Source organism: Bos indicus x Bos taurus, chromosome 2 (assembly GCF_003369695.1).
Source record: "Bos indicus x Bos taurus breed Angus x Brahman F1 hybrid chromosome 2, Bos_hybrid_MaternalHap_v2.0, whole genome shotgun sequence".
Taxonomy (NCBI): Eukaryota; Metazoa; Chordata; class Mammalia; order Artiodactyla; family Bovidae; genus Bos; species Bos indicus x Bos taurus.
Genome location: NC_040077.1, coordinates 135,685,001 through 135,824,698, shown reverse-complemented (window position 1 = coordinate 135,824,698; position 139,698 = coordinate 135,685,001). Strand labels below are relative to the sequence as shown.

Here is a 139,698-nt window from a genome sequence, read left to right as displayed (position 1 = left end):
GTAAAATAAGTGCTTGATTGCATTGAACTCCCCATTCACCAAAATCCTATATATTGACCTCCCCCCACTGCCTCTTTGGAGCAGTCTCTCAGAGTTATCTGAGGTGCCGTCTCCTGGGCTCAGTCCTCATTTTCCCCAAATAAAATGTAGCTTGGCAACTATCACATCGTGTGTATCTCCAGCTTTCTCAATGAGCTCTCTAGTCTTTCCCATTCCGTTGCTTTCCTCTATTTCTTTGCATTGTTCAGTTAAGAAGCTTTTCATATATCTCCTTTCTATTCTTTGGAACTCTGCATTCAGATGGGTAAATCTTTCCTTTTCTCTTTTGCTTTCACTTCTCTTCTTTTCTCAGCTCTTTGTACGGCCTCCTCTGACAACCATTTCTTTCTTTTGGGGATGATTTTGGTCACTGCCTCCTGTAAAATTTTATGAACTTCCATCCATAGTTCTTTAGACACTCTATCAGACCTAAATCCCTTGAATTTATTTGTCACCTCCACTGTATAACCATAGTGATTTGATTACATCATACTTGAATGTCCTAATGATTTTCCCTACTTTCTTCAATTTAAGTTTGCATTTTGCAATAATGAGCTCATTATCTGAGCCATAGTTAACTCCTGGTCTTGTTTTTGCTGACTGTATAGAGCTTTTCCATCTTTGGATGCAAAGAATATAACCAATCTGATTTTGGTATTGACCATCTGATGATGTCCATATGTAGTCATCTCTTGAGTTGTTGGAAGAGGGTGTTTGCTATGACCAGCATGTTCTCTTGGCAAAACTCTGTTAGCCTTTGCCCTGCTTCATTTTGTATTCCAAGACCAAACCTGCCTGTTACTCCAGGTATCTCTTGACTTCCTACTTTTGCATTCCAGTCACTACAAACAAAGCTAGTGGAGGTGATTGAACTCCAACTGAGCTATTGCAAATCCTAAAAGATGATGCTGTGAAAGTGCTGCACTTAATATGCTCCACAAATTTGGAAAACTCAACAGTGGCCACAGGACTAGAAAAAGTCAGTTTTCATTCCAATCCCAAAGAAGGGCAATGCCAAAGAATGTTCAAACTACTGCACAATGGCACTTATTTCACATGCTAGCAAAGTAATGCTCAAAATTCTCCAAGCCAGGCTCAACAGTATGTGAATCAAGAACTTCCAGATATTCAAGCTGGATTTAGAAAAGGCAGAGAAACCAGAGATCAAATTCCCAACATTCGTTGGATCATAGAAAAAGCAAGAGAGTTCCAGAAAGACATCTACTTCTGCTTTCTTGACTATGCTAAAGGTTTAGACTGTATGGATCACAACAAACTGTGGAAAATTCTTCAAGATATGGGAATACCAGATCACATTACCTGCCTCCTGAGAAACCTGTATGCAGGTCAAGAAGCAATAGTTAGAACATGAAATGGAACCAACTGACTGGTTCAAAATTGGGAAAGGAGTATGTCAAGGCTGTATATTGTCACTCTGCTTATTTAACTTATATGCAGAATACATCATGCAAAATGCTGGGCTGGACGAATCACAAGCTGGAATCAAGATTGCCGGGAGAAATATCAACAACCTCAGATGTGCAGATGACACCACCCTTATGGCAGAAAGCAAAGAGGAACAAAAGAGTCTCTTGATGAAGGTAAAAGAGGAGAGTGGAAAATCTGGCTTAAAGCTCAACATTAAAAAAAAAAAAATGAAGATCATGGCATCTTCACTTCATGGCAAATAGAATGGAAAACAAACACAGTAACAGACTTTATTTTCTTGGTTTCCAAAATCACTGTAGTTTGTTGACTGCAGCCATGAAATTACCAGATGCTTGCTCCTTAGAAGAAAAGCTAGGATGAACCTAGACAGCATATTAAAAAGCAGAGAAATTTTGCTTACAAAGGTCCATATAGTCAAAACTGTGGTTTTCCCAGTAGTCGTGTATGGATGTGAGAGTTGGACAATAAAAAAGACTGAGCACAAAAGAATTGATGCCTTCGAACTGTTGTGCTGGAGGAGACTCTTGAGAGTCTCCTGGACAGCAAGGACATAAAACCAGTCAATCTGACAGGAAATCAACCCGGAATATTTACTGGAAGGACTGATGCTAAAATTGAACCTCCAATGCTTTGGCCACCTGATGCAAAGAGCTGACTCATTAGAAAAGACCTTGATGCTAGGAAAGACTGAGGGCAGGAGGAGAAGGGGATGACGGAGGATGAGACAGTTGGATGGCATCACCAACTCAATGGACATAAGTTTGAGCAAACTTTGGGAGATGTCGAAGGACAGAGAGTCTGTACTTCAGTCCATAGGGTCACAAAAGAGTCAGACACGACTGAGCGACTGAACAACAACCCCTATGATGAAAAGAACGTTTTGTGTGTGTGTGTGTGTGTGTGTTAATTCTAGAAGGTCTTGTTCTCTGGCATTAGTGGTTGGAGCATAGACTTGAATTATTTTGATGCTGAATGGTTTGCCTTGGAAATGAACCGAGATCTTTCTGTCACTTTTGAGATTGCACCCAAGTACTGCATTTCAGACTCTTTTGTTGACTTTGAGGACTACTCCATTTCTTCTAAGGGATTCTTGCCCATGGTAATAAATATAATGGTCATCTGGATTAAATTCGTCCATTCCCATCCATTTTAGTTCACTGATTAAAATGTCGATGTTCACTCTTGCCATCTCCTGTTTGATCACTTCCAATGTACCTTGATTCATGGACCTAACATTACAGGTTCCTAAGCAATATCGTTCTTTACAGCATCCGACTTTACTTTCACCACGAGACACCTCCACAACTGGGCGCCGGTTCCACTTTGGCGCAGCCTCTTCATTCTTTCTGGAGCTATTTCTCCACTCTTCTCCAGTAGCACACTGGACTCCCACCTACCTGAGGGGGTTTTCAGTGTCATATTTTTTTCCTATGAATGCTAAGTCATGGAAAATCTCAGTGTTCGGCCTATCTGTAGATGGCACTTGTGATGCTCTGATCCAGCCATGCCTGCTCTCATGCCTAGGGTGTGCCCGACTCCTTGGAGCCATACTAGAAGAATAAGAGTGTCATCTGGCTTTTGGGTCTTCTGGGGCGGGGGATGGGGGGAGGGAATGCCTCTATTCTGTGCCACAGTGACCACATCCATTTCAATTCCTAAAAAGAGCCCCCAATATCCACCATCAGATTCTCCACTGGATGTTTAACCCATTAGACACAGAGGACAGCTGCTCTGCTTGGGATAAAATTTTCTAAACTACTATCCAGCCTTGATCACAATCACAAATAACTGAAACAGAAGATGGAAATGGAAAATCTATGGACTTCTCGCCATTTCAGAATAGGAGTCCAGAGTTAATGCCAAGGAATCAATAGCTATCTGAAGCAATGGGATACAGCCGGCATACCTTGGAGCTTATCAGGTAGGGAATCAAACTGTGCTTTTCCCTCATTTAGCAAATCTGTTGTAGCCATGCGTTCTGGGAAACAAACTCACTCAGAAGGACAATGCAGATACTCAGTTCAGTTCAGTCGCTCAGTCGTGTCTGACTCTTTGTGACCCCATGAACCACAGCACATCAGGCCTCCCTGTCCATAACCAACTCCCGAGTCTACCCAAACCCATGTCCATTGAGTCAGTGATGCCATCCAACCATCTCATCCTCTGTCGTTCCCTTTTCGTCCTGCCCTCAATCTTTCCCAGCATCAGGGTCTTTTCAAATGACTCACCTCTTCATCAGGTGGCCGAAGTACTGGAGTTTCAGCGTCAATATCAGTCCTTCCAATGAGCACCCAGGACTGATCTCCTTTAGGATGGACTGGTTGGATCTCCTTGCAGTCCAAGGGACTCTCAAGAGCCTTCTCCAACACCACAGTTCAAAAGCATCAATTCTTCAGCTCTCAGCTTTCTTTATAGTCCAACTCTCACCTCCATACATGAATACTGGAAAAACCATAGCCTTGACTAGATGGATCTTTGTTGATTAAGTAATGTTTCTGCTTTTTAATAATGCTGTCTAGGTTAGTCATAACTTTCCTTCCAAGGAGTAAGCATCTTTTAATTTCATGGCTGTAATCACCATCTGTAGTGATTTTGGAGCCCAAAAAATAAAGTCTGACACTGTTTTCACTATTTCCCCATCTATTTCCCATGAAGTGATGGGACAGGATGCCATGATCTTAGTTTTCTGAATGTTGAGCTTTAAGCCACCTTTTCTACTCTCCTCTTGCAGTTTCATCAAGAGGCTCTTTAGTTCTTCATCACTTTCTGCCATAAGGGTGGTGTCATCTGCATATCTGAGGTTATTGATATTTCTCCCGGCAATCTTGATTCCAGCTTGTGTTTCTTCCAGTCCAGCGTTTCTCATGATGTAGTCTGCATATAAGTTAAATAAGCAGGGTGAGTGACAATATACAGCCTTGACATACTCCTTTCCCAATTTGGAACCAGTCTGTTGCTCCATGTCCAGTTCTAACTGTTGATTCCTGACCTGCATACAAGTTTCTCAAGGGCAGGGCAGGTGGTCTGGAATTCCCATCTCCTTCAGAATTTTCCACAGTTTATTGTGATTCACACAGTCCAAGGCTTTGGCATGCAGATAGTGGAGTGCAATTTATTATACCGGCAGGCCCAAGGCAGAGTCTCCTCTTAGCCAAGGACCCCAACTGACTTTTGTGAAAACCTTATATACCTTAAGTGTACTCATCCCCAAATTCCTTAAACCTAGCCTGGAAAGTGTTAAAGGGAGATACAGTCAGGTTACAGCCATGATTCATAATCAGAAGAGTCAGCTGGTTAGACATTGTAGCCTACACCAATGGGTGCCATAAAGCTTACAAAGGTGACTGACTATATAGGGGATTATTACAAGCCTTTTGGCAATGGGAAATCTTGGTATGGAATCTCATGTTTGTCAGTCTGGGAGGCCAGTTCAGCCAAAGGCATCTTATCCCCATGGCTACCAGGCACATAGTCCTGAGAGAGAAGACTCTTGAGAGTCCCTTGGACTGCAAGGAGATCCAACCAGTCCATCCTAAAGGAAATCATTCCTGAATATCCATTGGAAGGACTGATGCTGAAGCTGAAACTCCAATACTTTGGCCACCTGATGAGAAGAGCTGAGTCATTTGCAAAGACCCTGATGCTGGGAAAGATTGAGGGCAGGAGAGGATGACAGAGGATGAGATGGTTGGATGGTATCTCTAATTTTCTTGAAGAGATCTTTAGTCTTTCCCATTCTGTTGTTTTCCTCTATTTCTTTGCATTGATCGCTGAAGAAGGCTTTCTTATCTCTTCTTGCTGTTCTTTGGAACTCTGCATTCAGATGCTTATATCTTTCCTTTTCTCCTTTGCTTTTCACTTCTCTTCTTTTCACAGCTATTTGTAAGGCCTCCCCAGACAGCCATTTTGCTTTTTTGCATTTCTTTTCCATGGGGATGGTCTTGATCCCTGTCTCCTGTACAATGTCATGAACCTCATTCCATATTTCATCAGGCACTCTATCTATCAGATCTAGGCCCTTAAATCTATTTCTCACTTCCACTGTATAATCATAAGGGATTTGATTTAGGTCATGCCTGAATGGTCTAGTGGTTTTCCCTACTTTCTTCAATTTAAGTCTGAACTTGGCAAAAAGGAGTTCATGATCTGAGCCACAGTCAGCTCCCGGTCTTGTTTTTGCTGACTGTATAGAGCTTCTCCATCTTTGGCTGCAAAGAATATAATCAATCTGATTTCGGTGTTGACCATCTGGTGATGTCCATGTGTAGAGTCTTCTCTTGTGTTGTTGGAAGAGGGTGTTTGTTATGACCAGTGCATTTTCTTGGCAAAACTCTATTAGTCTTTGCCCTGCTTCATTCCGTATTCCAAGGCCAAATTTGCCTGTTACTCCAGGTGTTTCTTGACTTCCTACTTTTGCATTCCAGTCCCCTATAATGAAAGGACATCTTTTTTGGGTGTTAGTTCTAAAAGGTCTTGTAGGTCTTCATAAAACCGTTCAACTTCAGCTTCTTCAGCATTACTGGTTGGGGCATAGACTTGGATTACTGTGATACTGAATGGTTTGTCTTGGAAATGAACAGAGATCATTCTGTCATTTTTGAGATTGCATCCAAGTACTGCATTTCGGACTCTTTTGTTGACCATGATGGCTACTCCATTTCTTCTGAGGGATTCCTGCCCTCAGTAGTAAATATAATGGTCATCTGAGTTAAATTCACCCATTCCAGTCCATTTCAGTTCGCTGATTCCTAGAATGTTGACATTCACTCTTGCCATCTCCTGTTTGACCACTTCCAATTTGCCTTGATTCATGGACCTGACATTCCAGGTTCCTATGCAATATTGCTCTTTACAGCATCGGACCTTGCTTCTATCACCAGTCACATCCACAGCTGGGTATTCTTTTTGCTTTGGCTCCATCCCTTCATTCTTTCTGGAGTTATTTCTCCACTCATCTCCAGTAGCATATTGGGCACCTACTGACCTGGGGAGTTCCTCTTTCAGTATCCTATCATTTTGCCTTTTCATACTGTTCATGGGGTTCTCAAGGCAAGAATACTGAAGTGGTTTGCCATTCCCTTCTCCAGTGGACCACATTCTGTCAGACCTCTCCACCATGAGCCGCCCATCTTGGGTTGCCCCACGGGCATGGCTTAGTTTCATTGAGTTAGACAAGGCTGTGGTCCTAGTGTGATTAGATTGACTAGTTTTCTGTGAGTATGGTTTCAGTGTGTCTGCCTTCTGATGCCCTCTTGCAACACCTACCGTCTTACTTGGGTTTCTCTTACCTTGGGCGTGGGGTATCTCTTCACCGCTGCTCCAGTCAAGCGCAGCCGCTGCTCCTTACCTTGGACGAGGGGTATCTTATCACCGCCGCCCTTCCTGACCTTCAACGTGGGATAGCTCCTCTAGGCCCTCCTGCGCCCGCGCAGCCACGGCTCCTTGGACGTGGGGTTGCTCCTCCCGGCCGCTGCCCCTGGCCTCGGACATGGGGTAATTCCTCTTGGCCGCCGCCCTTCGGGCATGGGATCCTCCCGGCTTCTGCCCCTGACCTCGGATGCGGGGTAGCTCCTCACGGCCGCGCTTAGTGCGCCGGTCGCAGCCGCCAAACATTTCCATAAGAAAAACGCATTGGTTAGCTCAAGGTTTGAGAAAAGTCAAGTTCAGAGGGAACCAGGTGTCCTCAACAGAGAAGGGAAAGGAGTCTGCCACTTGCAGTTCGTTTCTTCCTGCTGCTTTGGGACCTCTGGCCTTCCTACCGAGGCTGCTAACACGCTCAGTTGTTACCATTAGCGCCACCTGGCAAGCTCTCTTCATTAACAGCCCAATACAAATAAAATAAAAATGACTTTCCAATAGCAAGCGATTCTTCTTGTTGATTTTCCTCCAGTCAGAGATTCTGGGACTCAGCAACCTTTAATTTGTGGATTTTCCATCCTCAACATGTGCTTTCAAATGCAGGCGTGTTCCTTGGGCTTATTTCACTCCATTGTAAAGGGGAAATGTATGGCACATTACAGGGTGTCTTTTCATAGCCTGAGTGTATTCACGAAAAATATCCCTTCCACACTGCATTTACTTGCTGGGAACCGCTTCCATGTGAATTATCTGTCCTTAGGGCTCCAGACAATTCGGGCCTTTTAGAGGCTGCAGGTGGGGCATCAGAAAGAACTCCCCTTCGGAGCGGAGCCCTTGGTCCAGTGTCGGTGACTGTGCAGGGAGGCGGGGACAGGTGCGCCCACTGTCCCTTCCCTGCACATGCCCTCTGGCTGGTGCTGGGACAGGACAGGTGTCCTGGCCACTCCCGCTACAAGCTCGCCTGGCTCTGCCCACATCAGGAGCACAGGCCTCCTGAGACCACCCATGCGAACAACCCATCTATTGTTGCTGGAGTCAGAGAACACGTTTGCCTGTGCATGCACTTATGCCGCTTTTTATCCAAGCCCTCCTGGTATAATTTGAAACTAAAGCCTAGGAAGAGGCAGACTTGTCTGGAACACAGTATGTGAGCAGAAGCCAGTAGGGAAATGAGGACCCCAGCTCCCTAAGACAGTTCGCAGTCCTATCCATCATGCTTGGTTTGGAAGTGAGACCCTAAGTTCCTGGTGAACTCTACCAACCTGGCCCCACTCGGGCCATTATTCTCTCTGCATTTTCATGCTCACACAAGCAGGCACAAACAGAAATAGGGTCCACAGTGGGGACGATGTGAGATGGTAAAGGAGGAGAACACAGTGTCAGGGCTGGGAGAGCAGGAAGGGCTGGAGGCAGCTCCGCCATGGAGCAGGGGCCTCCACACCCCGCTCCTGGCAACGGGCACTGCGTTCAGAAGTCCAAAGCGTGAGGGGGATTCTCCACGTTCCCTGAGTCCTGCCTGGGTGTGGGCCCTCTCCTCAGTGTTCTCCAGTGAACACGGTCTCAGCCCCACAGTCCACTTTTCTGGGCTGTTAAAACCAGGCTGAGCACACACCCCATTCCCCAGTGTAGACGGTGCTACAGGACGGAAGGACTTGCTTTCCTTTCCTAAACATTGTGTGCTTGCTGTTGGGCCCCCCAAGCGTTCACTCAGTATGCTTGGGAAATCTGTCGACCTTGGTTCTCCACCATTGACCCCTGTGTCTGAGAGCTTGGAAAAATGCTTTCCACTCACAGAGGTCCCTCAGAGGAGAGAGGAGCTGAAGGAACAAGGGCTTGTGGTGAGCAGGAGAGGGCACAGTTGTGGACCCAGAGTCAGTGTTCCAGAAAGAAGACCAGCCCTAACCGGATTCCAGAGGTTCTAATTTGAAAGTAGGAGGAAATTATTGCCCTGTCTGAGCCGAGGATGCAACATGAACAAACTAAATCCCAAAGAGAGGAGAGGAAATTAAAAATGAGGAGATTCCTGGGTCTTTCCACAGCCCTGGAAGCCTGCCTGAAGTACACTTTCACCTCTGGAACTCTGGAGAGCCTCCGCCTTGAAGACCTGAAAGGTTCGGGTTAGTCCTGCAATGCTAGCGCGGGCCACCAGGAGGCACCGGGTCGGGGCTGCTGGCTGAGCTTTGCTGGAGCAACTGGAGAGAGGTTGAGGAGGTCATTCTGGCCATGCTCCCACCTCAGAAACAGTGTGAGCTTCCTAGTAAGAGTGATCATCTCAAGAGACTGACCTGGACAGAAGAGGAAGGGGAGCCCCAGGATCTTCCCGTTTATTTACTCAGCACCCAGGCTGTGAGTACTTGCTCTATGCCAGGTGACTCAGTGGTACCCAGGACAGTGCTAAAATGACCAGCGGCCCCTACCTTTCAAGGAGCTCTCGGTCTGGAGTGAAGAAAGAGAAAAGTATGGAAGCCAGACAAGGGAAGGAAAAGAACAAGTGCTCTACTGAAAATAAAAAAGGGCGTTGTGAGGGAGGGCTTGGAGTCAGTGGTCAGGAGGGTCTAAAAGGCCTTGCTGTGGTGACCAGGATGAAGGAAGGAGCCAGGCCTGCACAATTCTAGGAGAAGCACGTCTGAGAGCAGGCAGCCCTTACACAGAAACATGAAGGCAGAAGTGAGCTGCCCAGGTGAGACCAGGAATGTGAGCATTGCCTCTGGAGGGAGGCTGGTAGGAGACGGTGGTGGGTGGGGGGTCAGTTCCTGGTTCCTAGTAGACGGTGCTTTCTGTTCCTCTCTGGCAGCATTACCCCAAGACTGCACTAATAAACTTTGCCTATTAAACTCTTCACAGTCTGTGAGCTAGAAATGGCTTATCTGGGCGTTTCTGCCTCAAAGTCTCTCTGCTGCTGTGGCGGAGAACTCAGCTTATATTACTTCGGGGCTTCAAAATCATTGCAGATGGTGACTGTAGCCATGAAATTAAAAGATGCTTGCTCCTTGGAAAAAGAGGTATGGCTAATCAACTCAGCATATGAAAAAGCAAAGACAATACTTTGCCAACAAAGGTACTTTTACTTAAGGCTATGGTTTCCCAATAGGCATGTATGAAAGAGAGAAATGGACTATAAAGAAAGCTGAGCGCAGAAGATCTGATGCTTGTGAACTGTGGTGTTGGAGAAGACTATTGAGAGAACCTTGGCTGCAAAGAGATCAAACGAGTCCTTCATAAAGGAGATCAGTCCTGAATGTTCACTGGAAGCACTGATACTGAATGTGAAACTCCAATAAGTTGGACATCTGATGAAAACAACTGACTCATTTGAAAAGACCCTGATGTTGAGAAAAATTGAAGGCAGGAAAAGAAGGAGACAACACAGGATGAGATGGGAGGATGGTACCACCAACACAAAGGATATGAGACACACTAAATTTGGAGACTACGCAATGGATATGGAATCCTGGCAAGTTGCAGTACATGGGGTTGCAAAGAGAGGAATACGAGTTACTGACTGAACTGAAATGAAATGAATGAATTTCCCTCCTGGAGGAGGGTGACTGTTGCTTTCCTTCTCGGTGTGTGACGTGTGTTTGTTTGCTCGCCCGTCCTAGACGTTATGCTCGCCTTCCAGGACTATGGGGGTTTGACCGTCCACAGGTTTACCATAGCTGGAGTGTTGATTCCGTTGGTCCTTACTAGGAAAGAAGGGCCCTGACCCCGTTTTCTTCCTTAGCCTATTGCACCCCTCCCACCTCCCGCTCCCCTCATCCCATGCTAGGAGCCTACCGCTTGGTGCTTTATGATCCAAGTGCTCACACTCTTGCTGTCCTCTTGCCTCCTTCCCATGGCACAGAGAAGCGAGACCAGCCAGCAGTTTTCTCTCATTTGCACGGATTTCCCCCAGCATAAGGCCACCTTCCCATTCCCTCTGTCACGCCACCCCAATCGACATTCTTCTCCTCCTCCTCCTCATCCTCCTCCTCCTCCTCCTCCTCCTCCTCCTCCTTCAGAGGGTGTGGATGGGGCAAGCAGTAAGTCCATTTGAGACGATGGGGCGGAGGAAGATGCGTGGTGATGATGAGGGCGGACTGTGGGTGGCTCCGCTTCCCCCGGCAGGGCACGCTTGTTCGTGTTCTCGGGGGAAGATACTGCTCATCATTCTTTGTCCTCTCTACGTGCGGAGGGCATGGTGCGGCGTAGGCAGCCATGCGGGGGAAACAAGCCATCGGAACGTTCTCTGTTCCTTGCCACGCCGACTAGCGCAGTCAGGAGCCAGAGTTGGCCCTCGAGGTCGGACATGTTACATCGCAAATTCCCGGTCTGCCAAAGTTTGATGGAGGGTTTGGGGTTTGAAGCCATCAGCCAAGCCAAAGAAAGAAAAACGCAAGAGGTGGTCGATAAGGGGCCTCAGGTGCCCCTCCAGCGGGTCGCGGGCCCATGAGGCAGTCGCGAAAGCAGCTAGGGGAGGACAGCTTCCCCACCGCCCCAGGCACTTTGGAGGCCGGCCGCATCTCCTCGCGTCCAGAGGCGTTTGCCCGGGGCCCAGCTGGATGAGACTGCCAGACAGGACGGGCAGAGTCGGAAGTCCAGTTGTCTTGCTATCACAATCTAGGGTAGGCTCGGGTCTTTCCTCAGTGCGGGGAGGACCTTTGCTTTCAGAAATGAACGTGGCGCGACATATCTCCACTCAGGCACCGGTGCGATGCTGGTGGAGAAGTTTCTTTGGGACTGGTTGGGTTGCCTTTCTCCCCTTGGCCTTCGTGTGGGTGCTGGTGGTGCTGGTGGTGCTGGTGGTGCTGGTGGCGGTGCTCATGGCCTTGTGGATCGCTTCTCCTGTTTGGCACTTGGAGCTTCTCCAGCGTACTCCTTGCACCGGACATGGAGCCCCAGGGATCTTTGCGGACGAGCGTCGTGCCGGGGACGCGCGCATCCCCGCCTCATTCCTGCCGGACCCTCCGCCAAGTAGCACGAGGCCTCCCGAGGACAGACACGCATAAAGGCTGCTTGCCCGTCCTCTCCCCGGACGCCTCTCGACGTCTGGGGCATTTTCGAGAGCCTGACCGGCCGGAAGGAGACGGTTCATGGACCTGCACCCGCTCTTCCCTGCCTCCCGAAGGGCTCCCGAGATCTCCTTGCTCGGCTGGCCGTGAGCGCTCTGTGAGGCGTCTCCAGGCCGCGTCACTCACCCGAGGCCAGCGGTGCGGCCAGGGAACGGAGACGGGGAACGAAAGGCAAACCCACACCCAAAGTCCCATCCCGAGAGGACTCTCCCACCCTCGCAGAAGTGGGAGGCCCTCGGACCGTGCCCAGGCCCGCTCATGCACCCCATCACCCCCATCCTCTCCAGCGACTTCCCAGCAGAGCCAGCCCTCGAGAGCTCAGCCGCTCAGGCACGAGCCCGTCCCAAGTGAACACCGAGACCCCGGGCACACTCCCAGGAGTGTGCCCCGCTCTTTCCCAGGAGGCTGCATCACGCCCACGGCCGAGAGGAACTCGCTCCTCGTCGGAACTCTCGGTGCGTCACACAGGGCGTGCCGCACACAGCGTGTGCCTGGGCGTCTGCACGCATGTGCGTCAGAGCCGACCTACCGCCACAGCCCCAGAGACGGCCGCGGCTTCTTGTTCTTCCCCTTGGTGGCTCTGGCCCTCCCGCTGGCACAAGGGCCGTTGCCGACGTTCTTCGGCCCCGGAGGCGGGGTGTCCGTGCTGGGACGGTCGAGCCGCTCGTGCTCCTGTTGGGGCGGCGTGCGGTTTCTCCCTCCTCCGTGTTTGGACTGGTGAATCACGACTGCGCCGGCAGGCAGGGCAGACTGGACCTTCCGCAGCTCCAAGGCCGGCTTTGGTCGGCTGTGTTCTTGCAGGCGTCTCCACTGCTCTAAGTTGATCCCTTCGACTTCTGTGTCCCCCGGGGGCTCCTCCAATCCAGGAGCTCTGCAGCTGGCGTGTCCTGCAGGCTGTCTGGGGTCTGTGGGGTCAGCCCCGACGGGGACCGCTGCCCCTCCCCCAGCTCCCCCTCGAAGGCACCCTCAGCAGCGTAAAAGACTACTTAAAAAGTCTTTGGGAGCCCAGATTCTAGTTAAGGAAACTGTAAGGAAACATCCTGTCTCAGGACCCACTGTCCACTTGAGTCTCCAGGACTAGAACGTGAAGCTTGAACCCAAGCAAGCAAAATAGCCAGGATGTGCCTTTGCTCTGGAAGCCTTTTGACAGACAAGCAGGGAATGCAGAGCAGCCAATTTCTGAGCAGTTTGGTCAGGCCTTCTGAGGGCTCCTAACTCTCCAGGTGCCTATTGCTTGGACTGCTTCAATTGCAAGGCTGCTTGGAGGCTTGTGCCTTCCAGGTCTGTAGAAACCAGCTGCTCGTCCTTGTTTACCTCAGCCGGGGAGGTTGGGTTGAGGCACAGCTAGAGCCCGCCCAGCTCCGATCGCCAGAGGACAGCGGGGAGACTGATGGAATGTGCCCTGCAAAACCCTCATAAACCCTTAGCCTGACAGCTTCACATTCCAGACTGGAAATCCCCACGTCCCGGCAACATTGAGGAACCCGGGTCCTACCCGAAGGGAGCTCGTGTATAGTTAGTTTAGGGACTACAAGTCCCTTTAGCCACAGAAACACCGAATACCCTAATGCTGAGATCCCCAGATACCTAGAGGAACCCCAGTTCCCTTCATCCTGCTAACTGGTAAGTCACTTCCGTCGTGTCCGACTCTGTGCGACTCCATAGATGGCAGCCCACCAGGCTCCCCCGTCCCTGGGATTCTCCAGTCAAGAACACTGGAGTGGGTTGCCATTTCCTTCTCCAATGCATGAAAGTGAAAAGTGAAAGTTAAGTCGCTCAGTCGTGTCCAACCCTCAGCGATGCCATGGACTGCAGCCTACCAGCCTCCTCCATCCATGGGATTTTCTAGGCAAGAGTACTGGAGTGGGGTGCCGTTGCCTTCATCCTGAGGCACCCTAAAAATAACACCTGCAGAGACACCAAATTTCCTTATCTTCAGATGCCCTAAATACCTCAGCCTGTGAACTCTTAATCCCATGCTTCTCAAGATCCCAACTGTCCTGCATGTTGGAAACCTAAAGCCCCTTAATGAGACGCCCCCCACCTAATTTCCTTAGCCTCAAAGATCCCACGTTCTCTCAACCTGTACAGTCTACATCAGCCAAATGATCCCCCCAATCCACTCTTTCTGAGGAACCCCAGTTCCTTCAGCCCATGTGACCCAGATCTCCTCCAGCTGAGGGACTTGTCCCTTAGACATGGAACGCATGTTATTCGCTGATTTTCGCAGAGTACCCAGGCAGAGATCCCCAAAATGCTTTTTGGAGAAATCTTCCCTCTCCTGCACTGGAACAGAGCCCCGATTTCAGCCTGACCCCAGTCCAGCAGTTAGGGGCTTCCAGGTCTCCTCCAGACTCCCTCTATCACCCACAGACACGACTCTCCCATTGCCTTTCCTCAGAGGGGATGAATTGTAGGGGGATCAAAGAAGCCAAATCTAGTTCACATTAGGCTGGTCTGTGATAGCTGGTCATCCCGTTCATCCAACCAATACCCCCACCCTGACTTGCCCCACACCTTCCTGCCCTGGATACTACACCCAAGGAAGAGAGACCTGGCTCTGGACAGAGGTCTGGGTTATCTCAGCATCATCTTCTTCCACAGGCACCTTGGCCTTGAGGTGGTGCAATGGCCGTGAGCTCCAGAGGAGAGCACTGAGGGCTATACTAGGAGAACAATGTGGAAGCCCTTAGTGAGAGGCGGAGGCGGCAAAGCTGGTCTCTAAGCCAGCTCTATAGGAAGGAAATGGAGCCATCCCTGAAGGAGCACAGACTGCTTGCATGTGCCACTGAGTAATCTCTGTGTCATACACAGGATGAGAGTACCTGGTCCTGTCTGAGACAGTGTGGTGGAGTGGGGTGCAATGGGACACTAGCATCATCAACTGCTCTGTGTCCAGGGAGAGTTAGGAAAAAGCTCAATGTTTGCTCAAATTTCTCCGAGCCAGGCTTCAACAAAATGTGAACCGTAAACTTCCAGATGTTCAAGCTACTTTTTAGAAAAGGCAGAGGAACCAGAGATCAACTTGCCAACGTCTGCTGGATCATCAAAAAAGCAAGAGAGTTCCCCAAAAACATCTATTTCCGCTTTATTGACTGTGCCAAAGCCTTTGACTGTGTGGATCACAATACACTGTGGAAAATTCTGCAAGAGATGGGAATACCAGACCACCTGACCTGCCTCCAGAGAAATCTTTATGCAGGTCAGGAAGCAACAGTTAGAACTGGACATGGAACAACAGACTGGTTTCCAAATTGGGAAAGGAGTATGTCAAGGCTGTATATAGTCACCCTGCTTATTTAACTTATATGCAGAGTACATCATGTGAAATGCTTGACTGGATGAAGCACAAACTGGAATCAATATTGCCGGGAGAAATATCAATAACCTCAGATATGCAGATGACACCACCCTTATGGCAGAAAGTGAAGAAGAACAAAATAGCCTCTTGATGAAAGTGAAAGAGGAGAGTGAAAAAGTTGGCTTAGATCTCAACATTCAGAAAAGTAAGATCATGGCATCAGGTCCCATCACTTTATGGCAGATATATGGAGTAAGAGTGGAAACAGTGGCAGACTTTATTTTGGGGGGCTCCAAAATCACCCCAGATGGTGATTGCAGCCATGAAATTAAAAGACGCTTACTCCTTGGAAGAAAAGTTATGACCAACCTAGACAGTATATTCAAAAGCAGAGACATTACTTTGCCAACAAAGGTCCATTAGTCAAGGCTATGGTTTTTCCAGTATTCATGTATGGATGTGAGAGTTGGACTATGTGTGGACTAAACTAAAGAGCTCAGTGCCAAAGAATTGATGCTTTTGAACTGTGGTGTTGGAGAAGACTCTTGAGAGTCCCTTGGACTGCAAGGAGATCCAACCAGTCCATTCTAAAAGAGATTGGTCCTGGGTGTTCATTGGAAGGACTGATGCTGAAGCTGAAACTCCAATACTTTGGGCACATGATGTGAAGAGCTGACTCATTAGAAAAGACCCTGATGCTGGGAAAGATTGAGGGCAGGAGAAGAAGGGGACGACAGAGGATGAGATGCTTGGATGGCATCCCCGACTCAATGGACATGGGTTTGGGTGGACTCTGGGAGTTGGTTATGGACAGGGAGGCCTGGCGTGCTGCGGTTCATGGGGTCACAAAGAGTCGGACACGATTGAGCGACTGAACTGAGAGAGCAGATATTCTTCTCCTTCCTGAGTTCCCTGAGCGCTCACGGGCTCACACTGAAGGGCTGCAATTGCTGATGACTGAAAAAGCAAGAGAGTTCCAGAAAAACATCTATTTCTGCTTTATTGACTATGCCAAAGCCTTTGACTGTGTGGATCACAATAAACTGTGGAAAATTCTGAAAGAGATGGGAATACCAGACCACCTGACCTGCCTCTTGAGAAACCTGTATGCAGGTCAGGAAGCAACAGTTAGAACTGGACATGGAACAACAGACTGGTTCCAAATAGGAAAAGGAGTATGTCAAGGCTGTATATTGCCACTCTGCTTATTTAACTTATATGCAGAGTACATCATGAGAAACGCTGGGCTGGAAGGAACACAAGCTGGAATCAATATTGCCGGGAGAAATATCAATAACCTCAGATATGCAGATGACACCACTCTTATGGCAGAAAGTGAATAGGAACTAAAAAGCCTCTTGATGAAAGTGAAAGAGGAGAGTGAAAAAGTTGGCTTAAAGCTCAACATTCAGAAAACGAAGATCATGGCATCTGGTCCCACCACTTCATGGGAAATAAATGGGGAAACAGTGGAAACAGTGTCAGACTTTATTTTTTGGGGCTCCAAAATCACTGCAGATGGTGACTGCAGCCATGAAATTAAAAGACACTTACTCCTTGGAAGGAAAGTTATGACCAACCTAGACGCATATTCAAAAGCAGAGACATTACTTTGCCAACAAAGGTCCATCTAGTCAAGGCTATGGTTTTTCCTGTGGTCAAGTATGGATGTGAGAGTTGGACTGTGAAGAAAGCTGAGCGCCAAAGAATTGATGCTTTTGAACTGTGGTGTTGGAGAAGACTCTTGAGAGTCCCTTGGACTGCAAGGAGATCCAACCAGTCCATTCTGAAGGATATCAGCCCTAGGTGTTCTTTGGAAGGAATGATGCTACAGCTGAAACTCCAGTACTTTGGCCACCTCATGCGAAGAGTTGACTCATTGGAAAAGACTCTGATGCTGGGAGGGATTGGGGGCAGGAGGAGAAGGGGATGACAGAGGATGAGATGGCTGGATGGCATCACTGACTCAATGGACGTGAGTCTGAGTGAACTCCAGGAGTTGGTGATGGACAGGGAGGCCTGGCGTGCTGCAATTCATGGGGTCGCAAAGAGTCGGACACGACTGAGCGACTGAACTGAACTGAACTGAATGACATCCCTGTTGACTTATACAGCAGGAAATAGTCCATTTCTCACTCCCTAATACCATACACAAAAATAAACTCTAAATAATTTACAGACCTCAATGTGAGGATGGACACTCTAAAACCCTTGAGGAAAATATAGGCAGAAAATGCTTTGTTGTAAATCACAGCAAGTTCTTTTTGGATCCACATCTTAAGAGTAACTAAATAAAATAAAAGTAGGCCAAAGTGAGATAATTAATCTTAGCAGCGTTTTCACAGCAAAGGAAACCCTAAATTAAAGGAAAAGACAACACTCAGAATAGAAAATATATATATTTCAAAACAATTATCCCCACAAAGAATTCGTCTCCAAAACATACAGACAGCTCAAGCAGCTCAATATCAAAAAACAAAAATACCCAATAGGAAATGGGACAAAGATCTCAATGGACATTTCATGAAGAAGGCATACACATGGCCATTAAGCACTTGAAAAGGTGTTCAGCATCACTCATGGTTAGAGGAAGACCATTCAAAAGTCCAGTGAGCTATCACCTCACCCCAGTCAGAATGGCCATCTCAGAGAATCCCCAGCAATACATGTTGCAGAGGATGTGGAGAGAAGGGAACTCCCCTGCACTCTTGGTGGGAATGTAAATCGGTCTATCCATTAGGCAAAGAGTATGAAGTTTCTTTTAAAATACTAAACATAGTGTTGTAGCCCCACGTTCCGGGAAACAAACTCACGCAGAAGGACAATGCAGATAGTGGAGTGCAGTTTATTACACCGGCGGGCCCAAGGCAGAGTCTCCTGTTAGCCAAGGACGCCGACCGGTTTTTGTGAAAACACTGTATACCCTAAATGTATAAGGTTCCCTGAAACTAATCTCAACAAAGGAAAAAGAAAGATACAAAGTTAAGCCATGCTTCATATGCCTTAAGCCTAGGTAATTAACAGTGGACAATTATCAACAGGCCTGCGGTCATACCAAAACAAGCATTATAGAACATATGGTTCTCTTCAGTTACACAGATAATTAGGGGAATCTTTTAGGCATGGAGAGTCTAGATCCAAGCCCTGAGGCTCTTCCTTCTGGGAGCCTGGTTTTCCAGCTGGTGTGTTGTTTCCATAGATACTGGGCTCAAAGTCCATAGTCTGGCCCAAGATGGAGTCCTGCTTTCAAGATAGAGCCGTTTCTGTAACCTCCTTCAATACAAGTACCATAGGATCCAGCAGTCCCACACCTGGGTGTGCTGCTGCTAAGTCGCTTCAGTTGTGTCCGACTCGGTGCGACCCCATAGACGGCAGCCCACCAGGCTCCCCTGTCCCTGGGATTCTCCAGGCAAGACAACTGGAGTGGGTTTCCATTTCCTCCTCCAATGCATGAAAGTGAAAAGTCAAAGTAAAGTCGCTCAGTCGTGTCCGACTCTTAGGGACCCCATGGACTGCAGCCCACCAGGCTCCTTGGTCCATGGGATTCTCCAGGCAAGAGCACTGGAGTGGGGTGCCATTGCTAGGTACAGAGAAAACCAAAATTTGAAAAGACGCCTGCAGCCCTGTGGTCACAGCTGCACTAGGACCATCAACAGGACACGGCAGCAATCTAAGAGCAGGACACAGATGAATGGATACAGAAGAGGGTACCTAGACATAATCCAGTATTATCCAGCCATTAAAAGGATCAAGTAACAACATTTCCAGCCACAGGGAGGAAAGTAGAAGTGATCATTCTAAGTGAACTAGGGGAGACAGGGAAAGACAAGAATCGTATGGCATCACTTCTAGGTGGAATCTAAAAATGGAGACGTGTGAACTTCTTTACCAAAGAGAAATGGCCTCACAAACATATGGTTCCCTAGAAGAAACTTACGGTTCCCCAGGAGGAAAAGACGAGGGCAGGGAGAAATGAGCTGGTTCAGATTGACGTACACACACTACTCTTTATAAAATCATCCACAAGGACCCACTGCACAGCACATGGAACCCTCCTCAACACTCCGTAATAACTTATATGGGAAGAGAACCTGAAAAAGAACATATATATGTCTAGCTATACATGAATCAAGCACCTGGAAAGACATCCCCCCTCACTCATTTCTGTGCTCAGTTGCTCAGTTGTGTCCGGCTTTTCGCAACCCCACGGACTGCAGCCTGCTAGTCTCTGCTGTCCATGAAATTTTCCAGGAAAGAATTCTGGTTGGGTTCCCCTTTCCTTCTCTAGGGCATCTTCCCGGCTCAGGGATCAATTCTGAATCTCTTGCATCTCCTGCACTGCAGGCAGATTCTTTGCTGCTGAGCCGCACCAGGGAAGACCCACTCATTATTAAATCAATGGTGATCAAATCTACACTGACGAATCCCCTCCCACCAGTCAGAAGGGCCATCGTCAGAAAGCTCTCCAAAGAATAAATGCTGCAGAGGGCGTAGGGAAAATGGAACCCTCCCGCACTCTGAGTGGGGTGCAACAGGGTGCGGCCCCAATGGAAAACCGCATGGAGGGTCCTGAGGAGACAGAGGAGCCACGGGACCCAGCGACCCCACTTCCGGGCTCAGACCTGGAGAACATCACGATTTGAAATGATACGTGCACCCCTGTTTTCAGAGAAGCACTATTTACAACAGCCAAGACAGAGTCCACCAAAATGTCCAACGACAGCAACGTGAAGACTGAGTGTTCCGTCTATACACTGGACTCTATACACATCTATACAGTTCACCCCTGGGCTCTGGGGTGCAGTCAGGATGGGAGAATGTGGCCTCTGACCAGCAGCTGGTGGGAAGAAGGGAGATCAACCCTGAGGTTAGGTGTTCCCTGAAGTCTGTGGGCCCCAGTGCCCTGATGGCCTTCATCCCCAGTGGGGACGTGGGCAGGGCCTGAGCCACTTTGATGAAGCCACAGCAGCAATGGGCTCAGAAGTCTCCTGAGGGTGTCTCAAACTCTGACACCATGTTTTACAGAGGAACAGGAGAATGAAGCTGACCTCCTGACAGCGTCCTTCCAGCTCTGAGTTGTTTCCAAAAGACCACCATCACCTGCGTGGGGTCGGCCATGAGCCACCTGCCCCCTCCTGCCTTTCCTCTTCCTCCCGGTGACAATTCCAGTGACGTTTCCTGGCTGGTCCCCTCGCCCAGCCCAGATGCGTCTGTCCATCCACTGCCGCTCACCTCACCCTGGGGACTAACGGGCCCCTCGAGGACTGCACTCCTGCTGCTCCCCATGCCCAGGAGGCAGCCCCACCTTCCTTCTCCAGGTGCTGAGCTCAGACACCTGGTGTGACCAAGCAGGAGCCTGTGGGCCCTCCCAGGACAGACCCCATCCTGTATCCTCTGCTGCAGCTCTTCTCTGAAGTTTGGGGTAACAGCACCTGATGTGCACTCCGGGCATTGTTTTACAGGAACTAAAAGCCCCACTGAGTGGAAGAAGTTACCTACTAGATGAGCATGAACGTCACCCCAGAGCGTCCAGTTGTCAGGGAGTGTTTAGCAGGAAGATTCCTACACGCTGTTTCTCACAGGTCCTCTGTTTCTTTTCAAGCAGTGCGGCATGCTGTTCCCAGGAACCAGAGTCATCGTGTGAGACAGGCCTGAGTCTCCTTCAGTAAACATTCTCTTTATGACAAAACTGCTTAGTCTCAATTCCCTTTCCTGAGATATGGATGTTCTTCTGACCTTGTGGCAATTTTTAATCCCTTGTTCCCTTGGTTACGGTTGTTATACACTTGGTTTTCTGATCTTTATCATAGTCATAAGAAACTTCTTGTACCACAGCTTATATATACTCACAGAAAATTCATTAAAGCACCTCTGCTCCATCAGAGCTTGGGTCCCCATGTCTTTCTTTCTCTCTTTCTTTCTCTCATTCTCTTTCTCTCTCTCTCTTAGGCTGATTCCTTGGAGCGCAGAGACCCGTCTTGCTCACTCTGCTGCCCGGGCTTCTAAGACTCTCTCGAGAAGGCGCCAGGTGCCTTCATGAGACATGCAAGTCCTCTATCAAGGACTTTATTGGTTTTCTGCATAAACCAGAGAGTATCAGCTTCTTTCTCTCTTTCACTTTCTTATCATCGCCTCCGGACCACCAGGTCCCGGTCCATTAAAGGACCCCAACATCCAGTGCCTGAGGATTTGTGAGGTTAGCCGCCTGTTCCCTCACCAACCAGAGAACCGTGCACCAGCGGATCACAAACTCTGTGACCCCCTCCCTCAGGCGGCCTGTAAGCTGCTTTGCTGAAGCCCCTCAGGGAGTCCGGGGTTTGGAGCACGAGTTAGCTGTCCTCCATGTAGCGGTGCTTTTGTAAGCATCACTTCCCGTTCCTTCACCACAACCTGGCGTTGTAGATTGGCTTTATTGCACTCAGGCGTGTGGGCCCAGGTTTGGTTCAGTAACACAGGGCCTCCCAGGCTCCCGCTTCCTTGTGGCCCGGTGACTGTCAGCTCCTCCACCAGAGCCCACAGCCAGTCCCACTCTAGTTCCCCTCTGCACCTAAGCCCGTTGTCACTGGTCACATGATGGTAGTGATGATGACATCCAGCAGAGCCAGCCTGGCAAGGCAGACACTTCTGGACTTGACACCGGGCCCCTTTCCACAGACAGGATGGAGTGACTGCTTTCACGGGCCCCGTGGTGGAAGAGCTCACTTTCTGATGAAGCCAGACCTTGATCCTCTCCAGGTGATTCCATGCTCCTCATTCTCCCCAGCCCCCCACCCACATGGCTGCCATCTGTGCCTGTCTCTATGGGGCCTTGGTAATCTGCTAAAATGAGGGTGATTTTTCACACAGATAATGGGGTGAACGGTGGTCCCAGATGGTGTGTGCCCCCAGAACATGTGAACAAGACCGTATCTGGGAAAAGGGTCTTTGTAGATTCAGTTAAAGATGTCGAGGTGGGGTCACATTGGGTGTGGGTGGCCCTCAGCCTAACTAGAACGTTCCTTGTAGGGGACAAAAGAAGGGGGACAGACACAGAGGACAAGCCGCGTGAAGATGAAGGCAGAGACGGGCGGGAGGGGCCGCAAGCCCAGGAACCCCTGGAGCCCCTGAAGCTGGAAAAGGCAGGAAGGACCCTATCCTGGAGCCTCTGGAGGGACCTCAGCCTTGCGCCACCTTGATCTCAGGTGTCTGGTCTCCAGGACTGGGGGAGGATGAACTCCTGTTGTTTTAAACCACCCGGCTTGTGATCATTTGTTGGGCCACAGAGCAGCCACACAGACCCTGCTCTGTAGGATCCTAGAAGTGTGGGTCTCAGTAAAGGCAGATCAGGGTGCTTTACGGAACCCCTGGAGTCAGCACTGGGACCCCAGAATGTTGAGGGGTCGAGTCTGAAACCTGTCCCTAGGGCTGCACACGCCTCCCCAGGTTCTTACACCTGAACAGGTGGTGTAGCATCTCAGTCCTGACTGAGGACTCTGTTAATTTCACCAGTTACACAGGTGAAAACCCAGTTAGGATACTTGCCACACTGATGATCAATTCTGAAGATGGTCAGGGGTGGGGACTCACATGCAGCCAGCAGCCCTTCACCATCCCTTACCCCACCCCCTCCTCCACCCCACCCCCCAAGGAGCATCCTCAGTGGAAAGTTGGGGGACCCATCGGAGGCCTCTCTTAAGTAAAGCTTGGCTGAGCCCCAGGCTAGCTGCTCCTGAACCTCATCCACCATTCCCAGGTAAAACACCCGAATATGAGCAAAGACCTCACAGGCTGGAGGGAAGGGCTTGGGGCCGCCCCAGCAACAGCACACTTGCCATGGTCCTGGCTGGGGCTCTTCTGGAAGCTTTCCGTCCCCTCCCTGAGTCGCCTCTCCAGTCCTGCTCCACTGCCTTTTCTCTCGCTTCCTCACCCCCGCCCCTACCTGGGGAGACGTCCAACAGCAGGCACAGGTGACAGGCCGCTTCCTTACCTGGTCTAGAGAAGACCTGATCACAAACAGCAACCGCGAGGCCGTCTCGCCAGCCCAGCCCACACGCCCCGCAGAGTATGCGTCGAGTCTACCTGCAGGTGCTCTGACACCCGCTTACAGAGACCTCAGCCCAGGCTCACCTGGAAGGGCTGGCCGGGGGTCAGGTCAGCCAAACCTCCCCCATCGGGGCTCACAGTTGCAGAAAGGGGCCTGGTTGTGCCTGCCAGGTGCAAGGAACAGGGTTGGGTCCTGAGGGTCAGGACGGACATGGGGCTGGAGCTCTGGCTTGTTTTCTAATCATTTTATCTGGCCCATGAGTGGGAGGTAATTTCAAGAAGACCCTCTCCTAATGAGGGGAACCACAAGTCAGGGAGAGGAAGGGTGGGGTGTGGAGACAGGGCCCAGTGCCCGGGTGCAGTGGAAGTCTCTGGAAGACTCGGTGGAGGGAGGCTGTGTAGTGAAGCCCAGGGTCACTGCCCTGTCCAGGAGCAGCTGTTTGTTAGCTCAGGTCCTGCTCTGAGGGGCTCAGAGTCAGACTTGACCAACAGGTGGACTGGGAGTGCTCTGCAATGAGGGCCCTGTACTCGGTTCCTTGGTGCTGAGCCCTGCGGGTACCTGCCCAGGGGAGCCCCGTACCCATGGAGGAGCCTGCCCAGCAGAACCCTGTGCTCCAGGGAGGGCTGTGTGAACAAGCGTCCCCTCTGTGCAGCAGGCACAGAGTAGCTTGGCGACTCGCCCACAGGCAGCGCCAGGAGGAGATGAGAACCAGCACACAGTGGGGCCCTGAACCCGCCTGGGCCCATCCAGAGTGAGAAGCGGGGGAGGCGGGTGCTGGCCACTGTGCCGAGTGGGAGGCCCCACAGGAACCTGACACCACGGGGCCTCCCCAGGCCAGCAGACAGCCTGCCCCGGGCGGTGGGAGCTCCTGGAGGCCCTGCAGGGGCCCTGAGAGGGAACGGCCAGGCCAGAGCGGGGTGATTGCCCAGGCAGAGCCAGGGGGCGTGGGGCCCGAGGGGGCTTTTGTGGTCTGAGGGGGAGTGGGCGAGCAGGCAGTGAGTGTGACCCAGGAAAGCGGCCCTGCTGACGGGAGACTGAATCCGCCTCAGAGGGACAAGCCTTCTGGGTGATCCCAGACACAGGATGTGAGCAGGAGTCCTGGTAAAAGATGGTGAGTGAGTTCCCCTAAGAGGAGGCTCTGGAGCTGCCCCGGGAGGGGGTGAAGGGGCAGACGAGAACCTGCTGTGAGTGGGCACTAACCCTGGGAGGGGGGCACACACCCCACTCCATGGCTGCGCATCTGTCCTTCTGGACGGGTCACTTGGCTTCTCAGAGCCTCAGCCTCGCAGCCTGCTTGTGGGCTGACGGTAGCACAGACTGATCAGTCATTTGCTCAGAACAGCGCAGAAAGGGGCCTCGTGGAAATTCCACAGAACACCATCAGGACGGCACTCACAGCCCGTTTCTTGCAGGCCTGTCTGCAGGACCCGGAGAGCAGACTTGCAGCAGAGCCGGGGACGGGCTGGGTCTGGTGGTTGGTGGAGTGACCACTCCCGTCCCCAGGCCCTGCCAGCATTGGCCCTTCAGGCTCCGGGTCGGGGAGCCCATGGGGTGTGGGTCCAGCTGTGCCCACCAGGGAGGCCTGGAGCACTTGGTGAGGAAGCACAGGTGTGGCCATCACATGTGCACAAGCTTCTGAGCAGGGTCCAGTGGAAGCTCTTGCCCTGCACAGGGGTTTCAAGCCCATAGAGCATATGAGCTTCTACGGCTCTGCTTGTTTTCTGCACGCCAAGTCCTGACATCCAGGACACCCGCCGCCCGTGAGGAGGCACAGCTGACCTGGCTCCAGCTGCTGCTTCTGGGTCCCTCCTGACCACACGCCCGGCAGCCCACATCACCAAGGCCGACTGTCGGGTGGCGTCTGGGCATGGGGACGAGAGCATAGGCCAGGCCCCGGGGGGGCCGCGCCATCCCTGCCGGTACTGTGGCTGTAGGTCCGCCCTCCCCACCCCCCAGGCAGACCACCGTACCCCACAGACTGTCACCAAGTCGGTCCATGGACCCTGCTCGGGCCATAGCCTGGCCGGGGCTCTGCCTCAACAGGGAAGGTTTACTTCTTCCATTCGGGTTCAAGTGGGCGATTATGAAACCAAAGCTGAGGCCAACACAGCACAGGCTTTGTTCAGAGGCCAAAGAACGGAGAAGTGGGAACCAAGTTCACAGCTCAACTTCTCACCCACCTGGAGAGAGTGGTTTGATTTTAAAAGTAAAGACAAAGGGGGAAGGAGTGAGGCTAATGCTGGGGGACAGGTGCGTCTATGGGAAGGGCAGGGCTTTCCGACTTAGTGGGGTGCCACCTCCTTTTTACCTTGTTTTGGTTCTTCGTGTTCGGTCATGGCCAATGGTTGGTGTATCACTTAATATAATGATCAAGTTAGCAGCGAGCAGTGACCTGAAGTGAGATCTTAATTCCCTGCCCAGGAATGGAGCCTGGGAAGCCTGGATGCGAACCAGGAATCCTAGCCACCACACCAGCAAGGGCTAGAGGCCAGAAGTTATTTTTCCCCAGATCTTTGCCCCCAGTGAAAAATGTTTTTACCATGGAGGCAGAAACTGTAAATGCAGGTATAAAATTTATTATTAGGGACACAGCATAACAAGTGGGAGAGCACACAGAGAAATGGTTTGTTAAGCAAGGCAGGGGGAGGGTGTGGGTGTCCCCCAGTGAGGGGGACACCAGTCATTTAGGGCAGCAAAGAGGCAGTCATTTATACCAGTCATTTAGGGCATTCTTCCGGGTCTTTGTCTTCCCTCAGGCCAATTACCTGGTTTCTTATCCCATGCCTGACCGACCCTGGGACCCTCCCCTGGGTGCACACTCACCCCTCAGGCAGGATGGATCGCGAAGTGAAGGCTTCTGGGAGGAGCAAGACCCTATGGCTTGGCATTCTCTCTTGAGTTCTGACCCTAGAAGCTTTTCTGTGCATGTGCAGTGTCTCCCGTGTCCCAGAAGTCTGGGCGCAGAGATCCCTGAATCGTCACTCACGCCGGCTTCTGCCCTCTCTTCATCCTTGGCATGACTATTACCTTACGGTGTTTATAAGAGACGAACACTGGCTATTACTCTCTGTTGTTACTTCCACTTCAGAGGGCAAACAGGAGGCTGACCGTAAATACCTAGACTGAAGCCCACCTCTCCCTTGTCTCAGAAGTGCTAACAGTTGTAAGCATCCAGCCTGAAGCCCACTGCTTCATGTCCCATGAAATGCAAACAGGAGGCCAGTTATAAATGTCTAATCTGGAGCCCATCTATCCCCTACATCAATAATACACTAAAATCACCACACAGTGAGACTCGGGGTCTGCTGGAGGTCAGTTCCCCGCCATTGTGGTCCCAGCTGGTTCCATCTGGTTTTGCTCGTGGCTTCCTCTCTTCTCTCTAGACTTTTGTTACATCCTGCTAAAGGTGTGAACAAGGTTAAAGGGTTGGGAACAAAGATACCTCTATTAAAGGAGGTTTCAGATGCTGCTGGGTACCCCCGACCCGTTCCTGAGAACACTGCTGGGCAGGGGGGCTTCAGGCCGCAGCGCAGACAGCTTGTTCTACAGGCTCGCGTGGGGAGGAGGGGCACAGCAACGGGCTCTGCCTGCAAACCCCAGAACCACTCACAGATCAGCTCCAGAACCGCTCCTGCAGTGGCAAGAAGGGGTGTCCCCCTACTAGACCGGGAGGAAAGGGCGGGGTCTGAGGGGCCGCCTCACCTCGGGACCTGCCGCAAGGCTCCAGGCTCAGCACAGGCTGGGTGCTCACAGCTGAGGCGCACCTCAGGGCGCAGTGGGGCTGCCCCGGGCAGGGGCCCTGAGCCGGTCACTCACCACCTTCCCGCCCCTCGTCCCTCAAGGGTGTCTGGGTGTCTCTTCCCCCAGCGATGGAGGGCGGAACCCTGACAGTCACCCCAACCCCGTCCCCTCAGGGAAGCGCACTAGAGACTTGGCACCCAGCTGGGGGCTGGTCACGCGGTGGTGTCTGCCCGCACCCTCCAAAGCGCCAGTGCCGAGCAGGAGCGCCAGCGCTCAGCATGAGCCTCATGGTTGGTGCAGACAGCATAGGTGCAGGGGGCTGCCCCTAATGGGAGGGAGGCTTCAGATCAGGACAGGGAGCTGCCCACCAGCTGCATGAGCTTCCTGAGGCGGTGGTGACAAACGACCACACGGACGCTCTGAACAGAAGCCTGCCCTCCCTCAATCCTGGAGACCAGACGTCTGAGGTCAGGGTGTCCCAGTGCCACGCTCCCTCCAGAGGCTCCAGCCCAGGCTCCTTCCTGCCTCTTCCAGTTTTTGGGGTCCAGGCGTCCCCGGAGCCCACACTGTTTCAATGTGTCCAAAGTAGTTTGTGAAGTTTTATGCTGGAGATTTCTCGCTGGACGATGCTCCACGTTCGGGTAGACCTGTTTAAGTTGACCGTGATCAAACAGAGACATAACAGAACAATCAACATTATACCACACAGATGACAGATGGCATACTCGAAATATCCAACTCAAGTGCTGAAATCATTGCATTAACTTGGTTAATCACTTTGATGTTTGGGCCTGCAGCCCTCCACCCTCGGGCCTCAGCTCCCAGAGTGTACCTTTCACAGGAGAGACTGATTTCCTGCTTCCAAGGAGACAGACGGGAGATGGAACCCTTAACCTCAGCCTTGAATTGTGCCCTTTAACATGCTGCTGGGGGCGGGAGGAGGACTGGCCCATCTCCAGGACCTGCAGTGGTCTGTTGTCTCCTTTACACTCTGTTTTTTCGTTTACACTCTCACTTGCTTCGCCTGTTCACTAGGATGCGAGTCGGAGTGGTTCTTGGTGTGCTCACAGTTTTCTCCCTTCAGAAGCCACATGGAGCCATCAGAGAAACTGAATTTTAGAAGATATAGCTGATCAGAAACCTAATGTTCAATTATTCAGAATTGTTTATGTTTTTCCTGGAGCAAATAGTTACTAGAACCATAAAGTAAATAATAAAAGTTAATACCTCAACAATATAACATTTACCATGGACTCACCTGGGCTTTATGTATTTACACACCAAGGTGAGCGTCCAGACTGCCTCTCAGTGTGGGCAGCAAAGCCTTCCACTGAGCTTCGCAGCTTGTGTGAGAAATAGGAGCATTTTCTCTGCATTTGTCACGCACTGGGCTGCGTATTAGGAATTCACAGACGTTGCGACTTTTAGTGATCTGACTGCGTGTGTTGCCGAACCAGGTTTGTGTCCCATAGTGCGTGTGTGCCCTGGCTTGTTCACCCTTTGTGACCCCATGGACTGTGGTCCGACAGGCTACTCTGTCAATGGGGTTTCCCGTTTCCTTCTCCAGGGGATCTTGCCAACCCAGGGAAGAGGAGTTAGGACGTGTCCTGTGGATCAAGCGTAAGGGGGAACGCCAAACCTTTCGGTGTTTGGTGTTTCTCCTGGCCCAGTTCAGTTCGGTTCAGTTGCTGTTGTGTCTGACTTTGCGACCCCATGGACTGCAGCGCACCTGGCCTCCCTGTCCATCACCAACTCCGGAGCTTGCTCACACTCATGGCCATCGAGTCGGTGATGCCATCCAACCATCTCATCCTCTGTCGTCCCCTTCTGCTGCCTTCAAGCTTTCCCAGCATCAGGGCCTTTTCCAATGAGTCAGTTCTTCGCATCAGGTGGCCAGAGTATTTCACTCTGATGGACAATCCACATACTGGGTTTTCCCTGAGGCTCTGCTTGGCCCTGGAACCAGAGTCGAGCATGAAGAACTGCTGCCACCTTGTGGCTACATCCAGTAGAACCACTTTGAAACCAGTTCTCCGGGAGTCTCACTATTCAAAAGGCCTGTGGTGGTTTAGTGGTTCAGTCGTGTCCAACTCTTGTGACCCCATGGACTGTAGCCCACCAGGCTCTTCTGTCCATGGGGTTTTCCAGGCAAGAATACTGGAGTGGGTTGCCATTTCTTTCTCCACGGTAACTTCCCGACCCAGGGATCGAAGCCAGGTCTCCTGTGTAGCAGGCAGATTCTTTACCAACTAAGCCACTAGGGAAGCCTAATTTTATTCAAAAGGCCTGAGAGGCTGTAAATGACACCTGCCTTTCAAGTAATGTCCCTAGGAAAATCATCAAAAAAAGAATTCAAAGCAGGGCCCAGTTTCAAGAGGCACGTTGTACTCACACTGTCCAAAGTCCAAGAGCAGGTGGAAACACACTCCACGTGACTACCTCCTAAAACGAGGCCAATCACACCCACCACGGGGAATCACCTTACACAGCTCCGAAACACTAAGATCTACTGAGACAAAGTCCCTCAGAGGGCTTAGAGAAAATAAACCCTCCTTTCCTTCTTGTCGGTATGCAAATATGCACAGGAAGTATGCAAAGCAGCATAGGGAGTTCTTTTATTAAAAAAAACTAATATATTGCCCTTATTTTTCTAACACAAATAATTAGAACTACGACCTAGCTTTTTAAATATACTAATCAAATACTTAAATACGTAAGGCTCATAGAGACAGACAGTCCATAGTTTTGACATTTACTTGGAAGAAAATAAAATATAAATGTTAGCGAAACCACCTCACAGCTGTCAGAATGGCCATCAATAAAAAGTCTACAAATAAATGCTGGACCCGTTGTGGAGAATAAGGAACCACATGTAAGTCATCAGTGACAACATAGTTACTGATGTGAACATTTTAGTGGCATGTGTAAACATGTGCTGAGTAGTGTTACAATAGCTATTAGTGTTGCCACAATGGTTACTTTCTCATGTCTTTTTCATATATTTCTTTTGAGACTCTGTTCCATTATACATCATCACAAGGTATTAATATAGTTTCCTATACTATACAGTGGGCTTCCCTCATAACTCAGTCGGTAAAGAATCTGCCTGCAATGCAGGAGACCTGGGTTGGATTCCTGGGTCGGGAAGATTCCCTAGAGAAGGAAATAGCAACCCACTTCAGTATTCTTGCCTGGAGAATCCCATGAAATGAGGAGCCTGGCAGGCTACAGTCCATGGGGTCACAAGAGTCGGACACAACTTCACGACTAAACTGCCACCACCACACTATGCGGTGGGTCCTGGTGGCTTCTTTCACGTGGAGCAGTGTGTATCTGTTACGAATCCCAAACTCCTAATTAATCCCTACCTTTTCCCTTTGGTGACCACACATTTGTTTCCTATTTTTGTGAGTCTACCTCCGCTTCATAAATAAGTTCATTAATATCATGTTTTTAACGTTCATTCCACATACAACCGATACCATGTGACACATGTCATTCTCTGACTTCACTTCATGACCATCTCTCGGTCCATCTCCATGTGGCTGCACGAGGCATCACTTCATCCTACTTCACGACTCAGGAATAGTCCGCTGTGTGTATGTGGCTGTCCGTGCATGGAAACACAGAAACAGACTATTTATCTGAAATGTGCAAGAATCTGCTTGCGATGCTGGAGACCTGGGTTCAATTTCTGGGTCGGAAAGATCCCTGGAGAAGAAAATGGCAACCCACTCCAGTATTCCTACCTAGAGAATGCCATGGACAGAGGAGCCTGGCAGGCTACAGTCCATAGGGTCGCAAGAGTGGGACATGACTTAGCACTCTACTCTTTCCTTCCCGAGGGTTTGATTAAACAGACTACTTATCTGGAATGGGCATGTGTACCTATGAACATCATCGCTCTCTGTCCTGTGACCATTCAACCAGTAGCATACAATGGTTCGTGATCTTTGTATACAATATTCAATTTCCGCTAAAAGCTGCTTGACTGTGTTAAGGATGCTGACACCCATAGTTCAGTTCAGTCCAGTCGCTCAGTCATGTCCGGCTCTTTGCGACCCCGTGGACTGCAGCACGCCAGGCCTCCCTGTCCATCACCAACTCCTGGAGTTTACTCAGACTCATGTCCATTGAATCGGTGATGCCATCCAACCGTCTCATTCTGTCATCCCCCTTCTCTTCCCACCTTCAACCTTTCCCAGCATCAGGGTCTTTTCAAATGAGTCAGTTATTTGCATCAGGTGGCCAAAGAATCCATAGCTGACTCCCAAATATCCCCAAAATTAAAAAATAGCAAATGCATGAAACCACTTACTTGTGAGCATGGTGGGTTAGGCCTAAGCTCATCGTGATGTCTTATTTAAGGGGGAAAGTAGATGATTTTACATGAGATGGCCCTGAAGTAAGGACCAGATATCACATACAGTTCATTTACGGAAATCCACATGGAGCACGGGCCGGAAATTAAGAGGCATATTTTAGGGCAAATGGATGTGGACTTTTCACATCTTCATAATTAAGCTCTGATTATCAGCAATGATAAGCATGTTGACCACAGATGATTTGACTTAATATGTTATATATGATAAATACACATAGCTATCATGTACCATTAATGACTTCAATGACCCCTGTAAAAATGAATACCAACTGGAATCTAAAGTGGATTGAACTGTTTAATGTGTTCTGTAATATCAACTGGCTGATATACATGCTTATACACATCAGATAATTCATGATTTTATGTATCATGTAGTGAATATTTAAATAAAAATTACCATGGTTAGGGTATGTATAGTACATGGTTAGTACATAAACCATAGTACTGTACTTACATATGTAGGGGGGCATATAATTCTCCAAGCAAATAGTACTGTTTGCTTTTATAGCATCAATTTTGAATGCTTGTGTGCCGCTTAATGATAGTGTTTATGTACTGTAAGCAAATTGTTCGGGAAATAGCTTAAGCTGAATTTCAACTTCCTGTGCTGATGGGAGAGCTAGAGCACCTTCCCTGAGTCTTAAGGAGATATATTACTCTCCATTTCTGACAAAGACTCTTACACTTTAGCAGGTTACTTTTAATAATGCTTATTAGTGCTATAACTAGAGAGGGCAGTGGCACCCTACTCCAGTACTCTTGCCTGGAGGGTCCCATGGATGGGGGAGCCTGGTGGGCTGCAGTCCATGGGGTCGCTGGGGGTCGGACACGACTGAGCGACTTCACTTTGACTTTTCCCTTTCATGCATTGGAGAAGGAAATGGCAACCCACTCTAGCGTTCTTGCCTGGAGAATCCCAGGGACGGGGGAGCCTGGTGGGCTGCCGTCTTTGGGGTCGCACAGAGTCGGACACGACTGAAGCGATGCAGCAGCAGCAGCAGCAGCTAGTTCTCCAATGATAATATATCATTATCAATGGAATCAATGGAATCTCTTCCAATTCACGTCTGTTAATGGGTCCACTACTGGGAATCAAAAAAACATGAGCTGAGGGGCATCAATGTCGTACTTTATTGTTCTGATATACAGACTACTGGGACAACTGCCAAATGACATTTGGGAGCATTAGGGATAATACACCCACTTAGTGTGAACAGACCACAGAACAGCACATGCAAATTACAAGCATTATTTCAGTTTGATGTGAAGGTGGAGTGTTGAAGGAGTTAGCGTATGATTTTCTGGATCTCCTAGAGGGTCAGATGAGAATACTATTAGAATTATTAAGACTATTAACAAGAACAAAGCAACCCAGGGATCCTCAACTTTGTAGTTTGGATGAAATGAGATTTTGCTAGAACTGGATGAGATTCCTGTTGGATTACTAGACTCTGTTTCATGAAAGATTAGTAATCAACTGCTAAAACTGCAATTTTTAAAAAATGGGAGGATAAAGTGGAAGGCAAAGAATCAAATGAGGACCAGAATCCTCCTCTGATTCTTTTGAATAACCCAGTGCCAATGGGAGGAATGGCTAAAATAAAGCTTGACAAACCTGTTTCTCCTCAAAAGGACATTTAGACTCATTGCAACAGGTAACATGTAAACGCTATGGCTATTAAAGAAACAGTAAGGTGATTCTAACGTTCACAATTCTAATACCGTGTAAAGTTCACATGGCAGGCTTCTTGCTACATGAGTAAAAGAAAGAACGAACACAGAACCTCCGTTCCCATGTGAGAAACAAACAATCTATGGCCTGTTTACATATTGGTACATGTGACGTGCACTTCATGTACAGCGTACTGCTGGAAATACATCTGTTGTGATTTTATTTGAAAAAGTAAACAAATACAAAGCAAACAAAAGGATTTCGTTATGATATTTGATGGGACGGCAGATCAGTAAATGCACTGTTAACAATTATGATTAACATCTTGAATTTTCAAATGTTCATCATTACTGTTCTTACAGTCAAAATACAATGACTTTTCCTTTCATTGCCATGTTTCAATTCCAAATAAGAACACTGATGACATTCATTGTATTGTTAGTTTTGTTAGGTAGGTAGAATAGGGAAAAGGAGTCCAAAATGGCGGTGGCTAAAAGACAAGGAAGGGAAAAGCCCGCGGAAATAGAACAAAGGAAGGTCCGAGGACCCGAGTGAGGACCTCAAGTAAAACAAACAATATCTTGTGTCTTTGGATCGACATGCCCTCACGCCTTGAAGATGGATTTTCCTGCTATCTTCTAAATAAAATAGAGCTGTAACACTGAGCTGTAACACTGATTTGTCTAAGAGCTTTAACACGGTCCTTTTGAGACCTGAGAGCTACAACACGGTCTATCCAAGACCCGAGAGCTGTGACACGCCGAGGGGGCTTTAATGTCCGTCACTCCAAATCTTTGTTGTGACGAGACAAAGAGCCAAGGAACATACACTAGCGTGACAGTTTTATAAGGTCTTTTCCAAAATCTTCATAAATTTGTAGTAGGTTTGGATTTATTAACATGGTAGAATTGTTTGTGTTATCCTAATGAATTTTGATGAGTGATTTTGGGGATTAATTTTTTTTAATATATAGGGTAACTGTTAGTAGCTTTGGGTAATGCAATAGCTATGGCTACTAAGCAGGATGCTGACGTTTGAGTTAAAAGTTGTCTTGGGTATATTCCTTTTCTGTAATGATGGAAATACAGATTAAAGTCACAATGCAATATCTGTTCACATTCACTAAACAATTAGAATCAAGATCAAATATTAACAGCAATGTAGAAAATCAGAAACCATACACTTTGCTTGTGGATATGGAAAATAGTAGACTATATGTACAATAGTTTGGCATTTCCTCAGAAAGATAAAAATACACTGTTTATTTCACCAGCTCTACTCTTGGATATACATGTCAATAACTGAAAACAGCTGTTCAAACAACCGGTACACAACTATTCCTAGCAACATTATTCACAATAGCCCAAAGGTAGATGAAAGGTTGTTGCTGAGCTATGAATGACGCCAGATTCTTGGCCTCCAGAGAGGAATTCAATCCTGGGCCAGTGACGAGGCTTGATCACTCAGAGCTTCTGTGTAAAATATTTTTTTAAAGTACAAAAGAAAGAGAGAAAGCTTCTGACACAGACATCAGAAAGGGGCAGAAAGAGTGCCCCCCTGCTAGTCTTTAGCCAGGTGATACACAGCTACTAGCAGGCTGCTGGTTAGAGAAAGGAAATGTCTCAAAACTCAGAGACTGGCACCAGGCCCCTCACCCACAACATGCACTGAGCTAACACTGGCACCAGGCGGTCATCCCGGGCCATAAACGATCAACATGAATCTTGAAGAAAGACAGGTTTCCAAGCGAAAACACAGTCTCACTAACAGGGCTTGAGAGAACATTTGCAAGAGTAAAACGCACTGGTTTGTCAAGTCAGTTCTGAGTCTTAGGTGGAACTGACTTAAAGACACAGCCTAGGGTAAATACATAGTTCATTAGCAGAGCTTAGAAAAACATTTCCATAAGAAAAACGCATGGGTTAGCTCAAGGTCTGAGGAAAGTTAAGTTCAGGTGGAACCAGGTGTCGTCATGGCAACACAGATTATAAAAGAAACCTCTTTTTAAATTTGTATTTTACATTTATATTTAAAGTCGCTCAGTCGCGTCCGGTTCTTTGTGACCCCATGGACTATACAGTCCATGGAATTCTCCAGGCCAGAGTACTGGAGTGGGTAGCCTTTCCCTTCTCCAGGGGATCTTCCCAACCCAGGGATCGAACCGGGGTCTCCCGCATTGCAGGGGGATTCTTTACCAGCTGAGCTGTCAGGGAAGCCAAACATCTGACACTTGTAGTTTGTCTCCTCCTGCCGCTTGAGAGCTAAATAGTGTCTGACCAGTGCAGCCTATCTCCTCCTCCTCCTCTTTGGAGACCCCTGGCCTTCCTGCCCGTTACCCTCTCGTTCCCCTCTTTTCCTTCAGGAGGATCATGTTGCCTAAGCAAAGGAGCATCGTCTCTAAATTGCTGAGGCAACATATTCTCCTAACCCTCATATCAGGGGTCTCTGACCCAGGGACACCAAGCAGTAGTTGGAGGAGTAGCTGGAGGAAGCTGCTACAGTGGCAGGAGTCTGAGCAACCACGTGTAACTTACAAGCTTTCACGCGCCTACAAACAAATCCAGCTACACAGTTACAGACGCGGGGAGCGAACGGCAGAGCAGAACAATCAGCAACGCTGAAAGTCACATCATGTCCACAGTCAGGGTACAAAGTGTTGCACCAGTCCACTTGAGGATTGTTAGATGTCATCAGATGAAGAAGAGGCATCACATATGATTGTTGACGTCGAAGGTGTTCGCAGACTTGGAGAAAGTCTTTTCCTTGAAGTGGAGACATCCACCACGGGAAGCCTTCCACTGATGAAGAGGGGGGCGCTCCACAGACCCAGCATTTAGACCAATTGTGGAATGCAGCGTAGGAGTGAGCGCAGGACAGGAAGGCATTGTGTTGAGGATCAAACGGCAGACTCAGGACTTTTGCAGTCAGCAGAAGTAGGCTCACATAGATTATCAGGCCCATCTGAAAAGTACAAAGTCAGAGCATAGAAAGTAAAGACATAAAATGATGTCACTTAGTCTTGGTCAGGGTGCCACCTCTTAACTCGAGTGTGATGTACCCACGAATCAATTCCTGGCACTTTGACAGCTGTAGGAGAAGAAAGAATAACCTGGTAAGGGCCTTCCCAGACGGGCTTGAGGGATGGGCCCCCAGATCCCAATGTTTTTATCAGGACCTCAGTTCCTGGCTCAAACAGAGGCTTGCTTGACTCAGAGGCTGGGTCAGAAGTCACCTCCCGGAGTTCCTTTAATGCCTGTTGAAAAGCTGAGAACTGAGTTACATAATTAGTTAATTCCAAGGCTTCAGGGTCTATAACAATGTCTGTGCATAAGAAAGGCCTTCCATAAAGACATTCAAAGGGGGACAGTCCCTCCTTTGGGGGGCAGTTCAAGCCCTCATTAAAGCTAAGGATAGAACTTTAAGCCAATTGTCCTGAGTCTCTTGAGTTGATTTGCGCAGAGGTCTCTTAATAATGTCATTAGCTTTTTCAACCTTTCCTGAGGATTGGGGCCTCCAGGAACAGGGTAAGTGATATTCTATTCCTAGAGCTTTTGACAACCCCTGAGTTACAGCAGCTTTAAAGGTGGAGCCATTGTCACTCTGAAGGCTCTGTGGCAGCCCAAACCTGGGGATAATTTCAAGGATTAAAATGCTTATAACCTCCTTAGCCTGTTCACTACGACAGGGAAAAGCCTCAATCCATCCAGTAAAAGTATCCATCCACACTTGTAAGCAAGAATACCCATTAGCTTTTGGCATATGAGTAAAATCAATTTCCCAGGGTATTTTCCTCTCCAGGGTATTTTCCACTTTGTTGTAACCCAGATTTTGTTAGCTTTCCAGTCTTTGGGTAATTTTTCTGACAAACCTCACATCTTTTGATAATGCTCTTTAAAGTTTTCATTATATTTTTACCTTCAAACAAACGAGAAGCCATCTGGTAAGTACTTTCAACACCTAAATGAAAACTCTGGTGCAAACCCTCAGAATTTTCCATTGAGCATTTTCAGGAATTATTAATCGTCCATCCTCAGACTGTAACCATCCTTTATCGGTAATCTTGGCTCCTCTTTTCTCATATCTTTCTAATTCTTCCTCAGTATATTGTGGTTTTTCCTGTTCCACAGGACCTGTCCAGATCAAAGGCGCCTGCAGTGAAGGGGTTTCATAAAGTGCCACTTTTCTGGCTTGACAGTCAGCCAGCTGATTACCTTCGGCCACTTTACTCCCAGCCCTGCTGTGCCCTTTGCATAACAGCTACTTCTTTAGGACAATATATAGCAGTTAAAAGTCTCTCAATCTCTCTGAAATGCTTAATAGGTTCTCCTGCTGCCATTTTAAACTGTCTTTCTTTCCATATTGCACCATGAGCATGTACAGTCAAACACGCATACTTAGAATCAGTGTAGATATTTACTTGGTGCTCTTTGCTTAACTCTAGACCTCGGGTCGGAGCCACAAGCTCTGCTAACTGAGCACTCATTCACTGGGGGAGAGATTTTGCTTCTAAAACCTGTTTAGCTGTCCTCATGGCATAACCTGCTTCCCATCCCAAACCAAAGAACTGCCATCTGTAAATATTTTCATATCAGGATTGTCTAATGCATCTTCCCAAGCTGCACAGTTTAAAGTTAGACATTGGGATTGTCCCCAGTAGTGATCAGGTGTCTCATTTTCCTTCTCAGGAAGAAAAGTGGCAGGATTTAAGTTCCCAGAAACTTTAAGCTTGGAAGGAAAGTTATGTCCAACCTAGATAGCATATTCAAAAGCAGAGACATTACTTTGCCAACAAAGGTTCATCTAGTCAAGGCTATGGTTTTTCCTGTGGTCATGTATGGATGAGAGAGTTGGACTGTGAAGAAGGCTGAGCGCTGAAGAATTGATGCTTTTGAACTGTGGTGTTGGAGAAGACTCTTGAGAGTCCCTTGGACTGCAAGGAGATCCAACCAGTCCATTCTGAAGGAGATCAGCCCTGGGATTTCTTTGGAAGGAATGATGCTAAAGCTGAAACTCCAGTACTTTGGCCACCTCATGCGAAGAGTTGACTTATTGGAAAAGACTCTGATGCTGGGAGGGATTGGGGGCAGGAGGAGAAGGGGATGACAGAGGATGAGATGGCTGGATGGCATCACTGACTCAATGGACGTGAGTCTGAGTGAACTCCAGGAGTTGGTGATGGACAGGGAGGCCTAGCATGCTGCAATTCACGGGGTCGAAAAGAGTCAGACACGACTGAGCGATTGATCTGATCTGATTGGTCCTTCTAACAACAGTGACTGATATTTAAAAAGCCAACTGTCTGTCACCCAAATATTAACTTCAGAGTTTAAGATTCTACTCCCACAGGCTGCTGCTGAGGCCCTCAGGGTTGCGTCAAAACTCCCAAGGCCCTACCTTTTCTTTCAGTGTCAAACAAATTAAAGTCTGACCCTGTGGGTGAACTCAACAGGAGCTTGCAGGAGAGCAGTCTGAAGAGCCTTAAAAGCCTTGTATCTGGAGACCAAACCAGTTTGTCGGTTTGGGCCTGTTGAGTTTCAGTTATAAGTTCATATAAAGGCCAGGCAAGTTCCCCATAACCCGGGATCCAAATTCGACAGTAGCCTGTGATTCCCAAAAAGCCTCTAAATTGTCTTAAAGTCATAGGTAGGGGATGACTTAGTATAGGTTTAATTCTAGAAAGCATATTGAAAAATATTTGGCTCGTTTAGGGATTTCAGACAATAGAGTACAAGGATTAGGCACCATGGGGTGTAAAGGAACTGCAGCCTCAATTATTATTTGTAAATCTTCAACTAGTCTCCACTTACCATTTGACTTCTTTATACCCAAAATAGGAGTGTTGCATGAACTGTTACAGGGAATTAATAGTCCCTGCTCCTTTAAATTCTTGGTGATGGGTTTTAACCCTTCCTTAACCTCAGGTTTCAGTGGATACTGCTTTCGATGTGGAAATAAGTGCAGGTCTTTGGACTTAACAACTACAGGAATAGCATTTTGTGCTCGACCCACAGATTTTCCATGAGCCCACATTCTAGGATTTATATTTTATTCAATTAATGGGAGAGAAAGGGAGGGCTCCATATTCATGAAAACAGAGGCATGGACCTTGCTCAGTATATCCCTCCCCAAAAGAGGTGAGGGAGACTCTGGCACGATCAGAAACTCGTGTGAAAATAGCACAGAGTCCCAGTTGCAGCTTAGAGGACGACTGAAATAATAACGTTTGGCTTGTCCTGATAGTCCCACTATGGAAGCGGATCGAGAAGAAAGTGAGCCAGGGGCTTCGGTGAGCACAAAGTAAGCTGCCCCAGTGTCCAAAAGGAAATCGATGGATTTGCCCCCACAGTTATTAATACCCGAGGTTCCTCAGATGTAATTAGGATGGGAGCTTGTGTGGGGACCCCCAGGCACCTTCAGTCCTGGTTTTCTTGAAACCTAGGTCCCTGAAACCTATGCCTCTGGGGGCAGTCTTTCCTCTAGTGTGGTCCCTGGCAGACTGGACGTTGCGCCAGGGGCGGTTAGACACCCGAGGGCAATCCCGCTTGAGGTGCTTGAGGTGCCCCTCCTTTCCACAGTAATAGCAAACCCATCCCTTTTCACCTGTGTCCCTCCAGAAATTTTTCTCAGGCTGTTTAAGAACGGTTCTGACAGACATAACAAGGGCTTCTGCCTGTTCCCTTATCTTTCTCTGCCTTTCTTTCCTCACATTCCCTAATGTAACTGACTGTTCAAGCCAGATGCAACAGATTATCTAAAGACTGCTTTGGTCCATATGCCTGTTTTAATAGCTTATGGCAGATATCTGGAGCTGACTGAGAAATCTATCTTTTAATCTATCTATCTATCACTCTCCCCTCTTCACTTTCGGGATCAATCCTAGTGAATCTGTGAAGGGCTTCCCTCAGTCTATCTAGGAATTTACCAGGAGCTTCCTTCTCCTCCTGTTCTGTGTTTGCCAACTTGGCAGAGTTTAAAGTCTTAGCACGTGCTTGCCTGAGTCCTTCAAGAGCACATCTGACAAAATGACTCTGATCCCATCTTCCTTTAGCCATGTTGTAGTCCCAGTCTAGTTCTGTAGTTGGGACCACCTGACTCCCAGTGGGGAGGGCGGCTATTACCAAGCCATTCATCTCCAAAGCAACAGCTTTCCCAAAAAGTCGAGTTTTTGAGTGGGGAGTCAGCATCTGTCCCAGGATATACATCAGTTCAGTTCAGTCGCTCAGTCATGTCCGACTCTTTGTGACCCCATGGACCACAGCACGTCAGGCCTCCCTGTCCATCACCAACTCCCGGAGTTTACTCAAACTCATGTCCATTGAGTCGGTGATGCCATCCAACCGTCTCATCCTCTGTCATCCCCTTCTCCTCCCACCTTCAATCTTCCCCAGCATCAGGTGGCCAAAGTATTGGAGTTTCAGCTTCGACATCAGTCATTCCAATGAATATTCAGGACTGATCTCCTTTAGGATGGACTGATTTGATCTCCTTGCAGTGCAAGGGACTCTCAAGAGTCTTCTCCAATACTACAGTTCAAAAGCATAAATTCTTCAGTGCTCAGCTTTCCAACTCTCACATCCATACATGATCACAGGAAAAACCGTAGCCTTGACTAGACGGACCTTTGTTGGCAAAGTAATGTCTCTGCTTTTTAATCTGGTCATAACTTTTCTCCCAAGGGGTAAGCATCTTTTTAATTTCATGGCTGCGGTCACCATCTGCAGTGATTTTGGATCCCCAAAAAATAAAGTCTCTCATGTTTTCATTGTTTCCCAATCTATTTGCCATGAAGTGATGGGACCAGATGCCATGATCTTAGTTTTCTGAATGTCGAGTTTTAAGCCAACTTTTTCACTCTCCTCTTTCACTTTCATCAAGAGGCTCTCTTCCTCTTTGCTTTCTGCCATAGGGTGGCATCATCAGCATATCTGAGGTTATTGATATTTCTCCCAGCAATCCTGATTCCAGCTCGTGCTTCATCCAGCCCAGCGTTTCTCATGATGTACTCTGCATATAAGTTAAATAAGCAGGGTGACAATATACAGCCTTGATGTACTCCTTCACAGATTTGGAACCAGTCTGTTGTTCCGTGTCCAGTTCTAACAGTTGCTTCCTGACCTGCATAAAGATTTCTCAAGAGGCAGGTCAGGTGGTCTGGTTTTCCCAACTCTTTAAGAATTTTCTACAGTTTGTTGTGGTCCACAGTCAAAGGCTTTGGCATAGGCAATAAAGCAGAAATAGATGTTTTTCTGGAACTCTCTTGCTTTTTCGATGATCCAGCGGATGTTGGCAATTTGATCTCTGGTTCCTCTGCCTTTTCTAAAACCAGCTTGAACATCTTGAAAATGTGGTATGCAGAACACAGCTTGAAAATGTGGTATGCAGAGAATTATGTGACAATAATTAAGTAATGATACGTGCTACAGTCTGAATCAAAGATTGAAAACAACATGCTCTGTGAAAGGAGCCAGCCACAAAACCCTAACCTGCAATATTCCATTTATACACAACGCCTAGATAGACAAATCCATCATGATGGAAAATGGTTGCCTCGGGCTGGGGTGACAGAGGTGAATGGAGAACAACTGCTAACGAGCGGCAGGTTTCTCCTGGGGATGATGAAAATGTTCTTGTGGTGACAACTGCACAACTCTGTGAATAAACTACAAGCCACTGAATTGAGCACTTAAAATAGGTGAATTATATGGTATGTGACTGTCTCAATAAAGTTGTTATAAAAATTAAAAAGCAACAAAAAAATCTTCCAACAGAAAAATGAGCCAAAGAAATGAACAGGCAATTCACAAATGAAAAAATATGCATGTGGTCAATACACTCAATACAGAAAAAAGATGTTCAATCTCACTAATAATCACACAAACATGAATAAGTACAAGTTAGCACTTCCGGTTTCAAGGTGGCAGAGATGGAAAACACTGAGTTCCCACTGTGGGCCAGCGCGCCCAGCGAGCAGCAGCAGAGAGCGGCTCACTGCGCCAGACTGCGGCCTGCAACGCCTCTGCAGAGGCTAAGTGCGCTCACTGGCCAGGCACAAAGGGGAAACGCCTGCATGTGACTAACTGACCAGAGAGCCCACCGTGCCACAGCCACGGTTTCCTGGCCTGATGGAGTGTTACCCAGCTGTAAGGAAACAGTGAGTCCTGGGAAAGGTCTGTGGCTGGGCCTGTGGGCCTGTGACCAGAGAAAACAGAGCCGCACTAACGATTAGTCCCCGTACGCTGGGCACGTGGGGAGGCTACCGGCAGGAGGAGCAGCAGGCTCGCCGTTTCCCAAGGGAGCAGCAAGTGGGGCGCACAAGTCCAACAGCGGCCACGAGGGAGAAACCGGAACAGCTGCTGGGCAACCTGCCTGCAGTGTGTCCTCCTTACACGCAGCCTCACCAAACGCCCACACTGATTCTCCGGGAGGGCAGGTATGTGGTCCCCCTGTGCAGGTGAGCAAACGACAGCTTAGAGAGGTTGTCATTCCACCCAGGTCTCAATGACTTGCCAGGATCCGAGGCCAAAGTCCACACTCCGTGAGGTGTGCTCTTTTCACTTTAAACAGGGGCAAGGCTGCCATGGACAGACACAGAATTCTTGACTCACTGGATCCTCAGTCTGTCCCAAAAGGGCAAGTTCTCTGTCATTAGTTGGCAACTCCCTTTCCTTATACTAATCAGTGTTACAAAACATGTTATATATATATATATATATATATATATATATATATAAAAGCCAAAAATGAGCAATATTAAGTCTTAGTTCTGATGCTCAGAGTCTGCAACTGCCAAAGGAAAGATACAATTGAAACTCTGAAGCATCTTAATTTCTGAAAGCATGGCACAGGAGGTAGGGGCTTCCCTGATGGCTCAGTGGTAAAGAATCCACCTGCCTATGCAGGAGACCTGGGCTTGATCCCTGGAGAAAGAAGATCCCCCGGAGAAGGAAAATGGCAATCCACTCCAGTCTTCTTGCCTGGGAAATCCCATGGACAGAGGAGCCTGGTAGGCTACAGTCCACGGGGTCGCAAAGAGTCGGACACAAATTAGTGACTAAACAACAGCAACACGGCGGCCCAGGCGCGCGGCTGGCTCACCACGCAGGCCCCCAGTGCTGGAGAGACACTGTATGACGCCTTTCAGATGCGTCAAAGGACCGGCGAGTCAGCAAGGAATACCTGCAGGTCAAACCAAGTCAAGCAAAGGCCGGAATTCAGACAGCAAGTGAAGCTTTGAGAGTGGGCAGCGAGGGCATCTGCAGAACTCAGCAAGCTCGAGGTCTCTAGGGAGGGCCCTCCAGGATACAGCCGGGTCCCAGAGGGTTATATCTCAGTGGAAAGAAGATGGCACAGAAAGCAGCCCATATCAAATCCCGGCACCACATGGAGAGGGGCACAATCCCTCTGGGAGAATCTGTAACCACTAGGCGGCCCCCAGGGACTGCAGCCCAGAGTCGCACACTGTACAACACACACTTCAGGCAGATAAAGAGAAATCCCACATGAGAGGGCCCAGTGCAAGGAGGAGCAAGGACCAACTACAGCAGTCAGTAAGAAACAAGCATATCTAGGGGCTTCCCCAGGGGGCCAGCGGTTAAGAATCCGCCTCATGGCGCAAGAGTCATCGCTTCGATCCCTGGTCTGGGCAGATCCCTCACGCCACACAGCAACTGAGCCAGGGCGCCACAAATACGCAGCTCACGAGCTACAGCTACTGAAGCCCCTGCGCCTCGCGCCTGCGCTCAGCAACAGAGAAGCCACCGGCCGCCGCAAGGAAGGGCAGCCCCCGGCTCACCCTAAGCAGAGAGAGCCCAGCAGCGGTGCAGGCCCCGCACAGCCAGAAAACGAAACCAGCAAGTAAGAGACACGTGAGCCTGAACAGACACAGGACTAACGGCGTCTCCACAGTTAAAGAGCTGAACCACACACCTGTGGGATAAAAGCAGGGAGTGTTAGTCGGTGGGATGTTGGCACACAGACAGAGACAGACGGTAAAGAACCCAGAAACAGACCCATTCACTTGTGGACACCTGATGCACAATAATGGTCACTGATGACTTTAATGATCCACAGGAAACGAGTGTATTTTTCAGTACATAGTGCTGGCTTAATGTGACGTGCTTATTAAAAAAAGGAACAAAATTACCTCCCATCTCAAACCATATACAAAATTATTATGAACAAACTAAAGACCTTAGTGTAAAAGGTAAAAATCATAAATTATTTGGAAGACAATATATGAGGAAATACCTTTATAAACTTTAAGTAGGGAGGAAGTTTTTAAATAAGAAGTGCTAACTATTAAGAAAAAGTTAATAAATGACATTAAAGTTAAGAATTTCTGTACATTAAAAAAACACTAGAGCGAAAAGACAAGCCACAGACGGGAAGTGGATAGTTTCGGGGGGGGGGGGTCTCTGTATAATAAAAAGACAATTCAATAAAACAATGAGGGAAAAGACTTAAGCAGCTGTTTCAGAGAAGCTGAAAGCTGAACGATCCATTAGTGCATGAAAAGATGCTCAACCCACTAATAACCATGAAGAATGTGAGGTGTCACTGAGCTTCCAACAGATTAGTAAAAAGCTTAAATCTAAAAAAAAAAAAAAAAAAAAAAGCTTAAATCTGACAACACCGCTGTTCAGAGGATGTGAATCGGGCAGATCGTCACTTGAACTGTAAACTGGGGAAACCACCCTGGAAACGACCTGGTGTAGCTCCATTTAGTCAAACTGAAGGCGCGCACACCCCAGGATCCAGTCCTTCTCCCTGGGGTGCGCCCTGACAGGCTGCACACGCGCGCCCCAGGAATGGCCACAGTATCACTGGCTGTCTCAGCAAAATACTGGAAACAAACGCCTGTCAACAACAGAAAGGGTACGTAAATTCTCACACAACAGAACACAAATCAGTAAAAACGATATGCAACATGGATTAATCTCAAGAACACATGTTAAGCAAAAAATTTAGACCTTGAAAAAAACAAGATGATGTACTGAGTTCAAAAACATGCAAAATTAAATAAAATAACATTGTTTAGCAACACAAACACATGTGGTAAAACTAAAGAAAAGCAAAAGACAGGAACTGCCTAGAGATCCAGCGGTTAAGACGAGGCACTTGCAGTGTCGTGGCCTGGATTCAGTCTCTGGTCAGGGGACTAAGATCCCACCAGCCACGGGGCCAGAAAAGCAGTAAAGGAAAAAGAAAAGCACAGAAACAGTAAAAGCAGATTCAGCGCTTACGTGGGGTGGGAGTGGGGCGGGGACAGGGAGGGCACTTCGAGGTAATGGCAGCATTCTTCTGCGTAAACTTGGTGACTGTGGGTGTTCCTTGAATGCTTATCCTTCAGGTGGCATATATTCTTTTGTATCTACTCAATATTTAACAAGACAGCTTACAAAATTAACCAGTGTTATTCCTGACTTTAAGCCATGATTTGAAGCATTAACTTGGGCAGCTGACTGAGTTACACTCAACCAGGCAAGTCCCTGACAGGGGCCCACCCAGCCCTGAGACTACAGAGATGAGAAATGTTTCACCAGCCAGGCTCCTGAGCTGCAGACAACTTCCCACTGGGCCCTGGAGCCTTCCACTCAGGACAGGAAAGGCAGTGCTTAGATGAATCGGGTCAGTAGAGGAAGTGGGGTGGGTGGGGTAGGGGGAACAAGTTCTACTGCCAGACCTTTGAAGACCAGAAGCTGAGTACATTTCTGCTGTAACAACGGACCACCAGGGCTGCTTTCGGCAGACTCCCAGTGGGAACTGCCACCTCTGAGCCTCTGCACGCTGCTCTTCAGAATCGAGTGGGCAACTCTCAACTCTAACCCTGCCCTCCGCGTCCTTCCTTTGAAGCTCAAGGCTGATCTCTCCTAACAAGCGGGTGTGAACGTAAGAGCCCACGCCAGGCTTTCTGTCGCATCTGTGACTGCATCATTGAGGTCAACGTAGGCGCCCGCAGACTGTTAAGCTACTGATACCCACGAGGACCTCCCAGAGTGCCAGACACCTGGAGCAAATGCTAAAATCACTCGCTGCTAAAATGCCTACTCTTGTGACCTCTATTATTTCAATCATTTAAAAATGCGGCTGGCCAAAGTAGACTGTGGTAAATTACGGTCTCTGGGACGATATGCTCTGTGCACTAAATGTGCTTGGAGGTTTTCATTTCCTGTGAGGTTGGGGTCCCTTCCTCTGGTGGTGTCCGCCACCCAACCAGACACCAGGCCTGAGAACCTCTGCCACCCGTGTGGCACCGTCCTCGAGGGAATTCCAGGCCGGTACAGAGTGGGACACCTGGGTCTTTTTTGTGGCAAACTGTTCCAGCTGCAGCTCTGCCCACAGAGGCTGCCCTTTCGGCATTCTAGACTGAAGGCTCAGTTCATGTGCGACAAAATCAAGCCACGTGACACTTTTCAAAGTGTCTCCCCTATACACACAAACAGACACACACGTGCACAGAAGGGCCCGGGCACAAGGACACACAGACGCCATTAACAGTCATCTAGGACAGGAACCGGGTCAGACCCGAGAGGGCCACGCACGTCCCCACCCTGAGCACTTTTCCTCCTCAACTCTGCATGCGTGTTCTCCTGACCCTCAGAGGCTGTTGTCAGATCACCCTCTTCTAACTAACACGTGGTAACACTCGATACCAACTGTGGACTCAAAGACTAGATAAAGCATTTTACACGCATTACCTCATTAATAATTCCACCCAATAAAGCTAGCGTGAGGTCATCATTATTCCCACTACACACCCGAGGAAACGGAGGCTTAGAGAGGTCAAGTACTTTGTCCAAAGCCACACAGCTAGTAAGTACAAGGACCAGGTATGTTCGGCTCAAGTGTCTTTGACTTAGAAGTTCATGCTTCTAACCAGCACCCCAGAGATTCTCTGTTGGTTTTTGTCGTCTAGTTGCTCTGCTGTGTCCCACTCTGCAACCCCATGGACTGTAGCCCACCAAGCTCCTCTGTCCTTGGGATTCTCCAGGCAAGAATACTGGAGTGGGTTACCATTTCCTTCTCCAGAGGATCTTCCTGATCCAGGGATCGATCCCACTTCTCCTGCACTGGCAGGTGGATTCTTTACCACTGAGCCATCTGGGAAGCCCTCAGAGGTTCTTAGTTGAGGGCAATTCTGCTCCAGAGACACATGGCCTCCTCTGGAGACGTTTCCATTTGTCACAGCTGGAGGTAGACGGGGGCTGCTGGCACCTGTGGGCAGAGGCCCAGGGTGCTGCTCAGCACCCTGAAGTGCACGAGACAGCCCCACGACGAAGACTCACCAAGCCCCAAACGGCACCACGTCAGAGCTGAGAAACTGCTCTACTGGAAAAGGACAGAAAGACAGAGAAACGGTCTCTGACCCAAACTTTCGTACTTTAGGTCATAGTTCAGCATGTTCGCACGCCATATTTCACACAGACACCAAGGAAAGCATCATGAGTCCTCTCTTCATCAACAGCATGCCAAACCCTCATCACACTGGAGGTCCCTCTGGGCCCACTGGCTGAGCATCCATCCATTCCACAGTGTTTACTGAGCACCAGCTCCGTGCCAGGAAATGACCCACACAGAGGGAGTACCTGAGACAAGGCCCTGTGCCTGCGCATGAGCTGCTCGCGGCCTCACAGGCGGACAGGCAAGGAGACCCGTAACATCACAGCGGGTAAGAACGCACTGCTAGATCGTAGAAGGATGCCAGGAAGTCACAGAGGAGGAGCTCAAAGTCAGCTGAGGAGGGGGTGGGAAGGGTGGGTAGGAGTGGGAGAAAGTTTCCCAGAAGCATTTGCACTTGAAGGAGTTAACCAGGCAGAGGGAATCCTTTCCTTCCCAAAGGACCCCTCAGCAGCCCTTTCAGAGGACAGCCTCTGAGAATCCGGACGGATCACTTCAATTAGAAAGCTTGATGGAACTCCTGAGAAAAACAGGGGGTGTGCAGAGCAGTCCCTGATCCTCTGAGTCCAACCTGGACAACCTGCCTCAAGACAGACAGACCACAGCCTGGCCTCCCCAGAGGTTGGGCCTTCTGTGACTGCAGTGCGAACCAGTCTCTCTGGCTTAGAACCATCCCACACGGTGCGGCAGGAGGACACCGACACACGCACAGCAGGCCCTGTGAACTGCAAGCTTGATTTCCCAGCATTCTCAAGACAATTCTCTGGAGTCAACGACATGGCCGATGAGGAAACTGAGGAGCGACAAGGGAGTGACTGGCCCTCAGGACAGACAGCCTCTAACCTGGGAAGCAGAGATACACACCTGACCCCGGAGTCCTAGCGGCTCGATCTGCGGGGGCCTTTCTAACGCACTCCGAAGCACGTGATGTACCGTGGCTCTTCACCTCACAGAGCCGTGCAACATCAGACATCCTCCTGTGCTCCACACGCTTCTGAACAGGCCTCTGGCTTTTCCTGCTGCACTGTGAGTGTGCACGTGCTCAGCCGTGTCTGACTTTTCGTGACCCCATGGACTGTAGTCCGCCAGGCTCCTCTGTCCATGGGATTTCCCAGGCGAGATAAGGGAGTGGGGTGCCATCTCCTCCTCCAGGGCCACTCCTGCGTCTCCTGCGTTGGCAGCTGGATTTTTTTTTTACCACTGAGCCGCCTGGGAAGCCCATACCGTGATTACCATGTGGCTAAGGGCGCCTTGACCCCAGGACCCAGCTCCCTCACCTCCACAGCCTGAGCCCCAGTGCAGTGTCTGACATGCCAGGCACAGAAAGCATTGTGTGAGCAAGCCTGGGGTCGCTGGGCCAAGCAACACGGACAACCCAGAGCCAGAGGGACCTGCCTTCGGGGCCCAGAGGCCCGGGACACACCCACCCTGTTTCACCAGCCAGTGGACTTCCCTCAGGCCTACCGTCAGAGTCAGCAGTCCAGTTGCACTGGGGGCAGAACGGCTTCTCTCAGCCAGCCTTCCCTCCAGCAGTGGAACGGTCGTGACTGCTCCTTTGATTGTACGCCAGAGGCGGGGGGTTGGGGACACACTGCACAAAAGTACGTATCTTCAAACATTAGAACCTTAAAAGGAAAGGCTATGTGCTCCCTACTCCTCCTCTCTCTGCCATACGCAGTGCATACACAATGGCAGGAGCCAGAGCAGCCTGCTCCGTCCATGACACAGAAGCCTGGGTTTGAACAGGGAGAGCTACATGATCAATGGAACCTTGCCTCTGGATGACTTCACAGAACAGAGTGAGCTGCCCTGACCAGTTCTGGACTGCCTACTTCCAGACTGTTAAGGGACAGGAATAAATTTCTATTTCCTTTCAGTCACTGTATTTTGGAGCATTTTAGGTGTGAATTCTGCCCAAGGATTAACCTAGCAAGATCTCTGTCAGCAAAACGACAACTTCATCAACATTCTCCTAACCACACTACCTCGGGTTCTGTCATCACTGTGCACGTTTAAAGAAAGGTTCTCTTGAAAAGGTGGGTTGGAGCGCGCTGCGCCCGAGAAGAGGGCAAACAAACTGACCTCCTGGTTTGTTTCACCTGTGAGTCTTAAGAGACATACCTCAGATTTCCAAGAAGCCCAGGCTCCTCTGTTCCGACAGCTTGTCCAGGGAAACTCCAGCTTGGCTCTCCTCCTCCAGCTCACTACCTGAATCAAAGACCAAGTGGAAAATCTGATGAGAACCTGTAGGGTTCTAAGAGCTGCTCTGTGTTCACCAAACACAGGCAAATGCAGAGCACTGAGCGCAGAGCCTGGCACAACAAAGTCAGTGCTCAATAAACGTCACAGTGGATTGTGACTGGGCTGCTGCACACCAGGCCCTGTGCTGGGCAGCTGGGACACAAAGATGGATACACCCAGTCCCGCCCCCTACGCTCAGGAAAGCCTGCTGACCAACGACAGCACAAGGTTGATAAGCAAAAGCAACGAGGCTGTGCCCAAGTAGTCTTGCAGCCCTAGCATCCTCTGGGATGTCCCAGACCCCGTGCTTCTCACTCCAGCCCCTCACCCAGGTGACACATCCCTTCCCACAACTGTAGAGACCTCTGATGGACGCCAGATCACCACAGTACAGCTCCATCTGAATGTTTTACAGGCATTTACTACAGACATGCTCAAAACAAAATGTATCTTCCCTCCTTAAACCCCCTCCCCATCCTGTTCCCTATCTCACTGAGCAGCATCACATCCACCAGTCAAAAACTCGGAGCCAACCCTGACCTCTCCCCCAGCCTCTAAATCCCCCATCTAAGTCATCACCAGCTTTGGTCATCTCTCCCCCACTTCTGCCTCTAATCTAACTCAAGGCCATGGTCATCTCTTACCTCCACAGTTCTAATAGCCTCTTAACGGGCCTCCAGGCCCATTCCCTTTAATCTAGTCTTCACTAGAGTGATCTTTGTAATCCACAAATTTGATTCTTAAATGTGTCCTCATTAACCCCAAATTGCAAGTCCACAGCTAGGTTTAAAAGCCTCCCTAGGGGAGATTCCACTACAGGATCCGTGGTTGGGGAAGTAAGGACACCTCATGCCCCATGCCTGCTTCCCCTCCCGAAAACAAGACCCCTGAGGACCAGACCACAGACTAGTCTCTTTCATCTCTGTCCCCAGGCACAGAGAATGTCTCACATTCCATCCTCAGCTGAGAATACTCTTCCGCTTTTCTGCCTACACTCCCCAAGCATCCTTCAATTGTTTCCTGGGGAACAGAAGCCTTCCTGGATCCGCCTAAACTAAGTGAGGTGCCTCTGCTCAGTGTTTCCAAAGCACGAACTTTTCTACTTTTCTTCCATCATATCAGAATTGCCTACACTTCTGGAGGTCTCCCACGTGAGGTTCTGAGCTCTGGGTGGTGATGATGATGATGATACAAAAAATAACAGCAACAAGCACACACAGCATTTACTTTGTGCCAGCAAGCCTTCTCAGCACTTCACACCTGTTATCTCATTTAACCTTTATAATCATTTTAGGAGGCAGATTTCATTCTCAGCTCTCTTTAAGGATGCGGAAACTGAGGCAGGAGGCGATGGACCAACGTACCTAAGAACACAGCTGGCAAGCACCGAGACAGGATTCAAACCCGGCTGCTTGGCTCCACAGCCTACACTTTGTAACCGCGACGCCGGTCTGGGTCACTCGCTCCACCCTCAGAATCCACGAGGAGCTGAGCCACCGCTGGCGGAGCGAACGAAAGAATGAAGTGATCCCACACGCGCAGCATCGGTCTCCACCACGACCAGCTCCTCCAGGGCCTCGCAGGCCTGTGTCCTCGGCCCCGCTCGGCGGGCAGCGCCCCGCACCCTCGCGTTGTGCGGGGTCCCCTCAGTCCCGGGTCCGGTCCCAGTCCGCTGCGCTCCCCTCCCACACACAAACGTCCCCGGCGGCCCGCCGCGCCGCATCCTCCGCCGCCTCCGCCCGACTCCTGGGACCCCCCGGCCCCGGTGCCTGCTGACCCTCACCAGCCGTGTCCCGGAGCCCACGGCAGCGGAGGGCGTCACGGCCGCGAGAAGGCGGGACGGCACTTCAGGGCAGACAGACGGCGCCGCCAGGTCAGAGTCGGGCGAAACGGACCGCGCTGGCTTCCCGGCGCAACTCCCGGCGCATGCGCAGCGCCCGCCCTAGGCGTAGCTCGCGGACACGCGCATGCGCCTAGTAATCCAGACGGTCTGTAAAACAGACTCTGCAGTTTGTTCAGTTCAGTTCAGTTCAGTCGCTCAGTCGTGTCCGATTCTTTGCGACCCCATGAACCGCAGCACGCCAGGCGTCCCTATTCATCACCAACTGCTAGAGTCTACCCAAACCCACGTCCATTGAGTCGGTGACGCCATCCAACCATCTCATCCTCTGTCGTCCCCTTCTCCTCCTGCCCTCAGTCTTTCCCCATCAGGGTCTTCTCAAATGAGTCAACTCTTCGCAGCAGGTGGCCAAGGTATTGGAGTTTCAGCTTCAACATCGGGCCTTCCAATGAACACCCAGGACTGAGCTCCTGTAGGATGGACTGGTTGGATCTCCTTGCAGTCCAGGGTATTCTCAAGAGTCTTCTGCAAACCCATCAGTTCTTCGAGTTAGAATTGTTCTCATTGTAACCCTTCCTTGGGTTAGGAAGGGTTCCTACACTTCAAACATAAAAGTAACAGCTTGTGCGTGTTCAGCGCTCCCTGTGTGCCAGGCACAGTGTCAGCCGCTTTACGAGCACTGTCTCGTCCTCTCACCATCATACGATGTTTTTCTTCCACTTTGCAGAAGGGAAAACGGAGTTTCAGGGTAAATGAATTGCCCGCTGTCACTCATCTTACAAGCGGTGAAGCAGAGATGTGAACCTAGTTGTGGCTTCAAAGCTGTAGAACCACAGTTACGTTTTCCTATCTTCTGAGCTAAACATTGCCCCTTTGCCTGTTTAGGGAATGTCCAGGGTTAACCTCTGTATCAATGAGGGTGCCTGAAAACAAAAGTCAGCTTGCAGACTTCACCAGCGCCTCTGTGGTGTCTTTCCAACTTTTCAGCACCACCAGGCCATTGACTTTTCTATTGAAAAGCAGAGACATTACTTTGCCAACAAAGGCCGTCTAGTTAAGGCCATGGTTTTTCCAGTGGTCATGTATGGATGTGAGAGTTGGACTGTGAAGAAGGCTGAGTGCCAAAGAATTGATGCTTTTGAACTGTGGTGTTGGAGAAGACTCTTGAGAGTCCCTTGGACTGCAAGGAGATCCAACCAGTCCATTCTGAAGGATATCAGCCCTGGGATTTCCTTGGAAGGAATGATGCTAAAGCTGAAACTCCAGTACTTTGGCCACCTCATACGAAGAGTTGACTCATTGGAAAAGACTCTGATGCTGGGAGGGATTGGGGGCAGGAGGAGAAGGGGATGACAGAGGATGAGATGGCTGGATGGCATCACTGACTCGATGGACGTGAGTCTGAGTGAACTCCAGGAGTTGGTGATGGACAGGGAGGCCTGGCGGGCTGCGATTCATGGGGTCGCAAAGAGTCGGACACGACTGAGCGACTGAACTGAACTGAATAGTTCCTAAGAGTTCTCCTTTCTTCATTTTTGACCCTGTTTATTTTCATGATCCATAGTTTTAACAACACCCTTGCAAAAACCCTGATTTCCTTTGCTCTCTTGTGTTTTTTTCATGTGGATTTTGTAAGAATTTCAACCCTGGATCAATCCATCTGCTCCTTTTCCCTTTGCCGACACCTAAAGAGCCAAGCACAACTGGAGAAAGTACCCAGTGCGACAGGCTGTTCTCTACACACTCATGACTGCCAGCCTAAGAGGCACTGCAACAGACGTCAGTCGGCCAGTTCACTGCTCCTCTCTTCACAGTAGCTAGAGAAACTAAAACGCTCAGCAACAGTTGATGTCACCCTTTCTTTTACAGGAAAATATTAACAATAGCAAATCTGACAGGACACCTCCTGTCTTCTCAATACTAAACATGTAAGTCTCTACTTCTGAGTCTGTCTGTGTTGGAGGTAGTCAGTTGAGACTTGCCATCCATTCCTTTCAGAATCTAAAAAGTTAAAATTTGTACTTCCCAGACTCAGTAGCAGTTGGAATCCCAGGTACAGGTAGGTTGTGCCAGTAGGTAAGATTCGGAAGCCATTGGCCTGCTGATGTTAGCCGATTTTTGCTGGCAAGAAAGGTCATGCAAATGTGGGGTGCTGCAGAGTGATGGCGGAGCCTGGCGGGCTGCCGTCTATGGGTCGCACAGAGTCGGACACGACTGAAGCGACTTAGCAGCAGCTGCAGTGTGCAGTGCATTGTGGCCTGTCTGCAGCTTCCTGAGGGTTCAGAAGCATCTCTGAAATGGGGGCCGCCAAACTCAACGTTCTGGTGCCTGGGAACCAGCGTCTAGTCCCAAATCTAGATCCATGGACACTCGCTGTGGTGATGTGTTTGCTTTTTCAAGTCTTAGAAATCACGTTTCTTTTTTAATGTTTACTTGTATGCATTTATTTGGCTCTGCTGGGTCTCCATGGCTGCTGGGCTTTCTCTCGTTGCGGCAAGCAGGGCCTGCTCTCTGCAGTGGTACTCGAGCTTCTCACTGAGGCGGCTTCTCTGGTTGGGCGGCCAGGCTCCAGGGCTCGCGGGCCCCCGTAGTGCGGCTTCCGGACTCTACAGCACAGGCTTGACAGCCATGATGCACGAGCTTAGTTACCCTGAGGCATGGACATCACACTTATCTTTACCTTTTACCCCATGACAACAAAAATTACCCAGTTACAGAAATTAATCAAAGGCCTAAAAGAGAAGATGAAAATGAATAAACAAATAGTTTTAAAAAAAAAAATCAATCTAAACCCCAGAGGGAATAGAATAAAACGACTTATCTTTCCCCAAAGGTGCTCCAAGTAAGGTGGAGGGCTCAGCCCCAGAGTCTGCTCAGTTGACACTGGGAGCCCTAAAAGGAAGTTCAGGTATGAAAACTAATTCTGGCAGAAAATGGAAAAAATCTGGAAGCCCCTCCAACTTGACCAAGGAGCTATACTTGGGCCCCACACGGAACACCAAGTTTGAAGTTGCTCTGTATTCCAAAGGACTCCAAGGTAAAGGGAAAGAAAAAGAAAATTAAGGTCAAGTTTGTGGGAGGGACGGTGAATTTACACTTAAAAAAGGACACCTGAAGACTCACTGCATCGTGGACAAACCTCGGAGGTTAGGCAGAAGCCGCCTCCCAAGTTCCCATGTTGTAGGACCGTGGATCAGAAAGAGGCAGAGCTCAGGCAGGGAGGGGCCAGCGGGTGAAGGGGCTTCGTGGGGTGAGACTGTTCTTCAGTCCGCTGGGTGCCCGTGGACCACACACTCGAAGCAGGTGGACCGTCTCATAGTCAAGGACACCCGCCGGAGAGTCATCCAAAGGACAGACACCTCCTACATGTCCGGGGAGGGTCAGGTGAACCCAGATTTCCTGCCCTGTGGCTGACAGTCCCCTGGGGGGAGGGAGGTGCGCGCCCTGCCAGGTGGGTCTGTCTGCCTCTACGCACAGGCCGGGCCACGTCAGATAGCTGCTCCTTGGCCACACTTGCTGCCGTGGGATCCTCTCCACCCTCAACCCGACTCCTGCTTGTGGATAGAAAACCAAAATTAAACCCTCTAATGCTTCCCTGGTGGCTCAGATGGTAAAGAATCTGCCTGCAGTGCAGGAGACCTGGGTTTGATCACCGGGTTCGGAAGATCCCTAGAGGAAGGCATGGCAACTCACTCCAGTATTCTTGCCTGGAGAATTCCACGGACACAGGTGCCTGGTGGGCTACAGTCCAACAAACTGCTTGAATCCTAAAAGGACTACAGGCCCGAGTTCACTGAGGGCTCGGGGACCATAGAGCCCCTGGCCCCAGCCCGGAGGAGCACCGGCAGGGCCCGTAGGCATCCCAGGGCTGTCCGTTGGTCCCGCCAGCGACTCAGCCTCCACGCCCAGCTCTGCCCCACAACGGGCATTTTCTCTCCCCTGAAAATCTGAACATTTACTGAATGTTGTTTTATCCTTGGATTACATATTACTCTATTTTCCTAGGTTTGCATTGCAAGTTACAAAAAACACCACTTCTGCAAAAGCAGGTATTCATGCTACAGACTTGGGTTTTTAACTCTCACCTGCTATATCCTGAGTACATGGGCAAAACTCGGGGCTCGCTGTCCCACTACTGGCCACCAACCTGCCCACATCAGCAGGCCTTCCAGCCTGCCATTCCCTTAGTGCACAGAGACCCTGCCCCCCAGCCCCATCACCTCCTGCTTTACTGGCCAAGGGCTGACTTGGGGGAGCCAACACAGTGCCAAGCACAGCCATGTCTTGCCCCTTGGAACCCACATCTAGAAGGCAGAAATCCCACCCAAGTGAAGCCAATAAACCATCAAGCGTGCCTCCCAGAGCCTCGTGAAGGGCACCAACAGGGGCGCCTAAGGCGGTGACTTCCCGACCACGGGCACAATCGTCCCCTGGACTGAATGCTCCCGGGGAGACAGTGGGCACGCAGAGTCACCCCTAGAGAGAAGTCTGAGCGCTCAGAGCTCAGCTCCTCTGTTTAGAGCCACCAGGGGCACTCACAGAGCCCTTCCAGACTTGGTCTTAAGTGTGTAAATGCTGCCCATTCCCAAAAATAGCTCTGATGTGAAAGAACCTAATGGACAGTAATGAAGGGAGTGCCAACAAGTAAGTATAACTTGTTTTCCTTTTTCTCACTGAGTGCAAGAGTTTTTAAAAAACAATGGTGCTAACTGAACGAGAACCTTCAAAGATGGACAAGTCTCAGGACAAGTGGTGGCTCTGATGGTAAAGAACCTGCCTGCAATGCAGGAGACCCAGATTCCATCCCTGGGTTGGGAAGATCCCCAGGAGAAGGGAATGCATACCCACTCTAGTATTCTTGCCTGGAGACTTCCATGGGCAGAGCAGCCTGGCAGGCTACAGTCCATGGGGCCACAGAGTTGGACACCACTGAGTGACTTTCACTTTTTCTCAGCATAAGCTTGTCAACAGGGAGAGCTGGCAGCCTGCAGTTAGGGTCACAGCGTTTCCTCGGGGATGTGCCTCTTGGCAAAGCCGGGGCTGCGCTCACCGCACGGCCCTCAGGGGAGGAGCCTTTCTGAGACACCAGAGCCCATCACCTCCACGAGGAGACCAGGACTCAGCGGGCGGCTCCCCACAAGTGCTTAGAAGGTGTCACTCGCTCAGCCGTGTCCAACTCTTTGTGGCCCCATGGACTGTAGCCCACCAGACTCCTCTGTCCATAGGATTCTCCAGGCAAGAACACTGGAGTGGGTTGCCATTTCTTTCTCCGGGGGATCTTCCCAATCCAGGGATCGAAGCTGGGTCTCCTGCATTGCAGGCGGATTCTTTACCATCTGAGCCCCCAGGGAAGCCCACAAGTGCTCAGAGTTGTTCCTGATTCAGGTTCTGGGGCTTCTGAGGAGGGGGGCATGGGGCAGGTGTGCTGGGAGAGCTTTGGGACTTCATGGGGGGCTGGCTCTGGTGGGGGTGAGTCCTGGACCCCAAGCATCAGTGCCCAGCTGTGCCGCTGACACAGAAATACCTGTTTCTGCCCCATGGTGCCCACCAGTGTTTTCCTTGCCGCTGGGAAGAAGTGGGCACAGGGGCAGAGGTGCAGCAGCACCAGCACCCAGTGCCTTCTGCTGGAATGACCTCCAGGGCCCCTCGAAGCTGCCGATTGATCTGCACATGTGCAGAGAACATTTGTAGTTTATTCCAAGCTGCAAGAATGCCAGTGTGAAAGCAGCTTTCCACACCGTGTCTCTGCTCCTTTTGCTTGGAACGCTTCTGAGCTTTGCCCTGAGAACCACCATCCCTCGTGGCCCAAGAATCTAAAGCAGCTGAGTTGACCTTAAAGTGCCTGGTCCACACCCCAAGGGCAAGGATGACCTTGACATCCACAGGCCAGGGTCACGCTCATAAGAACCTTGTGAGTCTTAGGGAGCAGACCTGTCATGGCAGTCTGATCGCAGGTTGGGAAAGAATTTTCAGACACGGAGCATTTTCGAAGGGAGTGAGTTTATTAAGAGCAAGGAGCAAAGATAAGGAAGGTGCTGTAAGCACAGTGGCCCGGCCTCCCGACAGGCCAGGGAGAGCCGAGGGGACACAAATACAGGAGACCAGGGATCGATCCCTGGGTCGGGAAGATCCCCTGGAGAAGGAAGTGGCAACCCACTCCAGTGTTCTTGCCTGGGAAATGCCATGGACAGCGGAGCCTGGTGGGCTAGAGTCCATAGGGATGCAAAACAGTCAGACTCGACTGAGCGCATGAACAGCTCAGCAACAGGGTGAGCGCCGGGTCGGGCGGTTTTGCCCAGTGTGGAGTCAGGAAGCCTGCTGGTGGTGATCCGAGGTCTTCCAGCAAGGGTTACGAAGGGGCTCAGTCAGTTCTGGAGACGACCTTGTTTCTGGGCTCTGCCTCTGGGCCTTGATGCAAGGCCTCCCACCCATGGTCTTGGGATAGACTCCACAAGACCCAGTCTGCTTTGTCTCTTCATGAACTAAAGTCAGCATCTCACATTACCTGCACCTAACACGCTTCTGCTGGCAGCCCACGAGGCTCTCTCTTGATCTGATCCTGCAGAGACACCACCGGAGTGAAAGGCACCCTCACGAACCACTGCACACCTGCACACACTCCTGTCTGCAGTGTCAAGGCCACGGGGCTCGAGGTCCCACCTTCCTCACCTAAGCTGCTCTAGTACCGCACCAGAACCTTCCTCGGCTGTGTCCCCGTGGACTGCAACCCCTGACTGGCCCGTGAGCACCACAGTAGAAACCCAGTGACCCCGCACATTTCGTGTGGGTCACGACGTTCCCCACCTCACAGGTGCCCTTGGGTGGGGCCCACAGTTGATACCTGCCAGACAAGCAAGTGAAGTTAAAGGGCCACCGCTGGGATGCAGCTCTTTGTCTTTCCTAAGGCGATCATTTTGTTAGTTGCTAAGTCCGATTCTTTGTGACCACATGGACTGTAGCCCACCAGGCTCCTCTGTCCATGGGATTTTCCTGGCAAGAATACTGGAGTAAGTTGCCATTTCCTCCTCCAGGGGATGTTCCAGACCCAGTGATTGAAGTTGTGTCTCCTGCATTGGCAGATGGATTCTTTTACCACTCAGCCACCTGGGAAGCCCATAAAGGATAGGGAAGGGGATGGAATTGTTATGTATCGTTTCTTACAATTCCATGTGAACCTACAATTATTTCAAAATGAAAAAATTTGGGCCTTCCTTGGCAGTCAGTTCAGTGGTTAAGACTACACACTTCCAATGCAGGAGGGACACATTCAATCCCTAACTGGGGAACTAGGATCCCACATGCCCCATAGTGCAGCCAAAAAATATTCAAAATTTTAAAAAGTCAAAATAAAAGGTTTAATTAAAGAGAAAGCCCAGTGAGATTTCTATTTCTGCAGGAAACGGACCTTCAAATATGGAAATCAGGGATTAAATTTGAAGGTAATTCAGATGTAGTCTATTTCATTCAGGGGAAAAAAATAGTGCAATAAGTATTGTTGCCTAGAGGAAAGTGTCTACTGAAGATGAAGCTTTGGTGGATGGAGCAGTTGCTGTTCAGTTCAGTTCAGTCGCTCAGTTGTGTCCAACTCTTTGCCACCCCATGGATTGCAGCATGCCAGGCTTCCGTGTCCATCATCAACTATGGGAGCTTGCTCTAACTCATGGCCATTGAGTCGGTGATGCCATCCAACCATCTCATCCTCTGTCGTCCCCTTCTCCTCCTGCCCTCAATCTTTCCCAGCATCAGGGTCTTTTCCAAAGAGTCAGTTCTTCTCATCAGATGACCAAAGTATTAGAGTTTCAGCTTCAGTATCACTCCTTCCAATGAATATTCAGGACTGATCTCCTTTAGGATGGACTGGTTGGATCTCCTTGCTGTCCAAGAGACTCTCAAGAGTCTTCTCCAGCACCTCAGTTCAAAAGCATCAATTCTTTGGTGCTCAGCTTTCTTTATAGTCCAACTCTCACGTCCATACATGACTACTAGAAAAACCATAGCTTTGACTAGACAAACCTTTGTCAGCAAAGTAATGTCTCTGCTTTTTAATATGCTGTCTAGGTTGATCACAGCTTTTCTTCCAAGGAGTAAGCATCTTTTAATTTCATGGCTGCAGTCACCATCTGCAGTGATTTTGGAGCCCAGAAAAATAAAGTGTGCCACTGTTTCCACTGTTTCCCCATCTATTTGCCATAAAGTGATGGGACTGGATGCCATGATCTTAGTTTTCTGAATGTTGAGTTTTAAGCCAGCTTCTTCACTCTCTTTCACTTTCATCAAGAGGCTCTTTAGTTGCAGCTGCTGTAGCTGAGTGTTATGATGGGAGTGAAGGCTGTAAGAAGTGTGGGGTGAGCTGTGAATTAATACAACTGTGATGATTACACTGAAGATGTTCAAAAAAGAAATAGGATTTAAAATTTCAAGACAGAGCCAGAGAACTAGGCCATTCCTGACTATTCTATGTTTTCTTATCTCTTGTAGCCACAGGGCTTGTGTAGTCAAAAATTCAACAGAATCGATCAGTGGGTTGCTAAACTGTAATATAATTGCAATATAACTTCACCTGGCCAGATACATTGAACGGGAACAAGGTGCACTTAGGAATTGAAATGGGGATGTTTGGGTGGAGGCAGACGATGAGTTCCCCTGATTCCCGAAATCCAAAATTCAAGGAAACGCCCTTGCGGGCAGAGGCAGCCCCTCCCCCCATGGCAGGAGGCCAAACTGCTTTCCCTGGAGGGCATGTAACGGCCTCATGTGAAAATGAGAGTCCTCAGTGTCCAACTCTTGGAGACCCCGTGGACTATACAGTCCATGGACTTCTCCAGGCCAGAATACTGGAGTGGGTAGCCTTTCCCTTCTTCAAGAGATCTTCCCAACCCAGGGATGGAACCGAGGTCTCCCACATTGCAGGCAGATTCTTTACCAGCTGAGCCACAAAGGAAGCCCAAGAATACTGGAGCAAGTAGATTATCTCTTTTCCAGTGGATCTTCCCAACCCAGGAATTGAACCAGGGTATCCTGCATTGCAGGCAGATTCTTTACCAACTGAGCTATCAGAGAAGCCCAATTAGGAAGTTATTTGGTTGTGTTCCACACAATCAAAGGCTTTAGCATGGTTAGTGAAGCAGATGTTCGTCTGAAACTTGTTTGTTTTGTCCATGATCCAACAAATGTTGACAATTTGATCTCTGGTTCCTCTGCCTCTTCAAAACCCAGCTTGTACATCTGGAAGTTCCAGGTTCACGTGCTGCTAAAGCCTAGCTTGAAGGGTTTTGAACATAACTTTGCTAGCATGTGAAATGACATGAATGGCCTTGAATCTGGGCAAACTCCAGGAGTTAGTGGAGGGCAGAGTTGCCTGATGTGCTACAGTGCATAGGGTCGCAAAACACTGGACATAACTTAGCAACTGAACAACAAACAGCAAGGAAGTTATTTTGCAAGGAGACACTGGTTCCTCTCAGAGACCTCTCACTCCACCACGCTTCTTTCATCTCCAGATCTACAGAAAGTCTAATTCCAAAATGCCCAGTCTGATCTTGGAGGTGGCTTACCAACAAGAAAGAAAGGAAAGGAAGGAAGGACAAAGAGGAAGAGACAGCAGTCTTAACTAATAAATGAGCTGAAACCGGGGAATATGGGTGTAACTGGATTCTGAAGGTGGTAGGTGCAGGAGGAAGGGAGCTTACATTAGACTTGGCAGAACGTATCGCTATATAAATGCACGTCACAGAGATTTGGGTGTTTTAATGATTAAACTGAGAATGGTTCTAACAGCACAGTTGGTTGAATAAAATCTGGACTCACTAGTGGTCTTCATTAAATGACACTGAGATGCCAGAACTCTTCAGAGAACTAGAGAAGAAGGAATCCAGAACCCTGGGGTGGGTGGCTGGGACAGGGCCGGAGTAAGTACACACGCACGGGTTGACTGAGTGAAGGGCTGACTCGCCTGCCTTCTCACCAAGGGCTAGTGCTCGTGTGAGTTCCTAACCAGCTCCCTCACCGTGGCTTCTCCCCGCCAGCACCCTCTCCCCTCAGAGTGACGCACAGGGCCCTTCACCATCCCCAGAGTCTCCAGCCTAAAACTCAGCCCCTCCAAAGTCTTCCCAAAGCTCGGTCACTATTTACACGTGGGCTACCTTGCATTTTCCGAAGAAGTAGAATTTTTTTGTGTGGTTGACCAGCCTGAGGATATAAACCTAAAACGCTGTGGATAAAGCGACAAATGTCTATTTACACAATTTAGTTTATCACGCTGACTACAAACATGTTGCAATCAGGAATTATATAACAGGGTTTTAACTTATAAATGCTACTTTTATGTTTTCTCTGCTCACTTGTCATGCAATGCTTTTCTTTACTCTCCACGGACATCCTCGGCATAAACCCTTGACATTCACTTTTAAACTCCTTTTCATTTTGAAAATTTTGTAGGATTCCCTTGGTGGTCCAGTGCTAAAGAATCCACCTGCAAAGCAGGGGACCCTGGTTAAGCCCCTGGTCCAAGACATGGGCAACTAAGCCCGCGCATGCCCACAGCCAACGAGCCCTGTGCTCTGCAGCAAGGGAAGCCGCTGCTATGAGCAGCCCGAACAGCACAACTGAAGAGTAGCCGCCCCCAACTCACCGCAGCTAGGGAGGCCCAGCCGCAGCAACAAAGATTCAGTGAGCCGGAAGTAATAAGTAAATAAATAAATTGTTAAAAGAAAAGAAGACTTTGTAAAGAACACAGAGTAGTGAAAGCAGTGAAATATTTTCTGTGGGGCTATCACCCAGATTCAACAGTTAACTCTTGCTAAGTGTACTTAAGATACCCTTCTTCCCCCCACCCCACCCCTTCCCAGCAGGGATGGAACCCGCGCCTCCTGCAGTGGAACTGACACTGATTACCTTAGACGGGGACTTGAACGAATATCAGTTCAGTCCGGTCGCTCAGTCGTGTCTGGCGCTTAGCAGCGGTCTCTCGGAGCGTCTGAGGCACTGCCTCCCGGGCTGCGGCCCTCGTTTGCCTCAAATACAACTTAACTCACAGCTCTCATGTTGTGCATCTTTTTTAGTCAAGTTAGTTTTGGCTTTTGAGTCACTTTTGTTCCAGAGTAATCATTTCTCCTTGTCTCATTTTTTGTTTGTTTTTTTTTAATCTTTTTGTTTGTTTACTTCTTTGCCATTTCATTGCTTTATTGCAGAACTGGGGTCACTTGTCCTGTAGAATGACCCACATTCTGGATTTTTCTTTTTTTTTTTTTTTTTTTTCTTTGACAGTGCTTTATTATCTGTGCTCAGACTTTAAATAAGATATGCCTAATTTCCCCAGTTTCGATCTAAACATGTGGATTTTTCTATGTCCTTCCTTATGCTGTCTTGCGATTAGCCCCGTTTCCTGTAAAATAGCTATAGAGTAGATTCAGATCCGCGTCTATAAGAAGGCCTCCTAGGTGCTGTGAGCGCCGTGCGTGCTGAGTGTGTTCAGCTGCGTCTGACTCTTTTGAGACCCATGACCTGTAGCCCAGAAGGCTTCTCTATCCATGGAATTTTCCAGGCAAGAATACTGGAGGGGGTTGTCACGCCCTCCTCCAGGGGATTTTCCCGATCCTTTAGTGATGATAAAGTGGGTGGTCTGGGTGGTTTGAGTGGCAGCAGCCTGATTCTTTGGAAAGTTTCTCATCAACCTTCCCCAGTACTTTCTTCCTTTGAAGATGCTTGTCTGAGTCAGTAACTTCATTAGAGGTTGTAAAATGATGCATTTCTGATCCTATCATTCTTTCCACGTTTATTAGCTGAAATTCTGTAAACAAGAGCTTTCTCTCATCCAGGGCCACGTGATTTTCCAGAAAAACAGTTCATTAGGGAAGATAGGATAGCGCTCATTTTTTAAAGATAACAGCTGTATTGAGATTATAAACATACCACACAATCCACCATTTGGAAGTATAAAATTCACTGGTTATTAGTATATTAACAATTGCACAGCCAACACGGCTATCTAATTTTAGAACATTTCATCACTCTACCAAACCTCACTTCTTCCTTCCCTCAACTTCTGACAGCCACTAATCTACTTTTGGTCTTCACGGCTTTGCCTATTTGGGACATTATATAAAATGGAATCAAATGCGGTCTTTAATGACTGGCTTCTTTCACTCAGATTTTAAGCTTCATCCACATTGTAACATGGATCAGCACTTCACTCTTTTTTATGGTCACATAACATCCTGTTGCATAAATCTACAACGTTTGGTTTATCTGTTCAACAGCTGATGGACAGTGGCGTCCTTTGCACTTTGTGCTTGCTTGCTCAGTCGTGTCCGACTCTTTTCGACCCCATGGACTGTAGCCCGCCAGGCTCCTCTGTCCCTGGGATTCTCCAGGCAAGCGTACTGGAGTGGGTTGCCACGCCCTCCTCCAGGGGATCTCCCCAACCCAGGCATTGAACCCAGGTCTCCCGCATGGCAGGCGCATTCTTTACCAGCTGAGCCACAAGGGAAGCTGTTGTGAATAATGATGCCCTGAACATTTGTGAACAGTTTTGTGTGGACGTGTTTCACTCGGGTACACGCATTGACTGAATTGCTGGGTCATATGACAACTTTTTTAAGCACTGTGTTCTTTATTTTTTGACTCATCATACTGGAACATGAGCTCCATATTACAGGATTTTTTGTGGGTCTTTCTGCAAACTTGTTTCCTTTGGCTGCGCCGGGTTACTGGGGGGCTGCTCTTGACTGCGGCACTGGGGCTTCTCACTGTGGCGGCATCTCTGTGGAGCAGGGGCTCCGGGGCGTGCCGCTTCAGTGGTTGTTGGGGGCCAGAGTGAGGTACTCCGCCCATGGCAAAGGTCATGAGGAAGGAGGCTCGACATACGCAAAGGCGGGATCGAGCCTCAGGAGTCCCCCTGGAAATCCCCGAGCGTCTACCCCCATAACCAGAGCCTGCCTACTTTACTACTTTGTGCTCTTACCTACACCTCTGACTTTACGGGGGGCTGTCCCCCACCACCTCTTTCGGAGAAGGAGTTAACCTAGAGCTCCAGTCAATAAAAACTCTTGGGTGTGACAAGAGTGTTTTAACCTACAAACTCCTCTGAAGATTCTCTAGCCTGCCTGACAGGCTCCTCCGGCCACATGTGATTGCTCACAGCCTCCCAACCGTGAGAGGCACAAGATGCTTTAAACCTTCTAAAAACAGGTTCCTTAGAAAAGTTAGAAAACTATTAGTATAAGTATAATGGGCTAATTAGAAATTGTGTTGGTGAAGGGTTTTTCATTTGTTGAGCCAATGTTTGTTGCTAAGTCTCCATATCCCCTGCCCTTACACACATTAATGAATATATAGAAAAAATAAGTATTAACCTTTGATATTAATCACGTTAGACCTTAGGCTAAGTAAATTCTTTCCTTAACTAAAACCCACTACACCCTCACCCTGTAGGAATGTAACTTTATTTGGGTGGCGTCTGTTTTGAGAATAATCAGCCCTGGAGAAATAAGTGTCCTGATTGACTGACCGCTGTCACAAGGAGAGGGTCGTAAATTGTCAGCAGGCCCCCCTGGCCAGAAGATGATGTAACACCCCTAAGACCTCTGTATACATTTGTGTGAAGCACCTGACTTTAATAAAAGTCAGGACTGCTGTCCCCACGTGACTTTTGCATAACATCTCAGTGTATAAAAGTAGACCATGGAAAATAAAGAATTGGGATCAGTTTCTCGAAATACTGGTCTCCCCATGTCGCTCTCTCTCTCACTCTGGCTGAGTCTCCATCTGGAGCGCGGAACCCACCATGCTTACTAATTATGCCTGGGCTTCTAAGATCCGACCGGGGAGGCCTCAGTGTCTCCTCTCCTTCGGGAGAACGGAAGGACGCCTGCGGCCTACGTAAGTGGTGCAAACTTCTTGTCTTGAAGTTTTATTGGTCTCCCGCGTAAACCAAGCTACTCAGCCTCTTTTCTCCACTGAATTTTCCTACTGAGCTATCCTTATTCTATTACTCTTTATATCTTTAATTAATATCTAATTGAAGCTATTGTATCCTGATCCTCGCCTATGCCGTCTCTCCTTCGAATACCCTGGATCAGCCGGGGCTGGTCCCCGGCAAGTGGTCTCAGCACCGGGGCTCAGGAGCGAAGTGCTGTGGCTCACGGGCTTAGCTGCTCTGCCGCATGTGGGATCGTCCCGGATCAGGGATCAAACCCATGTCTTCTGCATTCGCAGGCGGATTCTTTACCACTGAGCCACCAGGGAAGCCTATGATGACTCGATCTTTAACATTTTGAGGAACTGCCAAATTATTTTCCAAGATGACGGCACCATTCTTAGAAACTGAATCACAACTGGTTTCCAGTGTCTCAGTGGTTCAATCGCACAGACATATATACGCTATTTTTAAGACTCTTTTCTATTATAGATTGTCACAAGGCGCTGAACATAGTCCCCTGTGCTAGACAGTAGGTCCTCACTGTTAACACATTATCTATAGTGGTGTGTATCTGTTCATCCCAAATTCCTAATTTATTCCCCCCACTCAGAGTGCCTGAAACACTTAGCAATCCCACTAGTAATCTAAGAGGAGTCCGAATTCTCCAGACCCCCGCTCGCACTGTCTTCCTGACGTTCATTTCCTTTGAATTATCAGAGAAATGAGAAGGTGCCCCAGTTACCTGCCCTAGCGTCCAATGAGAGTCTTCCCCACTAACTTTTTAAAGATACTTGTTAAATTTTTGAATAACTGTAGGCGTACTGAGTAGATGCGAAGTCAGTAGGAGAGTCCGTTCAGCGCACGCCCACTTTCCCCATTGTTAACATCCGACGTGACCAGGGAGCATTTGCTTAAACAACACTGGTACGTGGCCACTCACTAAATTCCAGGCTTTGTTGGATCTCCCCAGGTTTCCTGTTAACACCCTTCCTCTCTTCCAGGAGCCGGCCCAGGACTCCACGAGGCATGCAGTCATCACGTCCCTTCCGCCTCCTCTGGTCTGTGACTTTTTCTCAGTCCCGCCTTGTTTTTCACGATCTTGACACTGTGAGGAGCACTAAGTGGGTATTTTGCAGAATGTCCTTCAGTTTGGATCTTGCTGGTGTTTTTCTCATGATTAGACCAGGGTTATGAGTTCTGAGGAACGATGCTTTACATCTGCTGGGCTTCCTGGTGTCTCGGTGGTAAAGAATCTGCCTGCCAATGCAGAAGACACGGCTTCAATCCCTGGGTCAGGAAAACCCCTATTCTTTCCTAGAATATTCCACGGACAGAGGAACCTGGCAGGCTACAGTCCATGGGGTCGCAAAAGAGTTGGACACGACTCAGTGACTAATCAGCAACAAAGCTGTACGCCTGAAACTAACACAATGCTGTAAACACACTGTCCTTCAATTTAAAAAGCTAATGAAAAAACCCCAAACAATACAACAAGCCCCAAATGGAGCTGCTTATACTAAGCCTCACATCAGCAGACAAAGAGTTAACTTCACGAAGGTTTTGGCTCTTCCAGAAGTAGAATCTTAAACCAGTCAATCAGGAACCACCTGATGGACACCAGTTAGGTGCCTGATGGAACCCTGCTGTCTCCAGAGAGAAAGTAACCTTGCGATAACCAGCCCACTTTCTTGCCTAGTGTAACTTCCAATTCTGCTCCTTTCTGCCTTTGTACCACTGCTCAGGGGTCCTTTCTGTCTTCTAGATTAGATGCTACCTGATTGAAGTCGATTTTTATTCAAAGAAACTCTTACAATGTTTACCGCATCCTGGTTTGTTTTTTTAACACCAGCAGTGGCAGACCGAGTCTCTCACTTCGCTTCACTCTGGCCTTGTCCCATTGTCATATCTCTCTAACCGAGCTTGGAAAACAGTCCCATTTTAAGGACTGGTGTCATTACGGTGTATTCACTTAGAAAATCCACCCAACATCCCTGCATCAAAGTCCATGCCTCTGATAGATGCATGCATGCCAAGTAGCTTCAGTCGTGTCTTACTCTTTTCGACCCTATAGACCGTGGCCCACCAGGCTCCTCTGTCCAGGGGATTCTCCAGGCAAGAATCCTGGAGTGAACTGCCATGCCCTCCTCCAGGGGGTCTTCCTGAAGTATGGATTGAACCCAGATCTGTTAAGTAAATATATATTTGGTCTTCCTACTGGTTCCTGGCGCAGAGCTCCTACCAGCCTTGGAATTTCCCAGTTGAGAAGAGGGAAAACGGTGGCTTTTGTTATCGTAATGAGGTGACTCTTAGAACGGCCCTACATCCACCTGATGTGAATAACTCACACACTGGAGAAGTCCCTGATGCTGGGAAAGATTGAAGGCAAAAGGAGAAGGGGGCAGCAGAGGATGAGATGGTTAGATAGCCTCACCAACTCCAGGAACATGAATCTGAGCAAACTCTGGGAGATAGATAGCGGAGGACAGAGGAGCCTAGTGTGCTGCGGTCCACGGGGTCGCCAAGAGTCAGACCAGGGACGTGAATCTGAGCAAACTCTTGGAGATAGACAGCGGAGGACGGAGGAGCCTGGTGTGCTGCGGTCCGTGGGGTCGCAGAGAGTCAGACACTAAACGACAACATCACCCGAGGATGGAAGCAGGACCAAGCCCTTGGTTAGAGGGCCGGACATCCCGCCCACCGCCCAACCTTCAGAAAGTGAGGGACTGGAGATCCGTGGCCAAAATGGCCAATGGTTTACTCAATCATGATTATGCACTGAAGTCTCCATTAAAACTCTAAGGAACAGGGTTTTGAGAGCTTCTGGGTTGGTGAACTCGTGGAGACTGGGGAAGAGCGGCGTTCTCAGAGGCGGTGGACGCTCCTGGCCCTTCCCACACAGCTTGCCTGTGCATCTCTGCCATCTGGCTCTTCCTGAGTTACATTCTTTTAAATATATACACATTTATTTATTTATTAAGGCTGCCCAGGTCTTAGGTGCAGTTCGTGGGCTCTTTGATTTTCACTGAGACTTACAGGATTTTCAGTTGGGGCATGTGGGATCTTTCATCTTCCCTGCAGCACACAGGAACTTAAGTTGTGGCGTTCAAATGCTTAGTTGTGGCATGTGGGATCTATGTTCCCTGACCAGGGATTGAACCTAGGCCCCCTGCATTGGGAGTGTGGAGTCTTAGCCACTGGACCACAGGGAAGTCCCCTGGGTTATATCCTTTTATAAGAAACTGGCAATCTAATAAGCAAAACACTTCTCTGAGTTCGGTGACCTACTCTAGCAAACTAATTGAATCCAAGGAGTGTGTTTTGGGACCCTCCCATTTGTAGGTCAGAAACCCATCTGACCACCAGGACGTGTGATTGATATCTGTGCCAGGGGCAGTCTTGTAGGACTGACCTCTTAATCTGTGAAATCTGAAGCAACCTCCAGGTAGGCAGTGTCAGAAAAACATTAACTGCTTGGTAATGTGGAAAAAAGCACACATCAGAATTGGCGTCAGACTGGAATACCCTGAATAACACCTGCAAACATTTCTTTTGCTGTGTAAGGTAACATTTTCACAGGTTCTGGGGATTAGGGCATGCTCTTCTTTGGGGCAGCATCTTCTACCATAAATATTCATTTATAGAAGTACTATTACAAAGAATGTCACCTGCCTTGTCAGTAAGCAAACAATATTGCAACCGACAGGCCAGCCGCCACTGCAGCCACCCCAACGGTGCACCTGACGGGGCTCGGGAGGGAGAAAAACAGGATAGTCAAGGTGCACATTAAAGGAATAATCCCAATAAGCCCAAACTCATGCAGCTTCCCGTACGTGTAAAAGCACTAAATTCACTAACGTGAGACGTCTGATTTTCTTTAATTAACAGTAATCTTTTTCTTTTCTTTTCTTATTTTTTGGCCACGCTGCATAGCACGTGGGATCTTCAGTCCCTGACCCGGGATCGAACCTGAGCCCCCTGTGTTGGAGGCTGGGAGTCTTGACCTCTAGACCACCAGACACGTCCCTGACAGCGATCTTTTCATGTTTCCACGACCTGGTTTGTTTTGTTTTGTTTTGAACTCCTATATATCCTGGCTCTACACTTAACTCTTTTGATCAGGTTTTCTCTTGGACTTAAGCCCTCAGTAAATTCACTGAAAAAACGTGACTCTGAACTTTAGGCTGTACATTTTTTTTCAGTAGACAAGTATTTCTCTTTTTCAGTAAAAGAAAAAAAATTGACTTAAAATTTGATTGACCTAAAAGATGCTGTAGATAGAACACATCTTCCCAAAATTCATATTCTGAAACCTAGTAAAGGCAGAGGAACCAGACATCAAATCACCAACATCCGCTGGATCATCGAAAAGCAAAAGAGTTCCGGAACAACATCTGCTTCTGCTTTACTGACTATGTATGTCAAAACCTCTGACTGTGTGGATCACAAAAAACTGGAAAATTCTGAAAGAGACAGGAATACCAGACCATCTGACCTGTCTCCTGAGACATCTGTATGCAGGACAAGAAGCAACAGTTAGAACTGGACATGGAACAACAGATTGGTTCCAAATCAGGAAAGGAGTACGTCAAGGCTGTATGTTGCCACCTGCTTATTTAACTTATATGCAGAGGACATCATGAGAAATGCTGGGCTGGATGAAGCACAAGCTGGAATCAAGATTGCCGGGAGAAATCTCAATAACCTCAGATATGCAGATGACACCACCCTTATGGCAGAAAGTGAAGAGGAACTCAAAAGCATCTTGATGAAACTGAAAGAGGAGAGTGAAAAAGATGGCTTAAAACTCAACATTCAGAAAACTAAGATCATGGCATCTGGTCCCATGACTTCATGGCAAATAGATCGAGAAACAATGGAAACAGTGAGAGACTTTATTTTGGGGGCTCCAAAATCACTGCAGATGGTGACTGCAGCCATGAAATTAAAAGACGCTTGCTTCTTGGAAGAAAAGTTATGACCAACCTAGACAGCATATTAAAAAGCAGAGACATTACTTTGCCAACAAAGGTCTGTCTAATTAAGGCTATGGTTTTTCCAGTATTCATGTATGGATGTGAGAGTTGGACTTATAAAGAAAGCTGAGTGCCGAAGAATTGCTGCTTTTGAACTGTGGTGTTGCAGAAGACTCTTGAAAGTCCCTTGGACAGCAAGAAGATCCAACCAGTCTACCCTAAAGGAAATCAGTCCTGAATATTCATTAGAAGGACTGATGCTGAAGCTGAAGTTCCAATAGTTTGGCCACCTGATGCAAAGAACTGACTCATTGGAAAAGACCCTGATGTTGGGAAAGATTGAAGGTGGGAGGAGAAGGGGACAACAGAGGATGAGATGGTTGGATGGGCTGACGGACTCGATGCACATGAGTTTGAGCAAGCTCTGGGAGTTTGTGATGGACAGGGAAGCCTGGTGTGCTGCAGTCCTTGGGGTCGCAAAGAGTCGGACACGACTGAGTGACTGAACTGAACTGAAGAGGTGGGGTCTTCGGGGAGGGGTAATTAGGTCATGAGGGTAGAACCCTTATGATGGGGTTAGTGCCTTTATAAAAAGAGATCCCAGAGACCTTTCTTGCACTTTCTGTGAGGTGAAGCAACAGCAAAAAGATAGCTATTTATGAACTAGTAGGCAGGTGCTCACAAAGCACCAGAATCGATAAGCATCTTGATCTTGGACTTTCCACCATCCAGAACTCCGTCCACCACTGTCTCCTGGAGTTTGCTGAAATTTATGTCCATTGAGTCAGTGATGCTCTCTAACCATCTCATCCTCTGCCAGACCCTTCTCTTAGGTGGGACCAAAAATAAATAAATAAAACAGCTAACAACTGGGAATGCAGCCAGGCAATGACTAAGGTTCGGGAAACTGAGACCTGGAAGAGATGGTTCCCAGCCTCGTCCCAGGGGAGGAAGCTGCTGAGCTTGGAAGAAACTGTGTGTTTGGTAGAAGGCCTGCCTCCCAGCCACTGGACTGCAATCCTGTTGACATAAACCCGTTGATCAAAGCAATCCCCCAACTGCTCCAGGCCAGTTCCTGTGGCTCCTGGTGGAATTCACTCAGCAGATCCGGATCTGGTAAATATAAAAGGTCTGGTCCTTGGGTGCGGACCCGCATTCTGGACAAGGCTGCTGAAAACAGCTTCCTCTGCCAGTGCTGAGCCAGGTGCCATGGCAGCAGTCACGGCCCCCTCAGAAGACACCAGAGACCCGAGTGCCCGCCCTGGGGGCCTTGAGGCGAACCTGGAGACCAGCTCAGGTAAGAGGTGCAGAGGGGGCCTCAGCCCTGCAGCTGAGAGGGACTGGGGAGGCCGTGGAGTGGGGGTGGCAGGAAAGGACAGACAGCCTCCCTCCAGGGCTGCCAAGATTCTCAAGCCACGGGTGAGCTTCATTTACAGTTGACCCTTGAACAGCTTGGGGGCTGGGGCGCTGATCCTCCGAGCAGTGGACAATCAGGCTATAACTACAATCATCCCTTTGTATTTGAGAGTCCACATCCACAGACTCAACCTACTACGGATTGTGTAGGAATGGGTATTTATTGAAAACAAATCCACATGTAAGTGGACCCACAGTTCAAACTGGCATTGTTCAAGGATCAGCCACATTTCCTGCATTAACTAACTTAGCAGAAGAGAAGCTTCCTTCTGAGCTGGGTCGTGGCGATGAGCACGTAGTCAAGAGGATGGTTTTGTTTATCATTTGGGCAACTTGAAACGTTTTTTTCAAAGAGCAAAGGCTTTGGATTCAGAGAGACCTGCTCTGGCACTTGCTTCATTGATAAATCCCCGGGTTGGCTCATTGATAAGCCCCTGGGTTGGCTCACGGCTGCCCCCTGTTTGGTGGGGAAAGACAGAGCGAGGATCCCCGGGCCCGAGGGGACAGGTGGATAAGAGTATGGTGGGGGATGGGGCGCAGCGGTGCTTCCTGGGGCCACTGACGTCTGCACCAGCTGAGCCTCAGTTCCCTCACCTGTAAAAGGAGGTCGGGCTTTCCTCCTGCTACTCAGCACAGTGTGGTCCGTGGGCCAGCAGCATCGGCATTCCCTGGGCGCCTCTCAGAAATGCAGACCGTCAGGCCCCGGCCCAGACCTGCTGTACCAGAAATGAAGTGAAAGTGTTAGTCGCTCCGTCACGTCTGACTCTTTGAGAGCCATATACTGTAGCCTGCCAGGCCCCTCTGTCCATGGAATTCTCCAGGCAGGAATACTAGAATGGGTAGCCATTCCCTTCTCCTGGGGATCTTCCCGACCCAAGGATCGAACCCAGGTGTCCCGCATTGCAGGCAGATTCTTTTCCATGGAGCCACCTGAGAATCCGCATGATAACAAGATGCCCAAGCAGCTTGGAGGCGTGGTGGGGTTGAGAGGTTCTGATGTGGTGGGCTCTGCGCTCCCGGAAGGCAGAGGGCTGAGGGGGGGTGGGGAGGAGACAGATTCATACTCAGGCCTCCCCAGTGCTGAAATGCATGCTGTTAAGCCCCACCGGCTTCCCATTTTTGTGTGTCAACTAACCTACAGTTAGCACTTCCCAGGTAGCACCAGTGGTAAAGAGCCCACCTGCCAGTATAGGAGATGTAAGAGATGTGGGTTGGATCCCTGGGTTGGGAGGATCCCCTGGAGAAGGGAAAGACTACCCACTCCAGTATTCTTGCCTGGAGAATGCCCATGGACAGAGAAGCCTGGTGGGTAACAGTCCATAGGGTCTCAAAGAGTCAGACACGACAGAAGCAATTTAGCACGTACGACATACAGTTAAACCCCTGTTGAGGGAAGTCTATTTAGTATTCTGTGATAACAGGATTTCCCTGGTCCACTGGCTAAGACCTCGTGCTCTCCATGCAGGGGGCTTGGGTTTGATCTCTGGTTGGGGAACTACATCCCATATGTCTCAACTAAAAGATCCCACGTGACACAAAGGTAAAGAATCCGGCATTCTGCAGCTAAGACCCTGTGCAGCCAAATAAATAAGTAAATACATATTGTTTACAAAATTCTGTAATTACAGATATGGGAAAAGAATCTAAAAAAGAATGGATGTATGTTTGATATATAAATAACTGGATCACTGTGCTGTTCACCTAGAACTAACTCAGCATGGTAAATCACCTACTGCTGTTCTTTGGTTGCTAAGACTTTTACAACCCCACGGACTGCAGTCCCCCAGGCTCCTCTGTCCATGGGATTCTCCAGGCGAGAATACTGGAGTGGGTAGCCATTTCCTTCTCCAGGGGATCTTCCCGACCCAGGGATCCAACCCCCTTCTCCTGCATGGTAAGCGAATTCTTTACCCCAAGCCACCAGGGAAGCGCAAATCAACTATACCCCAATATAAAATAAAAATTATCTATTTTTATTTTATTAACAGAAAAACTCCCCGCTGAGTGGACGAACACGCGAACCACTGGAGCCGGCCCCGCGCTGCGCCAGCACGAACCTCCAGCCCTCTGCTCCCTTCCAAGTGGAAGGCCGGCGCGCCGGCAGAAGGCCGTCCCCGGAGCCCACCTGACCTTCGTCATCGACTGTGCGCGAGGGAAGCAGATCTCCCTGGCAGCACCCCCAGGGCCACCCCGCACCCCTGGTCCCAACCCGGGACCTGCCGTCCCTCCGATGAAGACCTACATCTTGTTATGCGGAGAAAAGCGGTCCTCCAACCTGACTCTGGAGGCTCCGCTAAGTAGGGGGGGCCTTTCCCAGGCCGGGGGGCCTTGCAGAGGGACTACAGCCCCAGCTTCCCCCCCAGCCAGCCCCGAAGGCCTTGCGGAGGCTCCTGAAGCCAAGGGGAGCCCCGTGAAGGCCGTGTCCTCGAGGTCCTCCGCGTGGGGAACGGTCATCGGCTCCCTCAAGGCCCTCTCCTCCTGCGTCTGCGCACAGGCGGATTGACTGCAGGAGCCTGGCCGTGGCGGAGAGGGTCAGGGGTCCATGCACGATTCCCAGCGTCCACTCCCGCTTCCCCAGCTGAGCAGAAGGCTTTTGTGCCTGAGCCAGGTAAGGAGAGTTGGATCCTAAAGGACATCTGAAACAGCACCAAGTATCCTCCTTCCTTCCTCTGCATCTTTGCTAGCCTTTCAGCGGCAGCAGGATAAGGCGCCGCCACGTAGAATGAGGCTGACTCAGTCACACAGCACACTCTAACACAGCATTTCCAAACTGCCAGCTCTGCAAGGCGCTGGAAAAGACACTGCAGCTTTCTTGGAGTTTGTAAGCTTGAGGGTGGGGGAGAAAAGTTAAACAACCGAATAAAGACTATTCGAGCAGTGTAATGAATGCTGTGTAGACACTGAGCAAGGTGGTGGGATGGAAAATGGTGGAACAGCACTGGGAACTACCCTCCCTAGGGTCACCTGGTTGGTTTCTCATCCAGAGCAGGAGTCAGAACCTCCCAGCACGACGGGCAGGGGCGGCAAGTGACTGCAGCCATCTTCGCCCACGTGCGAGGCTGTAGGTCACCAGGAATCACCGGGAGGGCACGGGACTCAGGATGGCGATTTAAGGACCCAGGTGGGGTGGGAAATAAGGGGAACTGGCTTCTCAGGAGGGGGTGGAAGTACTCAGAAAGGGAAGGGAGTAGCATGCTTGAACAGATGAAAATGAGATATTATTTACTGAGCACCCACTGCATGCCAGGCTTCCACTGCTCCTAGGGACAGAAAAGTAGGTGGGGGAGCTCTATGCTTCTCCCGCAGGGCAGTCCTGGTCCTCAGCAGGAAGTAGGAGCTGCTGTGAGGAGAGAGGGAGGTCTAAGAGATGCTGACAAAGAGGGTCTCAAGCCTCTTGGATTAAAATTGCTGAATGTTCATTTATTCACTAATGCTTTACTAGGTTTCTACAAACCTAGTAAACTGGTGAGTTTCCCAGGTGGCACTCGTGGTACAGAACCTGCCTGCCAGTGTGGGAGACAAATGAGACACAGTTTCAATCCCTGGGTCCAGAAGATTCCCTGGAGGAGGGCATGGCAACCCACTCCAGTATTCTTGCCTAGAGAATCTCACAGACAGAGGATCCCAGTGGGCTACAGTCCATAGAGATGCAAAGAGTCGGACACGACGGAAGTGCCTCAGCATGCACACACAACGCTGGTGGCTGACGTGTATTGGCCATTTGCTCTGTGCCAGGGAAATGACAGCCTCCAAATGCCAGTACAGAGAAGCGCCATTTTTTTGTTGTTGTTGTTGTTTTTTTTTTTTTTTTTTACCCATTTCACAGTTTAGAGAACCATGGCAAAGAGAAGTTGAGGAATGTACTCGAGGCCCATAGACAGGTGCAGTTGGGCTTAGAAGCCAAACCAGCCCTACAGCAGATGGCCTCTCCTCCTGGCAGGGTCTCTTCTAAACAGAGGGGACCTAGAGAAAGCAGACCCTGTCCTCAAGGAGCTCGTAGCCTGGTAGGGGAGGCGAGAAAGACGACCGTTGGTTGTCGTGACTTCTGATACGTGCAGCGGTAAGGCACACAGAATGAGACTGGGGCTGGAGGAGGCCGCCCAGGCCACTCAGGGGAGGAGATCAAGGAGGGCTTCGTGCAGGAAGTGGCATCTAAACTAAAAGCTGACCAGTGAGTGAGTCATACCAAGGCAAGGGGCAGGGTGGGGGTGCTCCAGGGAGAAGGGCCCGTCGTTCAGTCTGGCTGGAGGAGCCATTCATTCATTCACCAAGTATTTGTTGGGTGCCTACTGTGTGCTAGGCTCTGGGCTAGACCCTGGGATGCAGCAGTGACAGACAGACAAGGCTTTGCCATCAAGGAGCTTGTCCTCCAGCTGGGGGAGAGGATGCACATACACACTGAAAACAGAGAGGCCAGGGAAGCGACAGGGGCCTCTCACAGGAGGCCTCGCAGGCCACGAGGAGGTCTCTATTTTACTCTGAGGTGGGGACTGCTGGAAATCACAACCTGCCTTATAAAAAAAGATTCCTTAGCTCTTGTGCTGGGAGAGGAAGGCAGGGGAGGAAGCTGCATCTTACTCCAGGCAAAGGGAGTAATGATCCGTCCTAGAGAGGTGGTGAGAGAGGAGTCTGGACCGTTTACATCCCCTCCTCTGTCCTCCCCTTGCTGAGAATCACTGGACTAGCAGAGCCCAGAGACAGAGCTGGAAGGGAGTCAGAGCCCTCAGAAGAGGGTGGGGCTGCAGGCCTAGCTTCCTGCCAGCAGGTGTCGCCCCAGCATCAGACTGGGCGGCCCCGCCTTCCGGGCTGGGGGAGGGCCGAGCTTTCAGAAGCCCCGCTTTCACTCTAATCAGTGTCCCTTTCCTCTGGAATAGCCGCTATTGATGGTTTTATACACACCACATGCCACTCCAGTTCCTCTCACACTGGACCCGTGAAGACACTGAGGCACAGAGAGATGAAATGATTTACGCCAGGTCACCAAGTCCAAACCCCAGGCAGAGTGACTGCGCAGTTATAGCGTCATAAGCCTGTACTGAGCTGCAGGTGCTCTGCTCGTGTTTGCGGAAGGAGTGAATGAGCAGTCCCCAGGGACCATTCCCCAAGGAGCAGTCCCCAGGGATCATTCCCCAAGGAGCAGTCTCCAAGGAACAGTCCCCAAGGAGCAGTCCCCAGGGCCTGGCAGTGGGCAGGGGCATCTGAGGGTTGACCGAGTGACTGAGGCCCTCACTGAGCTGGGCACACGGGTGGAGGAGGAAACCTCATCTCTTCCCCACAGTCCTGTGGGGGCCATCCCATTGTACAGATGAGACTGAGGCCCGGCTGGGAGGAGTGACTGGCCCAAGGTCATACAGACAGCGAGTGGCAGAGCCAGGGCTGAAGTGGCGACGGCGCATCCTCAGAGCTTTATCTACCCACCATATAACAGAAACTTACCGAAAAGCTGTTGAGACAATGAACCAACAAAGAAGAAAGACTTTCCTGAACCACCGAGTAACAGTTGGCAGCCATGCCTATCAGGACTGGGGCGTGGTGCGTGCTCAAGAATTGTGAGGGAAGAAAGGGAGGAAGAAGCAGAAAGGAGGGAGGGAAGCAGGGAGGGAGAGGCAGGTTTTCCGTCCGCTCTCTCCCCTCCGGCTCCCTGGGGCCAGCGGCCCGGCTTGATGCCCCTCAGGGAGGCTCCCCAGGGCCCCCACCCCGCCAGCATTCCTCAGACCCCCAGGGAGAGCTGCCCCTGGGTCCAGGCGCTGGAGGGCTCCAGAGCTCAGGACAGGCCTGGGGCTACTCGGGGTGAGCCCAGGCGCGCTGTGCTGACTGTAAACAGCACCATCCCGCCGCCCAGAGGCTCCTGCCTGGGGCCCCAGCCTGGCAGACCCCAGCCACCCTGCTCCTCAAGACCCTCTCCCAGGTGAGGGCAGAGTCAGAGGGTGGAAGCTTGGGTTTCCTCATTCAGAAAACAAGCACAGAGATTTTACAGGACCTTAGCATTTCCCGAGCTTACACTAAACACCATCTGGCTCTGGCTGTCACAGCGGGCCTGGGAGGGTGCGACCTGATCTTTGTTTGTGGAAGAGGAAACCAAGGCTTCCAAGTGCTTCTCTGGCCCACCTCCCCCACCCCCAGTGCCCAGACAGGTCTTCCAGGAGGGCCTTGCAGAACTGACCACTTTATCATTATTAATTATTTTTGGTGGCGCCGGGTCTGTGCTGCTGCGCTCGGGCTTTCTAGGCCAGTGAGCGGGGGCTGCTCCTTGCGGCGCTGGGGCTTCTCGTTTCGGCGGCTCCTCTTGTCACAGAGCACGGGTTCCAGGCTCAGTAGGTGCCTCTAGAGCTCAGACTCAGTGGTTGCGGTGCAAGGGCTGTAGTTGCTCCATGGCATGCGGAGTCCTCTGGAACCAGGGATTGGACCCGTGTCCCCGGCACTGGCAGGCAGATTCTCATCCACCATACCACCAGGAAGTCCCAGGAACCTACCTTTCCCATCTGCTTCACCTGCTTTTCCTGGAAAGGGGACCCCAGGTACAAGGCAGCTCCTCTGCCCTTCCAGTCCAAGTCTTCATCTTAATGGAGCCAGAGACAGTGTCAGGATCCAAACAGAAACGAGATTAGGGGATCTAACTGAGCCCTCTGGTGTCTTCAGCACATGGCATATGTGAGCCACAGCCAGCCGTCAGGCACCAAGCCCTCTGAGTGCGTCACAGAGCAGCCACGGCAGGTGCAGCCTGCTGCCACCGCTTCATGGTGCAACAGTCCAGTTCAGTTCAGTCGCTCAGTCGTGTCCGACTCTTTTCGACCCCATGCACTGCAGCACACCGGGCCTCCCTGTCCATCACAAACTCCCAGAGTTTACTCAAACCCATGACATTGAGGTGGTGATGCCATCCAACCATCTCATCCTCTGAAGTCCCCTTCTCCTCCCACCTTCAATCTCTCCCAGCATCAGGGGCTTTTCAAATGAGTCAGTTCTTCGCATCAGGTGGACAAAGTATTGGAGTTTCAGCTTCAGTCCTTCCAATGAACACTCAGGACTGATCTCCTTTAGGATGGACTGGTTGGATCTCCTTGCAGTCCGAGGGACTCTCAAGAATCTTCTCCGACACCACAGTTCAAAAGCATCAATTATTTGGTGCTCAGCTTTCTTCACAGTCCAACTCTTACATTCATACATGACCACTGGAAAAACCATAGCCTTGAGTAGACAGACCTTTGTTGGCAAAGTAATGTCTCTGCTTTTTAATATGCTATCTAGGTTGCTCATAAATTTCCTTCCAAGGAACAAGCGTCTTTTAATTTCATGGCTGTAATCATCATCTTCAGTGATTTTGGAGCCCAAAAAAATAAAGTCTGCCACTGTTTCCACTGTTTCCCCATCTATTTGCCATGAAGTGATGGGACCAGATGCCACGATCTTCGTTTTCTGAATGTTGAGTTTTAAGCCAACTTTTTCACTCTCCTCTTTCACTTTCATCAAGAGGCTCTTTAATTCTTCTTTGCTCTCTGCCATAAGGGTGATGTTGTCTGCATACCTGAGGTTATTGAGATTTCTCCCGGCAATCTTGATTCCAGCTTGTGCTTCATCCAGCCCAGCGTTTCTCGTGATGTACTCTGCATACAAGTTAAATAAGCAGAGTGACAATATACAGCCTTGATGTACTCCTTTTCCTATTTGGAACCAGTCTGTTGTTCCATGTCCAGTTCTAACTAGTGCTTCCTGATCTACATACAGATTTCTCAGGAGGCAGGTCAGGTGGTCTGGTATTCCCATCTCTTGAAGAATTTTCCACAGTTTATTGTGATCCACCCAGTCAAAGGCTTTGGCATAGTCAATAAAACAGAAATAGATGTTTATCTGGAACTCTCTTGCTTTTTCGATGATCCAGCGGTTGTTGGCAATTTGATCTCTGGTTCCTCTGCCTTTTCTAAAACCAGCTTGAATATCTGGAAGTTCACAGTTCACATACTGTTGAAGCCTGGCTTGGAGAATTTTGAGCCTTACTTTACTACCGTGTGAGATGAGTGCAATTGTGTGGTAGTTTGAGTATTCTTTGGCATTGCCCTTCTTTGGGATTGGAATGAAAACTGACCTTTTCCAGTCCTGCTGGCCACTGCTGAGTTTTCCAAATTTGCTGACATATTGAGTGCAGCACTTTCACAGCATCATCTTTTAGGATTTGAAGTAGCTCCACTGGAATTCCATCACCTCCACTAGGTTTGTTCATAGTGATGCTTCCTAAGGCCCACTTGACCTCGCATTCCAGGATGTCTGGTTCCAGGGGAATGATCACACCATCGTGGTTATCTGGGTCATGAAGATCTTTTTTGTCCAGCTCTTCTGTGTGTTCTTGCCATGGTGCAACAGAGATAAGTTACTTATTCAAGATCACAGAGCTCACAAGCAGCAGAGACGAGATTTGAACCCAGGTGGTGTGGCTCCAGAGTCTACAACTGATCCTCCACTCCTTTTCTTTTAATGAAATCTATACATCATACGGGAGAAAACAATGGCACCCCACTCCAATGCTCTTGCCTGGAGAATCCCATGGACGGAGGAGCCTGGTGGGCTGTAGTCCATGGGGTCGTGAAGAGTTGGACACGACTGAGGGACTTCTCTTTCACTTTTCACTTTCATGCATTGGATAAGGAAATGGCACCCCACTCCAGTACTCTTGCCTGGAGAATCCCATGGACAGAGGAGCCTGCTAGGCTGCAGTGCATGGGGTCGCTAGAGTCGGACACAACTGAGCGACTTCCCTTTCACTTTTCACTTTCATGCACTGGAGAAGGAAATGGCAACCCACTCCAGTGTTCTTGCCTGGAGAATCCCAGGGACGGGGGAGCCTGGTGGGCTGCCGTCTATGGGGTCGCACAGAGTCGGCCACGACTGAAGCGACTTAGCAGCAGCAGTAGCAGCAGCATACATTATACGTGCTTCCCTGGTAGCTCAGACGGTAAAGCGTCTGCCCTCAGTGCGGGAGACCCGGGTTCGATCCCTGGGTTGGGAAGATCCCCTGGAGAAGGAAATGGCAACCCACTCCAGTACTCTTGCCTGGAAAATTCCGTGGACTAAGGAGCCTGGTAGGCTACAGTCCATGGGGTCGCAAAGAGTCGGACACGACTGAGCGACTTCAGTTCACTTCGCTTCATACATCATACACTTTCGATCGTTAGTCACCTGCCCATGTCTAGGGCCCCGCTTGAACTACGCTTTTTGACTTATTTGCCTGCATCGCGTCTCAGCTGCCGCGCACAGGAGCCTCTCGTTGAGGCTTCGCGGACTCTCTGGTTGTGGCGTGCTAGCTCGCTCGGCATATGCGCGGCGTTCCGGCTTAGCTGCCCCCCTCCCCGCCCCGGCATGTGGGATCTTAGTTCCCTGACCAGGGGTCAAACCCAAATCACTGGACCACCAGGGAGGTCCTGAGCCCCCACTCTTTTTTTAAAAAAAGGAAGTTTTTAGATTTTATTTGTGTATTTTTGGCTGCGCTGGGTCTTCGCCGCTGCGCCCTGGCTTTCTCTAGTTGCGGCGGCGGAGGCTGCTCTTCACTGCGGCGCACGGGCTTCTCCGTGGAGCACAGGCTCTAGGCATGCAGGCTTCAGCGCAGCGCGCGGGCTCAGTAGCTGAGGCAAAGGGGCTTGCTTGCTTCGCGGCATGTGGAATCTCCCAGAACCAGGGATGAACCCACATCCCCTGCATTGGCAGGTGGATTCTTCTCCACTGGGCCACCAGGGACCCTCCACTCTTTACTAAGCCTTCTGAGCTTTTTTAAAAATTCCACAAGCATTTACTTAGCTCCTTTCCCATGCTGGGCTTGGAAGCAAGAAGGCAGAATAAGGCATCTTCTGCCATCGCAGACCTGGGATCCAAAGCAGATGGGAAACAGAAGGGGTGAGGGCCAATGGAGGCGTGCAACGGGCAGGTGGGTCAGGGAAGGGTGGGCTGGGGCTAGGGGATGGTCTAGTAAAGAAGCTCTGGTCTGCAGTTCCAGAGGCCTGGTCTTCACCCCATCTCTGCCACTGACTTGCTGTGTTACTGAGGGCAAGGCCCTACCCCTCCGGGGGCCTGGGTCCCCCCATCAAACCATGAGGAGTTGGGAGTGACTCCCAGAGGATATGGGGCTAGCCAACCAAGCCTCAGGTCTGCCCTCAGCCCCAGGCATGTGCTCATCTCATCTGAATCTGAGCTTCTTTGAAACACAGGTTTTGGGCCTAGGGTTCCTTGAGCTCTGTGACTCTGAGCTGGTGACTCTGGAGGACTTCCAGGAAGAGAAGGCTTTTGGTCTGGGGTAGATCTTTGAAAGTGAAGGCACCTCCTAGGTCCTCCACACCCATCAGGTACTGGACCTGGACTTGCTCACAGATCTCCAGCCCTGGAAGGTTGCATGCTTTCAACCTCCCCTGCCTCCTGCCCACACCCTCTGCTAAAGCTATAAGATGTAAGGGTTCCCCTTCTCTATACAGGAGGGCAGGGAGTGGGGGACTGATCTGAGCTGACCCCGCAGAGGACATTCTAGAGCCACAGTGATTCACATTCTGGCCATGCCACTTCCCAGCTGTGTGACCTTGGCCCAGTTACTTGACTTCTCTGAGCCTCCTGTCTTCCTTGGTGCCCACCTCGCAGGATGGTGGGCATGAGCAGGTGTCTGGCACACACTAGGCGCTCAATGAATGGGGCTGCTATAATTATTTTTCACGTGGTAGGGGCGGAGCCCAGGACCCGCAGCCAGGTCTATTTTTAGCCGGGAAAGCGTGGGGGACCAGCCGAGACAAAGCGCGGCCGGCAGCCCGGCCGTCAGGGGGCGGAGCCAACGCGCGGAGCCCGCTGTCCCCAGCCCCGCCCTCCTCTTCCGCGGGTCACCTTGGCAGTGGGGCGCCTTCAGTCTCCAGAGCTCCCTCAGCCTCTAAAAGCGCAGTCTGGGGAGGGGCCGCTGGGGCCCGCGGGGTGGGAACATTCGGCCCCATTGGCCACCGGGGAGCTGCCCCCTTTCCTGGCCCAGGGAGGGACGCCACTGGGCTGGGGACGCCAAGGTGAGCCTGGCCCCAAGTGGGGGTCGGAGAAGGGGGAGAGCTGGTCCCTCCTCCCCCCAGCTCCTCAGCGATGAGTGTCGGGGCTGCAAATAGCCCGGTGGAATCAGTGAGTCACGAAGACTGGAAATACCGCGCCCCTTGCCTCCCTTCCCTCCCCTCCTCCAGACTGCGCCGAGCTGCCTGGAACTCCGATTTCAGTAGCGCCTGGTGGTGCGTGTGGGGCGTCCTTCCAAAGGGCGCTCAGACTCTGAACCGGTCTGCTCCCCAGCCAGGTCCCAGCCGGCCTCTGCCCGGGGCTGTGTGCCCCTAGGTTAGTCCCTTAGCCTCACTGGTCGTCAGCACCCGGCTGGTACAAGACAGGCTTCAAAAGCCGCCCAGTGCAGCTGACCAACTGTAGGCGTCCCCATGCCTGGGACAGCGCCTGGCAGGTAGGAGCAGGGGCTGGCAGTTGGAAGAGAAGGCGACGCAAGGGTTTCAGGGAAACCATTCCCAGAAGACTCCCCACGTGGGCCTGGGAGCCAAGGCAGGAGGCCAAAGGAACCCACCTGTCTGTGTGGTCTTGACCTTTACTTGAGCTACCACCCCACTCCCCAGTCTCAAGAAAGACACCGTTTATCCAGCTTTCCATTCCTGCCCTACCCCAAGCTTGAAAACCTCAGGCGGGTGACCTCCAGAAGCCGGTGATTCTGCTGTTTATTGTGTGTGCAGGATACAACGCCAGGACCCCACCACCCCCGTCGTCCCCTGAGGCGACCTCACAGAGCTGGGGCCCCCTACTGCAACCCCTCAGCCCTGCCTCTGAATGTGGGAGACTGCACCAGGTCATGGGGGGCAGCTGGGGGTCCCCAAAATGGAGGCTGGCAGGAGGTCCTTGTCCTGGCCTGGAGATGAGGAGGGACAGGGGTAGGGCATTCTCTCTCTAACAGGAAGCTGTGGGGTGGGTGCAGGGCTGAAAGGCAGAACAGGGAGCTCTTCCCCTCTGCACAGAGGAGCACGGCTGGTTGGAGAGCAGCTTCTGACATCCTGGGTTCAAACCCAGCCTTCAGTGGGCAAGCTGGCCGCTCAGCTGCTCAGACTCTGTCCCCACTGATAAAAGTGGAGATTGTAAACGTGCTTTTAGAGTGTTCTGAGACTTTCTTGGTGGCGGTGGTTAAGGCTCCACCTCCCCACGCAGCGGGTGCGGGTTCAATCTCTGCTTAGGGAATTAAGGCCCCACAGGCTGCAGGGTGTGACCAAAAATTGAGAAATAAAAATAGAATGTTCTGAATTTGGCTGCAATCAATGGTAACGCTTTGTATTTGAAGGACAAGCGTAACTGGGCATGTGTGTGTGTGCACCTGTGTGTGTGCTACACACACATGCCACGCCTATCGCTTCACAGATCATAGATAGGGAGGATGGGGGAGGCGGACGGCCACAAGGGAAGGTTGGCGGGAAGCTGGGGTCCTACCTTGAGGACTCAAGCCCCATCCATACTTCCTCTTGTGGGGTGACTTGTCTGCGGCGGAGACAGTCCTGGGAGCCCAGGTCTCCGGGTGGGAGGAGGAAGGGTCAGCCCTGCCCCTCGGCCCAGCCTTCCCTGGAGGCATGAGCAGGTAACAGACGGTTCACACAGTTTATCACGAACCAGCTGTATTGGAAAAACCCCGTCTATATACAGACACAACATGGCCCTGCCCCGGGGCAGCAGGCTGGATGGCGCACCTTGTGGGCGGGCAGCCTGGCAGCCGGCTCGGGGCTTGGAGAGCGGCCGCGGGGAAGCGGACCATCAGGGCTGTCTCCTGGCCTCTCTGTGCCTGGGCAGTTTGGTTTTGTGGGCACCTCTGCCGGCGATCTCCCTCTGCCCTCCTGCTTCCCTTGGCCAAGGGGGTCCCGGGTGCCCAGTTCCCCTGCCCTGCAGAGACTCCAAAGATGAAAGAATATGTCTGTCTGTCTGTCCTGCAGATTATTTGCCCAGATTGCCTGTCCCAAGCCCCTTCTCCAAACCGGGTTCTCTGGATCTCCTGTTCCCATCCCAAACCTTTTCTTCTGGATTAAGGCTGCATCTGCAATCTGGGGGTCACGAGTGAGGTGGGGGGTCCCTGACCTGCCCTGGGTAGAGCAGAAGCCCTCATTTGGGGGTGGGGATGACCCACCTGGGGTCTGGGGTGGGGTGGGGTGTCAGGGCCCGGAACCTGGGCTGAGATGTCCCCAGCGCTGTCACGAGGGGATCAGGAGAGCCACTCTGGCTGGCCAGCGGGGAGAACAGGACACGGGGTAGTTGGGGGTGGGGCAGGGGCGGCCTCAGATCTTGATCTCCGTCCGGAAGGTCTGCTGCACGTGCTCCGTGGGGGGCTGGCGCCGGGCCCGGATGGTGAGGCTGCCGTCCTCCCGCAGGGCCGAGGTCACCGAAGTGGGGTCCACGTCCTCAGGCAGCTGGCACTTGTGAGCGAAGGTGTTCATGACGGTGCCATCGGCTGCAAGCTGGGGAAGGGGCGAAGGGTCAGGGCGAGCTGCACCCCCCCCAGCCCCGCCTGCTCACGTCAAGCCCCAGCCCCTGCTCCCTGCTCCCACCCCAGCTGGGCCCCACGCGCCCTGAGCTCCTGCTCTCAGGCGTGAGAGCCTGGCATCGGAGCTGCCCTGGGGCAGTGGTGCCCACGGGCTGAGCGCCGAGCGTGGATGCGTGCAGAGGAGCTCAAAGGACCCCAGCAGGCCCGGGGGAGGGCGGAGCTCGGTGGAGGAGCTCAAATGAGGAGGGGGCGTTTCCGGGTCCCTGCGCTCGAATGCCCGCTCGTGGGTGTCCATCAGCCGCTGGCAGCACACCCCCTGACACCGCCAGCACAGTGTCCAGCAGAGCCGGGGTCGCTGAGTCACTGGTGGGGGCAGGGCGGGCACGTGCTGCCCACTGGTCCTGGCATCCGCAGGGCCTGGCTCCCTGATGGGGGCCCTCCAGGCTCAAAGGAGGAAGCCAGGCCGCGGGAATCAGAGGCGGCCCTGGGCAGCCCCTCTCCTCTAAGGGGCACCTGCCCGTTCAGCCACAGCCACCCCCTCCTCCAGGGCGCAAGCCTCCTGACCCTGAGGACCTGTGGGTGGACGCAGCGTGGGGTTTGGAGGGTGTGAGGCCCTGACCTGCAGGGCTCTGCCCAGCCTTGAGCCCAGTTCAGGGGTCCCGAGATGAGATGCTAGCCGGGCCTCTGGGTCTGGGAGAAACGAGGCCTTGAGGGGCATCAGGGGCAAGAGCTCCTGCCCCGGTTGCCTCCGGGCATGGGGTGCCCACCACCCACAGGCTTAGAGGGAGGGCCGTCCTCCTCCTCTCAGCTCCCTTTCTCTCACCTCCCGGGGGCCCCCTCCTGCACCCCTCTGCCCCTCGCCCCTCCCCGTGGCTCCCTTGGCTCCTGAAGAAAGAACCTGGGAGCCTGGGTTAGTGACAGGGGTCCCGTGGCCCACCAGCTGCAGGAGCAAGGCCTCCTGTTTGTCCTGGGCGTTGAGGGCTGCGGTCAGGGTGCAGGGTCCCAGGATGGGACCTGGGAGAGGGCCCCTGTGCAGAGGGTACGGGTGTGAAGCCCAGGACTGGGGCGGGGGGACGGGCTCACCTTCTCAGCCCGCACCTCGATGTGGTTGTTGGAGGTGGTGACGATGATGTCCTCAGGTGAGAAGTCGCTCACGTCCACAGCAAACTCATAGGCGTCTCCCAGGGTCTTGATGTTGCCCGGCCCCGCAGCACGGGCCGTGGGGAGTGCTGGGTGGGCAGAGCACAGGGCAGGCTTGTCCCCAGGGCCAGGTTTCTGGCTCCCTCTCGGGTGCGGGGTGAAGGGGCAGACCCCGAGGCCTGACTGCCCCCTCAACCACCACTTCTAACCAGCCCGTCCCCCTCACCTCTTGCAGCCCACCTTCTGTGCCAAGGGGGCGGGGCCTTGCCCAGCAGAGGCTGTGGGGGAGGGGTGTGCGTGTAGGACACTCTGCAGGGACCCACCCCAGGCCCGCAGGGGGTCTGCATGCCTCCCCAGAGCCCCGCAGCTCTCAGAACTCCAGAGAGGACCTGGCCCCAGGCCCCGCGGACCCTGGCACCAGAGCTGACCCCAGGCCAGCACTGTCTCCTGAAGGCCTGCCCGTCCTGGCCACATCTGTCTGTCCAGCCACATCTGCCCCGGCGGCTGCACGGGGCTGCAGCGGTAGCACCTGTCGCTGGAGGCGCAGTGGCAGCGGGTGGTCCCGCCCTGCGCGGCCCCCCTCCCCACGGGGCCCCGAGCGCTTGCCTGGAAAGGCCAGGGGCTCCGAGTGGGGCCGCATGAAGCCGCCAAAATCCTCGGAGAACATGCTCAAGGCCTTCTCCATGGGTGGGTCCTGGGCCGGGAGGCTGTGGGAGGCCGAGGAGGAGGAGGAGGAGGAGGAATGGAAGCTCCGCTCCGCTCTGAAGGTGGAGGATGTCCTGTGGCTCATCCACGGGGCGGCGGCGGGCCCCGGCCGGCGGGCTGGGCAGACAGGCAGCGCGGGGGCAGCGGGCTCGGGGAGCTGCCGGGGACCGGCCACCGCCGCTTTATAAGGCCCGGCCGCCCTGGGCACAGGGCCAGCCCCTTGTCTACCGGCTAAATTTAGTCCTCTCCGTGGCCCAGAGGGGCTGGGGAGCTTCTCCAGTGAGACCGCCCTGCTGACAGTCCAGCGCGGGAGGCCGCGAGGCTGAGCTCACTGCCCAGCATTCCAGGCTGATAACTCCAGCCCCAGAGCCGCCGTGGCAACCGCGTGGGGTCCTGTACTGTCCCCCCTACCGCTCAGACCCTGGCCCACCTCAGGACCCTGTGCATTCCTGTCTCTGGGCCTGTCTTCCCCCAGCAGTCGAAGAACTGTGCCTCCCCCATCAGACTGCAGACCTCTTGCAGAGGGTTTTCTCTCTCAGCCGTTGGTGCCAGGGATCAGGGCAGAAGCCCAAGGCCCTGGATCTGGGGAGGTCAGGAGATGCAAGGTCAGGGGTGCATGGGGGACCCCCACCCACGGGATCCCTGTGTGAGGCAAGGGCTTCCCCAGCCAGAACAGATAACGTTCACGGCCATCTCTCGGAAGGCCTGAGACGGCCCTGGAGGAGGATATAGAACCTGCAGCTGTTCCCCTCCCAGCCCCCCAGGGAACCCAGATGTCAGGCTTGTCTCCCTGCCCCCTGCCCCTCCCACCACCCCAACTCTGGAATATTTCAAGACCCAGAAGAGAAAGCTGAGGCAGGGTAGGTTGGGTCTGGACTCAGGGGAGGAGAGCAGATGATTCAGGAATGGTCCTTAATGATATAGAAGGTTCTGTTCCCAGGAGGTGTTTGCCTGACCTCCAGCTTAGAGGAGAGGCCAAGGAGGCAGCAGGCGAGGTTTTATTCAGAGTAAAGGAGGCTCGGCGAGACGGTCGTTCTAGCTCTGAGTTCTGAGGGGCCTGCTGGGCCAGGGCTCCTAGCTGCGAGCTTTCCAGCGTGGCCTCATTCAATCCCTGCAAGGAGAGGGTGTTCCCATTATATAGATGGAGAAACGGAGCCTCACAGAGAGCCTGGGGCTTGCACCTGGGAAGTGGCGGGGCCGGGATCTGAAATGAGGTATCTGACCCAAACCCCCCAGGAAGCCAGGGCACCCTGAACATCCGTGTAAGGAGACAAGCTGGCCCAGAACCCCTCGAGAGGCCCCTGCCCACCCACAGGTCCACGGAGCCCGGCTTGACGTCACGCGGCATCAGGGAGTGAAGCCAGGGAAGGCTGACCTGGGAGCCTGGGGCCCCAGGCTGGCTCCCCTCCTGCCCAGACCAGCTCTGGTTCCTCCTGCCTGTGGCGGCCTCTCTGACTGCTGCAGCCCACACAGGAGGTCCTGCCCAGGTGCCCGCTGTACCAGCTGGCCTTGCCCACCCCGGCGCTGGGTGTGACTCGGGCTTCCAGTGTCCCATCCCCTCTCAGACTGGCAGCTCCCTGGGGCAGGTCTTCGCCTGTCTGCCCCATCAGAACAGGGGCTCCTGAACATGGATGCCATTCCTCTCTTGTCTGGCTCCTGCACACCCTCCTCCTTGATGTGTGTGTGGTGGGGGTCCAGCTACAGGGTGATGACTGGGGCTGGTGGTCCATGCAGTGGGGTCAGGGTGGCGGCTGGAACAGAGGGGTCTGTCTCTCCAGTGGAGATTCCTGCCTGGCTGGGTCACCCCACCCCAAAGAGGGGCTTCCAGCAGGGCTGCCAGGAAGTCCCCAGCACTGAGGTGAAACGGAGGGACGGTGGGGGTGGGGCTGGGGGCCCAGAGGCCTGCCACCCGCCCGCCAGGAAACAGGAGCCCGTGGCTAAATGCAGACACACAGTCATGGTGTGGAGGCCTGAGTCACTGCTCCTGGACGTCAGCTCTCATTACCCACCCCCGCCCCCCGTGCCTCCCCCTCCCCCGTCCCCGAGGCGTCACCCACACACGCACTGGATCTACTGGCTTCAGAGGCCAGGAGGGACCCTGAAAGGTCATTAAGGGCATTCCTCTGTCTCTGCGCCTGTCTCTCCCTTCAGACCCTAGGGACAGAAGGGGCTTCAGAGATGATGCAGCATCTTCAATCCCAGACCTGCCAGGGCACCTCAGCCTCCTGGAGGAAATTTTAACAAACACAGACTCTTCCCACATGCCCAGAGATTCTGATGGGAATCTGCTCCCGTCAGCTCCCTGCTCAACCAGCCAACAGGCCAATGTTTGGAAACAACTCACGGCTCAGCAGGTAACTGCTGAACAGCTGCTCTGTGCCAGGCATTGTCTGGGTTCTGGGGTACCCGTGACAGTGATGAGCAAGGTAGAGACAGAGCCCTGCCCCATGGCTCTCGCGCTCCCCTCATTGCAAGAAGTGAAGTATCAGTCGCTCAGTCGTGTCCCACTCTTTGTGAGCCCATGGATTGTAGCTCCATGGCTCCTCTGTCCCTGAGATTCTCCAGGCGAGAATACTGGTGTGTGGATTGCCATTTCCTCAGGGGATCTTCCCAACCCAGGCATGGAACCTGGGCTTCCTGCGTTGCAGGTGGATTCTTTATAGTCTGAGCCCCCAGGGAAGCCCTCACTGGACAGAAGAGGAAACCGAGGCCCCGAGTGGTGAAGGACCAGTTAGGGGTGAGAGAGCTATCCTGGCATCAAGCCTGCCCTCCGCCCCCATGGCCTGACGCAGAAGCAGGAGACGAGGGGAGCTGCAATGCAGGGATTGGCTCTGGGGGGACTCGCCGCAGGCACGGTGTCCGCCTGCCACCCTCACCCCAGGTTCCCGATGCTCGCAGGGCTAGGGGATGAGGTGTGGCCGTCTGCTGCTGGCTGGCCAGCTGAGGCTGCCTGAGACCGGACATGCAGGTTTGGGGTATCAACAGGGCGGCCGGTGACACTGTCACTATACACGGGTTGGAGCAGCCGAGGAACGGTGGGCCCCGGTCTGTGCAGAGCAGTGAGCCCCCACCCCACCCCTCACAGCACACACGCGCTCCTAGCTTGGATTGACTTGGCCTGACGTCTAGGGACAGAGGGTGGCTCGGGGTCTCAGGAGTTTAAGTCACTGAAGGTCCATCATGATTTTCAGAAAGGGGGCGCTGTCTGGAAGAGGGCGAGAGTTGTCCCAGATCTCTGGCCCAAGTCTTCAAAAAGTGGTATCGGGCAGAGATCCTCTGCTCTCTATGCCTAAACCCTCGTCCTGAATGCCTAAGCCACAGAAACTGCAGGACTCTGGGCAGAGGAAGAGCCATAGCATCTGAGTCTGGGTTCAGCATCTGCTTTGTGATCTTAGACGAGTGAGTGCCCCTCTCCAACGCTCCATTTATTGTTACTGTATCTTTGCCGTGTCCAGGCACTGTGCTCAACCCTCCTCCAAGTCAGTGAGTGCTCAGGGAAACCCAAGCAGGTGAGAGGTGTCAGCCCATTTTAAAGAAACAGAGCCTCGGAGAGGCGAGGGTGCTTGCCCAGGGTCACAGAGGCCGAGGGACAAAGCCCAAAGTTCCACCCTGGTTTACCTGGCTCCCAAGCCTGGACACCTCGCCAAGATCCTGCCTTGATGACCTGCCTTCACTCAGAGCTGGGGGCAGGGGGCCGACAGGCTGGAGCAGGAACAGGGAGTTGGGGCAGGGGGAGGAACTTCGACTAGATCTTCATGTCCAGACCCCCCAGTCTGCGAAACTGCCTCTCCCACCATAGCACCCCAGGGGCAGTGGCTGTGCTTGAGGCTTCCGGGTAAAGGCCACAGACTTTAACCTGCCCCAACCGAGCGTGGGAGCGGGTGCATCAAGCTCCTCCTCCCAGCAGCCCTGTCGGTCAGGGACAGCATCACCATTTGAGTGGACCCTTCCACTCTCTCTCCTCTGATCTTCCAAATCCCTCCCGTGCCCAACTCTGAGACTGTGCGGCCCTGACCTTCAGCCCCTGCAGATGACCCCTACCTGTCCTGTTGCATCACGAGCATCCCCCTCGCAGGCCCTCTGACCAGCCCGTAGCTCAGGTGGGTGCCCCTGCCTCTGCGTGGCTCTGGCAGGTTGGGGAGCCCCCGCCCTGGCCCCTCCTGGCGGCTCTGGCCTGTACTGCTCGGCGGGCCGGGGCAGTTCCAGTCGGTTTGTCAAGGACATTCTTAATGGCCAGGGTAAACCCCAGCAGGGAGGGGCGGGGAGGACGGGGGCCAGGTGTTGATTGGTGGAATGCACACCTGTCCAGGTGCACCTGAGTTGCAAGCAAAGGAGTCTCTGTCAGAGGCGTGCTGGCTGGGGCCACAGCGGAGCAGACTGACCGAGGTGAGAGGCCGCGGGGTACAGCGCCAGGATGGACTCGGACGAAACCTGCCCGGGCCAGCGCAGGGCGGGAATGGGAGGCTGGGGACAGGGAGCCAGCACCGCCTTTTGACCCTCAGGGGCTCTCCCTCTGGACCTGGGGTTTTCTTGACTCAAGCCTCAGCTGCGGGGGCGGGGGGGCTCAGGGATGGGGGCTTAGGGGGCTCAGGGGGCTCACTGATGGACCCCACAGTGAGACGGTGACTCCGCTGGGCGAGGAGGCTGCCCCGAGCAGCGTTAACAGTCAAGCGTCCTGGGAAGGTGGAGTAACGGCTCCCAGAAAGCCGGGGGCCAGGCCTCGGTCAACCAGCTGCTAGACATGGAACGGGCCACTCTAAACCCCCAGCCCCACCCCGAATGTTAACGCGTGCAGCCTCGGGGTACCCCCTCAGGAAGGAAGGCACATCAGAGCTGTGTCTGCTCCTGAAAACGTCTCCTTTCCTTCCTATTGGGGAAGCAGAGATGGGAAGGGCCCAGTGGCAGGGAGGGGAAGGGCCTTGGAGCCGCCCACCAGGGCCCGTCTACTCCCTCAGGGGCCCGATGGAGGAGCTGGTGGGGCTTCGTGAGCGCTCCTCGGGGAACCCTGTGACTCTCCAGGAGCTCTGGGGCCCATGTCCCCGCGTCCGCCGAGGCATCCGAGGTGAGAGCTGGGCTCCATACCCCTGACCCCATCACAAGGTGGGAGTCCCCTCATGACAGCACCCTGCCCAGCCCGCCTCCCCACTCTCCTTGGAGCCTGGGAGCAGCCCCTCCTTCCCCAGGTCCAGTGTTTCCTGGGTGACAGGATGGAGGGAGGGGGTCTGTCCGCCTGTCTGTGGGTCAGACGTGCTCGCGGCTGGCTCTCTGCTCTTTGGGAACACGGTCCCCAGGTCTTGGGACGACAGAGCAGTCTCTTTAGACACCGGCGTTCTCTCTGCTGTGGACCCTGCGGAGATGCTGGAGAGAGCACCACTCCGGGGCCCCCACGCCCTGCCTCTCTCTTCCTCCATCAGAGCCTCAGGAAGGGGCAGGGGTGCGGGGGGCAGATGATCAGAGGCACCCTCCTGGTGGAGCCTGGTACCCACTGTGCCACCGCCTCCACTTGCCACAAATCCTGCCCTCCCTCAAGTAAGGCAGAGCCCCCTCCCAGCCTCCCGGGACTGGCCCAGCTGACCCCAGCCCTACACAGCACCTTCCCTCCCTGCCTTCCTCGGCACCGGGCTCTGACCCGCTGCCCCTGCCCCAGGTGGCCTGGACTGGCTGAAGCGGAAGCTGTTCTGCGTGGGTGAGGACTGGTACTTCCTGACGGTCCTCGGGGTGCTCATGGCCTTGATCAGCTTCACCATGAGCTTCACTGTTGGGCGTGTGGTCCGAGGTAACCCCCCCACCCCCGACACGCCCGCCCGCTCAGGAGCCAGGCCTCCGAGCACGCTCTCGGGATGCCAGGGATGGAGGGGGCTGCCAGGTGCAGGGGGCAGGGAGGGCGCTGGGTCTGGTCCTGGCATGCTGGGTGACCCTGGGCACCTCCCTGGGCCTCAGACTCCATGTCTGCACTGTGACGAGAGACCAAACCGTCATTTCTCTGGGCTTTATGCCCACCCCTGCCTACTGCCCCTGCTCCCCCTGCCCTGGTCTCAGCCCAGTAACCCTGGGTAGGGCCCTCGTCTAGACCACAGGCACAGGACAGTCCCTCCCCATGCTTCTGCAGGCTCCCTCCACCTGAGGTCCCCCTGCAAGGGGAGCGAGAGACAGGAAGTTACTCTGGTGGCATTACAAGGACCTGCCGGGCACTAGACCACGTCTGGCTTTCTTACAATCACCCTGTAAGGGAGTTACCATCAGAGCCCATTTGACAGATGGGAAAAACAGAGGCTCAGCGATGTTGAACAGCTTGCAAAATGTCACTCAGCTAAGGAGTGGCAACGCTGAGATAGGGATCCAGGGTCCTGCTCCTCCTCCTCCTGGGGGTCTGCCGCTCATGGGACGGCCCTGGCCACCTTTCTGTGAGCGGCCTCTGGCCGTGCACTTTCCGGCCAGCAAGCAGGTGTCTGAGGGCTGTGCAGTCTGTGGACGACTCCCTGATGCCCCGCTGTCCCCAGCACACAAGTGGCTGTACCGGGAGATCGGGGACAGCCACCTCCTCCGGTATCTCTCCTGGACCGTGTACCCGTGGCCCTGGTCTCCTTCTCCTCAGGCTTCTCTCAGAGCATCACGCCCTTCTCGGGAGGTAAGCCCAGTCGCCACCCCATCTGCCTGTGTGCCTTGCCTGGCAGTGACTGCTGGCCAAAGACTCCTGTCCTGCCGGGCTCCTGCTGGGGGACAGCAGGAAGCGGTAACCTCACTTATCAGCAGAGAAGCCAGGCTTGGAAGAGTCGTGGCACTTGCCCGAAGTCACACAGTGAAAAGGACAGAGCCTGCCTCGGGTCACTGCTGACTCTGCTTTGAGGGGCTCATGGAGGCGCACGTCTCTGCCAGGCCTAGCAGCTCTGCCTCCGGTCCCGGCCAGCAGAGGGGGATGCAGGGGTGCGTCCCGGGGGCGAGGTCTGAGAGCCCCTCCTAGTTCCCCCCATCCTGCAGTAGCATCTAGCAGGCCCAGCTGGAGGAAGGTGGATGTTCGCATCCCCTCTCTGACCCTCAGCTTTCTCATCCGCAGAAAGTGAAAAGTGTTAGTCACTCAGTCACGTTTGACTGTTTATGACCCCATGGACTGTAGCCCGCCAGGCTCCTCTGTCCATGGAATTTTCCAGGCAAGAATACTGGAGTGGGTAGCCTGTCTCTTCTCCAGGGGACCTTCCCGACCCAGGGATTGAACCCAGGTCTCCTGGTTGCAGGTGGATTCTTTACTGTCTGAGCCACCAGGGAAGCCCTCATCTGCAGAATGCATTTACAGCTCCTCACTGACAGGGCTTAGGGGACCCGACAAGACCCGAACGTGGAACTCTGTGCAGGGTAAAGGGATGAGGGCTAATCTAAAGGTGGTCCTCCCCTTGCCCCCATCCACCCACCCCACCAAGGTTCTGGGATTCCGGAGCTGAAGACCATCCTGTCAGGCGTGGTCCTGGAGGACTACCTGGACATCAAGAACTTCGGGGCCAAGGCGGTGGGCCTCACTTGTACCCTGGCCAGCGGCAGCACCATCTTCCTGGGCAAAGTGGTATGGCCGGCGTGAGCGCACCACTGCCTCCCCCCTCCCCCCCGCTGCCCTCCAGCCCCCGCTGCCTTTTCTGCATCACCCACTGAGGCCAGTGCCCACCTGAAGGTGGAGGAAGGTCAGGTCCCCAGAGTGTGACTCTGGAACCTGGGAGGTGGGGTGGAGGGGTGGGGGGCACGCCATCCCTGGATGAGCAGGGGCCCTGGGACCGAGGGAGTAGAAGGGGAGGAGCAGGGTGGGGGCTCAAGGCCCGACCTGAGCCCTGTGCCCTCACCTCCCTGGCAGGGCCCCTTCGTGCACCTGTCTGTGATGATCGCTGCCTACCTGGGCCGCGTGCGCGCCAAGGCCACTGGGGAGTCCGAGGTAAGGGGCTCGTGGAGACCCCCTCCGCTGGAGGAATGAGAGAGAGGGGTGGGCGCGGGCTGGCTTTCAGCCCGGGACTCTGGATCCCTCCAGAACAAGAGCAAGCGGAATGAAATGCTAGTGGCCGGGGCGGCAGTGGGCGTGGCCACGGTGTTCGCAGCGCCCTTCAGCGGTGAGGCCCCGCCCGGCCCCGGGTCCCACACCCGCCCCCGGGCTCCCCCACACCCCCTGGGGGTCCCCACATCCCCCGGGGCCCCCACACCCCCGGGGACCTCCCACACCCCCCGGGCGCCCCCACACCCCCGGGGACCCCCCACACACCCCCGGGCGCCCCCACACCCCTGGGGACCCCCACACCCCCGGGCGCCCCACACCCCCGGGGACCCCCCACACCCCCCGGGGCCCCCACAGCTCCCGGGCTCCCACGCCCGGCCCCCACGGCCCCTGGCGCAGCCCGGCCACTCCGCCCGGCGCAGGGACCTGGGGGGCAGATGGGGCGGTCGCGGTCCTTCCCGCCGTCTTCCCGGGAGCGCTGACCGTCCCCAGGGTGGCGGGGCGGCGCGGGTGGGCGCCGAGACGCGCGGCGGTCCCCTGGACAGACTTGGGCTTTAAACTCGGCCCCCCTGCGCGTCCCGGAGCGCTGAGCCCGGCTCTCAGCCTCACTCCTCGTCTGTGAAATGGGGGCGGGCACCCTCCCCACCGCAGGGGTCAGGATAGGGGCGCCGGGTCCCGCGGCGCGTGCCCGCCCTCAGTTTCAGCTCAGAACCGGGAGCGGGTGGCCCTGCCCCGGCGGCGGCGGGAGGCCCAGCACGGCGGGCTCTCAGCCCCGCGTCGCCCCCAGGCGTCCTGTTCTGCATCGAGGTCGTGTCCTCTCACTTCTCGGTCTGGGATTACTGGAGGGGCTTCTTCGCGGCCACCTGCGGGGCCTTCATGTTCCGCCTGCTGGCAGTCTTCAACAGCGAGCAGGGTGAGCGCCTCCTAACTCTGCCCCTGCCCCCTGGCCCTGCCCCCAACCCCGCCCCCTCCCTCCTGCCCCCTGCCCCCTGCCCCCTGCCCCTCCCCCCTCCCATCTCTTCCCCTCCCTCTCCGCTTCCTCCCGTCCGCTGCCCCGCTCCTAGGCGCTTGGAAGGAACTGACCTGTGTTGGGCCTGAAGGATGGGAGCCCCCAGGGTAGAAGCGGGTGAAGCCAGTCAGGGAGGCCGGCCGGGAGAAGGCGTCTGGGGCACACCTGCTGGCCTCCTCTCCTGCCCGCTGATTCTGAGCCTTTGGCTGGGCCGGGCCCTGACCCCACTCCCCGTCTCCCCAGAGACCATCACCTCCCTCTACAAGACCAGTTTCCGGGTGGAAGTTCCCTTCGACCTGCCAGAGATCTTCTTTTTCGTGGCGCTGGGGTGAGTGGGGGCGCCGCCGGCCTGCACAGCTGCCCTGGGTCCAGGAGGGGCTCTGGACTCACACCCGCCCCTGCAGGGCCATCTGCGGCGTGGCGAGCTGCGCTTACCTCTTCTGCCAGCGAAAGTTTCTCGGCTTTGTCAAAACAAATCCAGTCCTCTCCAAACTGATGGCCACCAGGTGTGCCCTGGGTGGGGGCCGGGACCCGTCAGGGTGATGCCCCAGACCCTCTGTCCCTGGTCACCAGCACCCTCTGCAGGCCCCCGCAGGGTCTGCCTCCCCCTTACTCATCAACATTCCAGCCCTCCCTTGCTAACGGCCACCCCACTGCCTACGAAGCCCAAGACCTCACTGAGCCCTGCTCCCCCAACCTAGTCTGAGCCCTGGCGTTGCTGTTTCAGACTCAGCCCTCCTCCGCCAGGCCAGTCCCACTCCCGTCCCTCCTGCCTGGCGGACAGTGGCCTCTGTCCTGAACCCTCCTATATTCCCGCCTCCGGTCACCCAGTGGTGTGGGGCAGCCCCCCGAATCAGAGCCCTGCCCCCTCCCCCCATTCCTGCCTTAGCATCGCCCCCAGACTGACGGGCCTGCCCGTGGGTGGGGTGCGGGGAGTCGATGGCCGGCCCGGCGCTGACCCCCACCCACGCCCACAGCAAGCCTCTGTACTCAGCACTGGCGGCTTTGGTCCTTGCCTCCGTCACCTACCCGCCTGGCGCGGGCCGCTTCATGGCGTCTCGGGTAAGGGCCTGAGCTGGGGGTGTCCACCATCTCCCTGAGTCCCCTCAACACCCAGAAGAGGAGGGCTGTGTGGCGCTTTTCATGGGAGGCCATGGCAGTTCCCTGGGGGCTCAGATGGCAAAGACTCCACCTGCAGTATGGGACACCTGGGTTCAATCCCTGGGTCAGGAAGACCCCCTGGAGGAGGGCATGGCAACCCACTCCGGTATTCATGCCTGGAGTATCCCATGGACAGAGGAGCCTGGCAGGCTGCAGTCCACGGGGTCGCAAAGAGTCGGACACGACTGAGCGACTGAGCACATAGCAGCTCCTGCAGCGACAGAGCCGTTCCCAAGGAGTCCCCCCAGCAGGAAGTGACAGAGGAGGGTCTGAGGCCGTGAAGGGTGGGGGCACTGCTGCCCGGCCCTTGGGTAGAACTCTGACCCCCCTCCCCTCCAGCTGTCCATGAGGGAGTATCTGGACTCCCTGCTCGACCATAACTCATGGGCGCTGCTGACCCGGAACGCGTCCCCGCCCTGGCCCGTGGAGCCCGACCCCCAGAACCTGTGGTTCGAATGGTACCACCCACAGTTCACCATCTTTGGGACCCTCGCTTTCTTCCTCGTTATGAAGGTGGGCCCCCAGGGGTGTGCACAGAGCCTGGGTGGGCCGGGGTGCCTCCCCACGATATGCATGCAGCACAGGGCCTGCACCTTCCCTCAGACCCCCTGCCCTGACCTCTGCCCGCTGTGTGGTCCCTGGCAAGTTGCTTCAACTCTCTGAGCCTTGCTTTCCTCATCTTTAAAGTGGGGTCGTCACCAGGCCTACATCATAGAAGGTTGGAAGGCAAGAAACGAGAGGCTCTGGTGCAGTGCCAGGCACACAGTAGGCACGCTGCCAGCATGGAGGTCCTTCCCTGGCTCACACCTCCGCTCACACCAGACGCTGCTGACCGGTGTGCGCCTGGGCCTCCTCCTCCTCCAGGGAGACTCCCCGCCCCAGCTGGTCCCTCCTCTGCCGCCTCTAACCTCCGCCCCCACGACCCCGCCCCGTTCTCCCCGCAGTTCTGGATGCTGATTCTGGCCACCACGATCCCCATGCCTGCCGGGTACTTCATGCCCATATTTATCTTCGGTGAGTCTGGGTGTCAAGGGTCTGAGGCTCAGGGTGCCGGGACAGGGCCATGGCTGCTCGTCCACCTGCCTCCCCAGTATGGTGCTGAGACTGGTCCCCAGGTGGGGAGGGTTCTGGGAAGCAGGTCAGCCTAGCCCCCATCCTCACACTAAGTCTGTGGCCAGGAGCTGCCATTGGGCGCCTCCTAGGAGAGGCCCTTTCTGTGGCCTTCCCCGAGGGCATCGTGGCCGGAGGGGTCACCAACCCCATCATGCCTGGGGGGTACGCGCTGGCAGGTGAGTGGACCAGGTTCTTACTGGGTGGGCATACATCATGGGTCTGGGCTGGACCTGGAGAATCGGCTAGCAGCTCTGCAGGGCATGGGGAGGTCAGTAGCCTCCCCTGAGCCCCACCCCTCCCTGGACCCCTCCTCTAAGCCCCCACTACTCTTTCTAGCTTCTCTCTGGGCCCTGATGCCCCCTCTCCCTTACTGCTCTCTCTGTCACCAAGCCCAGGCCCGAGGCATTTCCAACAGTAGCCAGCTGTAGCCTCTGGACAGTCCCCAGCCGAGCCCACGGCCATCCTCACAGCAGCCTTGCTGTCTCTAGCCTGAACCCGCTCCCTGGCTGTGACGCCCTCCCCGGCTTGCAGGGGCTGCTGCGTTCTCAGGGGCCGTGACGCACAGCATCTCCACTGCGCTGCTGGCCTTCGAGCTGACTGGTCAGATCGTGCACGCGCTGCCTGTGCTGATGGCAGTGCTGGCTGCCAACGCCATCGCCCAGAGCTGCCAGCCCTCCTTCTACGACGGCACGATCATCGTCAAGAAGCTGCCATACCTTCCGTGGATCCGGGGCCGAAAAATCAGGTGAGCGGCGCCCGCTCAGGTTGGACCGAGGCGACGGAGTCCGGGTGGGCTGAACCCGGTCCCGGGTGAGTGTGGGAGGGGCTGACACACGCGGCTGTCTAGTCTGCATGCACTCCAGCTCCCCGTGTGACCTCACATGAGTGCTCGGCCTCCCGAGCCTCAGTGTCTTCCTGGTCATCAGTCTGTCTTCACAACAGGAGGACAGATGCTGGGGCTCAGAAAGGTGCCGTGTCTTGACCCAGGTCACACAGCGAGTCAGCACCAGCTCGGGGAGGTCCCACCCCTCCCCCTGCTCCTGCTCTGCGGTCCTCACTGGGGCCTTGGGAGCTAGAGGTGGGGCTGGAATACTAGAATGGGAAACAGGCTTTGAGGTCCTCCCTCGACCACACAGGGTCGAGCAGCCTCTGTCCCCAGCGAAGCAGGACCAAGAGCCTCTGAGACTCCTGGGTCCAAGGCCCAACTCAAAGATGAGCAAGCTGCCGCCTTCTCCAGACTCGGTTTCCCCATCTGTTAAATGCGGGTGGTTACTCCAGTCATTTTCAAACTTTGAAGTTTTTCCCCCCTTTATGCTATAAAGCTTTTCTTCAAATGAAATTCTCCAGGGATGGCTTCTGATGAAACTGGAGCTGGTCTTGGGGAGATAGAGGTTGGGGGGCTGGGAATCCAGAGCCAGGCCATAGGTGAGTCGTTCCCCAGGCTCCTCCCCAACCTGGGATGTGAGGAACTGTTCCTCCTAGGAATCCCTTAGTCCTGGCCTGCACTGGAGAACCAGCGGAACTCACCTGGGCCCCCGCCTTGCCCCGGGTCTGGAGGACACACTGCTCCAGGGCCTGATGGGAGCACTCCTCTGCCTGCAGCTCTCACAGGGTGACTGTGGAGCACTTCATGAACCGAGCCATCACTACGCTGGCCAAGGACACACCGCAGGAGGAGGTGGTCAAGGTCGTGACCTCCACAGACATGGCCGAGTATCCGCTGGTGGCGAGCACAGGTGCCCAACAGGAGCGGGGTGTGAATGGGGAAGGGGCTTCCATCTGCTCCCTCTCGCACCTGGGAGAGTCAGACTCAGCAAAGGGTGAGCAGAGCCTTGCACCTGTCAGGAACCTGAATCCAGACCCAGGCTCTGCAACTGTGTGACCTGGGGCAAGTCACTTCAGCTCTCTGAGCCTTCTTCCTCGTTGGTAAAATGGAGATAATAACCATCCCACCTTGCGGTCCTCGACATGTTTATTTATTGATCTTTTTTTGACCTTGCAGTCCTTTTCTTTTAAAGGTTCTTTTTTTTCTTTTTTTCATGTAAACTCTTTATTGAATTTGTTACAATATTGCTTCTGGGTTTTTAAAAATTATCTATTTATTTTTGGCAAGGGCCCTAGGGCTCAAGGGCTTCAGCAGTTGCAGCACTCAGGCTCAGGGGCTGTGGCTCCTGGTCTCGGGCACTCAGGCTCATTGGCTGTGGTTCCTGGTCTCGGGCACTCAGGCTCAGTGGCTGTGGTTCCTGGTCTCGGGCACTCAGGCTCAGTGGCTGTGGTTCCCGGTCCCTGGCACTCAGGCTCAGGGGCTGTGGCTCCCGGTCTCGGGCACTCGAGCTCAGGGGCTGTGGCTCCCGGTCTCGGGCACTCGAGCTCAGGGGCTGTGGCTCCCGGTCTCGGGCACTGGGGCTCAGTGGCTGTGGTTCCCGGTCTCGGGCACTCGGGCTCAGTGGCTGTGGTTCCTGGTCTCGGGCACTCAGGCTCAGTGGCTGTGGTTCCCGGTCCCTGGCACTCGGGCTCAGTGGCTAGCTATGGCTCCCGGTCTCGGGCACTCAGGCTCAGTGGCTGTGGTTCCCAGTCCCTGGCACTCAGGCTCAGGGGCTGTGGTTTCCGGTCTCGGGCACTCGGGCTCAGTGGCTGTGGCTCCCAGTCTCGGGCACTCGGGCTCAGTGGCTGTAGCTCTCGGGGTTAGTTGCACCACGGCATGTGGGATCTTCCCGGACCAGAGATCTGACCCCTGTCTCCTGCATTGGCAGGTGGATTCTTGTATACTGTGCCCCCAGGGAAGTCCCAGTGTTGCTTCTGTTTTTCGGGGTTTTGTTTGTTTGTTTTGGCCATGAGGCTTGTGTAACCTTCGCTCCCTGACCAGGGATTGAACCCGTACCCCCCTGCATTGGGGCAAAATCTTAACCACTGGACCACCAGGGACGTCCCGACACATTTGAATGAGAGTGAGAGGGGGCTGGTAAGGCACAGTGCGAGTCCTAGAACAGGCCTGGTGTGCTTGGGGAGGAGGGTAGCGTGATGGGAGCACACCTTCCTCCCAGGAGGCTCCTCCCTCAGCCTCCCCGCCCAGCGTTCCCCAGCCGAACTACCTCCCTCAGTCCTGGCACCATCAGAAAGATCTTTTCACGGAAACATGGATGGGGGCCCTTGTTAAAAGCCTCGTAAGCTGAATCTTGAGGGAGGGCCTAGCTGGAACATCGTTTCCCTCTTGGACAAGGACAGTGTGAGTGGGAAAGATAAGCAGGGCTTAGGGAGGGGACAGCCGTGTCCACTCAGGGCCTCTGTCAGCCCGTACGTCCCCTTTGTGTAAATGAGGAAAGGTGCGCACTTGGCGAGCGTAGCGTGGCTGGACGTTGGTCCCCGCTTGTCCTGTGAGCCGGTTTCTCGGGCACTGAGCAACCTGCACAGCCATACGTGCCATCCACGTCCCGAACCCAAGAAGCGTGAAGCGATTATGAGCAGCAGAACCGTAGACAGACCCCTTACGCTCTATGAACTGTAGTTGCCTCAGCTGGAAAGTAGGGAGGACAGACAAGGTGGCCTTTGGACTCATGCCCTCACTGGGAAATGAGAGGCAAAGCCCAGCCCCAGGGCACAGCTGTCCTCAGGAGGTGTCCCAGGCCTGCTCCTGCTTGAGGCCCCGCCACATGGGGCATTTCAGGGTGGGCAAGTGACCTCCTGGCCCCCTGGCATCCTTGCCCAGCTGCCCTCAGAAGCTGAGTGACCTTGGGCAAGACAACTAACCTCTCTGTGCCCCTGAGCCTGTTTCCTCTTCTGTAAAATGGGCGATGGTAGTTCCTGGCTCACAGGTTGCTGCAGGTTCCTGAGAGTCATGAGAACACCCAGCACGGTTCTTGGCACATCACGGAAGCCCAGGAAACAGAAGTTCCTTTTCATAACGTGGCTCTTTCCGTCTCCCTCTCTGCCTGTCCAGAGTCCCAGACCCTGGTGGGCACCATGCGAAGGGCACAGCTGGTGCAGGCCCTCCAAGCTGAGCCACCCTCCTGGGCTCCAGGACAGCAGGTGAGTGCTCTCGTGAGGTGTCAGGAGGGGATGGGGAGTCGGGAGGGTTTTCGCAGAGTGGCCAGCTGATCGCCTGTGGTTTGAGAGGGGGCCTATCCCAGGTCCCCATAACCCTTCCCGCATCCTCAGCGGTGCCTCCAGGACATCTTGGCTGAGGGGTGCCCCGTGGAGCCAGTGACCCTGAAGCTGTCCCCGGAGACGTCCCTGCACCAGGTAATGGGCAAAATTCCGGCTGTGGGCAGACCTGGTCCTGGGACGGAGGGGAGGAACTGAGAGGGAGACTCGGCTTCGGGTCCTCGACACACAGTGTGCTGTGCTCCTCCTGCGTCTACCTCCCCGCTGTGGAAGGCGCATGCAGTCCCCGCCTCTCTACCCCTCAGTCTCAGGGCTGTTGGGACACAGACGCGGGGAGAGGGAGAGCTTAGGAAGCTGAAGACTCTGGACGGACAGAAATGGTGGTTAGAAGTTTGTCTTTCATCAAGGCACACGTGGATTTCAATTCCAGGTCTCCCACATTCTGCCCGTGTGATCTTGGGCAAATTACTTAATCACTCTGACTGCTGGTCCCTCCCCGCTGCAAGCACAGAGCCTAGCACATGGGGCCATGGAGGGACGGAGCGGGTTGGGGGCCTAAAGGAGGCCCAACCCCTGTGTCCACGGCTGATGCTGGATGATCCTGAGTGGCGAGGCCCACTGGTCCCTTGTGTGGACTCTGGGGACCCCTGGTGGTCATAGTGGACATTGCAGGCCCAGCCCTCCAGGCTGAGAAACAGCTCAGAAGCGGCTCAGAAGCAGCGGGGCGGGCAGGGGGAGCAGGGGCAGCACCCCGGACAGAGGCTGGCCAGGGCCTTCATCTGCGCAGGACTCACAGGCTGGGAAGAAACTGAGGTGGGAGCCGGTCCTCCAGCGCTTCCTAACCCCTCTCCTGCAGGCACACAACCTCTTCGAGCTGTTGAATCTTCAGTCCCTCTTCGTGACATCTCAGGGCAGAGCTGTGGGCTTCGTGTCTTGGGTGGAGGTACCGTGGCCCCGAGGATGAAACAAAGGGGAGCAGCCAAGCTTGAGCAGCCGGGGTGGGGGCGGGGGACCAGTAACCGCCACCACATGGGGAGGGGCCCGTGGGACTGATGAGCCGGCCACTCGGTCCAGCTACGCCTACTTATCTTGTGGCCACTGGCCACCCCGCCATTACCTCTGGGCCTCAGTGATCCCATCTATGCAGTAGAGAGGCACTGGCTCTAAACCTCACTCCAAAATCAGCCCTCAGGGGAGGCAGACTATACTGCAGCCTCCATCTTCAGTCTCTTCTTCACTCTCCCCCTCTCTGGTCTCTGTTCTAGTTGGAGAAAGCGATTTCCAAGCTGACGAACCCTCCGGCCCCAAAGTGAGCCAGCCTGGCAGGATGAAACAGAGCCACTCGGCTACCCCGTGAAGGAAGCAGCACAAAGACCCTGCCTGTGTCCCCACGACAGCACACCCCTCCCCTCCAGCCCAGCTCAACTCCTCAGCAAAACAGGCAGCTGACCTATCACTGACCTACCACTGTCGCCATGTCCCATCCTCGTGGGACAAGTACCACATGTCCTGAAGGACAAACCCCACCCTGGGAGCTCAGGATGGGAGACAGCAGAAAGCTGCCCTGTGGTGGGTACTGCAAGAAAGCATCCGATTCACAGATGAAGAGCCTGGTGTCCTCTGTCAGCAAGGGCAGGCACAGGTGCCCTCTGGGAGTTGTGTGACTCCCAACAGGAAGCTTCCAAGGCAAATAAAGCCGGTTCCCAGAGCTGCGCTCCGTGCTCATCTCAGCATCCAGGTGTCTCGCCGCCTTAGCGGTTCGCCTGCGCCAACCCCGAGTGAGCTCTCGGGGGTCCCGAGGTGGCTGCATGGGCATTCCAGGCCTGGACCCTGGGCCCCCACTCCTTGTGCCCCCTTCCTGGCAGGGAGCTATGGGGGAGAGCGGGCTCCCACTGGGTCCTACGATGCCTGTCCTCATGGGTACACATGACCCTGTGACCCAGCTACCTCCACTCCAGCCTCAGCCTCCTCCTTGGCTGAGCCGGGGCTGACAAAGCAGGGTCCCCAGGTGGGGTTCCTCAGAGTCCACAGAGCCTTAAGTCTCCTCCATGGGGACCATCCTGGCCACCAGCAGCAGGGTGACCAGCAGTCTTTGTGTTGAGGGGTCAGGGCCCTCTCCCGTGAGCTGGGAGCCGAAGGACGTGCCATCCCCTGCAGAGACCAGGCCAAGGTCATCCATGGAGAATCCACCACTTTAATGTCTGCTGAGAACCTTCCTGGAGGTGGAGGCGGGTGTGAGGAGGGGAAGCAGGGCCCCAGGGAGTGGATCTGGAGAATAAGGGGCCGACAAACACCCCGAGACAGAGTCCTGTGAAGAGCGCTGAGCAGCAGGGGTCAGCGCCCCGAGAAGCAGGGGTCAGCACCCCGAGGAGCCACCGCCTCTGATGGGGCCGGAGCGCAGGCAGAGGGCGGAGGGCTGAGCCTGGGGCTGAGCGGGGTCCCCACGCCCTTGCGTGGCTGTCGGCTCCTCTGGGCAGTCTGCCCGGGTGTCTGCTGAGAGTCCTCGAGCCTGCCCATGGCAGACACCCTTCAGGGAAGGCGCCCTCCTGAGCCAGGTAGAGAGGGGGAAGGGGATCACGGCTCCCACGGGGGAGGCGGGGGAGGTCCGGGAGGCACAGAGTGTCCACAGGAGTGCCGCCCCAACCCCATGCCTGCCCCGAGGGGTCACAAAACGCCCACCCAGCGCCCGGGGTCCTGATGGCTCCGGGCTGCCTGCCGGGCCACAGCGGGAGCGGCCTGGCCCTCCTCAGTTGTAGAACACCTCGTCCTCCTCCTCAGAGGGCAGGCCGCCGTCCCCGGAGCGGAGGGGGCCCTGCGGTCTGGCCCCCGCCTCAGGCCCCAGGGACCCCGGGAGCCGTGGCCGGAGCTGCCATCCGGGGCTGGGGGGCTCGTCAGGGGAGGGCCAGCCGTCGGGGGAGGAGAAGGCCAGAAGACTGTCATCCTGCAAGCGGACACTCAGAAGGCTGTCCTGGAGGTAGACGCTCCCCAGGTCTGCAAAAGCAACGGGGGGTGGGGGTGAGGATGGAGCTGGGAAGGCCCTGCCCCTTGCCCTCCCCGGGGTAGGAGGTGGGGGCCAGCGGCAGAGGACCTGCCTCGGAATCCTGCTTTATCAGCACCAAGCTGTGTGGCCTCGGTCATGTCACTGACCCTCTGAGCCTGTTTCTCCCTGGGTGATGGCGTGGTGGTGGCAGTGAGCAGCATGGTTAACAACAGACTCTGCAGCCAGCCTGCTGGCCTCAAATCCTTCTGTGCTCTGAGAACTGGGCTGACCAGTGCTCTCCCCAGGCCTCCGCCCCTCCCCTCACTCATGTCAGGAGGAGGAGCACACAGTGGGTCTGCCAGCTCCACCCAGGACCCAGGCTCCCTGAAGCCCTCAGGGGTAACGGGGTATCTACAAAGGTGACTGATGGTGCCTGAGGTTGAGGTTCAGATCCTGATGCCTTCAGCTTGTGTAATCTGAGGCTTCCCTGGAGTCTCAGCTGGAAAGAACCGCCTGCAGTGTGGGAGACCCGGGTTCCATCCCTGGGTTGAGAAGATCCCCTGGAGGAGGGCATGACAACCCACTCCAGTAATCTTGCCTAGAGAATCCCATGGACAGAGGAGCCTGGAGGGCTACAGTCCATGGGGCCGCATAGAGTCGGACACGACTGAGCGATTAGCACACAGCACAGTCTGAGGCCAGTCTCCTTTTGGCCACGCCATGCAGCATGCAGGGCCTTAGTTCCCGACCAGGGGTCAAAGCCGTGTCCCCTGTAGTGAAAACGCAGAGTTTTAACCACCAGGGAAATGTCTGAGGCAAGTCTCCTGATGCCTCAGTTTCCCCTATTTGTGAAATGGAGATAATAGCCGCCCTGCTTCTCAGAGTATCACAGGATAAATCGAAATAACACGTGTAAAGCACCTGCACAGCGAGCACCTGATGCACGTTGTCTGCCGCCTACTTACTGTCATCTCTCCGTCCCTCATCTGACCTATCGCCTGCCTCTCGATCTGTCATCCCCTTTATGCTCATGGTGCTCCAGGGCAATGGGCAGAGCAAGGATCACCAGCCCCCTTTTTCAGATGAAGAAAACCTAAGGCTGAGGGTCGGGGGGCTTCTCTGAGGCCCCAGGGCACAGGTAGCAAAGCAGGCCTGCACGCCGGCTCCGCGGCATCCCACCCCGGCCCCCAGGCCGTACCCTGGAGCTGCAGGATGTCCACGGGGCCGCTCTCCAGGCCCAGCTCTCCATCATCCAACGAGGACCAGACGCTCAGTGTGGCCTCCGTGATGGCAAACTGCTCGGCAACCCCTGTGGGGATGGACCCAGCTCAGCAGGGGCACAGAGGGTACGGGTGGGTGGGCACCACATGCTGGCTCTCGAGGCTGCCCATCCATGGCCCGGGGGATCGGAGTTCCCATCAATGCCCCCACGCTCAGCACTGTAATTCCCTGCTCAGACCAGTGGTAAAGACCCCGCCTGCCAATGCAGGAGATATAAGAGATGCAGGTTCAAACCCTGGGTCGGAAAGATCCCCTGGAGAAGGAAATGGCAACCCACTCGGTATTCTTGCCTGGAAAATCCCATGGACAGAGGAGCCTGACGGGCTACAGTCCATGGGGTCACAGAGAACTGGACATGACTGAAGCAACTGAGCATGCCCCGACAACACACAGGGGGTACCCCGGGGCCTCTCAAGACCAGACCCGGCCAGTCCGTCCCCCAGCTCCCGCCCCTGCTGACCTGCGGCAAAGCGGGCCTCCCGAAGCTCATCCGGGAGGAGGCAGTAATGCTCCTCGGCGGCGGCCGGGGGCAGCTCCCAGCCCGCCCGCTGCACGCTCCAGCCCTTCCACTCGATGAGGTGGGCCACGCGGCCGCGGGCCATGGCCGTGGGCTTTGTGATGTGGTCCTTGATGCTCTGCACCACTCCTGTGGAGATTGAGGGCGGCTGAGCCAGCCCCAGCCCTCCCAGAACCTCCAGCCGGTCCAGTGCCCTGTACCCCATGTCCCTCCAGAACCGTGTCCTCAGAGTCCCACCTGCAGGGCCCATACCCTCCCCGTTCCTCACGCCCCGCCTGCCCACACCGTCACACACCCCGAGGTCCCCTTGCACAGACGTTCCCCACCCACCTGCAGGCCCCACGTCCTCCCAGCGGTCTGCTCCTAGGCAGTGTTCCCGCCCGCCTGGCCCTTCCTCTCCAGACCTGCCACACCCCTTGCTCTCTTCTGACCAAGTTCACACCCGTTTGCTCAAGGAGATTCACTTGTGGATCCTTCAAGACCCACCAGCTGCCCCTTCCTCCAGCAGTTAACAAGCTAGGGGACAGCATCTTCTGTGCCTAGACACTGCCTGCTCTTCCCAGGGTGAGGCCTGCAGCAGGCAGGGACGGCTTCCTGGACGAGGTGGGCTGGAGGTAGGCTTTGAAGGCAGTTTGGGTTGGATAAAAAGAGGCAAGGCTGGAGGCTATTTCAGAGCTGAGAAGAGGATAAAGGCATAGAGGAGTCTGGGTGGTCCCGGGACCACCAGGGGGCAGCCACAGGGCAACATGGGAACAGGTGTCACAAGAGCCTGGGAAGCTCAGCACGGTCCAGCCTGGGGCGGACCAGCCCTGTCCTTACGGCAACGGCTCGGTGACAGCAGGACAGCAGCACAGGGCGGACCCACTGTTGAGGAAGAATGTCCTCACTGGAGGACTTAGGGCCAAGGGTGGGCCTTAGGGGCCACCGAAGGGGGTCAGTGAGGGACCGGACAGGGTGGGGAGATGGGGAGCAGGGCTTGGGGGGCTCTCGGGAGCAGGCTGATGGACAACATGTTGTCAAGGACGATCCCCAGTATCTCCTCGAACCCAGGCTGAGAACATAGATCTGCGGATCACTGGTCCCAGAAAGCAGGACATGAGGAAAAGCAATATTTAGGAAAGAAAGGCGACTTCCCCGGTGGTCCAGTGGCTAAGACTCCACGTTCCCAATGCAGGGGGTCCGGGTTCAATCCCCAGTAAGGGAACTAGATCTCACATGCAACAGCTGAGCTTCCTCACGACCCAACTAAGAACTGGCACAGCCAAACAGATAGATACATAATTAAAAATAATAATTCAAAAAAAGCTAATGTTAACTTGCTTTAGAAAAAGGAAGGAAGGAAGGCAGGCATCCATGAAGGAAGCTGAGACAAGACTCTGGGAGAGTTTCTCAGGCTCCTCCATCCAAGTGACAACATCTGGGAGAGATGAAGGCAGGAAAGAAGGTGGGGGCCCCCAGGTTGGGGAGCTCTGGCAACCGGAGGACGTTTCTGGAGGGGGTGGTTCAGTGGCCCCCGAGGGGCAGGTGAGGCAGAGGGAAGGGATTTCGGGTGGAGGAAATGGGGGGCACTTCGGGGGGGCTGCGAGGGGCTGAGGATGTAGCAGCCTGCGAGCAGAGCCGGCTGAGCAGAGCCCCGAAGGCCCCGCGCCGGGGCGACCACCCCCTGCTGCTGCGGGCACCACGGGAGCACACCTGTGCTCACACCTGTGCTCACACCTGTGCTCACACCTGCACCCTCGGGAGCCTTGCCCTTGGCTGACGGGAACTGCCTCACCCAGAGAGGCCCGGAAGCTGGGAGTCCTCCCGAGTGGCAGCCGACACTGACGGAAGGAGGAGCCGTGTGAAATCAGCCACGGCCTCAGAGCCGCGGGTTCTGTGGGTCAGGCTGGGAGAGAAGAGACCTACAAGCAGCCCTCCGCAGAGCCCCGCCCCGAGCCCCGCCCCTGCCCTGCCCCCCTCGCTCCCTGAAGGGTTCCATCGAGAACAACCCCTCGGTGAATCCCCGGCACAGTGCCCCTCTCGGCTCTGCTTCTAGGGAACCCATCACAAGTTGGCTGCTTTCATGTGCTGCAGAGAGGCAGGGAGACCACCGGGGAGACACCCAGAACTTCAGGAGAACCCAGCAACTGAACCCCCCGAGGGGCAGGAACCCCCAAGTCCTGCAGAGCCCCGCACGGAGCCAGGTGCTTAGAAAACTCTTGCATCCAACAGGGCTGCAGTCCCTCCAGCTGCCATTCTGCCCTGACCTTCCCACCGCCAGTGGCTAGGGTTAGATCCCCAGGGCAGGAGGGGGCAGCCGGAGCTCACCCACGAGGGACGAGGTGGCCAGGGCTGCCACGCTGTAGTTGCTGGAGCAGGACCTGGAGTCGGACAGGTGGCCATTGGTGGTCTGGAAGCACCTCTGTAGGAAGGGGAGAGGGGTGAGCAGGGGGTAGACGGGCGGGATGACTCCCCACCCCTCCCACCCCTCTACCCACCCTCCCCAGGCCCTGGGCAGTCCTGCCAACCCCCACAGGACCTTCCCCAGCCCTGTGTCCATCAGACCCCCCAGGGCTGGCAGCGCTGTGTGCCCAAGCTGGGGCTAGCCAGACTGCAGGAGGGGCGAGCGCACTCACCTGCCAAGGATCCCAACAGAAATCCATCCGTTTGTCCTGCAACAAGAGGGGGAAAAAGGAACAGGCTGGGCCGGGCACGCTGTGCCGGCAGAGGGCACAGCTCCTGCAGCCCCAGGGGGCGGTGCTCCCTGACTGAGCAGGGGTCTGCCTGCTCCTGGGGCAGGCCCTCCTGTCCCCTGGCACACAGAGAGAAGCAGGTGGGTACGGGGCGACCATGACTATGCAGGAGAGACAGCGGCGTGGGGGACCGAGCAGGCCTGGGCTCAGACTGTGACTCTGCCGCTTCTCCTGGACATCCCTGGGCTAGTCACCTCACATCCCAGAGCCTTACTCTGCGCCTCTGTAAGCTGGGACAGTGCCGTTCATCCCCCAGGCTATGGGGAAGCATAAATGCCATAATGTAGGCAAAGTGCCGGCACAACACTGAGCACGTGGTGTGTGGGCTCTCTCTGTATACATATGTACACACACACACACCAGTTCTTTACCACTGAGCTTCCCAGGTGGCTCAGTGGTAAAGAATCCGCCTGCCAGTGCAGGAGATGCGGGTTCGATCACTGGGTCAGGAAGGTCCCTTGAAGGAGGGCATGGCAACCCACTCCAGTATTCTTGCCTGGGAAATCCCACGGGTGGAGGAGCCTGGCAGGCTATGGTCCATGGTGTCAAAAAGAGTCAGATATGACTTACAGATTAAACAACACAAGTACGTGCTAAGTAGCTTCAGTCACGTCTGACTCTTTGCGACCCTATGGACTGTAGCCCACCAGGCTCCACTGTCCGTGGGATTCTTCAGGCAGGAGTACTGGAGTGGGTCGCCATGCCCTTCTCCAGGGGATCTTCCAGACCCAGGAATCAAACCCGCGTCTCTTACGTCTACTTGTATTGGCAAGCAGGTTCTTTACCACTAGCGCCACTTGGCAATCGTGTGTGTGTGTGTGTGTGTGTGTGTGTGTGTGTGTGTGTATACACACTTGTTTATGATATACATATCATATATATATATTTGTGATATATATATCAACTTGTCCGTTCAGGCCACAGCTTCTGGGGCAAAGGTCAAAATTGTGCACCAGATTTGAGGCCCCTAGCAAGTTCGGCTTGATCTGTCTGAACTGAGGACTCATTCCTTTACTCCCCAGCCTGCAGTGCAGGCGGCCAAGGAGTCGTGGGCTCGTAACATTATCTTTTCTGCAGGACTGAGTGAATCTGGGTGGGAGGCCCTTCATGATGGGACTCTTATCTATATAGACCAGGTTCAGTGCCTGGATGCCCCGCTCCATTCAGAGCTTCATCAGCTGAATACAACCCTGGGTGGCCTGACCCTGCAGGAAGGAGCCAGGCCCAGCGGGGAGAGAAGGAGGCTGAAACAGTTTCTGCTTCCAGGGCACAGCCCAGGAACCAGGGGGATGAGGCATGACCAGTTACCTTGCCAGTGACATGGTCTGGAGCCACGATGGAGGGCAAGTCTGGGTTCAGGGGGGCCATGCCCTGGGGCATGGGGCAGTCCTTGTGGGCACTTGTGAGCAAATCTGGAAAAAAGGAAGACACGAGCCCACAGCTCTGTTGATTACGAAGCCCATTCAAGCCAGTTCAGAGAGATGGCGTTACTTTATTATTACATCATTTCATCGAAAACAGACTCAGGGGCTTCCCTGGTGGTCCAGTGGTTAAGAATCTGCCTTGCCATGCAGGGGATGTAGGTTCAATCCCTGATAACAGAACTAAGATCCCACACACCCTGGAGTAACTAAGCTGGCGCAGTGCAGCGAAAGATCCTGCGTGCCGCAAGTAAGACCCGACACAGCCAAATAAATAAAATTTTAAAAAAAGAAAAAGAAAACAGACTCAGGCCCACAGCAGGTGAGGAGTCCAGCCAGATCCCACCAGTGGGATTTTCCCGACCTCTCCTCGTTACTCCATTTTTACTACCTGTAGTCCTCACACTCCCGCGACTCCTTGACCTCACGGAGACCTCCAATCCGTTTGTTCGCCTGTCTTTTGTAAGACACTCATGTCCCCGCTTCCCTCCAGGCCCAGCCTAGACTCCTTGGCATATCCTTAAAGGTCTCCTTTGCAGATGTCCTTGACTCGCCTCTCTTAACCCTGTTTTGGCCTAACCCTCCGCCCGCTTTGTGGGGACCCTCAGAGCTGCTGGCTGCCAGGGAAAGTCACGGGTGTCAAGTTAAATCAGTGCCCACCGGTCTACCCAGGGATCCCTCTACATGTCTCTGATTCCTGAGAGTTTGCATCCTGTGAGGCTGACCACTTGCTCCTCTTCCCTTCTCCAACTTTCACACTGACACCCCTGTGGGTTCCTGCACCCTACTGCCGGCTCCTCTCCGGCTCTCAGTGCAATCCAGGAGCCTTTGGCAGGTATCACCCATTCTCTCCGCCTCAAATCACTGCCCCGCCCGCATGCCACACCGTCCACTTTCCCTCTTGTGACAAAGGAAGAACCGTCCGCCCAGTCCAAGCCCAGCCCGTCCACTGGGGTCTTGTGCCTGCCCTCCTCTGGGGCCCCGTGCTCTCTCTTCCCATGTTGTCCGAGTCTCTCTCCCCAGAGTCGGCCCACCGGTGTGGCTGCGCTGCCTCTGGGCTCAAGGGCTCTTGCCGGCATCGCCTCTCCTGTCTCCTGCTGCGTGGGGTCCCCTCACCACTGGGCTGGCCCCCAGCCCCTCCCATCCTGGCAACCCAAGCCTCTCCACCCTTGGAAGACATTCTCCCAACCCCTGTCCCTCCGCTCCTTGCTTACGCCTCTGACCCCAACTTAGAGCTGTCTCCAGCCTCTACTCCCCGTCTTCTCCTGTTCTCCTGCACCGCTTCCAACCAGACTTCCTTGAGACAGCCCTTGGCAAGTGGCCAGAAAGCTCAGAGGGAACCTCCGGCCGGTCCTCAGCGGCCCCCCAGCAGGCACGAGGGTGCCCCCCCTCTAGCCGCACCCTCTCCTGACCCCCCACCTCCACGGCCGCTCCTCTTCCTCCTCCTCTGCTCAACCCCGGAGCTGACCCACCGCTCATCCCGGGCCCCTTCTCACCTCCCTTCTCCCCTCTGCCAGGAGGTCTTACCCCTGCGGCTGACACCCACATTTATGCCTCCAGCCCCGACTTTGCTGGAGCTCCTGACTGAATTTCCAGCTCCCTACATGGTTGCCGACTAAGCATCTCAAGCAAACGCAGGCAAAACGGAATTTGTGAGCCACAATCCATCTTCCTTTCCTTCCCCAGCTTTAGAAAATGATGCGATGGTCCACCCAGCTGTCCCAGTGAAAAACCCAGGCACTTTCTTGGAGTCCTGCTTCCCCAACTCTTTCCACCAAGCCCAGCCATCAACCAGCATGTCCCCGGGCCCTGTCTCTGACCTCCGCCCCAGATTTAGCCCTCTCCATCAGCACAGCTGCTCTCGCTTTGCCCCGCGAGAGCTGTCACCTTCCTCCTCCCTCCCCTGCTGGGCCGTCCATTCTCCACCAGCAGCACAGGACGTCACACCCCTGGTCAGGCTGTCTCCATCTGCCCGGCTCCCTCCCTTCCATCACCTTTAGGGACAGAGCCAGCCCCAGCCTCGCGGCCTGGGGGCCTCCCGCCGGCCCACTCTGACCGCAGTCCCCGGCCCGCGCCCGCGCTCACTGTCCTCGGCACTCTGCTCCGTGCTGCTCCTCAAATGGCTAGGCCTGCTCTTCATCCTTGCTGTCCCCCCTGTGCCTGGAACACTCGTTCCCCAGATCCTCCGGAACCTCATCATCCAGCGCTCAGCTCAAGAGAGGCCGTCCCTGGCCACCTCCCTGTCCCCGTGTCAGCCACCAGTCACCCCCCACAGTCATCACCCCGATATTTGTGTTTATTTAAGTGTCCAGCCTCTCCCCTCATAACAAATGTAAGCGCCTCGAGAGTGGAGCCCATGGCAGCTCTGCTTGGGGCTCTGCGTCCACAGCACCTGCATTTAGTAGGTGCTCTGTAAACACCCGGGGGATGACGTCTACCGTCTGGTAAAAGTACTTACATGTGGGAGGGCCGGATCAGCCCGCCACTGACGAATCATCAGGGCCTACCACATACTAGGTTCACAGTCACTGTTGAGGGAGTGAACACCTTGAACCAAGCAACTAGAATTGCTGGACTGAATCCTTGGTCTAACTAAGAGGAATCCTCCAATCCCCCAGGATGACAGGGAACACTCTGTCCGATTAATGTGCTACTTGCTCTTCTATTCACTGAACGGTATTAGCTGAGCAACTGCTGTGTGGCACCACTGCTCTGAGTCCTCCCCGGCGACTCAGATGGCCAAGAACCTGCCCACAGTGTGGGAGACCTGGGCTCGGTCCTGAGGTCAGGAAGATCCCCTGGAAAAGGGAATGGCTACCCACTCCAGTATTCTTGCCTGGAGAATTCCATGAACTGAGGAGCCTGGTGGGCTACAGTGCATGGGGTCACAAAGAGTTGGACACGGCTGAGCGACTTCACTTTTACTTTCTTTCACTGGTGTCCGGTGGTTAAAACTGCACTCCCACTGCAAGGGGCGTGGGTTTGATCCCTGGCTGGGAAACTAAGATCCCGTATGTTGTGCAGCATGATCCAAAAAAAAAAGACAGAGATGATTTCTCTGCCCTCGTGGAGCTGACATTCTAGTAAGTGAGACAGACAGTTAACCCAGAACTCACAAGCTCTGAGAGCTGCTCAGAGCTGAAATCTGGGTATCCAGAGAAGTCCAGTTATATGAAGAGCTGTAGACTGCTCACTCATTCATTCACCCATGTAGCCATTTATTCCTTCAGCCACTGAGCACCCATCTCCTGGATGTCTACACTGTGCAGGCACCTGGGGACCGAGGTGGGACCAGCTCTGTCCCTGCCCTCAGGGAGCTCACAGTTACATGCAGGAAGCCCTGCAAAGCCCCTCACTCAAACCCAAGGCTGAGCGGCAGGAACGCCAGCACCCGCCGACCGCTGTTCTCTTCACCCTCCTGTCTAGGCATGACGGCAGAGTCCTCACTGTGACCTAGAGAAGGGGCTCCATGGTCAGCCTGGCAAGTGAGGAAACCCAGGGCAGGTGGGGGGTGGGGGAGGTCACAGCCCCAGGCACACGGCCCGGCACGGGAGGTCAGGACCTGAACCCTGCGGGTCTAATGCCAAGGCTCCTCCTCTCACAAAGCACAGGAGGAGTTGTGATGATTTTCGGTGGGGACTAGGGGCTGCATGGGAGCGCTGATGGGGCAGCTGGCCAGGAGGGGGTGTCTGGAGGTGGACGGTTTGGGTGGGCACAGAGATGGTGGGGAGGGGAGGGGTATGATGGGGAGGGGAGGGGTGAGGTGGGTGGGGAGGTGTTGAGGCGAGTGGGGAGGGGTTGAGGCGAGTGGGGAGGGATGGTGGGTGGGCGGGGAGGGGGGTGAGGCGGGCCGGGAGGGATTGGGGGGAGGGGAGGGGGGAGGTGGGGAGGGGAGGGGGAGGGCGTGAGGCGAGCGGGGAGGGGGTGAGGCGAGCGGGGAGGGGGTGAGGCGGGCGGGGCTTGCGCCAAGCCACAGAGTCTGGAAGGAGCGTCTGGGGCGATGCCGGGAGGGGAGCCCCTGTAGGACGCTCGTCCCGGCCTCCACCGTCCTGCCCTGGGCACTGCTCCCATCACCCTTTCTGGCTGGGAGCCGCCTGGACAGAAGCAGACGAACGGATGGCGTGGACACAGATGCGGCTTCCTGGAGGAGGCGGAGGCCAGAGAGGGTCTGAGGCTGGAGATGGGAGGCGCCAGGCAACCCCAAAGGCAGGGCTGGGCAGAGGAGAGTGGGCAGAACTGGAGGCTCAGAGCTCGGGGTTAACGAGGAGGGAAAGCAGGCAGCGGAGGCTGCGGGCGCCCCACCCAGCCCCCCAGGCCCCGTGGACCCCCGTCTGCTTCTGTCGCCCACAGTCCCCGCCCCGCGGGCTGCGCTTCCACCAGGCAGCTCCTGAGGCTCTTCCTAGACGGTTGCCCAAGGGCAACTGGGCTGAAACTAGCCAAGAAGCGATGCTGCTCCCAGCGGAGCAGCCCTCGCCCGTGAATGGAGGGGCGGGGCCCCAGGTACTTTATTTCGGGTGGGAAAACTCTGAGCTTCACTCTCATCCGAGTCCCCGGTGGGATCAGGCTGAAACCACCCCTGCAAGACGGCGGACATCTCTCCTGGCTGCGTCTCCTCCGCCCCGCTCTCTCCACTTCTGCACTGGTTTCCTCTGGAAGGTTCCCTTCACATTCCAGTCGCACCCAAATCCCAGTTTCAGGGTCGGCTCCCGAGGAACTGCCCTGAAGACAGCTGGCTGAGGCTCTGGTGCCAGACTGTCCAGTTCAAATCCCTTTATTCCCGTGAGCCCTGAACAAGTGACTTCACCTGTCCTAGGCTCCACTTCCGTATCTGTAAAACGGGCAACTGAGGGAGGTGGTTCTCGTTCCTCAGGAATTGTCTACTAGGATCCAAAGCTGAGACCCAGGAGGCTTTCAGGGCCCCGCTTTTGAAGAAAACCACTCAAGAGGGTGGACGTGGAGTGGGGGGAGCGAACACCCTCTTCAAAGCGGCTGAAACCAGCTCTGCCGCCCCAGCTGTCAACCCCCTTCTGACTCTTATTGTTCAGTCACTCAGTTGTGTCCAACTCCTTCGGACCCCATGGACTGCAACACACCAGGCTTCCTGTCCTTCACTGTCTCCCAGAGTTTGCTCAAACTCATGTCCATTGAGTCGGTGATGCCACCCAACCGTCTCATCCTCTGTCATACCCTTCTCCTCCTGCCTTCAATCTTTCCCAGCATCAGAGTCTTTTCCAAGGAGTCAGCTCATCACATCAGGTGGCCAAAGCATTGGAGCTTCAGCTTCAGCATCAGTCTTTCCAATGAATATTGAGGACTGATTTCCTTTAGGATGGACTGGTTTGATCTCCTTGCTGCCAAGGGACTCTCAGGAGTCTTCAACACCACAGTTTGAAAGCATCAATTCTTTGGCACTGCACATTCTTTATGGAGAATCACATAAAGAATGAAAATCACACCCATACATGACTACTGGAAAAACCATAGCTTTGACTGTACGGACCTTTGTCGGCAAAGTGATTATCTCTGCTTTTGAATATGCTGTGTCGGTTTGTCACAGTTCCTGCCCCCCCCACCACAAGGAGCAAGCGTCTTCTGACTCTGCCCATTTCTCCCCACAGGCTGAATGAGGGGATGTCAGGGACTCACTTGCAGAGATCTGGGAAGCCTGCAGAGGAGAGCCCACCACATCTGCCCACTTCACCCCTTCCTGCTTGGATGTCCACGACTGGGGCAGGGGCAGCCTGCCCTCCCACCTCCCGTAAGGCAAGGTTTGTGTCGTCACGGGCCAGGCAGACACAGAGAGAGGGGCCAGCTGTGAGTCTTGCTGGTGCCCCCTAAGAGGGCCGCTTGCAGGCAACGGGACCCTAGCCCCAAGAGGATGGAAGGTGGGCCACTGTAGGGAGAAAAGCGAGTTGAACGGGGGATGAAGAGGTCAGAGCAGATCAGATCTCCCATGATGGGCCCACCCTCTCCCACTGCCATGGGCTTGGAGAATCTCCCGTGCTAACCTGGGAGACCCTGGCCGCCACCCACCCCCAGCCCTCCTCTGCCCCCTCACTCCGGGTGTTCCTGCCTCGGATCCTGTGAGCCGGCCGCTCTTTCCTCCACCTGGGACTCTCTCCCCATGCACACGGTTCACGCCTCACTCCACCCAGGTCTCTGGTCAGATGCTATAACCTCAGTGAGGCCTCCCCAACTGTCTCATTTAATAGGACACCCACGCCTCTCCAGCCCCTCATCCTGTTTTACACCCATCACTCCACAAAGCGTGTGTCTGTTTCCTTGTTCATGGATTCCCCTAAAACACGCACTCTGGGAGGGCTGGGACTCTGTCTGTTTTATCTGCCACAATGGCCCTAGCACCTGCCCAGGGCCTGGCACACTGTAGGTGCTCGTTAAATATTCGATGTAAGAAGGAAGGAATGGTGCTCGCTTTGGCAGCACATATACTAAAATTGGAATGATACAGAGAAGATTAGCATGGCCCCTGCGCAAGGATGACATGCAAACTCGTGAAGCATTCCATATTTTTAAGACAGCCTTCAGAATGGGAGAAAATAATAGCAAATGAAGCAACTGACAAACAACTAATCTCAAAAATATACAAGCAACTCCTACAGCTCAACTCCAGAAAAATAAATGACCCGATCAAAAAATGGGCCAAAGAACTAACTAGACATTTCTCCAAAGAAGACATACAGATGGCTAACAAACACATGAAAAGAAGCTCAACATCACTCATTATCAGAGAAATGCAATCAAAACCACTATGAGGTACCATTTCACACCAGTCAGAATGGCTGCGATCCAAAAGTCTACAAGTAATAAATCCTGGAGAGGGTGTGGAGAAAAGGGAACCCTCTTACACTGTTGGTGGGAATGCAAACTAGTACAGCCACTATGGAGAACAGTGTGGAGATTCCCTAAAAAACTGGAAATAGAACTGCCTTATGATCCAGCAATCCCACTGCTGGGCATACACACTGAGGAAACCAGAAGGGAAAGAGACACGTGTACCCCAATGTTCATCGCAGCACTGTTTATAATAGCCAGGACATGGAAGCAACCTAGATGTCCATCAGCAGATGAATGGATAAGAAAGCTGTGGTACATATACACAATGGAGTATTACTCAGCCATTAAAAAGAATACATTTGAATCAGTCCTAATGAGGTGGATGAAACTGGAGCCTATTATACAGAGTGAAGTAAGCCAGGAGGAAAAACACCAATACAGTATACTAACACATATATATGGAATTTAGAAAGATGGTAACAATAACCCTGTGTACGAGACAGCAAAAGAGACACTGATGTATAGAACAGTCTTATGGACTCTGTGGGAGAGGGAGAGGGTGGGATGATTTGGGAGAATGGCATTGAAACATGTAAAATATCATGTATGAAACGAGATGCCAGTCCAGGTTCAATGCACGATACTGGATGCTTGGGGCTAGTGCACTGGGACGACCCAGAGGGATGGTATGGGGAGGGAGGAGGGAGGAGGGTTCAGGATGGGGAACACATGTATACCTGTGGCGGATTCATTATGATATTTGGCAAAACTAATACAATTATGTAAAGTTTAAAAATAAAATAAAATTAAAAAAAAAAAAAGGAAGGAAGGAATGAACATTTGGGTGCCAACCACACAGAGGAGTCACCAGTGAGCCAGGGGTAGCCGAGGGAGACTGTTAAAGCTCCAGATAGATACAAATACAAAATGGTCTCTGCCCCATTTTTTCTCAAGTTTTTTGTGCCCGACTCCAGCATGCCGCAGGAGAATGGGACCCAAAGGAGAGAGGGGCCAGCAGAGCAAAGAGCAGACCATGACCCTTGGGTACGGGCAGCCAAGCGCCAAAGAATTGATGCTTTCAAACTGTGGTGCTGGAGAAGACGCTTGAGAGTCCCTTGGAATACAAGATCAAACCAGTCAATCCTAAAGGAAATCAGTCTTGAATATTCACTGGAAGGACTGATGCTGAAGCTGAAACTCCAAATCTTTGGCCACCTGATGCAAAGAGCTGACTCATTGGAAAACACTCTGATGTTGGGAAAGATTGAAGGTGGGAGGAGAAGGGAATGACAGAGGATGAGATGGTTGGATGGCATCACTGACTTGATGGACGTGAGTTTGAGCAAGCTCTGGGAGTTGGTGAAGGACAGGGAAGCCTGGCGTGCTGCAGTCCATGGGGTCGCAAAGAGTCAGATACAACTTAGCAACAGAACAACAACAAGCCTCAGCCACAGGGGATGAGGGGAGGGTCAGATGGGACGGGAGAGGAAAGCTGTCATCCGAACTGGATGGACTGACTTGTGTCCAGAAGGGGTGAGAGGGTTCTGTGATCTGCCCAAAGGGCGTTACGGGCTGGCAGGTCGGGGCGGTTCAGTGAGACTGTCTGGGGCAGGGGCCGGAGAAAAGGGGAGTGGAGTCAGGTGAGGCTCCAGCCCTGGATCCAGAGCTCAGTGACCCGAGCACTAGGAGCAGTGGGGCAGTGCGGGGCCATGAGCATGGGGCCGTGTGCCCCCGGGGCGTGCAACGCACTGTGCTCCTTACCCTCAGCTCTGGCCGTGTGACCCTGGGCAGATCTTGTGCCTCACTGGGCCTCAGACTTTCCAGTGTACAGACGCCACGTTCCAGGCCCTTCAGAGTTGGTGTTCAAACCAGGTGGAGGGCAGGGGGAAACCTTCAGTGGGTCAAGCAAGCAATTTCCTAGGTCGTATTTTAAAAGAATGAAACAGAATGGTGTAGAACAGAAAAATATCAGAACCCACTGCACAATCAGGCTAAGCCTTATTTCGTGAAGCCTCTTTTGAATTGCAAAGACACCTGTGTGTATACAGTGAGGATTTTCTGTGTGTGTGTCCTGGGTTATGATACAAAGCACATTTATTCTTACGGGTCCAGTCAAAAAAGTTTGAAAGGACCTCTGAGGGTCCTGCACCCACCAGCCAGGGCCTCCAATGTTCAGGCCGGGTGACACTGGCTACCAGCTGCCCCGGGAACTCCCGAGGGTGCAGGGCTCCCTCCAGGCCCCTGCCCGTTGCCAGAAGCTGCTTGGAAACTGGGACCACAGAGTGGAAACGAGGGGAGATGGCAAGTAATGCTGAAGCCTGGAGGAGATGGGACTCGGACAAGACTATCTGTCGACGTGGTGCAGTCCTGGACTCCTGCTCCCAGCCCCTCCCTAGCTTTCCTACCCCCCAGCTCAGGAGGGGTGCCGGCGCCTCTGCCAAAGCCGCCTTCTCCCCTCAAGGACTCTGGCCCCGTGATGGCACAGGCTGGTTGCCATGGAGATGTCAGGTAATGAACCAGCCCCGAGGGAAATCACAGGCTGCTCTTCGCCCAGCTGGGACCAGAGGCCACGTCACCACAGGCAACTGGAAAAACACAGCGTTTCATGCAGGCGGGGGCTGGGGGACAGCCTGCGGAGACCCCCAGCCTGCGCTCCTGGGGTGTCTTCCTCTCACCCGGGAGCCGTGGAGCACCCGCTCTTTCCCAGTGCACAGCCCACTCCCCTGAACCCAGAGTCTGAGGTCCCTTCTCTGACTGCCCTTCCACCACGGGCCAGGCGCAGAACAGGCCCCGGTCACTGTGGCAGCAGGGCCTTCTGGCCCTGCAGGGTGGAGCCATCCTCTCCTTCCGTCCCCCCCACCCCCTGCCTCCACCAGAGCTGCTCAGCATGCCAAGGATGCCCCCTGCCTTCCCACGCCGGCTCCTGAGTCCGCCCACGTCCAGCCACGCAGGCAGCTGCTCCCGATGCTTCACCCTCTTGCGGCAAAGCTCCCACACTGGTCCTCTCCGCTCGTGCCCGGGGTGAGGCCGCCACGTAACCCTCCAGACTCCTCTCTCTGCCTTCCAGGCCCTGAGCTGGGCCTTGGCGCCCCTGCCCATCAGTCAGTGCCTGCCGTCTGCCCGGGTCCCACGCCCTGGGGGGCACACTGGTCCCAGGCTTCACCCTGCTCCAGCTCAGCAGCCCAGAGAGGGTGAGGCTCCTCTCGAAAACACACAGGATCTGAGACACAACCAAGCCCGAAGGCCCTTGTGACGCTTTCCCTGGGCCGTCTCGGGCCTCCCCCATGCGTCTCGGGGCCCCAGGGCTGAGCGCACGGGGCGGACCGCGGCCACGGCTGGCCATGACATGCCAGGCTCCAGCCCCGCCCTGGAGATAGCATGGCAGGCACAGCCTTCCCCCCAGGGGCCTGCCCCGAGCACGAATCCCGGCCCCTCACTCCCTGGGCTGATGTGCCTGCACGACAAGAGCCCAACTTCTCTGAACACCCTGCTCTAGCCTCACCTCCTCCACGCAGCCTGCCTAGATCAGCCTCAGCTGCATCAGGCCGTTACCTAACCAGCAACCCTACTCAGCGTAGTCTGGTGTACAGTGATTTCCTTACACTGGTGACTGAACACTTCCTCTGCTAGGCCTTGCCATCCGTTATCTCCCATTTTATCTTAACAACAACCCGTCAGGGAATTCCCTGACAGTCCAGAGGTTAGGACTCAGTGCTTCCACTGCTGGGGGCCCAGGTTCAATCCCTGGTCAGAGAACTAAGATCCTGCAAGCCAGGTGGCCAAAAGAGAGTCAGAGAGGGAAACAACAACTCTACAAATTAGGCACTATTACGCCCATTTTCAAGCTGATTCAAGCTGGTTTTAGAAAAGGCAGAGGAACCAGAGATCAAATTGCCAACAACCGCTGGATCATCGAAAAAGCAAGAGAGTTCCAGAAAAACATCTATTTCTGCTTTATTGACTATGCCAAAGCCTTTGACTGTGTGGATCACAATAAACTGTGGAAAATTCTGAAAGAGATGGGAATACCAGACCACCTGACCTGCCTCTTGAGAAACCTGTATGCAGGTCAGGAAGCAACAGTTAGAACTGGACATGGAACAGCAGACTGGTTCCAAATAGGAAAAGGAGTACGTCAAGGCTGAATATTGTCACCCTGCTTATTTAACTTCTATGCAGAGTACATCATGAGAAACGCTGGGCTGGAAGAAGCACAAGCTGGAATCAAGATTGCTGGGAGAAATATCAATAACCTCAGATATGCAGATGATACCACCCTTATGGCAGAAAGTGAAGAGGAACTAAACAGCCTCTTGATGAAAGTGAAAAAGGAGAGTGAAAAAGTTGGCTTTAAGCTCAACATTCAGAAAACGAAGATCATGGCATCTGGTCCCATCACTTCATGGGAAACAGATGGGGAAACAGTGTCAGACTTTATTTTTCTGGGCTCCAAAATCACTGCAGATGGTGATTGCAGCCATGAAATTAAAAGACGCTTACCCCTTGGAAGGAAAGTTATGACCAACCTAGATAGCATATTCAAAAGCAGAGACATTACTTTGCCAACAAAGGTCCATCTAGTCAAGGCTATGATTTTTCCAGTGGTCATATATGGATGTGAGAGTTGGACTGTGAAGAAGGCTGAGTGCCAAAGAATTGATGCTTTTGAACTGTGGTGTTGCAGAAGACTTTTGAGAGTCCCTTGGACTGCAAGGAGATCCAACCAGTCCATTCTGAAGGAGATCAGCCCTGGGATTTCTTTGGAAGGAATGATGCTAAAGCTGAAGCTCCAGTACTTTGGCCACCTCATGCGAAGAGTTGACTCATTGGAAAAGACTCTGATGCTGGGAGGGATTGGGGGCAGGAGGAGAAGGGGACGACAGAGGATGAGATGGCTGGATGGCATCACTGACTCGATGGACATGAGTCTGAGTGAATTCTGGGAGTTGATGATGGACAGAGAGGCCTGGCGTGCTGTGGTTCATGGGGTCGCAAAGAGTCGGACACGACTGAGCGACTGAACTGAACACCCATTTACTTCCCTGGTGGCTCAGACAGTAAACCGTCTGCCTACAATGCAGGAGACCCGGGTTCGATTCCTGGGTCAGGAATATCTCTTGGAGAAGGAAATGGCACCCCACTCCAGCATTCTTGCCTGGAGAATCTCCATGGACAGAGGAGCCTGGCAGGCTACAGTCCATGGGGTCACAAAGAGTCAAACACAACTGCACAGCTTCACTCACTCACTCACTCACACCCATTTTACATATGGGGAAACTGAGGCTCAGAGAGGTTCAGGGCACCTACTCGTAAGTGGCAGAAATGAGGCTGAAGCCTGGGCCAGTCAGACCCCAGAGCGTGTGCCGTGCCCGCTGGCCAGTGCTGAGCTCCTGAGCGGCTCCTCAGGCTGTTTGTCCCAGTGTGTGTGTCCTGCCTCCCCCGGAGACAAAGCTTCAAGGACAAGGTTGCGTCTCCGCATCAGACTGTGAGCCTCTAAGGGCAGGGCCCCATCCACCCCTTCCTCAGTCCCCCCACGGTGCCCAGAGGGACTCTGCTCATGGGCCTGGGGTGCTGGGGATGGGGGGGCACAGTCAGGGGTCAGAGCACTGGGGGTGGGGGGATGGGGGGTCACAGTCAGGGGTCAGAGCACTGGGGGTGGGGGGATGGGGGGTCACAGTCAGGGGTCAGAGCATTGGAGGTGGGGATGGGGGGTCACAGTCAGGGGTCAGAGCACTGGGGGTAGGGGGATAGGGGATCACAGTCAGGGGTCAGAGCACTGGGGGTAGGGGATGGGGGGTCACAGTCAGGGGTCAGAGCACTGGGGTAGGGGATGGGGGGTCACAGTCAGGGGTCAGAGCACTGGGGGTAGGGGGATGGGGGGTCACAGTCAGGGGTCAGAGCACTGGGGGTAGGGGGATAGGGGATCACAGTCAGGGGTCAGAGCACTGGGGGTAGGGGATGGGGGGTCACAGTCAGGGGTCAGAGCACTGGGGGTGGGGGGATGGGGGGTCACAGTCAGGGGTCAGAGCGCTGGGGGTGCTGGGGGTTCTCCGGTCGGCCCCTTAGAGCTTGCAGCCCCTCCCAGGCATCATCAGATGCTTGACCTTCCAGAAGGAACTCCCCGGTCTCACAACTCACCGCTCCCAGGGCACTGGACCCAGGGTGGGGCCAGGAGGGTGACGGGTGGTCTGGAGCAGTGGGCAGGGGCAGGCAGAGAGTTTCAGCCCCAGGGGCAGGAGATGGGCCCGGAGAGACCTGGAGCTGGAGCAAGGCGGGCAGACACAGATCGCTCGGTACAGACCGTCGCTGCGGGTGGCGGCAAAGCCAAAGCGGACGCTGACATGGGCATTTTCCAGAGCTGACTGCCTCAAGCACGGGCCACCTGCCCGGCACCCTCTCAAGTGGGGACCCGAGAAGGCAAAAGGCAGGGCTTCTTTGCTCAGGCTCCAAGATCAGGCAGTCCTGGATTCAAATCCTGCCTCTCTGGGTCCTGCCCGTGTGACCTCAGCCAAGACCCTTCCCATCTCTGAGCCCGACACCCCCCTTTCGGGGTTGAATGTGGTCTAACAAGGTCAGGAGAGTGAAGCCTCAGCCAGCTCAGGATAAGCACTCAAGACAACACAAAACAGCTCTGAGGAAAGGCGTTTGGTGCCTCCATCTGGGCCCAATCACTTTCCCCACGTCCTCAGCCTCTCACGCGTGTCTTTTCCTACAAGGCGGGATGCTGCTCAAAGCCCCTGTAGCTTCCCCTGTCCCAGCCAAGAGGATCTGGATTAGCTGTCTGCACAGAAGGGTAATAATAAAAATTAAAAACTAAAGTGACAGCTAACACTTAGAGGGCTGGCTACATGCCAGGTAGCGGTCTGAGTGCTTTACATGAATTAAGTCATTTAATCCCCTCCTAGTATCCCTGGTGGTTCAGCTGATAAAGAATCTCCTGTAATGCAGGAGACCTGGGTTCAATCCCTAGGTTGGGAAGATCACTGGAGAAGGGAATGGCAACCCACTCCAGTATTCTTGCCTGGAGAACTCCATAGACTGAAGAGCCTGGCGGGCTACAGTCCATGAGGTCGCAAAGAGTCGGACACAACTGAGCGACTCTCACTTTCACTTTCAGTCCCCTAAGACATCCATAGCAGTATTATTCCCATTTTAGAGATGAGAACACTGAGATACATACACAGGTTAAGTAACTTGCTGAGGTGGCAGAGCAGGCTGGCTGGCTGGCTCCAAAGTTCACACTCAGGCCTGGCTCGAGGGGGCTAACTGCTGCCCAGGGCTGGGCGGCGTGGCTCTCTCAGCTGTGGCCCGAAGCCTGGGCTTTGGCTGGGCAGCGGCAGTCGCCTGCAGGCTCTGGGTGTCTATGGGCAGCAGCAGGATGCAGTCTCTGGCCTGGCTTCGGGCTGCGAGTTTGGCACGTGGAGTACGGGGGGCTGTTGTTAGCAATGGGGGCGGGTGTGGAGACTCCCAGGGCTTCCCAGGTGGCGCCAGTGGTAAAGAACCCGCCTGCCAATGCAGGAGACATTAAGAGACGCGGGTTCAATTCCTGGGTCAGGAAGATCCCTTGGAGGAGGGCATGGCTACCCACTCCAGTGTTCCTGCCTGGAGAATCCCGTGGACAGAGGAGCCTGGAGGGCTACAGCCAGTAGGGTTGCAGAGTCAGACACGACTGAGTGACTTAGCACGTGGAGACTCAGAGGCTCTTGGAAACCAGAGGCCGGGGGCTGGAGAGGAGCGGGCCAGGCCAGCCCTGGGTCCAACGGCTGGCTGTGTATTACAGAGAACAAGGGCGCAGGTTCCGAAGCCAGCATGACCACGTTCAAGCCTCGCTTCTGCTCTTTCTTAACCATGCAGCCCCAGACACTGTTTCCCTGTCTGTAAAATGAGGGCTGTGCTAGTACAGACCCCGGACTGGCGAGTTGAGCCTGGAACGTTCCCTGGTGAGCCAAGCGCACTCTGGGAGGAGCAGTGACAGCTAGAGGGGCAGGTGGCCTCCACTCAGGGGTTCAGACCCCCAGAACCAGAGTAATGGGACGATGGTTGTCCTCTGCTCAAGGGGGCTCACACTTTCTGTACCTGCATCCAACTTGCCTGCGGGCATGTTGGCACTGGGAGTGGGCAGACCCCCTCAGGAGGGTACAAGGTCAGGATACACAACGAGGAGCCCAAGCCACTGCAGGAAGGGTGGAGACCTCAGGGTGACCTCACACAGAGGGCACTGCAGAGGGTCCCAGCACCAGCTACAGGGGCGTCAGAGGACTCGAGCCCCCGCCCCAGTCCTGACAGCACCGCCCTGGTCTGCGGCTAACGGGCAAGTCCCCTGGGGCCGGGCCTCCGGCACCTGGCTCAGGACGGCCGAGTGTGCGGGAGGGCCACAGGAAAGGGAACCCCAGGACCCCAACACCAGGAGCCTGCCCAGCCTTCCGGGCTTCTGCAGACACACCAAGAGCCTGCCGGTTCTAAAGAAACTTAAGTACTCTCCACTCTAAACAGTACCTTCCCCTCTGGCCAGGCTGGAGGTCTCAGAGCAGACGCTGTGCTGGGCTCACCGCCTCTCGGCACCCAGCGTGTACACAGTGGCTGGCACACAGTAGGTGTCAGGCTGACGTCAGTTTAATGAATGAAGGAAAGAACCTCACCCAGCCCCGCCCCCACGCACGATCCCACCCTCCTGAGACATCCTGAGCGGCTTACCCGAAGCCCAGGGGCCTGGTGAGCAGAGCGCCCAGGCGGCACCCTTTCCCCACCGTCTCCCACGGCGGGTCCCCTGGAGCCGGCCCAGCCCCTTCCCAATGCCTGGTTACCCCTCCACACCTGAGGAGGGCTGGGGTGCGTGATGAGGCGGCGGCCCCCCAAGGCCGTGCCTGGGGTCACTGGGTTTGGCTTCATACCGCAGAGTGGGAGCCAGGGTCTGTGCCCCCTCACCTCAGCCCAGCTGCTCCGGCTGCGGGGTGAAGGGACCAGGCGCAGCCTCCCACACCTGCCCACCCCTTCCCTGCCCACCCCACCGCCCCCCAGGGCAGCTCCGGGGGCTCCCTGCTCCACCCCGGGGACAGCCAGGGGTCAGGCACCGGCAGGCAGCAGAGATCCGGGTGGAGACACAGGCCGCAGCTTCCTGGGGGCCCGGCCGCCTGTCCCCACCTGTCCCCGGACCAGGCTGGGGGTGGAGTGAGGCGCCGGCAGGAGGGAAGGGGGCCTTCTTTAGACCCTGTTCATCCCACTAACCCCTGCCGTGGGTGTTCAGGCAGTCTGAAGACAGGGAGTGGGGTTCGCGGACAGCGGTGGGCCCTGCGTCTCGGGGGGCGTGGGAACGGGGGTCGGCTTGCGCCGCGAGTGCCCCGAGTCCCTCCGGAGAGGCCGGGGGCGCTCAGACGCTCCGTGTCCCCCGCCCCAGGTAGGGGTGTGCGCCGCCGGGAAGACAGAGACCCGGCTCCCGCCGCCTGCTGGGGTGTGGATGCATGCGGGGCACCGCGTCCCCGGGGCGCCGGTGGGGTGCGGCCGCCGGGAAGGGCAGGTGGTTCCCCCACCCCCGCCCAGGCGCCTCGGAGCGGCTGAGGGACTGCGCGCGACCCCGGCGCGGGGCCCCTTCCCCCGGCACGGCCCCGGCCCCCTCACCTCGCGACACGCAGGAGCCCATCACGGGGCCGCGGGGCCGGGCCGCCGGGCGCTCATGTCTCCGCGGGCGCGGGGCCCACGCGCGGCGCCGGCGCGGACGAGCGGGGAGGGGTCGGGCCCGCGGCTCCCGCCGCCGCCCGGGCGTCCGGATCGCGCCGCCCGCTAGCCTGGCACCGCCCCGCCGCGGTCAGCGCGGGCGGGGCCGAGCCCCGGCGGCCGCGCACCTGTGGCCGCGCGGCGGGGCGGTGCTGAGCGCGGAGGCGGAGCTGCGCTGGGACCCGGGCCCTCCGGCCGCCGCCGGGCGCGGGGTGAAAGGCAGGGACGGGCGGCGGGGGCGGGGAGGCTCCAGCGTCCGGCCAGCCGGGCGGAGCGCAGGACCGGCGGTGAACCGCTTTGCAGGGAAGAAACAGAGGCGGTCACACGCCTTGCCCAGGGCTCCTGCGCGGGGAGGGACCGCGACTTTTGCCCGTCAGCCCCTCACTGGGGGTCGATGGGCCAGGCCGGGGTTGTAGACCGTGGGGATAGTGAGCCGTAGGTCAGGGTCAGGGCCTGCGTTCCCCTCCGCGTGAGGGCGGGTGACCGGGGCCCCTCTAGTCACTCACACTCACCCTCTCACATGCCCACCCGTGAGTACACGTGGGTACAGTTGCACGTGTGAACATATGCTTCACCCACCCGCTCACCACCGCGCACGCCCACATCTACACACTCCATCCACACGCAGTCGTGCTCAGACACCCCAGCTCCCCAGCCGGCGGTCCCACACAGCCCTCAGGCACCGAGAGCTCACTGTCGCCTCCTTCCATCTCCATCCATCCTGACACCTCCGTGTGCGCCAGGCAGGTCAGATGGCACGGTGCCCCTTTTATGAGTGAGCAGGCCAGGTGCCCTGGTGCCCTCCCAGCAGGGCACTGAGGGATGAAGGCAGCTGGGGTGGCTGTGTGGTGGGGCTCGGGGCCTGCAGCCAGGCAGGATCCGGGCCTGGGGTGGGCACTGCCGCCTCCTCTTTCCTCAGGCCTGGCGCCTTCTCCGGAGAAAAGTCCTGGTGGGGAGCGACCCCAGCCAGGGGTGTCCACCGCTGGTGAGAACGTGGGCTCAGCTCACACCCACTGCGTTGCTTCCCTTCTCTGAGCCTCAGGGTTTTTGCTTGTTAACTGGGGTAGAAGTCTTACCTCACGGGATTGCTGTAAGGATCCGTGAGGTAACGTGTGCAAAATGACTAAGCCGTAGTAGGTACTTAGAGCTAAAAATAGCAGTGATGGTGAACACAGGTGTGCGGCATTTCCTCACGCAGTGGGAATGCTGAGGAAACTCCATTCAGCGGACGCGTGCGAAGCACCTACAAGGTGCCAGCGTGACCACAACAGACACACTGGTCCTGGAGCCCAGCACGGCCCTTGGACTGGGCTGCTCCAGGCCGCCATGCCTTGCCTGCCTCAGACCCCCAGCCTGCCGCCGAGCCTGCTCTGGAGGGGAGCTCTGACCCGCCGTGCGCCATGTGCCCTCGCCCTTCCGCCTGCAGCCAGGCCCCGTCTGTGCTCTGCGGCCCAGGCTGGGGAGAGGGGGGTCCTTTCTCTTCCTCCCGGCATGGGGCGCCTGGCTCCGGCTGGAGGGAGGGCTGTGACTCACCCTGACGCAGGACGCTGGGTCACAGCCTCGGAGGCTCCCTGCTGGTGGCCCACCGCTCTGGGGGCAGCGGGGGGTGCCAGACTCACGGGGGAGGGTGCCTGGGGAGCCCACGGCACCCCTTCAGCCTGAGACAGAGGCCCGCAGGGAGGCTGGGCAGTGTGCCACCCCAGGTCGCTTGCTCCCAGCCAGAGACATGTCCAGGGTGGGGCTCTGGCCAGCCCAGCCTCAGCATTCACGCTGGTCAGCTCTCCACTGACTGCTGCTCTCCTTGTCCAGATGGACGCTCAGAGAGGGGCAGGGGCCTGCCCAAGGTCACACAGCCAGCTGGTGGCCGAGTGAGGACTGGAACGCAGGCCTGCTGCCCGTCAGCCCAGCCCTGGCCCTCGGCTGAAACTGGGCCTCAGGGGGTGGGCCGCCCCCAGCACACCCACATTCACCTTCCCAGTCCTTGGAATTCTGCTGAAGCGGACGATTCCCCAACAGCACCAAGATGTGTGGCTGTCCTTCCCCCAGGGCAGGCTGTCCTTTTCCGGCTCAGCCCAGAGCCCATCTGCCTGGGTGACTTTCCACCCCCCACCCCCAGCCATGCATGGGGGAGGGGGGCTCCTGGTGGGAGAGGGGCCAGAGGAGCATGCCAGCTGTGCTCTCCCGACATGGCTTGGGGGGTCCAGCCAGCACCCCTCTGCGTGGCCTGCCCCGCCGCTCCTGGTGGACAGTGAACGTGCACCATGCTCAGTGCCTGGCCCTGGGCGGGCGCTGGAGCATGGAGAGGAGACACTGCGGCGTTGGTGGGAGAGAGGTCAACCAACGGGAGGTTAGGGATGAGTCGGACTCAGTCCCCGCCCAGTCCCAGGAGGGGGAACGGCGCAGTGCGGGGGAGCCACGTGCATAAGTAAGGGGCACCCCACGCCAGCGAGGGGTGGTCGGGGGAGAGCTGCTTCTGCCAAGGGTCAGGAGGACGGTGTCAAGGCAAGGGTGAGCCCGCAGTGGAAGTTTGAAGGTTAAGAGGGATGTTGGCATGCAGAGATGAAGGAGGGCTCCATGTCCACAAAGACTCGGAGGCAGGGTGCTGACGGGCCCACAGGGACTGGCATCTATGACACCCAGGGTCCAGTGGGGGAGGATGAGACTTCAGACTGGAGGTGCCCACCTCCCAGCCTCAGACATCTCCTCAACACCGGTTTTCTCAGGAAAGACAGAGCTGGATAAGCGGAAAGAGGACAGAACCTGAGACTTCTCCGAGGCCACACATCCAGAAAGCGGTTGCAGCCAGGGCTGTCTGATTTCACTCTCCTTCATCCTGCAGATACTCCCAGAGACCTACTATGTACCCGGAGCTGTGGGGTGGTGATAGAGACACATTCCCTGGGAAGGGAGAACAGATTGGTGGGGGAGGTTGGCATTAACCTGATAACAGCCCAGGCAAATTGAGACCCACCGCCCTGGAAGGTTCTAGACAAGAGCTCTTGAGAGGGTGGAAGAGGAGGACTTGATCTGGTCTCTCAGGTGGATGGAGCGTCCAGCGGAGGTGACAGTGATAAGTCCACAGATGGAAGGTGTGTGGGACCCAGCCTGGCAGAGACCGGCGTGGGCAATGGTGTGGAGAAGGGAGGAAGGGTCCGATTCTCAGCAGGACGAGTCTGTTTCTTCTTCTGCGAGCTGGCCTTCCAGCTCTTCTCCTGCCACGCTCAGCTGGAACAGCTGTGCACCACTGGCCTCCCTGACCTAGCTATTTCTGCGTGTGGCTCCCCTTGCCCTGCACCGTTCCCTCCCTGCCAGGCCTGTGTGGCTGGCGCGCAGAGGGTGAGCTGGTGGGGTGGCAGAGCTGGCCAGGCCGTGGGCCCGGATCCCCAGGTGCTGGGATCTCATCTTCATCCAGAGGGCCTTGGGAAGCCCCATCCTCCTTCTCCATCTGCAAGCCAGCCTCCCTTCCAGTCACCCCTTGGGCGCAGGTTGGGGGCTGTCGAGGCCCGGATGAGGCCCCCAGTACAGCTCCTTGTCTCTCTGGAGGCCCAGCCTGACCCAGGCGTCCTGAGGACCAGGGCTGGGGGCCTTTCTGAGACGCCTGGGCAAAAAGCCCACAGCTGACCTCAGACGGTGCCTGCTCTGCAATCCAGCATCGGGCAGGCGGCTTCCAGCCAGAGTGGGGTGCCTAGTGAGAGCTCCGCCTCCTCCCTCATGACTGGGTGGGACCGGAAGACGGAAACGGTAAGTCCGCACCGGGCTCCCAGGTGGCAGAGGAGCTGCTGCGACGGGCGCCCGTGATACTCGGGTGAGGCCGGCCCTGGCCCAGTGAGTGAGCGCGGTTCACTGAGCTCATCTCTAAAGTGCCCGGCCCAGGCCTGGCCTACAGTAGCTGCTCCATGACAGGACCCGTTTCTCAGGGCTCCGAGGCTGGTACCCTGACTCTGCCGGCGGGAGGAGGCCCCTGCAGGGACAAAGGCGGGTTAAGGCCCCCCTGAGATGCGCCTCCGGGCCGTGTGTGTCATGCGCTATCTGACCACCAGGGGGCAGCCTGAGACAGCCTCATTCTTCACGGCTGTCATTAACTTTCCAAGGCCAATTCACCTGGAAAGTACGGGAGCTTAGCGACTCGTACTCACCCACTGTGTGAGGTTGTGCGTGGTGTGTTCTGCACGAGGGGGCCCAGCCAAGCAGAAGGACACGGAAACCCTGCCTGTGCTCTGGTCAGCAAGCCCTGGGCTCTGGCACGGGCTGGGTCTGCCCTAGTAAGGGCTGCCCTTTTTTTTTTTTTTGGCTCTGCTGGGTCTTAGTTGTAGCATGTGACGTCTTAGTTGTGGCATGTGGAATCTAGTTCCCTGACCAGGGATCGAACCCAGGCCCCCTGCATTGGGAGCACAGAGTCTCAGCCACTGGACCACCAGGGAAGTCCCAGGGTGCCTTTTTATTAGCACAAAGTTATCTCCCTTCCATGCCTCAGAATACAAGGCTGCATTGACCAGATTTGCACACAGTCTTCATTTAGGCCAGCAACACTCCTGAGCTCACGTTACCTGGTCCTGATTCCCACTGTACAGATGTGGACACCGAGGCCTGGGAAGCCAACCAAGGCCATTTAGGAGCACAGCTGGGCCTGGAACCCTGCAGCTGGAGGGACTGCCTGCTCCACCTGGAGGCTTCAGGTGCCAGGGACTTCCTCTGGAGGTCAGGCCCTGCCTAGGGGTCCTGGAGACCAGCCTTTCAGGGAAGTGAGAGGAAAGGCCGCAAGCTGACCTCAGAGTTTTGCACTCTCAGCTCCAGGCTCGAGATTGGGGGGGCTTCCAGCTGGACTGAGATGACAGGTCGGAGTCCCTCCAGGCGACCAGGGGGACTAGACGGGGGAGGGACAGGGAATATGGCCCCAGTCTGATGGAGGAGGATCAGTTACAGCTCGGGGCACTGAGGAGGCACCAGCGGGGTGAGGTGTCTCCTGCATCAGGACAGCCGTCCCCCAGCTGTTTCAGGGGCCGTTCTCATGAGCATCAGAGGCACACCCCCAGTGTGGGAGAGCCTCCTGATTTCAGGGGGCCGTTGGTGTGGGCTTGGGGGGCAGGTGGGTATGTTTGGGTTAATAACAGCAACAATGATACTCATGGCAGCTGAGGCCTTCCCGTATGCCAGCTGCTGTACTGAGACCCTCCCAGTCCTGTCCTGTTTAACTAATCCTTCCAGTAACCTTACAAGATGGGCCCGAGCTGTGGCCGTGCTGGGGCAGGCGGGAGACTCCAGGCATGCCCGTCCCGAAGTCTGCCCCTATTCCCGCCTCTGGACATTTGCACAGACTGTGCATTTCCCTCGATTAGTTCATGTCCCCTGTATCCATCCCTCGAGTCTCAGCCACAGAGGCCTTCCCTGTGTCCCTCCTTATTCATGTCTTCATCAAATATTGATCAAATCAGCATCAGCAATGTGCTGTCTGCTCAGATAATGGTATACAGTTGAGAGTAATCAGACAGGTCCCAGCTGTCTTGGAGTTTAGAGTAGGTGTCAGCAAACTATGATCCATGGGCCAAATCTGGCCCTTGGCCATCGTTTTAAAATAAAGTTTTATGGAAACACATCTGTGCTCATTTGTTTATGTATGGCCGCCCTGCCTGACAGCAGCACGATTGTGTTCTTGCAGCAGAAATGCCATGGCTCTCAAAGCTAAAAATATTTGCTACCTGGCCCTTTGCAGAAAAAGTTTGCTGACACTTGGTTTAGAGTCTGGCAGAGAAGGCAGATAAGAACAAGTCACTGGAATAAATAAATTGACAAATGGTGAGACGTGCGAGGAGGGGCACCGCAAGGGTCAGGAGTTGAGACGCAGGGTGAGACAGTCACCACTTCCTCCCTCCCGCCCTTGATTCTCTGAGCAGTCGGTGGGGGCAGGACATGGGCAGCACATCCACGCACTGGCCTGTGCCGTGTCTACGGCAGGCGTGGGGTCCTACTGAAATGTGCGCTGAGGGGTCACCGCCTTCTCTCTCACCTCACCAGACCTCAGCCGGTCATGACTGTCCCCCATCTCCCTGTCCCCTGGGAGGCAGGCAGAGCGAGAAGCAGGGTTGGTTTTACACCCAGGACAACAGAGGCTCGTTGCGTTTAATGACTTGGCCGAGTCTAGCTGAGGTGCAGGCAGAGATCTTGATGTCGTGGGAAAGCCCTGGACAGTGTTTAGGACCCCAGGGCTCTAGCCCAGGTATCACTTGGGTAAGCCTGTTCCCCTCTGGGCCTCAGTTTGTTCATCTGTAGCTGAGAAGGTTGGAGCAAAGAGCTCTTCTCTGGATCTGCAGCAGCACGCTGGGGCTCGCCCCGTATGTCTCCAGGCCTTGGTCTGTCTCTGTAAAGTGGGCAGAGAAATGCTGAGCCCTCCCACACTCCTGAGGCTGGGCCCTGGCCAGGGAGATCACAGATGGGAAAGTGCTTTGAGCTTGCTGGAAGGAAGGGCCTCTGTAAACCCAGAGGGTTCCTAGGGCGGTGGGGCCTGGCCTGAGCCGGGGGTCCCGGGGCAGCGTTCGCTGTGACCAGCAGGGGGCGCTGTGGGGAAGCGGAGACCGAGCTCGCCCTGTCCCTCTGAGCGCGGACCTGCACCGCGCAGCGCGGACGCATGAAAGGGGCCTGAGAGACCCCCGACCTCGCGATGGGGCAGCGGTGGGCACTTGAAGCGAGCGATGGGCAGCGTGGCAGGGCCGGGCAGGGGTAGTGACCCCCCGGGCCGGGGGCCCAGGAGAAAGCAGGAGGTCGGCGGTCTAGGCTGGACTGCCAGGCGGAGACTGTGGAGAAGCGTCTGGGCTGTCTGGACTTGAATCCTGGCTGTGCCACCCGCAGGCAGGTTGCCCCTCCGGGCCTCGTGCTCCTCGCCTGTAAAATGGGAGTAATAATTGCACCCGCTTCACACAGCTGCTGTGAGAACGAAAGAGCTAGCCGCGGGTGACACCTGAGAGCAGGTCGTGACTTGGGCCAGCCTCTTACACGTTGCTGTTGTGACCCAGTCTGGACAGTTTGCACCTTGACCGGTGAAGCCACGAGGGGTTTGCATCCACTTAGGAGCAGAGTGGTGAGGACAGGCTGAGGACCCGCCTCCTGGAGAGGAAAGAGGCTGCCTGAGGCGGGCAGGAGCACAGAGTGGGGAGGAGGGACGTGGTGAGGCAGGAGGGTCGAGGAAAGAGCAGCTGGGGGCCCAGTGCGGCAGCCCCAGACTCGGCTCCCTGCTGAGTCACCCCTCCCAGCTCCCTCCCCAGCTGTGTGCTCCTGGGCATGTCCTTGGGCCTCTCTGAGCCTCAGTCTCCTCCTCTGTAAAATGGGGTAATAGCTTCTGCATCACAGAGCTGCAGGATTCCTTAAGACAGCCTGGCTCTGGGATGCCCGCCTCTTCCACTGTGACCCCTCCAGTCCCATAATGGGGTGGGTCTGGCTTTGGCCCCACAGCCTCCCAGGTTGTTTATCTAGAAAACCAGCTAAAGAGGAAAACCCCCAACACAAACACAGCCCAGCTGGTCTCTGCAGCCCTGCCCAGCCCTGCCCTGCCCACTCCTGCCTTTGCGGCCCAAGAAGCAGGTGGGGTGAGTCGGGGGAGAAACAGACACTCTGGGAGTGTTTCTTCCCAGTGCAGGGAGTGGCAGTAACCAGGTCAGGGTAGAGCTGACAGAGGGGCCGGCCCCCAGGACTCAGCTGACGGGTGAGACGCTCCTGTTCCAGCTGGCAGGACAGTGGGCAGCAGAACCCACTGGGAAGCAGGTTCAACATGCAGGTCCCAGGACCCTGCTCCTGTCCTCCCACAGGCGCTACCACCCGGGTCCCAATTCCCTTGATTCGCGATGACCTCGGCCCTGGGCCGTCCGACGGAGGAGGCCCAGCAAGGCCTGCTGGGAGAGGCAGAAGCTGATCTGGGGAGAGGCTTGTGGTGGCGTGAGAGCGAGTGGCTCTGGGGCAGGGTCTGTCTGAGGACCGAGGGCTCTTCCAGCAGGCTTGGATGCCTGAGGCGGTGGCAACCATGAGATAAGGAAGTCAAAAGTGCAGGGAGGCAGAGGGGAAGGAACAGGCATGCAGAGGGACGGCAAGTCAATCCTGTTAACAATTATTAAAGTCCTCAGGATCCTGCACCTCCCTGGGTGGAGGTTCCCATACATGTTGTCCTTCTGGTCCTAAAAGCTTAGGAGCTTCCCAGGTGGCTGAGTGGTAAAGAATCCGCCTGCTCATGTGGGAGACACGGGTTCGATTCCTGGATGGGGAAGATCCCTTGGAGGAGGGCACAGAAACCCACTCCAGTACTCTTGCCTGGAGAATCCAATGGACAGAGGAGCCTGGTGGGCTACAGGCCATGGGATTGAAAGAGTCTGACACATCTTACCAACTAAACAACAACTGACCTAGGGAGCGGGGGTTATTTTAAGGACCTTCGTACGGCTGAGGAAACTCAGACATGAGTGCCGGAATCCTGCGTGCCATCTGCCCAGGAGAGCAGGGCGGCCACGCTCCACGTCAGGAGGAGAAGACCGGAGGCAAGAGGCGAGGATGCATCGCTGGGGCTTCGTCCAGGGCTGATCCTTCTGGGGACCCTGAGCTTTAGAGTTGAGTGGCTGACGGGGGACAGGATGCAGGTCATGGCTGACCATCACCAGGGTCCATTCTAATCCTGGAGGGCTGGTGAGGAGGCAGGGGCGTTGTCAGGCTCTGGACACTGAGCCTGAGGAGGGGGAGACATGCCGTGGGGGAGACTTGCCGTGGGGACCGTAGCTACGACCCCTACCCTCAGGGAAGCCTCAGCGTCCAGGCGGAAAGCTGTCTCCTCATCCACAGACACCTGCCCTGCTCTGAGGAAGACCCTCCCTGGGGCCCGATCTCCCAGGAACCCCCTGTGCAGACCCTGATCCTCGGCAGAGTCAGGCCAGGGGGCTCTGGGGTCCATCCTGGAGCGCTGTCACCTGGAGAGTGTGGCCACATCCCCTCTCCCGGCCACTGGGAGGCTCTGGTTCATGGTCAGGCCCTGGGGCCTAGGCTCTGGGTCACAAAGCCGGGTCCAAATCCAGAGACAAATAAGGGATTGTCGAGGCTGAGGGTCCTGTGGAGGGGAAGACAGGCGGGGGTCAGAAGTTAACTCTGCAAGATGCTGGGCTCCCAGGCTTGGAAACCCCCTGGCTGGGGACTTGTCACACGGTTCTTGGTCCCAAGGTGGCGGGTTCCGTCTGCCCCTGCGGCCGTTTTCAGCTTTCATTTCTCCCTTCCGCCTCAATTCACTTCCGTTTTCAGTTCCGCTTCCAACGTCGCCCTAACCCTCTGTCCCACTGCCCCCCGGGGTCCGCAGACTCGGGTCACCGCAGGCCAGGTCCCTCTGATCGGATCTGGACCAACATGCCTCTCGTGCTCAACCCATCTGGGCTGGGTGCCTTCTGGGGGGAGGAGGGGGAGACACGGGCTGAGCGTGGGGCTGGCGTGGGGCTGGCGCGGGGCGCAGACCTCTGAGCAGCAGGAGAAGCTCTGGGAGGCCGGACCACGGAAGGGTGCCGGGCCGCGGAGCGGGGCTGGACCGCGGAGGGGGAGCGGGGCCGCGGAGCGGGGCTCAGTGTGGCTGTGCGCTCGCTGGGCGCCAGCTTCTGCGGTGTTCGTGAGGACGCACACTCGGGGCTCACGGAGCGTTTCTCTTATCATCGTGGGAGAGGGGCCTCCCGTGACCTTGTCTCACCCCTCACTTCTCACCAGGACACCCGAGACTCGGAGAGGGCGTCGCCTGTCCCAGGTCGCCGCGCTAAGCACTGGCGGGCACGCCTCCCCGGGTGGGTCCCGCGCGGCAGGCCTCATTGTGTGCTCCCGGCAGGAAACCGCTGTGCTCAGCAGCCCGGCCCGAGAGGAGGAACGAGCCTGGCTACGTGACCCGCAGCCCTGAGGCTGAGCCGGGCCCAGGCCGGAAAGCAACCTGCGGGGGGCGGCCGGCACGTGGGGTGGGCCCTGGGGCGGAGGCCTCCCTACCGGGAGGTGGAGTTACACGGAAATGAGGCCTCGCCGCCCTGCCCCTCAAGCCTACCTGCCAGGAGGCAGCTGGTCGGCTCGTTGCTCCCTGGAAGGGGACCTGCTTGGGGAGGAGAGGGCCGGGGGTGCCCAGCAGGGCCGGTGCGCGCCTGCGCGGCAGGGAGCTTTTCACAGGCTGCCCACCCGCTCACCAGCTCTGGTTTCCAGGGGCCTAGGGGTCTCCAGGGGAAGGACTCAGCCCTGGGCGGGGCTCTGCTGGACTGCCCAGGTGGGACCCAGAGCATGTGAGGGGTCTCCTGGCGACTCATGGGGAACTGCTGCCCCCCTCACTCTGGACGCAGGGCCGGGAGGAGGCACCAAGCCCAGCTGGCTCGTGGCCTGGCCAGTCACCACTGGGAGGGCGCTAGGAGCCAGCACGTCACCAGGAAGCGCAGCGGAGCCGCTGATGGTTCAGCAGAGGGGCGGGAGATGGTCCAGATGTGGCTTCTGAAAGGGGTAGACTGGAGGCCGCAGGTTGGGCGGCAGCGGGGGTCTGGAAAAGGGGCGGCGGGGCTTAGCAGAGGCTGAGTGAGTGGGGGTGGACGTGGGGCACCAGAGTGGGTTCCCTGGGGTCCACTCCCAGCTCCTCCTCCGAGGCTGTGTGCTGATGGCGCCTTAAGTCCCTGCACCTTGCTCTTTGCCCCTAAAAGGAAAGTGAGGTCAGAACTGGGCCAAAACAGAACCCCTCCCCCCCTCTCTCTGGATGCCCCAGCATCAGTGCCCCGGACAGAGGATGCCTAGACCAGGGCTACAGGAGCCCAAGGAAGCAGGGAACGTGCACAGGATGGAGGCAGGGCTCTGGCCTGGACAGCAGAGGGGCTGGGAGGAGGCGGTGTCCCCTGGGGCAAGGACTGAGAAGCCGAGGCCATCCTTGCGAGCAGAACCTTAGCTGGGGGTGGGGGGCCTGGGTGCCAGTCCGTGTCACTAGGGAGCCAGCCGTGCAGCTGGGACCCTTTGCTGCGGAAAATGAAAGTCGGGAAGGTGGCTGGAAGGAAACCCCTGTCTGGATGGTGAGACACCCCTCCGAGGGGGCCAGCTGCAGCCCAGGACCGCACTGCAGGTCTGTTCTCCTGCAGCTGCCACACGTCCAGGCCCCGACCCAAGCCCCTGCCTCCCTCCTCTGCCCTCTGAGAACAACAGGAGTGGCCACGGGCCTCCCTTCTCCCAGCTCACCGCGTGTCTCCCTGGACTCTCTAAGCCCTAGCTTCCTTGACTGTCAAATGGGGCTATAATGACGCTTGCCTCAGAGAGCTGACGAGAGGAATAAATTAAACCATGCGTGGCAGATACAAATTGCCTGGCACAGCTGGCTGATGTGAAGGCTCATCGGTAAGACCCTGATGCTGGGAAAGATGGAGGGCAAGAAAAGGGGATGGCAGAGGATGAGATGGCTGGATGGCATCACCGACTCGATGGACATGAGTTTGGGTAAACTCCGGGAGTTGGTGATGGACAGGGAGGCTTGGCGTGCTGCAGTCCATGGGGTCACAAAGAGTCGGACATGACTGAGCGACTGAACAACAACAATCTGACCGCTGGTGTGACATCATATGGCCTCACATGGGCCCTGAGAGGCAGATACACTTTGCCCATCATACAGAAGAGGAAAACTGAGGCTCAGAGAGGTTGAAGAGGTTTGCTGCACAGTTCTGACCAAGCAGCTCCCAAGCCTGGTTCTTTCCATGACTATGGCTGGGACGTGGAAGGGAACAGGTGGGTGGGTGGGTTTG

General features: G+C 54.3%; 4 protein-coding genes, 1 long non-coding RNA gene and 1 other non-coding gene across 14 annotated transcripts; 3 read left to right on the top strand and 3 right to left on the bottom strand.

Moving 5' to 3' along the window:
• Positions 1-25,775: 25,775 nt before the first annotated feature.
• On the bottom strand, positions 25,776-51,611 carry LOC113880520. 6 transcript variants are annotated; one of them, XR_003507753.1, is made up of 4 exons: positions 51,021-51,433; positions 49,537-49,623; positions 48,880-49,006; positions 32,455-35,979 (listed from the first exon to the last, which is right to left on the bottom strand). It is a non-coding gene; the product is annotated as an uncharacterized LOC113880520 (long non-coding RNA). The 6 variants fall into 6 exon arrangements; XR_003507756.1 differs by lacking the exon at positions 32,455-35,979 and adding an exon at positions 36,071-36,105; XR_003507755.1 differs by lacking the exon at positions 32,455-35,979 and adding an exon at positions 48,587-48,624.
• Positions 51,612-71,468: 19,857 nt separating this feature from the next.
• SRARP (steroid receptor associated and regulated protein) lies at positions 71,469-74,690 on the top strand. The gene is made up of 2 exons (XM_027522760.1): positions 71,469-71,684; positions 73,792-74,690. Exons 1-2 carry the CDS (start codon positions 71,597-71,599, stop codon positions 74,304-74,306), a joined length of 603 nt encoding a protein of 200 aa, XP_027378561.1. The 5' UTR covers positions 71,469-71,596; the 3' UTR covers positions 74,307-74,690.
• An 8,810-nt stretch (positions 74,691-83,500) lies between these two features.
• HSPB7 (heat shock protein family B (small) member 7) lies at positions 83,501-91,399 on the bottom strand. 2 transcript variants are annotated; one of them, XM_027522746.1, is made up of 4 exons: positions 91,200-91,305; positions 87,060-88,269; positions 86,397-86,542; positions 83,501-85,287 (listed from the first exon to the last, which is right to left on the bottom strand). In XM_027522746.1, exons 2-4 carry the CDS (start codon positions 87,241-87,243, stop codon positions 85,108-85,110), a joined length of 510 nt encoding a protein of 169 aa, XP_027378547.1. In that variant the 5' UTR covers positions 87,244-88,269; positions 91,200-91,305; the 3' UTR covers positions 83,501-85,107. The 2 variants fall into 2 exon arrangements, with proteins under 2 accessions (XP_027378547.1, XP_027378538.1); XM_027522737.1 differs by lacking the exons at positions 83,501-85,287; positions 86,397-86,542 and having other exon boundaries at positions 87,246-87,740; positions 88,115-88,269; positions 91,200-91,399.
• A 61-nt stretch (positions 91,400-91,460) lies between these two features.
• LOC113880488 (chloride channel protein ClC-Ka-like) lies at positions 91,461-104,219 on the top strand. The gene is given in 21 exon segments (XM_027522693.1): positions 91,461-91,544; positions 92,114-92,220; positions 92,806-92,934; positions 93,659-93,727; positions 93,730-93,786; positions 94,574-94,713; positions 94,996-95,073; positions 95,167-95,245; positions 95,915-96,040; positions 96,380-96,464; positions 96,541-96,642; positions 97,114-97,198; positions 97,637-97,810; positions 98,242-98,311; positions 98,476-98,586; positions 98,942-99,155; positions 100,013-100,146; positions 102,348-102,436; positions 102,566-102,649; positions 103,368-103,454; positions 103,777-104,219. Coding segments are annotated over 20 exon segments (2,061 nt in total). The 5' UTR covers positions 91,461-91,544; positions 92,114-92,120; the 3' UTR covers positions 103,825-104,219.
• Positions 104,220-104,685: 466 nt separating this feature from the next.
• FAM131C (family with sequence similarity 131 member C) lies at positions 104,686-127,946 on the bottom strand. 3 transcript variants are annotated; one of them, XM_027522706.1, is made up of 7 exons: positions 127,853-127,946; positions 111,330-111,433; positions 109,905-109,940; positions 109,597-109,690; positions 107,233-107,418; positions 106,690-106,800; positions 104,686-105,502 (listed from the first exon to the last, which is right to left on the bottom strand). In XM_027522706.1, the coding sequence occupies exons 1-7, from the start codon at positions 127,872-127,874 to the stop codon at positions 105,258-105,260; spliced, it is 798 nt and encodes a 265-aa protein (XP_027378507.1). In that variant the 5' UTR covers positions 127,875-127,946; the 3' UTR covers positions 104,686-105,257. The 3 variants fall into 3 exon arrangements, with proteins under 3 accessions (XP_027378507.1, XP_027378516.1, XP_027378524.1); XM_027522715.1 differs by lacking the exon at positions 127,853-127,946 and adding an exon at positions 125,418-125,723; XM_027522723.1 differs by lacking the exon at positions 127,853-127,946 and adding an exon at positions 119,999-120,078.
• On the top strand, positions 117,868-117,974 carry LOC113881918. The gene has a single exon (XR_003508213.1). It is a non-coding gene; the product is annotated as a U6 spliceosomal RNA (small nuclear RNA).
• Positions 127,947-139,698: the final 11,752 nt, after the last annotated feature.

Coding starts and splice junctions, on each gene's coding strand:
- SRARP (XM_027522760.1), top strand. CDS start 71,597: ATGGCAGCAGTCACGGCCCCCTCAGAAGACACCAGAGACCCGAGTGCC. Junction 71,685..73,791: donor GAACCTGGAGACCAGCTCAG/GTAAGAGGTGCA, acceptor TTTTATTAACAG/AAAAACTCCCCGCTGAGTGG.
- HSPB7 (XM_027522746.1), bottom strand. CDS start 87,243: ATGAGCCACAGGACATCCTCCACCTTCAGAGCGGAGCGGAGCTTCCAT. Junction 86,543..87,059: donor GGAGCCCCTGGCCTTTCCAG/GCAAGCGCTCGG, acceptor CTGCCCACCCAG/CACTCCCCACGGCCCGTGCT. Junction 85,288..86,396: donor TCGAGGTGCGGGCTGAGAAG/GTGAGCCCGTCC, acceptor CCCCTTCCCCAG/CTTGCAGCCGATGGCACCGT.
- FAM131C (XM_027522706.1), bottom strand. CDS start 127,874: ATGGGCTCCTGCGTGTCGCGAG. Junction 107,419..109,596: donor GGCCACCTCGTCCCTCGTGG/GTGAGCTCCGGC, acceptor CAATCTCCACAG/GAGTGGTGCAGAGCATCAAG. Junction 106,801..107,232: donor GGAGGCCCGCTTTGCCGCAG/GTCAGCAGGGGC, acceptor CCATCCCCACAG/GGGTTGCCGAGCAGTTTGCC.